General features: G+C 39.6%; 1 protein-coding gene across 4 annotated transcripts; it reads right to left on the bottom strand.

Annotated features, from left to right (window-relative positions):
- Positions 1–42,960: 42,960 nt before the first annotated feature.
- Positions 42,961–141,901, bottom strand: gabrg2 (gamma-aminobutyric acid type A receptor subunit gamma2). 4 transcript variants are annotated; one of them, XM_057820653.1, is made up of 10 exons: positions 141,424–141,901; positions 123,731–123,870; positions 117,465–117,532; positions 111,535–111,755; positions 109,514–109,596; positions 104,481–104,618; positions 79,679–79,831; positions 71,831–72,036; positions 66,034–66,057; positions 42,961–54,522 (listed from the first exon to the last, which is right to left on the bottom strand). In XM_057820653.1, the coding sequence occupies exons 1-10, from the start codon at positions 141,543–141,545 to the stop codon at positions 54,241–54,243; spliced, it is 1,437 nt and encodes a 478-aa protein (XP_057676636.1). In that variant the 5' UTR covers positions 141,546–141,901; the 3' UTR covers positions 42,961–54,240. The 4 variants fall into 4 exon arrangements, with proteins under 4 accessions (XP_057676636.1, XP_057676637.1, XP_057676639.1 ...); XM_057820654.1 differs by having other exon boundaries at positions 42,961–54,519; positions 141,424–141,897; XM_057820656.1 differs by lacking the exon at positions 66,034–66,057 and having other exon boundaries at positions 141,424–141,900.
- Positions 141,902–144,179: the final 2,278 nt, after the last annotated feature.

The raw sequence follows: 144,179 nt of genomic DNA, 5'->3' as shown, positions 1-144,179 counted from the left end.
CGTGTTTTTCAGTTTTTATTATTTATTATTATTACTTTTTTACTTTTGTTCCGTGAAGAATCCAATGAGGGTTATTTGATTGTGGCTTTCTGAAAAACAATACATTTTTACATTTAGGCACTCCTGCAGTCATCACACTTTTTCTGTTACAAACTGACTTTGGCCCCTCATCAGAGAAGGGAAAAGTTAGTGGCCCCCCACAGGAAAAAGTTTGGGGACCCCTGCTATAAAGAGAGAAAATTGACTTTTTTCTTCTTCAATCTGCAAAAAGCTGAGATGTAATACTGAGGCCACCAAACCAGACCCTCTCAACACCTTGGCTATGCCTAGATATTCTTCCCATAAAAGTTGTGAACAGAACCGATGACAAAGGGCAACCTTGGAGGAGTCCAAACCTCACTGGAAAAAGATCCGACTTACAACTGGCTACATGGACCAAACTCTCACACCGGTCATAGAGGGACCACACCACCCGTATCAGGGATTCCGATACTCCATTCTCCTAGAGCACCTCCTTCAGGACTCCCCAGGAGAGATGGTCAAGCGGCTTCTCTAAGTCCACAAAACACTTGTAGACACTAGAAATAGAAGCCAAACAGGTACTCATACAGAGTACAACTGGAAAATAAAGTACTAAAAGACTATTCCCACATGTGTAAAGCAGGCAAGCCAATACTTGAAGACGTCCTTAACGCAGGCCAAGTTATCAATCCACTAAACAATCTTTAAACTGACAAACACTGACGAAGATAAACATGTTGCTTTGCTGCAGGAGGCCTTCATTAGACTCTCCATGCTGCTCTGCTCATTGAAGCTCTGGGACGTCTGCAAAGATTGATTGTGGTGGACCACAGATCAGGGAGGAGACCTCCCCCACACTCTGCCTCTGGTTCAAACCCAGCGGTGCTTTCCAAGACAGAGGCTCAGGGGCCCCTACGCTACACAGAGGCAATATCACCTGATAAATTGCCTTCCCTGGCAGGATTACACATCGGGCCGATCCCCGTGGTCTTTTGGAGCCGTGAGCTTTAGGGCTCGGCAGAGAGGGAAGAGATTGCAACAGGGGCAATTTGTTATTGAAATAGTTAAGCAATGATGGGCTTAAATCATGTAGTATAGCGGGTATTCCATCATATCGAGCTATTAAAACAATCATCCTGTGTTAACACAGCAAAGCAATCGAACCCGTGGAGAGTTGTCATCGTGTTCTCAGGACTGAGCTGAATTCTAATGAACAAGGGAAAGGAATTCCCAGTGATTTGCAGTGGAAGCTATCTCATCCCTTTAATGTCTCCCCTTCAGAACATTTCTTATGGCTACTAGTTATCGTTGCCTCTAAAATGTGAAACATCTTTGTTTCATGACGCTGAAATTGTTCACATTTTCACTCCATTAACCAGTCTTGTTCGAAATCGGAATTATTGCTTCTCTTTTCAGACAGTTTTCATGGTTACCCACTGTTTTTGTGGCACAACTTCAGTGTCTTCGTCTACTTCTAAAAGAATTTTAATGTTTTGGTTTTTTTTCTAGGAGGGCGACAGAAAAATTTTAGAAAAAATAATCTTTGGCTATAGCGAAATCACATCTGCAGTAGGCATAAGCGGATTTTAAGGGGGGGGGGCAGGGGGGCAGAAAAGTATCATTGCATTTAATTGACTTTCCTACAGTGCCTTGCAAAAGTATTCGGCCCCCTTGAACCTTGCTACATTTCGCCACATTTCAGGCTTCAAACATAAAGATATAAAATTTTAATTTTTTGTCAAGAATCAACAACAAGTGGGACACAGTCGTGAAGTGGAACAAAATTTATTTGATAATTTAAACTTTTTTAACAAATAAAAAACTGAAAAGTGGGGCGTGCAATATTATTCGGCCCCCTTGCGTTAATACTTTGTAGCGCCACCTTTTGCTCCAATTACAGCTGCAAGTCGCTTGGGGTATGTTTCTATCAGTTTTGCACATCGAGAGACTGACATTCTTGCCCATTCTTCCTTGCAAAACAGCTCGAGCTCAGTGAGGTTGGATGGAGAGTGTTTGTGAACAGCAGTCTTCAGCTCTTTCCACAGATTCTCGATTGGATTCAGGTCTGGACTTTGACTTGGCCATTCTAACACCTGGATACGTTTATTTTTGAACCATTCTATTGTAGATTTGGCTTTATGTTTTGGATCATTGTCCTGTTGGAAGATAAATCTCCGTCCCGGTCTCAGGTCTTGTGCAGATACCAACAGGTTTTCTTCCAGAATGTTCCTGTTGCATCCATCTTCCCGTCAATTTTAACCATCTTCCCTGTCCCTGCTGAAGAAAAGCAGGCCCAAACCATGATGCTGCCACCACCATGTTTGACAGTGGGTATGGTGTGTTCAAGGTGATGAGCTGTGTTGCTTTTACGCCAAACATATCGTTTTGCATTGTGGCCAAAAAGTTCACTTTTGGTTTCATCTGACCAGAGCACCTTCTTCCACATGTTTGGTGTGTCTCCCAGGTGGCTTGTGGCAAACTTTAAACGAGACTTTTTATGGATATCTTTGAGAAATGGCTTTCTTCTTGCCACTCTTCCATAAAGGCCAGATTTGTGCAGTGTACGACTGATTGTTGTCCTATGGACAGACTCTCCCACCTCAGCTGTAGATCTCTGCAGTTCATCCAGAGTGATCATGGGCCTCTTGGCTGCATCTCTGATCAGTTTTCTCCTTGTTTGAGAAGAAAGTTTGGAAGGACGGCCGGGTCTTGGTAGATTTGCAGTGGTCTGATGCTCCTTCCATTTCAATATGATGGCTTGCACAGTGCTCCTTGAGATGTTTAAAGCTTGGGAAATCTTTTTGTATCCAAATCCGGCTTTAAACTTCTCCACAACAGTATCTCGGACCTGCCTGTTGTGTTCCTTGGTTTTCATAATGCTCTCTGCACTTTAAACAGAACCCTGAGACTATCAAAGAGCAGGTGCATTTATACGGAGACTTGATTACACACAGGTGGATTCTATTTATCATCATCGGTCATTTAGGACAACATTGGATCATTCAGAGATCCTCACTGAACTTCTGGAGTGAGTTTGCTGCACTGAAAGTAAAGGGGCCGAATAATATTGCACGCCCCACTTTTCAGTTTTTTATTTGTTAAAAAAGTTTAAATTATCCAATAAATGTTGTTCCACTTCACGATTGTGTCCCACTTGTTGTTGACTCTTGACAAAAAAATTAAATTTCATATCTTTATGTTTGAAGCCTGAAATGTGGCGAAAGGTTGCAAGATTCAAGGGGGCCGAATACTTTTGCAAGGCACTGTATATATAAAAGTTGTAAAGCAATAAAACTGCAACAAAAATGAATGAAATGAACAAAAAAAAGATATTTCTATAATGGGTTAGAATTATATTTTGAAAAAGATCATGTGACTAGCACCTTAGACCAGGGGTCCCCAACGACCGGGCCGTGGACCGGTACCGGTCCGTGGCGCATTTGGTACCGGGCCGCGCAGAAATAATTAATGATTTATTAACGACTGCATTCTGGCCAATTGACTTTGGCCTGTGCCGCTTAACACACCAATATCCCTGTCTACTCTAGATATACAACTACAGGATAGGAGGTCGTCATAGAAATGCATTGATTGGGCTGTTGGCACTAAATCTCGTTTTGTATATCTATGCGCGCTTGGACTCGATAATAACGTATGACGTAGGTCGTCGCCAATCACATTTGTTCCCGGAAATAATTAGCTCCCACACTAGAATGACTGAATAACAGATGTCTTTGGACAGACTTTTTACGTGGAAAAGGGAACCTGCGAGCCAGAAGATGTGCCTACAACCTCTAAGAAAACAAAATTTATGCTACTTCCCAATCACTAAAGACCCACGAACTGCGAAGGAGTGAATTCGTGACCCTTATGTGAATAACTCGAGTGATTGGAGCATGTCTGTGCAACAGGAATATCAGCTTGTAGGGATCGTAAATCATGGCGACCCTAAACGTACATTTGAGACAACAACTCTACCGGAGTTCTGGATTAAAGTCATTTCGGAATATCCTGACATCGCTAGGAGCGCGCTGAAAACTGTGCTACAATTTCCAACATCGTGTATTTGTGATGCTAGCTTCTCTCACTCTCCCATCTCGGGACCATCTCGTCTCAACGAAACAAACTCAGGCCTCCCACTGATTCAGCGGGTGAGTTGTACTTTTTCCCTGGACTTAACACGACGGGGCTAATAACAAATGCTATTTTATATTTGCTGTATTTTTCTGCAGCGCATTGCCGGTGTTCTGACAAAGTTGGCATGCGCGTAACGTTAAAAAGGACCACAAATGCAGCGATTCCAAAGTACACACTACAAACTTTCTTTAAAGAAAGAAATATTAACTTACGTTTGCCATGTTAGGTGCACACAACAACTGCACGTAGCCCTCTCACTTAACGACTTCGCCGTGTTGTTAAGCATTAATTTACGCCATTTCCGTGTTGCACATGTATGTTTATGATGTAAATAGTTTTTTAGCACCATTGGATAACAACCAACTGTACAACAGTCCAACTGAATATAAAAGAGGGCTTTTTTCACCGCCACAAAAGCTTTGGGAGCAAAATTTTATAAGGGTGCAAAATTTGACAGGACACCGGTCCGTGAAAAAAAGACCCAAATCACACCGGTCCGTGGTGCAAAAAAGGTTGGGGAGCCCTGCCTTGGACGGTCATTTGCTTTGCATATAATTTTCAACGGAAAAAAAAAAAAAGAAAAATTATTTTTCAGATTTTTTTTCTTTGAATTTTTTTTTTTTTTTTTTTTTTTTTTTATTGAAGCACCTTTTTATGGGGATTGAATGATTTTTACACAAATGTTCTACCCATAATATGGCCCAAACATGGATTGTTTCAATCAAAGAAAACTTTTTCAATGAAAAGTTAAGTCTTCAAATGCATATTTTTCAATCTCAAATATTTTGTCGCATTCAAAAACTTTTTCTATGATTGAATATTCTTTTTTTTTTTTTTTTTTTTATTGAAGTGGTTTTTCTTTTTGAAAATGTTTTTTTTAAGCAGATTATTTTTTGATTGAATACTAAAGACAAAAATGTCCTTGCCAAAATGTAGCCCAAACACAAATCAACATTACTTCAATATAAAAAGTTGCTTCAATCAAAAAAAAAAAAAAAAAAATCAAAGAAAAATAGCTTCGCATACATTTTTTTTTTTTTTTAGTTTTTTGAGATTCAAATTTATTTTTGCATTCAAACACATTTTTTTTTTCTATTGAAGCGACTTCTTTCGGTTGAAAATATACATTTTGATTGAAGCAACTTTTTTTTTGATTGAATAAAAAAGAAACAAATCTACTTCCATATGGCTCCACCCAGGGGATACAATTTTTTACTGGGGTAACTACATTGGCACAATACCAGCGGGCGTACCGTATGCAATGGATGACGATCTTGGCAAAAATTATTGCCCAAGCAGCCTGATTTCGAATTCCTCTCAAGAATGATGGGAAACAAAAAATGCTCATTGTCAGTGTATTATTATAAATATCCTTGTAGGTTAATTTTATTGTTGACGTTTTGGGGTCATCAACATGTTGTGCCCCCCCTGCCCTAAAAGTCAAACTCCGCTTATGGCAGAAGTGTGACAAAATATCAAAATGGTGATATATCGTGATACTTTGTATCCCAAAAGGTTATCGATATGCTCCTGACAAGAATCGAGCTATCGTTTTAAAAAGGTGTCAATTAAAAAAAAACAAAAAGGCTGCCATTGACGGTGCTCGACGCCCATTCCATTTAGACGGGGAACGTCCCTTCATTCAAAACCAGAGCATTCAGTCATTCGGTCCGATATTCGGGGCATTTACAGATCACTTGGTTTTCATTTTAGGGCATTTACAGGTAATTTCCTGTTGAGTTTGAGTTACTGCCTATTCATTTGGGTGATTCCCAGGTCATTTCCTATTCTGTAATGCAAAATAAACACCAACTGACCCATACAATACTAAGCTTGAGAACGATAAACCGATACGGCCGGATATCCGGTTTTACAGGTGAGAGATACAGATGTATCGATAGTAAAGTTACCATTCGACAGTAATTAGCCATTAAATATTCAATGATCTGATAGTAGAGATAGAATTCGGCTATCGCGAGCACAAGAATCGGCTTCTAATGGCCAGTTCATTGCTTTGCCTTTGATAATAATTTAGCTTTTACTTCACATGCTGCGCTTTTGTCATTCACCACACAGCGCACTTAGATCGAGACCGCACGCATGATATAATATGGACAAGCACTACTCACAGTCGTGGTTGCCTCAACTTCCCGGCAGAACCGCTACTAGTCACCGTCATTACCCGATCGTCACGGGCGTGTCATAACGCGAGAGCTAACGAAACTACTGTAACGCACGCTCCGTAGCGTTTTCTTCACAGCCCAAAACGAAACTAGTAGTGGCAACGAAGCAACATGCTAAAACAATGGACAGTGTGATCACCGACGCCAGCGACGTGCAGCGATTGATTTTCAACGCACCCAGGAAAACAAAAGTCGGACTTTGAAGTGATGAAGGCAGCCAGATCTGTTCGCATGGGACAGAGCTTGTGTGAAGTGTGGAGCGGTACAGAGATCCTGAGTTTTTGACCCTGAAAAAACACCCACTACAATGGTGGAAAGGGCGGCATATTGTTTTCATGAAACCCAGTCTACGTAAACGTGAACATGTGGATTAGTTGAGCTTCCTCAAGAAAAATCTGCCGTTCAAAAAAGATATGGACAGTGATGAGGAATAAAAAATGAGGAAGCACAAGCATAAGTGAATGTCTGTGCTGTGTATTAGGTTAAAGTAATGATTATTGACCTGTGTCTAAAATGCCATGTTTTTATTCCCCCAATTATACCAGTCGTAAAGCATAATTTATTATTTATTTATGATAACACTAGCCGGTTTAATTCTTTTTTTTTCTAGAGCTGCTGCATATAATTAATATTTTTGTTTGTAAGATGTTTACGTTGAAAGTTTGCACTTAAATTACTTACCTTTTGTGTTAAAAACACCAGGAAATACAGTAATTGAATTACTGCACTTTATTGTTGTCTGTCACTGGAGTTTTATTTTATTATCAATCCCATCCAACAAAATGACGGTCATATAGTAAGCCTTATTTTTTTTACCATAAAAAAATAAAACATAACATTGGTATGAAATTTTGTTAATTTTGCTATATTAGAAATGTGGTCTTTTTAAATGTTTAAAATACTGTACAAACACACACAACAAATATTTACTATCGTATCGTTTTCTCTCTATCGAACCGTATCATTCTAACACTGTATCGAATCGTATCGAATCGCTCGGCCTTAAAAATGTATCATTTTTTAACCGAATCGTAACCTGTTTATCTAGATACATATCGAATTGACTTCATGCCAGAGATTCCCAACCCTATAAAATACCCCAAAATCTGACTAAAAATCAACAGGTAAATGACCTTAAATGGCCCAAAATTACCTCATTGCCTGGCATTGGCTGCAAATGACGGCTATAGACGTTCAATCAGTTTGAAGTGGGAGGTATGGCAGCGAATGAATGAATGTTCATTCGCTGCCACCCTCCCAGTTCAAATGGATTGGACGTTTACTAGTGATAAACTCATTCCAATTCACAGCAGAAGCTTGTTTTTCTGTTTATTAGTTTTTTGTAGAATATCCTAGAATATTTCCTGTCCAATATATCGAAAATCGTTGTATCGCCATATCGTCAGATCATCGTTATCGTGAACTTTGTATCGCAAATCGTATCGTGAGGTACCAAGAGGTTCCCACTCCTAATCTGCTGTCACTTTGGCAGGTTAGAAAGGATGTCAAGAACAGAAAAGTAATGTCCAGATTAGGCATGTGCCGGTATGAGATTTTTGACTGTACGATAACCTTAAGCAAAAATACCGCAGTTTGACGGTACAACGGTATTACAATTATAGCTCTAAAATGTGTTATTTTGAGATGTATGGGTTAAAAATAAAACATTTTTTTATTCAACAGGATTTTTATTTTTCACAACATATTTGCAAATTGGCAGAAGTTTACAATGGCGGAAGACTTTACAAAAGTAGGCTAATGGTAGAGGGGAAACTAGTTAGCCGTCTTGGCATGCTAACTAGCCCCGTTGCCTGCCTCGTTGACAAGCTTACGATATAGTATTTCTTTTACCATCGCTAGAAACACTAAACCAGCTTGAGTGAACTCTTGTAGCTGGTGGGAAACGTTCATGACAGCATTTACTTACTCTAAAGTTTGTGTAAAGTGACGGATGATGCCCACGTAAAGTAAAAATCACGTTGGAGGTGTTGCCTGCACGTCAGCTGACCTTCCTCCTCTAAGCCTCAGCCGTCTGTTTCTTTTCTGTAGCCGAAGTACTCCCATACTAGCAACTTTTTCTATTTTTGCGGGAGGGGAAGCTCAGGTGTCGTGTCACTGTCAGACACAGGAAAGAGCTACAACTGGAAGGGGATGGGTGAGCACTGCCGCTTCAAGCCATGGATTTCTCGCTACATTTTTGGGACCTCAAAAATGGCTAATACCTAACTACGGTATGAGGGAAAATTTTAGTGGTTTTGAAACCGTGACGTTTTCATACCACGGTATACCTTGAAACCGGTAACCGGCACATGCCTAGTCAAGATCCAAAAGTAGGTAGTAACGCGTTACATGTACTCAGTTACATTTACATGAGTAACTTTTTGAGAAAAATGTACGTTGGCCGAGAGGTGTCACGCAAAATGCAAAGCCCAAACACTTTGCAAATAGAAAAAAGCACTAACACCAATTGCAAACACTTTGTAAAAGAATTTAAAAAAAAACACAAATACAAGCCGGCACAACACTACTCCCACTTGCCAAAGCATGAATGCAAATGTCTCACAAAACGAATGCAAAAGAAAACGCACGAATGCAAACTGCCACAACACGCTCCCCAATTCCTAAAGAGCGATTGCAAATTGGCAAATGGACAAACCTCAATTGCCACAACACGAATTGTTCGTCAACGAAAAATGTTCGTGATCGTCATTGTTGGCGAAGACAACTATGGTTCGGATGCAGATCGGATGCACACCACATACACATGAATACTGTAAATGAAACTTGGGCCAACAATGCAAAATGTTTCATTTTTTTTCTCACTGTTATAAACTCAGCTCATTAAAAACAAAGTACTTTAATATCAGATTGGGCAATTCATGAATAGAGATTGTTAAAGCACCACCTTTGAGGACACTGACATCCTTAGCCACTTATCTTCCTTACAGTCTCTAGTCCCCCAGGACTCAGAATAGATCGCTTTAATCACCAATGCACACACAACAGGTGAATAGGCGCTGCCAAGTCAACCCTTCAATTCTCCAGGGGCTGGATACTCTTGAGAAATCTGGGACTCTGTTGGCGAGATTCCATAGTAGAAAAGCAACCAGTCATTAAATACCCTAATGGAGTACTGTTAGTTATGGTTAAATGATCTCAGTGGTTGTTTCTATGTAGATTGTTGTTGTATCTACCATATTTTACGACTGTAAGTCACAGTTTTTTTCCTTTTTCGGCCGGGTGTGCGACTTACAGTGGGGCAAATAAGTATTTAGTCAACCACCAATTGTGCAAGTTCTCCTACTTGAAAAAATTAGAGAGGCCTGTAATTGTCAACATGGGTAAACCTCAACCATGAAGAATGTGGAAAAAAAAAAGAAAGAAAATCTTATTGTTTGATTTTTAAAGAATTTATTTCCAAATTAAAGTGGAAATTAAGTATTCGGTCACCTACAAACATGCAAGATTTCTGGCTGTCAAAGAGATCTAACTTCTTCTAATGAGGTCTAACGAGGCTCCACTCGTTACCTGTATTAATGGCACCTGTTTTAAATCATTATCGGTATAAAAGACAACTGTCCACAAACTCAGTCACACTCCAGACTCCACTATGGCCAAGACCAAAGAGCCGTCGAAGGACACCAGAGACAAAATTTTAGACCTGCACCAGGCTGGGAAGACTGAATCTGCAATAGTTAAAACGCTTGGTGTAAAGATTATAAGATCATATTTGCGGCGACTGTGGTGCAATTCAATGGAAGATTCATCTGAAAAATCCACCTTTTGGTGGAGTTTGGTGGTGGCAAAATCATGGTCTGGGGTTGTATGGGGGTGTGCGAGAGATCTGCAGAGTGGACGGCAACATAAATAGTCTGAAATATCAACAAATCTCAGCTGCCTCTTACATTCCTAACCATAAAAAGGGACAAATTCTGCAGCAGGATGGTACTCCATCGCATACTTCAATCTCTACCTCAAAGTTTCTCAAGGCAAAGAAGATCAAGATCCTCCAGGACTGGCCAGCCCAGTCACCAGACATGAACAGGATGAAAGAGGAAGCATGGAAGACGAAACCCAAGAATGTTAATGAACTCTGGGAGGCATGCAAGACTGCTTTTTTTTATGTTCCTGATGACTTCATCAATAAATTGTATGAATCCTTGCCAAAACGTATGGATGCAGTCCTTCAAGCCCATGGAAGTCATACAAAATATTAAATTTGGATCTCACAGCACCGCTACTTAATTCGCTTATGTTATATAACATATTTTTCTATTCGAAGTACATTTTTGTTCAATTTTCACACTACTTTCTGTAGGCGACAAAACTTTAGTCTTGCCAAAATTTGACCTTTATGTCTTCATTAAATGATAAATCTTTTTTTCAGTTAAACAAATACAGTACTTTTAAAGCCCTTCTAGTTAGTAATTGTCTACGACTGTCTACTTGTATGACCATCCAATCCCAGTCAGTCCTGCGGGACTGATTTCTTCTCAAACGAATGGCATGAAAGCCACGGTAGCCGAGCCCGTCGGAATTCCGAGGGTGTCAAAGCTTCGCTGTGTCAGAAATAATTAGAACTTTCATTAGCATCGAGGAGCACGACCCTATTCGTTACCTGCTTAGGGCCTCTGTAATTGGCAGCGGCGCTGTCAACGGCTCGTGCCCCCTGACACCAGTCACGGAGATGTCCATGATAGGTCATGAGAGAACGACTCGGCTATCAGGCTGCTTTGTCGTTTGATCGTTTCATCCCTACCTCCTCACTGCACTCACCGAGAATTTAAAGCTTGGTGATCCATCGCTCGGTGGTTCTATCCCTCAAAGTCTCAAGACGTTGACAAATAAAGGGAAAACTTCTTTGAGTGAATAACTTTTGGAAACTTTTCTCAGCTGTCGAAAATAGCAGCAGCGATATCTCTGTAAAGCCCATGTTTCTATCGCAATGTTTTTGGATCGCAATGTGTTGTGATGCTGATGGTATTCTTGGATTAATGAGCTCTTTAAAGAGGAATATTTACACTGCAGCTCAGGCTTTGGGTATGATCCAATTAAACAATGGAGAGAATGTTTGAGAGAATTCATAGCCACTTCTACGTGTTTAATAGTGCAACCTAATTAGTTAAAGAAAGCTTTTGGCTGACGGCTTGCTGTAAAGAAACTTGAAATATATGAGCACGGCTTGGCTAAAGTTCTGTTGTCATTCAACAGAGAATAAAGTCCTGTTATTCAGTATGTGATGGTAAGAAAGTCTTTTTTTTTTTTTTTTTTTCCTGGGAAACGGGATGAGTCTGGTTTGCCCAGATAAGAAGAGGTCACACTTGCCAATCTTTAGCAGCAAAAGATCAATATGTTTGTGGGATGCTTTGAGTTGTTCCTTTTTATAATAATGGATCTTTTAATTGGTATTTGTTCCCTGTGGTATGACTAAAAAGGCTTCTTTTGACTGACAATATGATCATTTAACATCTGAAATGTGACCGTAGAAGCAGAGGCCGATTAATGGAGTTTTTTTTTTTAACACCATTGCCCGAATAACAAAGAAAACAAGCCGATAAAAAAGGATTTTGGTCTGGCATTTATATGGGCAACTGTGGCCAACGCTGACTGACGGTAGGACCCCGGAAGGACCCTGCAGCAGCTTGAAGGCAGGCTGTTATAGGAAGTTACATGTTTGCCTGTTTTGTAACTATTGTTTTTTTTTTATCTTACATGAGAAAATATGCAATGTTGCTTTAGCCTTTAAAGGTGTTTGTTGAGTGATCCGTACACTCTAAATGTAACTTGTAGCATTAGCGTAGCATTAGCATGGTGAAGGAATTCGGCCTCCCGGCCAAGCAACCGGAACAGCAACAGCCGCTCCAGATGGCGTTCCGCTGGCGCCGCTCCAGCAAGTTGGCCGGCGAGGCCAAACTCCGTGCGTCCACTCCGGTGTTAACCCTTTGTAGTGACTCCATTTTGAACGGTTTAAAGAAGGCTCACCAAAAACAGGTTGACAATTTATTCGTCGACAATGGTCAAAAAACAAGGCAAAACAGACGACGGAGAGGCAATGCTGGATCCAAGGTCAGCAAAACAACGGATACATTGAAACGTCCCCGAGAAGTGACAGTTGTTAGCTAAATGTTCAGTCTTTGGAAAGCTGCGGCGGAGTGGGCTGGGCGGAAGGCGTGCCTGGGTGTTGTCTTGGGATCATCCTTCTGTGGCAGGTCAAGTTCCTGTGTCATCTTTCATGGCTGGATCGTGGTTGCCACGGCAACCGACGCATGTCTTGACGTCCCAGGCGCCGAGCTATCAACTTATCTTGGTAGGGCGAGAGTGTTCTGACCCCACCGAAGAGTCACTGACGTGTTCTCCTTACCTTATCGGGGGGGGCTGATAAGTTGGTTCCCTTTATTGTGTCAGTCTGCCTAAACCATGGGTGTCCAAACCTGTCCACAAGGGCCGCTGTGGGTCCTGGTTTTTGTTCCTACCAATCGAGCACAGACAGTTTAACCAATGAAGTTTGTGCTAAAACAAGCAGCACCTGACTGCAATCAACTGATTACACTTGTGAGACATCAGATTGGTGAAAAGATGTCGTCTTGTTGTGTAGGAATGAAATCCAGCACCCACTGCGGCCCTATGTGGAATAGTTTGGACACCATTGGCCTGAGCTATGGTTAAATGCTTTACTATAATGAATGTGTTAGACTAATGCAAACAGTTATACAGTGTCTGCGAGAAAGGTAACTGTCCCCTTCAATGGCCATTGATTTAAACATCTATAATATTTAGTACGTTTTGATGGAGGGCGCCATGTTTTACGCGCGGAATGCACTCTGGTGATGACGCGGTTGGGTTGGCCTGGGAGAATAGCTGTGCTAGCTAGCAAGTAAACCTAGTATGACAACTGGCATGATTTTGTCATATTCTGCTGCTGGTCATATTGTTTTGTTTCGTACCTGCATCCAATTCCAGCTCATCAGCAGTGTCTTTAAACCGATCCTAGGCGGCTTGCCGAGATATTGACTTGCCGCCATTTGACGTTTGTATATACCTTGGTTGGTAGTTGTATCATTGCCTTGTTTTTTTGTATGTCTGCCTCTCACCTAATCTCTCCTAGGTTTTAGGTTTTTCTTTCGGTCCGTGGTTTCCTTTAAACTCTCACTTGTTTACATCTTGTCGTGTTATCGTGGTGGGTTTAATTATTTGAAAGTAATATACTGTTCTTTAGTAGTGGGAACCTCTTGGTACTTTACGATACGAATTGCGACATACCTTGGATACGTCCCTTGATTAAGATCAGAAGTGCAGGTAGTACTCGGTTTTCGAACGAGTTCCATTCCTGCACTCGCGATGTAACCCGGATTCCCGCGTACGTCAGAGTTAACCCTTTTAATATCTCAAAACACCCTATATTAAAAACAAACAAAAAAACTATTCAAAAACATATTTTGTATGTCATTGTACTGTCCACGCCAAGACATTGGATCTATGTCCTAGCTCGTCAGCTAGCTAAGCTCCAAAATGACAATGTCAGACATTCGTGTGGTTTGCTGACCTAATTCAACTGCTCATGACATCAACACCTGCAGAATGAACCTAAAATAAAATTAAATTAAATCAGTCTTATCTTCAATAACATCAATTCAAATGTGCATTTACAAGTAGCTGCTAATACAGCAATAACAAACGATTAGCATGTATCAGTTAGCATCCACACTTCATCAAAAACAATCACATGAACCTGCCCTAAGTATTCTACAACAATTGAAAACACATAATAAACAGTACAAAAGGGTATTCAGCCGTCGTCTCTGGATGCTTCACAAGCAACAAATGTACGCGCAGGCTGTCACCTTTGTCACTCGGCTGCTCTGCGTGCGCGTGTGTGGCATGGGCGCATCTTTACATACGCTCGCTTCCTTCTCTACGCTTCCTGCGCCAAAATAAAAGCTTGAAGCACAAAAAAACGACTAGACTCAGGTGTCGTAAAGTCGAGATCGCGTAAGTAAGTCAGTAATCAATGTTATGTCTACTATGATAAAAGTTCTCCAATAGATTGAGTTGCTCTTGGTTAACTTGAGTCTACCGAATCCCATTCCGCAGTGGGAACGGTGCTGGAAGAGAGAAAATGGGGAAAACGAGTTCGATAAGAGAGCAGCTGATGAGGTGAGGAAGGGTAAGGGTGTCAGATGGACAGATAAAACGGGGCCAACACTCCATGTACAAAAGGAGACCTTGTTGTGTGACTCTTGGCTTGACACAATCGCCACTCAGTCAATGTCAAGTTCTTTTTCGTTTTACTTTCTGGCTGTGAATTACAAATAAAACCCACAGCAGCTAAGCGCACATGCACTTTTTCCACATCTGCTGGATGGAGTAACGCTCTTGACAGCTCAGTGAACAGCAGCACTCCATGCTGCTTGGTTTTAGCTTGAGGCCGTGGCAGGTGGTGTGTGACTTTTTCTGTATGCTAGTTAACAAGGTTCACAAACTTATTTTTTTCTGTGCAAACTTTAAACGTTATGACATCAAATGGAATATTGCTGTTAAGAAGGAGCTGCAAATGATCTTAATGACTTAGTTTTAGGAAGGATTTAAAGGTGGTGGAGGACATCCACGCATTTCTTAGCCAAAACTTTGGCCTTAATGTCATACAAATGACTTTCCCTGTGGTGATGACTCTACTTGTAATTTGAACAAAGAACTGCAATCTCAAGGCTCATTTATTCTCTCCGGATGCGAGGGCAAAAAAAAAAAAAAAAAAAAAAAAAAAAGATCAATTGTCTTTCAGCATCATCATTGTAGAACGTTTGTTCTTTAACAATTATAATTCAGTGATAATCATGCTGGAAGAAGTAAAATCTCATTCAAGCAAGACCCGCCACGAGAGGTCATGTAGAGAATTACAGAAGCGTACTGCTGCCACCCCGCCAAAAAAAGAAAAAAAGGTCCAGTATCACGTTTTTACATGATACAGTAATTATCACATTTTAACTTGATAGTTATCATGTTATAACATAATAATTATCACATTTTTACATGATAGTTATCATGCTCTTTCATTATAGTTATTACTTTCCTGCATGATAATGTTTTTACATGACAGTTATCAAATTTTTGCACGACACCGCATTTTTACATTATCCTGTACTTACCACGTTTTTACTTGATAGTTATCACGTTATTACATGATTATCATGTATTTACATAATAATCACGTTTTATCATGATAGTATCACGTTTTTTCATGAGTTATCATGTTTTCACATATGACATGATAGATATCACCGTTTTACGTGGTATGTTTTTACATGATGAGCCGATTGATTTCCTACGTTTTCTTTTACATATTCAATAGAACTATTTCCAAGATGATTATTAGTTTTATTATTATTATCCCATTTTTACATGATACTGTAATTATCATGTTTTCACTTGATAGCTATCACATTATTACATGATAGTTATGATGCTTTTACATTATAGTTATTTATTTATTTTCCCTTCAGGCATGACATACAGCATTTATATATGTGTGTTTACAATTAATTCAACCCGAAAAGAAAAGGGCTGACGGGAGAAGCCGAAGCTTATTGAAACCCGTCCCCAGTATACCATAAAGGACGCAGAGCGCCAGAGTTATCAGAGACAGAGACAGATAACGGAGCTCAGGAAAATGCATCCTTCGCCTTCGAGTGTCTGAGTCGCTTTTTACTTATTTATTTATTTATTTTTTTTTTTAGTTATTATGTTTTTACATGATAGTATCATGTTTTTTCATGATGTTATCTTGTTTTTACATATGACGTTTTTACATGAGTAATCATATTATTACATGATATCACTTTTTTACATGATAGTATCATGTTTTTTCATGATAGTTATCATGTTTCGACATATGACATGATAGATATAACCTTTTTACGTGATAGTATCATGTTTTTACATGATGAGCCGATTGATCTATTGCCTACGTTTTCATTTACATATTTAATAGAACTATTTTCAATCAGCAGATGATTATTAGCTTTATTATTATTATTATCCCGTTTTTACATGATACTGTTAATTATCACATTTTTACGTGATAGTTATCACATTTTTACTTGATAGTTATCACATTATTACATGATAGTTATCATGTTATTGCATTATAGTATTAGGTTTTTACATGATAGTATCATGTTTTTTCATGATAGTTATCACGTTTTGCCATATGACGTTTTTACATGAGAAATCATGTTATTACATGAGTTATCACCTATTTACGTGCTAGTATCAGGTTTTTACATGATGAGCTGATTGATCTATTACCTTCGTTTCCATTTACATATTCAATAGAACTATTTCCAATCAGCAGATGATTATTAGCTTTATAAGTACTATCCCGTTTTTAAATGATACTGTAATTACCGTGTTGTAACTTGATAGTTATCACATTGTTACATGATAGTTATCATGTTTTTACATTATAGTTATCATGTTTTTACATGATTGTATCATGTTTTTTCATGACAGCTATCATTTTTCATGACACCCCATTTTTACATTGTACTGTAATTATCACGTTTTTACTTAATAGTTGTCACATTATTACATGATAATTATCATGTTTTTACATAATCACGTTTTTACGTAATAGTTTCACGTTCTTACATATGACATTTTTAGATGGTAGTCATGTTTTCACATGATTGTCATCACGTTTTGACATGTTTTTACATGAGTAATCATGTTATTACATGATAGTTATTACCTTTCTAGGTGATAGTATCATGTTTTTACATGATGAGCCGATTAATCTATTACCATTTACATATTCAATGGAACTATTTCCAATCGGCAGATGATTATTATCTTTACTATTAATATTATGATTATCCAATTTATATATGATACTGGAATTATCAAGTTCTTACTCGATAACTCATGTAATAACGTCATAACTGTTTTTACATAATAATTGTCACGTTCTTACGTGCTAGTTTCACATTCATACATCTGACGTTTTTACATGATAGTATCATGTTTTTTCATGTTTTTACATATCGTTTTTACATGATAGTTATGTATCAATATTAGTTATCATTTTATAACATATTTATCATGTTGTTACATGATAGTTATCATGTTTCTGATTAAAGTTTCACGTTATTACATGATAGTTATCATCTTTTTACATGATAGTATCTCATTTTTAACATGATATCACGTTATTACATGATAGTAATTACCTTTTTACATGGTAGTATCACCTTTTTACTTGATAATTATCACATTTTTTCATGATACCATAATGGAAAAATGTGATGCTGGAATTAAACAAAACAAAACAAAAAAAAAACAAAAAAAAAAAGATTTGAGTGGCAGCAATACACTTCCGTAGAGAATACCTTATGGTTCAAAATAATAAAAATGTATCATATATCGTGCTACACCTAAGGCTACACTGCAAGCCCCACCATGACTAAAACATCCCTCGGGAAGGAGGTGAGGGTGCAAAGGGATTCAAAGGGAAAGAGTTGTGCAGCGGTTAATACGTGATTGTATGCAAAATTGGGAATTGGCATGAAACGCAAGCAAGCGCGCTCAGTCAACATCCCATCTATCAACGGGATTATGCGATCCTCTCTTACATAATGTTGGATGTAATATTCATTTGGGTTGTTTCAAGCAAGTGCAAATAGGAACTGAAGTCTAATGCTTTTTTGCTTCGTGCATGACAAAACATGCTTTAACAGCTGGCTTGTTCCATTTTCATCAAACGTGTTTTTGTCTTATCCACCCCTCCTTTTTTTTCGTTTTTATTGTCATGCTTAGATTCACGCTGTTCACTAATCACTCTTGTTGACCAATTTCTTTGCCCTTCCTTTAATACAAGAGATGCTTTTTTTCTTCATAGTCGAATTGTAGGAAAGCCAGTCAAATGCCCATTCCTAGTTGGGTTTTTAACAGATTATAATTATTTATCGAATCCAAAAGAGCTTTGGTATTCTTTCAGGTGATCTTGTTTAATCAGTCCTTAATTGTTGTACTATTCCGCTTGTGTGGTTGATGTAAAGGTCGTGCACTTTGACATTCTGTTTTGGAAATGAAGGAATGAGACAAATGCGATTAGAGTCAAATTAGCATTCAGAGAAATTTTATCAATAAATGACATTTTCTCAAAGCCCAGCTCACACCTGACAGGAGGTTTATGTATTTTTAGCGTGCGTGTACAGTGTATCACAAAAGTGAGTACACCCTTCAGATTTCTGCAGATAATTAAGTATATCTTTTCATGGGACAACACTGACAGAATGACACTTTGATCCAATGAAAAGTAGTCAGTGTGGAGCTTATATAATAGAGTTCATTTATTTCCACCTCAAAATAACTCAAAATATAGCCATTAATATCGAAACCCCTGGCAACAAAAGTGAGTACATCCCTTAGCAACTACATACATCCCTAAATGTCCAAATTGAGTACTGCTTGTCGTTTTCCCTCCAAAATGTCATGGGCTTCGTTACAGGAGTGTTGTCAGCATTGCTGCAGATATTGATGAGGTGGGGGGTCAGCCTGTTAGCGCTCAGACCATACACCGCACTCTACATCAAATTGGTGTGCATGGCTGTCACCCCAGGAGGAAGCTTCTTCTGAAGACGGTACACAAGAAAGCCCGACCGTCTCATCAGACCAATCCATGTGCTTTGTTGACATATCTTCAGCAAACTGTTTGCGGGCTTTCTTTTGGCCGGCACAATCCCCAGACCTCAACATTATTGAGCATTTAAATGACTTTTTGTTGATTATTTAAGGTGTTTGGATTATTTTTGTCCAACCCCAGTACATTACTACCTCTACATACAGTGGTATGAAAAAGTATCTCAACCTTTTGAAATTTCTCACATTTCTGCATAAAATCACCATCAAATCTGATCTGATCATTGTCAAAATCACACAGATGTAAAAACAGTGCACGCTTTAAAGAGCAGTTGAAACCAAGGCGATTCTGCCCGAATACGTCGGGGAAAAATAATTGCGTCCACACCTGCACGTTTGTGTAGAGAGAGAGAAAAAAAAACTTCCACAGCCAACCGCTTTCATTCATTTTAAAGTACATTCAAAACAATAAAACAATTAAATAAGAGGCACAGCAAGAGTTTGTAAAAAAAAAAAAAAAAACGCGCCTATTTAATATACTCCAAATGTAAAAATTGGTCTCATGTGTGACGTGAGGACAAAATTTGTCGCAGCCAGTGACGTAAATCTTCGGTTATCAGTGTTCACATGATGAAGCCACAAACGCAGAATTTGCACATCTTTACCTTCCTCGTCTTTCTTAAAAACTCTGGTTTGAATGTGCGTGTGCGTGTGGATGATAGGCCTATCCGTAGAAAAATATCTTCTTTTTGCCAAATACCCTGCTACGTGTGGATATGGCCCAATTTTTACCAAACAATCTAAGTCAGGTGTATGCCCAATCACTGGTGAGTGGTTTAAAGCTGCCCTGCCCACTATAAAACACACACCTGGTAAGAATTGTCTTGATGAGAAGCATTGTCTGATGTACATCATGGCTCGGCCAAAAGGGCTGTCTGAAGATCTGCGATCAAGGGTTGTTGATTTTAATAAAGCTGGGAAAGGATACAAAACCATCTCTAAAAGTCTGGATGTTTATCAATCGACAGTTAGAGAAATTGTTTACAAATGGAGAGAGTCTGGAACTGTTGCCTCTCTCTCAAGGAGTGGCCATCCATCAAAGATGACGCCAACAGTTCAGCGCAGATTACTCAGGTAAGTTCAATTGTTTGGGAGTAACACACAATGGAGGAAAAATGAAATCAGCTCACCAACATCAACACCTCGTCCCTACCGTGAAGCATGGTGGAGAGAGCACCATGATTTGGGGCTGTTTTGGCGCCTCGGGGCCTGGACAAATTGCAATCATTCATGTAAGAATGAATACAAAAGTTTATCAGGATGTTTTGCAGGAAAACCTGAGGTCGTTTGTCAGTTGAAGCCAGAAATAGGATGGATGCTGCAACAACACAATGACCAAAAACACAGAAGTAAATCAACTTCAGAATGGTTTCAGAAGAACAAAATATACGTTGAGTCTGAGTCCAGACCTGAACCCCATTGAGATGCTGTGGCATGACCTAACGCTTTTGAGTCTGAGTCCAGACCTGAACCCCATTGAGATGCTGTGGCATGACCTAACGAAAGCGGTTCATGCCAGAAATCCCAGGAATCTGACTGAACTACAGCCGTTTTGTAGAGAACAACGGGCCAAGATTAGTCCTGATCGATGTGCCATACTGATCTGCAGCTACAGGAAGTGTCTGGTTGAAGTTATTGCTGACAAGGGGGGTAGGGACACAACATATTAAATGTGATGGTTCGCTTACTTATTTTTCCAGCTTTTGTCATTGTTTGCATACTATCCTCATTAAAATATGAAAGCCTATAAATGTTTAGGTGGTTTTAGTTAAAACAGATACAGTTTTTTCATCCGTGTGATTTTCACAAAGATCAGATCACATTTGATGGTGATTTACTGCAGAAATGTGAACAATTCCAAAATGTTCTGATGCTTTTTCATACCACTCTTCGAATTTAATTAGTTCCAGGACCTTGTTTGCAAGTTGAAACGGTCATATGTCGAGCGGGATTTTCACATAAGAATACAGTTTTAATCCATTAACTGGTTCTACAGCCCGAAAACCTACACTAAATCCTTAATAAATACTGCTGGTACTATTACAAATGGCAATTACACATAGCGAAAAAAATGAATTATGAATAAAAATCGGAATAATCTAATAATAACATTAACAATACCTGTAATTATGTAACGAATCGGGCGAATGTGTTTTGCGTGCTGACGTGACAGAGTGAGATAGGTGCAGTAGAGATTTCACTATGTCTTTTAATGTTAATGTTTAATGTTTTAATTAGGGCTGTCAAAATGATCGCGTTAACGGGCGGTAATTCATTTTTTAAATTAATCACGTTAAAATATTTGACGCAATTAACACACATGCCCCGCTCAAACATGAAAATGACAGCAAAGTGAAATGTTTACTCGTCCTCTGCTGGTGCTTGGGTGCGACTGATTTTATAGGCTTCAGCACCCATGAGCATCAACAACGGCGGGCTACCAGTTTATTTTTTTATTGAAAATTTTACAAATTTTATTAAAACGAAAACATTAAGAGGGATTTTAATATAAAATTTCTATAACTTGTACTAACATTTATCTTTTAAGAACTGGAAGTCTTTCTATCCATGGATCGCTTTAACAGAATGTTAATAATGTTAATGCCATCTTGTTGATTTATTGTTATAATAAACAAATAGAGTACTTATGTACCGTATGTTAAATGTATATATCCATCTTGTTTCTCATCTTTCCATTCCAACAATAATTTACCATATTTTATAGATGGTTTGAATTGCGATTAATTTCGATTAATTAATTTTTAAGCTGTAATTAACTCGATTAAAAATTTTTAATCGTTTGACACCCCTAGTTTTAATAATCTGTTGTTGTTGCCCTCAGCTGCGGCCAACAGTAGGCGTGTTGTGTTGCACAAGTTCTGAATTAAATCCATTTAGACTGGGAAGGGTGAATGAACGTTCATTCATTCCAATTCAGAGCATTCGGAGCCAGTCTTTCCGATTTTTTGGGCATTTTCCGGTCACTTTCTGTTCATTTTAGGGCGTTTACAGGTCACTTCGAGTCGAGCTCAAGTCACTGCCTATTCATTTTTTTATACAAATAATATGTTGTAATAATATTGGAGTAGAGACCCAAAAACCGATGACATTTTGTGCTGCCAATGCAGGCTGTTCTAGTCATCAGCCTTGTGTTTGTTGTCTATGTCGCGTTTTTCTCATTCTGAATCTTCCTCTTCCTCCAAATACGACTCGAACATATACAGTATGGCCGTATGCCGTATCCAACTGTTTTTCGGTCATAACCTTGATTTTGAACCTCATAATTTCAAAAAAATATTCTGTTGTCGTTTTATTATTTTGGGCCAATTTTACTGTTCTCCTTGGGAAAGGTACAAAGGGTAGCTGGGGGGAAAAAAAGGGAGGCTCAACCAACCATGAAGCTCATTAGAGATGCTCGGAGCAGAGCTGCTGCTCTGTTGCACTGAATGGAGTCGACCAGAGTGTTGGGAGACGTGAGCGGGCTGCATCTTCAACTTTTTGCCTGAGGAGTTGCTTTAAGATCATACAACTGAGAAGCCTCACAGCAGAGTTTACTCTGTCAACGCATAGGAGGGGGAAAAAGGCAGTCATTTAATGAAGTCCTTAGAGAAAGTCTATCCACTGCAATGTCACCAGATAAACTGTAGATCAATCTCGGACTTACGATGATTGTACCGCATGACTCCTTCCACAATCAAATCAGTCTATTTTTGACATGATGCTGCTAAAGATGCAGCACCATATCAGGGTACAATTTTAAGTTTCAAAAGCTGCATTCATACTGCAGGCATATCCGATTCTTATCGGATTTCTCCTCAAATCTGATTTTTAGGGCTGACTGTTCACACTACTTTTAGCAAGTATCCAAATCAGACCTGGGCCTCTTCATACTGGGCTATATTTTTGACACACCTGACAAGTTACTGTGGCAATGACGGAATTATTCAGTATAGAGTGACATCACGGGCAGTCAAATCCCACCTGACTCATCAGACTGAGAAGGGTCTTGTCCTAATGAAATCACCACCTGCTGCCACCTATCAACACTGTTGTCGTCCAACATGCCTCCTAGCATGCATTGCAGCGCTACAGCTGTAAATAACGATCAATAAAAATAACGACGATGTTCTGTGCTAATTATTTCTTCAGATACTTTTCCAGTTCTTTCATTAAGTGCTAGCTATGGTATTTGGTAACACATCACACTTATGACATGACACTGCCATGAGCATTAATTAATGCTTATGACAGATGTCAATTTGTGTCATCCGGCAAATGATCTCACTTTTGAATGGATGCAAAAGATCCGAGCTGGACATAATTGGAGTTTGTTACATAATTTGCCGGATGATACTTAATGACATATGTCATTAGCATTCATTATTGCCCATGATAGTGTCATGTCATAGTTATGATGGTCTTATGGCAGTCTTATGACGCCGCCGTCAAATAAAGTGTTACGTATTAACCAAAATGAATAAAAAAATAAGCCGCACTGGACTATAACCCGCAGGATTAAAAATGAGGGAAAAAAGTAGCGTCTTATAGTCGGGAAATTAATTAGTGGATGGAGTTGATTTCAACAATCAGTTAAACGCGCTAGTTTAGCCACTACTAATTTAAACGCCCGCTAACTCGAAGATTAAGCCTAATGTCAAAAATTCTGAACTTCGGGTTAGGATCTAGGGGTTAGGGATAACAGCATATCTTTGCCACTGTAAAACTCAATCGGATTTTACAACATATCCCAAAGATGCTAAACGTCAACTCACGGCATAAATGTGCAACACGAACATTATGTAAACAATGCTCGCCGACTTAGCGAGGACGAGCGGGAGCGATGACTATCTGCCGCTGCAATGGCAAAGCTATGAAACGTCCGCAAATGTAGCTGCTCCAACCTATTGCTGGAACCCTCCACAAAGAAGGAAAAAATAAGTTCATTCATGGACGCACAGAGATCAACATTCCCTCGCACATCTCAACAGGTGGCTGCACTCGGCTTGAATTTGCACCAGCGGTCCTCACGCCTGACTCGAGACCAAAACAGGAAGTAACTATGTGAGGTTACCATGGGAACCTTTTGTGCATTTTATAATCAAAATGCTCTTCGTACATGACTACAATATTCTTCATTCTACATACATTATGAGGCAATAACAAAATAGTAACGCACAGACACTAAGGAAACGAACTAGATTACTGATTTGGAAAAATAAACGTGTTAGATTGCTCACTACTGAAAGAAAGTAATCAGATTACAATGTGTTACTTAGGAACACGTTAGTGACAACACACATTTTAATAGTGCTGTGTAGTGTCCAGTTTCAGTCGCTATTATAACGCCTGAATTCAGATTTAATGTTTCATCAGGACGAGCCGACCCCGCTTAAGTTGATCGGAGAATCCGTGCGCAGCTGCTTGACTTGTCGCTCTTTCGCGCATGGGAAAATCCAAGCCTATATGCTCAAACGTGCTATATATTCTGTCTCTGTGAGTTATTCAGCTGTGTGTTTGGGTGAGTCATTACGACCTGAGGGTACCGGACATTCAAGGCAACAACTCATGCAAGCGTTGGCCTTTCAGCCCCCGGTGGGAAGTGAGGATCCACTTTTCCAACGAGACATGTCTGCTACTGCGGGAGTCACCTCGGGGAGACCGGGCAGAGGCGCTCATGTGGAAAGAGAGAGTGACAGAGAGGGAGCGGAAGTGTCAAGGGAAATGTGCTCGTGTGTGATCTAAAAGTAGCCCGTGCACTAACACCCCTCGAGTGTTAACATGTAGATACTCCAAGGGCCAGACAAAATATCAATAGTTTGTTTTGATCAGTGTTGTCTTACTTTAAAAACGTAATCAGTTACAGTTACAAATTACTTCTCCCAAAAAGTAATTGAGATAGTAACTCAGTTACCTCATTTTAAGAGTATTTACTCAGAAAAGTAATTGACATTACTTTTCATGTTCTTCGGGTTATTACATGGTTCATTCTACAACATCTTTTACATCAACATTCTATAACATTTTACACATCAAATATGTTTATATTAATTGATTGAATTCAAGTGATTTTTTTTTTTCATAACAAAAAAACAGGTCACATTTGTGACGTTTAAAAAAAAAAAAAAAAAAAAAACATAACAGAGCGTAATGCTATACAAACTTTCAAATGCTGTGAGAAAAAAATTCTTTTTGTTTGACATAGGGCATAAGAGATACATGACACCTTCTGACCCCGGAGGCCCAATGCGTGCATCATGCAGCTTACTGAGCAAGATTGATGCTGACTACCAGGTGATAGCCAAGACATCTACAAGCCCACGTCTGCAACACCAAATCCCACAATCAGCTCTTCAGGACAGTCCAGAACAAATGGCGGGACCTCCTGTACTACCACAAAACCCGATAACAAAAAGAACTCTTAAGATAGCTCCGCGCTTCTCAGAGGGTGAGGCGCGCCAAACCTTTCACCTCAGTTGCCTCATTAACCATGACCCAGCAACGGTGACACACGAACTTGACCGCCCAAATCTGCAACAGAAGAAGACCCAAACACACTCATCTTCCTGCCCAAAGCCCGTCCTGTGAGACCCTTCAAAAAGAGTGAATGTTTAACTAATAATTGTCACTTTCGCGAGTCTCGAGTTCATGTCGAGTCACGAGTTCATGTCAAGTCACGGGTTTTGTTGAGTCGAGTCCATGTCGAGTCGCGAGTCTCAAGTCCATGTCGAGTCGCGAGTCCATGTCGAGTCTCGAGTCCATGTCGAGCCGAGTTAGTGTCGAGTCGCGTGTCTCGAGTTCATGTCGAGTCACGAGTCCATGTCTAGTTGAGTCTCGAGTCCATGTCGAGTCGCGAGTCTCAAGTCCATGTCGTGTCGCGAGTCTCAAGTCCATGTCGAGTCACGAGTCTCAAGTCCATGTCGAGTCACGAGTCTTGAGTCCATGTCGAGTTGTGTCCGTGTCATCGCGAGTCTCGAGTTCCTGTCGAGTCGCGAGTCTCAAGTTCATGTGGAGTCGAGTCACGAATTTTGTTGAGTCGAGTCCATGTGGAGTCGCGAGTTTCAAGTCCATGTCGAGTCTCGAGTCAAGTCGCGAGTCCATGTCGAGTGGAGCCAGGTCTCGAATTCATGTCGAGCCGTCATGTCGTCATGAAAAAATTGTTCGCTGATGAAATATTTTCATCATCGTCATCGTTGACGAAAACGACACTGGCTAATGGGAACGCGAATGCTATGCTAACGCTCCGAGCCACCTAGCATGGCGTTTGCAACGGCGTCACCCCCCATTTCCTTCCTCCTCCCTCCCGCTGTTACCTCCCAAGCAGCTGTGACAAAATTAGACAACAAGCGGTTCATTCAACCAAATTGTAGTTACGCCGATCACGCGCCCCTTCACATCCTCAGTCACGGTAACGCTGTTGCAAAGATGGGAAAAGTAATTTATTAGATTTGTCACTATTTTTAAAAAAAATAATGCCGTTAGTACAGCTTTGATACTGAAATGCCATTATTAACAACTCTGGCAGTGATGAATCATCAATACACTGTGTGCAAATAATCTTACTTTGTAATCATTCCAATGGGATTAATAAAAACAAACAGACTGAAGTCAAATACATTATTTACATTTAATTTTCAATTTTTAAAAACGTCTCATTAACTCTTCAGAGAATGATCAGATCAAGTGTTTGAATGAGCGGCTCAGTGTTTAAAGATCTCTGGGGGAACATCAAGTCCCAGCAATTTGGATTGATGAGTGTCCCCATTGTGCCGGAGGCAATGAGGCAAGTGGCACAGTTTAAAGTTTATGTCCATCAAATGCAGCCGTGCCCATAAACGTACCACTTACCACACCCATGATGCCTCACGACACGGTCTAAATAAGATAAATGGCGGACGATCATCGGCTCAATAACTCACATAATCCGTTATTGAAGACAATGGCTTGGTGAATTTTTAGAATATTACATGCAAAGCAGTTTCTAAATAAGGAATCCTGCTGCAGTTTTTCAAGGGTGGCTTATCAACATCTGACTTATCTGTGGAATTACCCAAAGCGTCCACTAATTTCACCGTGAAGAAGCAAATCTTACAGAGATTAAAATCGGATTTTTTTTTTCATACACCTGCAGCCTTTTCTGCATGCTAAATACTCAATGCAAGGAATGCACAGCAGACATCCGCGATTCCCTAAAGGGTCGTTAAAAAAAGTTTTTTTCCCTTGCCTCGCGGTGACCAATCTTTCCAAAGTAATCACTGTAGCAAAGCGTAAATGACATCTGACAGGTCCGCTGGCAGCCATAAAGACCACTATATTTTATTTTAATGCCTTTTTACTGAGTTTTAACGACATCTATTCTTCACCAATGTCAGACGCTATCTCCTGTGAAAAATTGCTGCGGATAATATGCATTTCTTATTGTAAAAAAAATGTTCATCATATTTAGATGATACCGGAATGAATGTGATTGGTTATGCACAGTGGTCAGGTTAAATAGGTTGGAAAAAACTGTGTTGAAAGCAACCTACACCTGTGACACATATACATAAATACCTGAATGCCAGTGAGCCATTCATTTATGATATACTGTTGACAGATTTTGCAAAAACTTCTTTTCCCTAGAGTTTTTATTATCCTGTGTAGATATGACCAACTCAGGCTCCCTTGAAAGCAAAAGAACCTAAACGTACTTTTTTTCCCCCTTTTTTTAGACGGCAGGTGATAAATAATTGATTGGATGAAAAAACGTCAGGTAACAAGCCCGACATTTGACCATTTGGTGCTGGAAACAAGGTCAACTGTAGAAGCAAAAAAGTGGAAAGAGAAACGGGAATAGGTTTGAATTTTGATGCTCCAGAGCGACTTTCCATGGCTTTACACACCAGCTAGGTACTCAGTGGATTTAGTAGCATGCAACAGATTCTTTTTCGAGAAACCTGAACCCATGTCAGTACTCAAATTGGCAGTAAATTGGATGAGTCACTATGATCCGAGTCACAAGTGAGTCCAGAGTTTTACCTGTTGTGGTCGAATCGTGAGGTTATGTCATTTCGAGTCGAGTCATAAGGTTATGTCGAGTCACGAGTTCATGTCGAGTCGAGTCACGAGTTTGTGTCGAGTCTCGAGTTCATGTCGAGTCGAGTCACGAGTACATGTCGAGTCGAGTCTCGAGTTCATGTCGAGTCTCGAGTTCATTTCGAATCAAGTCTCGAATTAATGTCAAGTCGAGTCTCGAGTAAATCGAATGAGTCACTATGATCCGAGTCACAAGTGAGTCCAGAATCTTACCTGTTGTGGTCGAGTCATGAGGTTATGTCATTTCGAGTCGAGTCATAAGGTTATGTTGAGTCACAAGTTCATGTCGAGTCGAGTCACGAGTTTGTGTCGAGTCTCGAGTTCATGTCGAGTCTAGTCACGAATTAATGTCGAGTCGAGTTCAGTTCAAGTCAAGTCTCGAATTCATGTCGAGTCGAGTCTCGAGTTCACGTCGTGTCGAGTCACAGGTTAGTCAATGCCATCACCGTTGTTCCCCAGCCCACCCACAAAGTTCATGCCGAGTCGACTCGCGTCGCGGGTTCATGTCGAGTCTCGAGCCCATGTCGATTCAAAGTCTCAAGTCCATGTCAAGTCGTGAGTCTCGAGTGCATTTTGAGTTGAGTCTCGAGCTCATGTCGAGCCGAGCCGAACCTCGGGTTAATGTTGAGTCGAGCCGAGTCTTGAGTTCATGCCGAGTTGAGTCTCAAATTCATGTCGAGTCGAGCTGAATCGCGAGTTCATGTCAAGTCGAGTCACAGGTTAGTCAAGGCATTTGCCATTGTTCCCCAGGACACCCATAAAGCACTCATTCATGTCGAGTCGAGTCAAGCCACGAGTTCGAGTCGAGTCTCGAATTCATGTTGAGTCAAGTCTCGAATTCATGTTGAGTCGAGTCTTGAATTCACGTCGAGTCGAGTCACGGGTTCATGTCGAGTTGAGTGACGAGTTCATTTTGAGTCGAGTCTCGAGTCCATTCCTAGTTGCGAGTCTCGAGTCCATGTCGAGTCTCGAGTCGGTGTTGAGTTGCGAGTCTCAAGTCGAGTTGCGAGTCCATGTTGAGTCAAGTTCGAGTTCATGTTGAGTTGAGTCTCGATTACATGTTGAGTCGAGTCTTGCGTCCACGTCGAGTCGAGTCTCGTGTCCATGTCAAGTTGAGTCTCGAGTTCATGTCGAGCCGAGCCGAACCTCGAGTTTATGTCGAGTTGAACCGAGTCTCGAGTTCATGTCGAGTCTCAAATTCATGTCGAGTCGAGCTGAGTCGCGAGTTCATGTCAAGTAGAGTCACAGGTTAGTCAAGGCCTTCACCATTGTTCCCCAGGACACCCATAAAGCACTCATTCATGTCAAGTCGAGTCAAGTCACGAGTTCGTGTCGAGTATCGAGTTCATGTTGAGTCGAGTCTTGAATTCATGTCGAGTCGAGTCATAGGTTCATGTTGAGTCGACTGACAAGTTCATTTTGAGTCGAGTCTCGAGTCCATGCCTAGTCGCGAGTCTCGAGTCCATGTCAAATCTCGAGTTGGTGTTGAGTTGCGAGTCTCAAGTCGAGTTGCGAGTCCATGTTGAGTCGAGTCTCGAGTTCATATCAAGTGGAGTCGAGTCTCGAGTTCATGTCGAGTCGAGTCTCGAGTCCATGTTGAGTTGAGTCTTGAGTCCACGTCGAGTCGAGTCTCGAGTCCATGTCGAGTCAAGTCTCGAGTCCACGTCGAGTCGAGTCTCGAGTCCATGTCGAGTCGAGTCTCGAGTTCATGTCGTGTCGAGTCACAGGTTCGTCAAGGCCTTTACCATTGTTCCCCAGTCAACCCACAAAGCACTCAGGTTTTACTTTGACAGAAACCTTACTGTCAATGTAAGTCAATGTAAAATTAGTCACGAGTCAATGCCGAGTCAAGTCTCGAGTCCATGTCCAGTCGAGTCGAGTTTCGAGTCCATATCCAGTCGAGTCTCGAGTTCATGTCAAGTCGAGTCTCGAGTTCATGTCTAGTCGAGCCGCGTCACAGGTTAGTCAAGGCCTTCATCATCGTTCCACAGCCCACCCACAAAGCACTCAGGTTTATCTTTGAGGGAAACCTTACTGTCAATGTAATATGCATGATAGTCTGTAGTGAATAAACCAGCATTAAGGTGTTCCAAGGAGATCACTGGCAGGTGGGAACCAATCTACGATCCAACTTGTCGAGTCTGAAGTCATTGTCTCACAAGTCAAGTCTCGATTTATTGCCTCTCAAGTCGATTCGAGTCTCGGACGTTCCCAGCTCAAGTGAGTCAAGTCCGAGTCCGTTTTTTTTCCCTTGAAGTCTGAGACGAGTTCCGAGTCATCAAATTTGCGACTCGAGCCGACTTGAGTCCCTGTGACTCGACTCAATTGTCTGAAAAAAAGTCTTTCCAAATGGCATTCTTGCAATGAAACTCAGTATTCAACTACCATTCAGAAGGCCGCTATGGTGATATCATTTCTGTCTTTTTCTCGTGCAGATATCACCTTTTCAGTATCACGGTTGTGCCACGACACGGGTTATTTTAATGATAAAAGTCTTGAAAAGATGAAATGAAAAAAAGCCACGTGCAGTCATTATGTATAATGAATGCTTGACTTACTGAGGAGCATGTTCCACCGCTGATGAAAGGCTTTGAAGGCACACTGCATGGTAACATGCACGTGCACACATATTGTGTAATAACCACATAGTTTCATTGGCAGCTGCCCCCTACTCCCTTGGGGGAGAAGGAGTTCATCAGCCAGAAGGTTCACCATCATGTTGTTTACATGCGGTGGATGTAAATGACTATCTGTTCCATACACATCCACAGCGGTACCCTGACTTACAAGTGAACCAAATTATTATATGAGTTCTTTACTTGTTGTACATAGAAGCAACTGTTGTAAGCAGTGACAATTGCCTGCAATGGAATCTCAGCTTCCACCAAAATGTAATAAAAAAATTATTAGCTAATTATTGGTGAAACTTTAGCCTGTGTTTATTCCGCCCTTCGTACGCAGTGCGTCTCTGGGGGTCTATGGGGAGTGGGCGGGGCTCGGTTGGCCCGGATGCTCTGCTTCTCTGCGTGATGATTGGATGATCTCTCTGGGGCTGAATCCCTTTCTGATTGACAGCGAAATAAACCAGTCAGTGAACATGTAATAACATACACAGGAGGCATTTTTGCAATTTTCATTCCGTAATTCTGAGTTGAATAGGAAGTGACACTTCCAATGTCAAAAACGAGTAGCGAAAAATGAGCTTCTATTTCTGGTGTTTTTTTATCTTGCTTTTTTTTTACGGTAGCAGCTTGCATTTCGAGACTTGACTTATAGCACTCTAGTTTCTTTCCCTAGCGAGCAGCCCCTACACCGTCACAAACCACTCACAGGCCAACACACTCTGAGCCCAACTCATTGAAAGACCAGCATCCGCCACTGGGTGTGATATTTTTAACTCGTTCAATGCCAGCTCATGTACATAAACCTGTATTGTTTCAGAGGATGTGTTGTGTTAGTAATAAATACAATTGAAAAAAATAGTTCCTTGGATTGGACCTCTATTGTCGTCAATGGTAGCAAAAAGGTTCATTACTAATTCAATTTTCCCTGTTAGATAACTCCAGACGGTTGTTGACGATACCAATCTGCAAACAAAATGATGCATTCATCAAAACTTCTCAACGGTTCAACAAGCTGAAAGACATGCTGAAATGTGAGGAAAATACTGTACTGTATTTGAACACACGTAAGTATTTGAACACACTGCGATTTTACAAGTTCATCTTCAATGCCCTTGCTGATGGAAGGAGATTTTTACTCAAAATCTCTCGATACATGGCCCCATTCATTCTTTCCTTTACACAGATCAGTCGTCCTGGTCCCTTTGCAGAAAAACAGCCCCAAAGCATGATGTTTCCACCTCCATGCTTCACAGTGGGTATGGTGTTCTTCGGATGCAATTCAGTATTCTTTCTCCTCCAAACACGAGAACCTGTGTTTCTACGAAAAAGTTCTATTTTGGTTTCATCTGACCATAACACATTCTCCCAGTCCTCTTCTGGATCATCTAAATGCTTTCTAGCGAACAGCAGACGTGTACTGGCTTCAAAAGGGGGACACGTCTGGCAGTGCAGGATTTGAGTCCCTGGCGGCGCATTGTGTTACTGATAGTAGCCTTTGTTACTGTGGTCCCGGCTCTCTGTAGGTCTTTCACTAGGTCCCTCCGTGTGGTTCTGGGATTTTTGCTCACCGTTCTTGTTATCATTTTGACGCCACGGGGTGAGATCTCGCATGGAGCCCTAGATCGAGGGAGATTATCAGTGGTCTTGAATCGCTTCCATTTTCTAATAATTGCTCCCACAATTGATTTCTTTACACCAAGTGTTTTACCTATTGCAGATTCAGTCTTCCCAGCCTGGTGCAGGTCTACAATTTTGTCTCTGGTGTCCTTCGACAGCTCTTTGGTCTTGGCCATAGTGGAGTTTGGAGTGTGGCTGACTGAGATTGTGGACAGGTGTCTTTTATACCGATAATGAGTTAAAACAGGTGCCATTGATACAGGTAACGAGTGGAGTGGAGACTTCGATAGAAGAAGTTAGACCTCTTTGACAGCCAGAAATCTTGCTTGTTTGTAGGTGACCAAATACTTACTGTATTTTCCACTCTAATTTGGAAATAAATTCTTTAAAAATCAAACAATGTGATTTTCTGTTTTTTTCCACATTCTGTCTCTCATGGTTGATGTTTACCCATGTTGACAATTGCAGGCCTCTCTAATCTTTTCAAGTAGGAGAACTTGCACAATTGGTGGTTGACTAAGTACTTATTTGCACCACTGTACACAGTGATTTCTGGATTTGTTTTAGATTGTCTCTCACAGTGGACAAGCACCTACCATAAAAATTTGAAACTCCCCCATCATTTCCAAGATGGAGAACTTGCAAATCGCAGGGTGTTCTAATACTTATTTTCCTCACTGTACATCGTATGGTTAAATCATTTTTGGACATAATACAGTATAAATTAAAACATTACTGAGCAAAATTGTAGTACATTCTCTGGGGGGGACATCTGCATATTAAGAGGATAAATACAAGCCACCGTAATGTTCCTCATCGATTGGTAAGGTGAGGACATGTTGAGGATTACGGCGATGCGAGTAGTGCTTAGGGTTTGTGCGAGGCTCCAGGGACGGCCGCTAATGTAACGTGTTTTTCAGTGTGTTTATGTACTAGCCCAGTGGCCCCAGTGCAATAAGCATCCTATTCATCATCTGCCTGCGGCGATTGCGGATTGGTGCTTCTTGACAGTTAAGCTGCGGTAATTAATCCGTGTTTATGTCGTGTCTTTGGTTAAAGAAAGAACTTGTGCAACCTAGACCTTAAGTGTTACTGAGCCGCAGTGGATTACTTACATACAGCTAAGATATGAACTTAGTCTTCTGGTCTTCGCATCTGAGTAAGGTCAAATTATTATACGGGTGACATTTCAACACGTGTGTCATCAAGTGAGCAGTTCAAACGGTTAATAAATGTCAACTCTAATGAAGCGTGTCTTGTATTGATGGACTGAGGTGGAAGCTTCAGAGCGGTCATAAGTTTAACTGTCAATAGTATTGATAGCAATGGTATTAGCGCACAAAAGTGCTGTGAAAAATATGTCACTGTATTTTGGAGATTATAGTTTTTCACGGCCGTTTCAGTTTGAGAAAATAATGAATCAAAATTTTGAACTTTTTGGTCTTAATTACACCCATAGTGTTTGGAGGAAGAACAATGATGAGTACCATCCCGAGAACACCATCCCTACTGTGAAGCATGTGAACCTGTCAAGTTGTACGGTTTCGGCGTAATTTGTGCAAGTGAGCACTAATATTTAAATGTGTACGCTGTACGTCAGGGGCATTACCGGGGGGAGGGGGGCAGTGCCCATCCAAAGACACGCTCTGCCCACCTAAAGAAAACTAGATGTAGTACTATAGGCAGTCTGGGCACCGCGTATGGTATCCCATTCATATAGTACTGATGTGTTCTAAGTTTTAACCTTTGCGTTGTTACCTCCTCTTTCACCTTTAAAAAAAAAAAAAAAAAAAATGAAATGTTGGTTTTGTTCCTAGGGGGCGCTAGACACATTTACGCATATTTTTGTTTTTTACATTTTAGTTTTCACCAGTGTTCACCTGGCTGTTGAGTTTGGTGAGTTTTGAAGCATTCGGAGGGGGTCAAAGTAGAGCTCAAAGCGTCGGCAAGACAAAGAATGACTGCTAGGGGCCGCTACATAGTGTATTTGGAATTTGTCTTTACACAATGTCAAAGATTGCACCTGTCTTGACCTGCCTCCCGATTTTAGTGCATTTTGAAGCATTCTAAGGGGGTCAAATTGAGCTCAAAGGGGCTGCGGGACAAAGAATAGCTATAATAATACCGTATTGGCCCGAATATAAGACGGTGCTTTTTGCTTTGAAATAAGACTGAAAAAGAGGGGGTCTTCTTATATACGTGGTCTAGACGTTATACCCATTCACAACGCTAGATGGCGCCAGATATTATTGAAGCGATGTTCTGTCATGACAGATCTCAGCTACTCTCCCCATTCACGACGCTAGCTGCGTTCAGACTGCAGGCATATGACACTATCATATATTTTTACTGTGTTGTCACAGTAGTAATTTCAAGTAGGAGAACTTGCACAATTGGTGGTTGACTAAATACAGTGGTTGCCCCACTGTACAATTATAACAAAAGTCACTGTTTAATTTTAGTAACCATGAGTTAGCTGAAGATATTTTTCTTTGATTGTACCTGTTTATATGTTATAATATTACCAATAAATTCATATTATTTTAAAAATGGAGTTGTAGTTTTGTTTCATATTGCACGCTATATACAACGTTGTAAGATTAGTCACCAATTTGTAAGGGCACACGTCACTATTTGTAAGATTGCCAACGGCTTCGGGTTGAAAGGTATGTGAATAGGTCACTTTTTTGTTCATACAAATACAACCCTCTCAATTACTTATTCATATCGCGTCTTGGCCTAAAGTACTAAGTTCATCTGAGTTTATCCAAGGGACGGCTTGTTCCGGGAGATTTACTTTTCACACAAAAGACGGGAACATGACACAGAAATGCAGTCAACTCACATTGCGTAAAGACACACACGGCGATGAAAACGTGAGAACAAAGACCAAAGAGATGATTCATGCGCAGGATGCATTATTAATAATACGCTTACAATCTCTGCACTCCGCCGCCCGCTGAAGTAGAGTCGATGAAAGTGCGCTGTGATGCGGGCGCTTCATTGGCCGTCCTCTGCGGCTAGCCCAGACACAGGTTGCAGTTTGGCAAGGGCACGGGGACACTCGTTTGTGTCAACTTTTCTGTATAGAAATCACTGAACTGAACGGAATGACAATTAGCTGCTTACTCAACAAAAGAGAAGGTTTACTAGTGTTGTATTTGGCAGCCCTTTTTAAAGGGATCCTTGACCTTAAATACATGTAGGCTCTAATAAACCACAATTGTTCTCTTGTATTAAAATATGTTGTTAGAAACACATAAAATGTTAAATCAATGGCAATATTTTATAAAATTTAGTACATATTTTGACCAATAGTCGGCGCCATTTTTTGCGGGCTCGGCGTGATGACGTAAATGGGATGTTTCCAATTTTGTAGCGTGTACAACTAGGGTTGTTCCGATCATGTTTTTTTTCCTTCCGATCCGATCCCGATCGTTTTAGTTTGAGTATCTGCCGATCCCGATATTTCCCGATCCGATTGCTTTTTGCTCCCGATTCAATTCCAATCATTCCTGATAATTTTTCCCGATCATATACATTTTGGCAATGCATTAAGAAAAAAACGAATAAAACTCGGACGAATATATACATTCAACATACAGTACAGAAGTACTGTATTTGTTTATTATGACAATAAATCCTCAAGATGGCATTTACATTATTAACATTCTTTCTGTGAGAGGGATCCACGGATAGAAAGACTTGTAATTCTTAAAGGATAAATGTGACTTTGTATATTGTGACTAAATATTGCCATTTAGTGTATTTGTTGAGCTTTCAGTAAATGATACTGTAGCCATTTAACTGTTCTGCCCAAATGCATGATGGGAAGTGCAACCATGACTGCGTAGTTGCGCCAATTGATATATCTTCTCTGCGTTGGGAAATAACATAGGGTGTAAAGAAGATCAACTACTACCTTTCTTCCCCACATTGCTTCCCACGATATTTCTAATTGTTGAGAGAGGGATTGTAAAGCTTTAGCCAATTAAAAAAAGGCTCCAGAGACTGCCAAAATTCACTCGACTCATTTTACGCTGCCTTTTAGCTCTATATATAGGTAAAACGGCGCCATAATAGATTGGACGCGACAATGCGTGAGTGGGTCGTGCAGTGCATGCGTTAATTGCGTTAAATATTTTAACGTGATTAATTTAAAAAAAAATTAATTACCGCCGTAAACGCGATAAATTTGATAGCCCTACTTTAAGCCAAAACTAAAGACTCTGGATGAGTGTAAGACATTTTGTCTGTAACGTTAAATACAATTCGAAAATGATTTAATTAAAAAAAACACAAAAAAAACCTATATATATATATATATATATATATATATATATATATATATATATATATATATTAGGGCTGTCAAAATTATCGTGTTAACGGGCGGTAATTACTTTTTTAAATTAATCACGTTAAAATATTTGACGCAATTAACGCACATGTCCCGCTCAGACAGTATTCTGCCTTTTGGTAAGTTTTACAGCAAGGTTTTTTGTGCTGTCTAACAGCGAACTCTTGTGGTCGCTTTGTGACATGGTTTATTGCTTTCTTGCCAGTTCAATATGGCTGCACGACGTCTCGGGCTGACGCCTACGTTGTAATGTTGTGCTTATATGATCCTTGGACAAGATTTGTCCGTAAGTATGGTTGTTGTAAAGAATGTACATATTATGTTAGTAAGCGAAATGTTATAATTTTTGTATGAGACACTTTTTGTTTATGTTTAATGAACCTGTATAGCGTGCTAAGCTAACGTTGTTGCTAATGCAATGCTTGTGTACTTTTTTTTGTAGTTTCACTACGGTCTAAAGAGGACAATGGTTTGAGGCCATTTTATTAATAAATCAGATGAAAAAGGAATAAGTCTGATTATTAAGGCGTCGTTCACTAGCTGTCTAGCTTTGGAAAAAGTAGACGCTTCGGAGTGAGGACAGCATAGACAGATTTAAATGACAGTAGAGTGAAATGCCCACTACAGTCCTTATGTACCGTATGTTGAATGTATATATCCATCTTGTGTCTTATCTTTCCATTCCAACAAATTATTTTACAGAATATATATATAATTTACAGAAAAATATGACATATTTTATAGATGGTTTGAATTGCGATTAATTGCGATTAATTAATTTTTAAGCTGTAATTAACTCGATTAAAAATTTTAATCGTTTGACAGCCCTAATATATATATATATATATATATATATATATATATATATATATATATATATATATATATATTACAAAAAGGCACCTCAGATATTTTTTTGCCGATTCCGATACTTTGAAAATGACGTGATCGGGCAGATCGATCGGGACATCTTTATGTACAACAATTGCGTATTGCTGCCTAAACTCGCAAACTAAAATGCCATGATGTGCTGCCTTTGGATGCAATTCCCAGTCAAATGGAAACAAGGGGAGTGACGTGAGTCTCCATAGATTTCCTGTTGACAAGAAGAGGAGAAAGGTTTGGGAAAATGCCGGCAGACTGGCAAAACTTCCCAAGGCTTTGTTCTCGCCATTTTTCTTCTAACGCGTTCGAGGCTTTTAGTCGACGACAACATATGAAAGAGCTCACCGGAGCAGCTGGATATAAGCGCAGACTAAAACCAAATGCTGTTCTAAGTATTTTCCCGCATAAGAAGCCTCAACGTGCCTCGGATATCGAGTGAAATGCGCGGAATAAAGCGCCAAATACAAGACACTCCGGCCGCTCTCTTAAGCAGCCAAGCCGCTCCTGTCACTACAGCGGTAGGCAAACCTTCGGGCGTACCGCTAGAAACAATTATGTGTTATTTCCCAAAGCAGAGAAGATATATCAATTGGTGCACAGTCGCACAGTCATGGTTGCACTTCCCATCATGCATTTGGGTAGAACAGTTAAATGGCTACAGTATCATTTACTGAAAGCTCAACAAATACACTAGATGGCAATATTTAGTCACAATATACAAAGTCACATTTATCCCTTAAGAATTACAAGTCTTTCTCCCGTGGATCCCTCTCACAGAAAGAATGTTAATAATGTAAATGCCATCTTGAGGATTTATTGTCATAATAAACAAATACAGTACTTCTGTACTGTATGTTCGTCCGAGTTTTATTCATTTTTTTCTTAATGCATTGCCAAAATGTACATGATCGGGAAAAATTATCGGGAATGATTGGAATTGATTCGGGAGCAAAAAAAAGCAATCGGATCGGGAAATATCGGGATCGGCAGATACTCAAACTAAAATGATCGGGATCGGATCAGGAGCAAAAAAACATGATCAGAACAACCCTAATATATTGTATAGACCCTACACACGTGGCGTCACAACTCCGCCCTCCTGACTGGTGCCGCCCAATTGTCCGTCAACACATCGTGTTTACCTGTTACAGCTACGTACATTCCTCCTATTTACGACGTGTTTTTCTGCTCGTTAACATTAATAATCAAAATGGTGAAGGCGTGTGTGGCGGTCGGTTGCAATAACAGAGAAGATAGACGGAGAGACTTGAAGTTCTACCGGATTCCGAGAGACCCGGTGAGGAGAGCGAGATGGGCTGCTGCAATTCGACGAGAAAACTGGGCTCCAAATGATTACCACAGATTATGTAGTAGTCATTTTATATATGGTAAGATGCATTTAATATATATTTAGAGGGTTTTGGGCTGACAACCACAATTAAGATCATTGCTAGGCTAATCGCCGACAACATACACGTATGTATGTAGTGAGAGTGTTATCGCTAAACCGTATAAACATTAAAAGCCCTAGCTCTGTTGACAAATGACATGAAATACATTAGACTTGACAGTGGATGTTAGCAAGAACAAAAGATTTTGAATTGAAAATTTCGTAACTCACCTTTCGAAACTCAAGATAGATTCCTGCCGAATTTTCGTGGACGAGGACCTGTTTCACCCAACCAGCAACGAAGTCTTTATAAGCCTCCAAGCTCTTAAAGTTTTTCAAACTTTCGTGAGAATAGGCTGATTTTGTGTGGACAAGATAGTTGTAAATATCAGGGTAGCTAGCAGATGTCAGGCAAATACGACGAAGACAGCGGGTCGAAAAACATCGATTTGGGCATCAAATATGGATCTGGCGAATGGATAAACTGAAGCTTTTCCACATAACGCCTTTTATGCAACGCATCCAGTGAGTTTACGGCATCCGAAAGCACCGGGTCTTCCATGAAATGCATTATAAATTGCTCGATCAATTGAGACCATTAATAATACAGACACAAAATGACGGACAATACAGCGATCACGTGATTTTGTGACGTCGGTGGGTAGGGTCTATAGCAGAGGTCACGGAACCGCGGACCTCGGTCCGGTTCCGGACCCCCAAGCCGTCTGGACCAGATCTCAAGCTGTCCGGACTAATACACGTTGCAACAACAAAAATCATTTTTTTCTGCGGGTTTACAGAGCGGAGGGTGGCAACAAACAAAAACCTTAGCGGTGACGCGTGTGAGCCAGCCAATGGGAGTGAAGCATTTGAAGGTTATTTTTAGAACGGCATGTCTTACACTCGCTTTCCAGACTCCGCGGAGTAACAGCCAAAAACTGAGCCGAAATAAGTTGGAGAAAAGGCGAAAAGGTACGGCAAATGGCGTGCTCAAAACGACGCAAGGTTGATGCAGAAAACAGAGTGTTTAAGGAGTAGTAGACTAGTGTTGTATCGGTCGTGAACGATTCGTTCTTTTTGAACGAATTGTTTGGGTGAACGAGACCGAACTAATCACCTTCTGCACTGATTCGTTCTATGAAGTTGGGGCTTGCCTTGTTATCTGCGTGGGAGGGCGTTGAGCAAGCGGCAGCGTCTACTGACATAGCACACGACCAATCAGACGCCAGCCTCATCGCGGGCAGGGGAGGGAGCGGAAACAGAATCAGGGCGTCTGTCACTCACTTCCACGTGTGGCCAATAAGCAGCCAGCGTGCAGGCAGGGGGCAAGACTGAGTTATGTCACTTCCCGTTCACTGACTCTCCGTCCTACCGAGAATGCTTAGATGATTCGTTCTGCTAGACTGCTACGCTAATTTATAGTGCGCCTACACCGGCAGTCACGCAGCAGCGCTGCGGCAGTGAACGAGCTAAGGACTGAAAGGAAAGGGCTTTATCTTTCATGTTGAGCCTATCATATGCTACTCAAATGCACAAAAATCACCACATAAACACAGTGAGCAAAGTTTACTGTGCTTTTCTCAACAGACTCGAGACTACATATGACGACATTGTATCCACTTTACAGTACGTTAAAACTTTCGCCAGTAGCTACAAGGCGATAAGGCTGAGCTATGGAGACGTCGCGGGGGCGGGCGAGAAAGCTGTCAAGAGACTCTAGCGGGACTTCATGGCAGCCAAATTTATCTAATCTGTGCCCATGGAAAATGACTATTTAGTATGATCACCATAATACTGATTTGCTATGAAACGGTAGTTTCATGACATATTTTTCCGAGTTTTTTTTTTTTTCCCCCGTGTCACAGCTTGTCGGGTTGGGGCGCAAATTAATTAACGTTGAGTCCATCAGTCCATCCTGTGCGACTAAAGCGTCCAAAAATTAAACGCGGGGACGTAGGATGTGTATATATATACATGTATGTCTCCATTTTCTTAACATACCAATGAGAGTGGAATGGTTACATTGGAAAGAGCAAACAATTCTTTTTTCGTCAGCATTTGACGATCTGAGATCGGGAGGGGATGACTGCGTGGAGTTGATGGGATTATTTATATATTAATACCAGTGCAAAGATGACATTTCAACACGATTTTTAGGTAATATTTTTTCGAGTGTTGTTTTATTTATTTATTTTCGTGTCAGAGAAGCCAAATAATAATAATAAATTTTATTTATAACGCTGATTTAATATATTATTAATATACATTATAAATTGATTATTTATTAATATTTTTTATATTTTCTTATTTGTGTGCAATAAATCTCACTCAACCGAAAAAAATAGCCGAAGACAGTTTATTTAAATTCCACATTTATTTGTTCTTCAGCCAAAATGATTTGGTGGTATATCAAGTGGCTTTCATGAGCAGCCAGCTCACGTAAACACATGTTTAAGCTACGAATACGGAAGGGAGCATACACGCAATTTAGCGTGATTGAAAAAGTTTGTGGTTAAAAAAAAAGGGGGAAATGTTTAACCGTTTCCTATATCAAAGTGAAGCAAGCACAAGCCATGGCTTTGGTCCCATAGAAATATGATAGACGCGGAAATTCTCATTGCTGCAGCGGCTGGACTGCAGAGACGAGGCAGTGAAAAAAAAAAGAAAGAAAAACACAGTCTGTCACTCACTTCTGAATCTACGAAGAGAGCGGCCAATGAAAAGCATGTGTACTGTGCAAGAGGGGGAGGGACCAAGCCTTCCTGTTCAGTTATATATGCTAAGCGGTCTTTTGGTGATTCGTTTGGCAACGTCACTTCCCGTTCACTGACCGAACGATTCATTTGGGCGGTTGTGGGTGGGGGGGATGAGGAGGGCGAACGATTCGTTGAACGAATCTTTTTACTGAACGAACCGGAATTGATTCGTTTCCTCAGGTGAATGACTTTTCCCGTCACTAGAGTAGACCAACACATTTTTGTTCATTTTACCTGGCGGCAGCACATGCCTCATCTGTTCAGAGACGGTGTTCTTCCAAAATCTGCTACATCGGCGAAACGTGCTACATTACTTGAATTTGACACTCAGAGTACTACTGTGCGCGCTAAACTTGTTTTTTTGGATGCATACAGGCAGAACGCACTAAAAATGCCTTAAGAAAATACTTAAAGGCGGTTATACCAAATAAGGACGGTTTAAATACGCTACGTGACTAATGTGGTCAACTGCTTCAAAGCTAACACATAAAAACACAATGGTTAAAAGTATGAGAGGGTAATACATGCAAAAAGTATTTTTGAGGCAATGAAAAGGTTCTAAAAAACTAAATAAAAACAAAAATAGTGAGTACTCGCCGCTTCTGACCGATGTGCGCATGCGTTCGGATGCTTGCGCAAGCGCGCTGAGCGTTGTGTAGACGTTGCGCCGCATAGTAAGGAATGGCCGAACAACGGTAGCGCTTGTAAAAAGCAGCAATTTGAAAAGGCACTATGAGACGAAGCACGTAGCTTTTTCGCAAAGTTTCCCTATGAACTCTGCCATCCGTTCTCAAAAAATAGCGGAATTAGGGACTCAATATGATCGCGTTATTATTTATTCCTAATTAATTATTATTAAATATTATTTATTACTTACTATAAATTTATTTTTTATATTTTATTTACATTTTTGAATGTTGTAATTATCAGCACGGCCACGTAAAGATACATTTGTATTTTCTGTAAAAAAAAAAAGAAGCATTAAAAATATTTCCGGACCCGAGATTGTTGTAATTTTTTAATTTCGGACCCAGAGGATTTTTAATTCATGACCCCCTGGTCTATAGGAAAGTCAAAGTCATTGCAAGTCAACATGCAATGACACATTACGGCCACCAGGGGGCCCCCTGAAAATCCGCTTATGCCCTTGACCTATCAATCAAATTTGTACACTATCAGGCGACTGAAATATCTCAGTTGAAATGACTTCAACACACAGTGATAAATGCACCAATTTTATTGTAAAATTTCACAGCTATGTGCAATTCCCTTATGAAAAGTACGTTTGGATGCTATGCAGACACCGTGCCCCCTTTTTGTACACATAACTCAAGAATTACATGGATACCAAACAACAAATGTAAGCAGGAGAATTGGATCTAACTTGCTGTGTGAAACCTTGTATAATGCTTTTGTTTTTATAGTTATTTTTTTCCCCCAACATAGATAGCAGTAGAAAATATATTGTGTGCTGTATTTCTGGCTCCTAAAATAAGAATCACAAAGTAAATACAGTAAAAATACAAAAACAAATTGAGTTGCTCCTATTTCATGAAGTGAAACTAAACACTCAACATGCACACACTTCATTGCAATCCCCACGTCTTTACATTTGAGGAATAAGCTATAACTACGTCATGTAGAATATGCAATACAATATCCTTTTTTTTCTTCTTTTTTTTCTTTTTATTTCAAAAGCCATACCATTGTAGGTTTCAGATTCAGGATGAATAATGATATGTTTGCAGCCTGAAAATACGAATAGAATAGTTGCAGTGCACGGTCATGTCATTCTTTTCATTTCGACACTTGTACAGGTAAAAATTATATCTAGTTTACGTAACTGTTGCAGTTTGTCAGTTGGGTATTTAAGTCTGTAACATTGCAAGTACATACATGAACTGAAACTGATGAAGTACAGTCGAATCAATCAAAGACAACACTGTAGTGGCTTGATAAGACAACTAATGTGGAAATTTAGGAACATAACAGGACTAGTTAGGGAAACGTGGATGGTGGCATTTAGACTGTTTTATTCTGGAATAGGTAAATAAGCGTTTTATCAAGAACAAATTCTTATCTCAATAAAATTTTAATGACAATTTCTTTAATTAAAGTGCAGGTAGTCCCCGGTTTACGAATGACTTCTGTTCCTGTGCTGGGGATGTAACTCGGATTTCCGCGTAAATCGGGATTAACCCTTTAAATACCTCAAAACACCCTCTAAATTAAAAAATATATATCCAAAAATATTATACGTCATTGCACTGTCCTTGCCGAGACGTCCTAACTAGACAGTTAGCTAACCTCCGAAAATGACGATGTCAGACGTCTGTGTGCTTTGCTGACTTTATTCAGCTGCTCATGACATCAACACAAAATAAAATGAAATTAAATCTGACTCCAAAAACAGCAATTCAAATTTGCGTTAACAAGTAGCTGCTGATACAGCAATAAATGTGCGCGCAGGCTGTCAATTCTGTCACTCGGATAATCTCTGTGTGTGTGAGGTGGGCAGCGCGCGTCTGTACATGCGATTGTTTCCTGTTCAACGCTTCCTGCGCCAAAGCAGTGCCGAGAACCAAAAGTGGTATTTGCCATGTGCCATTTTTTTTTTTGCCATGTGGCATTATTTTTTGCCATGTGGCAAAATTGATTTTGTCATGTGGCATTTTCTTTGCCATGTGGCAAAATAGATTTTGCCTTGTGCCAATTTTTTTGTCATGTGGCAAAATTGATTTTTCCTTTGACAAGTGGCAATTTTTTGCCATGTGGCAAAATTGATTTTTCAATGTGGCATTTTCTCTGCCATGTGGCAAAATGGATTTTGCCATTTGGCATTTTTCCTTTGCCATGTGGCATTTTTTTTTTTTTTTGCGATGTGGCAAAATAGGTTTTGTCATGTGGCATTTTCTTTGCCATGTGGCAAAATGGATTTTGCCATGTGGCATTTTTTTGCCAAGTGGCAAAATTGATTTTGCCATGTGGCATTTTTTTGCCAAGTGGCAAAATTGATTTTGCCATGTGGCATTTTTTTGCCAAGTGGCAAAATTGATTTTGCCGTGTGGCATTTTTTTTGCCATGTGGCAAAATAGGTTTTGTCATGTGACATTTTCTTTGCCATGTGGCAACATGGATTTTACCATGTGGCATTTTTTTTTTTTGCCACGTGGAAAAATTGATTTTTCCATGTGGCATTTTCTTTGCCATGAGGCAAAATGGATTTTGCCACGTGGCATTTTTCCTTTGCCATGTGGCAAAATTGATTTTGCCATGTGGCATTTTTCCTTTGCCGTGTGGCATTTTTTTGCCACATGGCAAAATTGATTTTTTTCATGTGGCATTTTTTTTGCCATGTGGCAAAATGGATTTTGCCACATGGCAAAAAAAAAAATTCCACATGGCAAAATCAATTTTGTCACATGGTAAATACCACTTTTGGTTCTCGTTGTCTGCAAGCATGCATCACAAAACAAAAGTCAACATTTAAAAAAAAACAAAACAAAAAACGATGAGACTCAGGCGTTGTAAAGTCGAAATCGTGTAAGTCAGGTCCGTCGTAACCCGGGGTCTACCTGTACAAGTTATCCATTCTCTGTGGTCCTAAAGGGGTTTATAAAAACTGGAACTGACCATTGATGGGCAGTAAGACTGACCAATGCCTAATAATAATTAAAATACCGTATTTTCCGGACTATAAGTTGAACCAGCCAAAAAATGCTTATTGAAGAGGGGGGAAAAAATCATATACATAGTCACACCAGAGTCCAAAATCCAACACCAAGAACAGACATGTCATCTTGAAAGGCAATTTAAAATAAAAACAGAATACAACAGGCTGAGTAAGTGTACGGTATGCTAACATTACATGACACGTGAACAATGAACTGAGAATGTGCCCGGTATGTTTACTAGTGCTGCAACCATTAATCGATTAACTCGAGTAATTCGATTAGAAAAAAAGCTTCGAATCAAATTTTGCTGCTTTGAGGATTCGTTTATTTAGAGTGGCGTTGTAATGGTTCGTTTTTCAAAGTGTTTGCATTTCGTTTTATTGATTTGGGCGGATGCTTGTGGTAACAGTGTATATGACATAACTGCTCTAACATGGTTGAATCCAGCTGCTCCCTGTTAAGACCAACATTAGGAAAGTTTTTGTTTGAGCTATGATTGTTTATACATATGTAATTTAGTTTAGAGCAGTAGTTCTTAACCTTGCTAAAAGGTACCGAACCCCACGAGTTTCACAGGTGTATTCACTGAACCCTTTGGAATTTCTTAATAAAGCCATTTTTTAAACAAATTCAAAACCTACAAAGCTAACATCTAATTGAATTCCTGTTCAAATTTCTTCCAGATTTCAAATTTTTTACAAATTGTTTTGCCTTTATCTGTTGTTGTGTTTACGTTATCTGTATGTTTACCTGCTGTAAAATAAGTTACTCCTTCTTAAGGGACAATAAACCTGAACTGAGCTGAACAAACCATCAAATGTTTGTATTCTGTTTCACTACTTGCATCTTGGAATCTGCAGAATATGATTTTATTTTTGGGGCCATTTTGTTCAGCCCTTCCCAGTTGTTTTTATAAGTTACCACCAATGTGGAAACACAGGCCTTGAGCGCCCTCTTGCGGAATAGTGTGAAAGTAACATGTGAAATGATACAATGATGTGTTAACTAATTTCACACATAAATCACTCCAGATTATAAATAGTGCCCCCGGCCAAACTATGATTAAAAATTTTTTTTAAAAACCCTGTAATTTATAGTTCGAAAAATACGGTAAACACATTTTCTCAGAAATTGTTATTCTTTTTCTTTTATCTCTCCAGCCACAGTATGCTGAAGCTCCATAGAAGTCAGGTCACATTTGCACATACAGTTGGACAGACCTGGGTGAGAACATTTTGCACAACATAGAAAGAACACAAGAGAAGTTAAGCTAACGCTCCGTTAACATACTGACGAATAAAAATGCACCCTTGATATAAATGCATTATTTCTTTTTTTAACACTATAAACATAAAGTACAACTTATTTCCATGAAATAAATACCATAAATAATAAATACCCCCTACCCTTGGATTATTCTAGACCATTAAATAAGTCAAATATACAGTATTTTGATTGAATGTGAACAGCTGAAATTACAAAATATATATTTATATAGATCCTTTTTTTAAAGAGAATCCCAAGTATTTTTTTCCCCATAATTTACTCTATGTACATCGGAATGTGATTCACACACACACTTTTTTTTTTGTTTTTTTTTTTTTGGTGAGAGTATTGATCAATGTTTTTTGCCCCCACCCGTGTCTTTAGTGCGTTTTATGTTACACGACATTTACAAAGCTTTCATTGTGTCCTCTCTACACAAGACCATTCAAAGCAAAAGGATCGGAGGAAACGAACATTCGTGACTTTCCGCTAAAATAGAGATGCTCAAATAAGGCTGTTCAAAAAAAAAAAAAATAATAATAATAATAATACAGTGAGGAAAATAAGTATTTGAACAGCCTGCGATTTTGCAAGGTTCTCCCACTTAGAAATGATGGGCTGGTTTGAAATGAAGGCAATAGTATTTTTTCTCGTATTTACAGTTTGTATTACTCTAACCTACCCAATATAAAATAAATATCATTTATATAATTTAAGGAAAACAAGCAGAATATATTTGATATAGGGCATAAGAGATACATGACGCCTTCTGACCACGGAAGCCCAACGCGTACGTCACGCAGCTGACTGAGCAAGATTGACGCTGACTACCAGGTGATAGGCAAGACATCTACAAGCCCACGTCTGCAACACCTAATCCCGCAATCAGCTCTTCAGGACAGTCCACAACAAATGGCAGGACATCCTGTACGACCACAACACCCGATAACAAAAACAACTCTTAAGTTTGATAGCTCGGCGCCTCTCAGATGTCAAGGCAGGCCGAACCTCCCACCTCAGTTGGCTCAGTAACCATGACCCAGCAACGAACGCTGACGCACGAACTTGACCGCCCAAATCTGCAACAGAAGAATGATCCTAAACAACACCCGGGCACCCTTCGTCCGGCCCACCTTACCACAGACTTCAAAAAGACTGAACGTTTAGCTAACAATTGTCGCTTCTCGGGGACATTCCAATGTGCTCGTTGTTTTGCTGACCCTGGATCCAGAATTGTGTCTCTGTCGGGAACCTATTTGCTGTTTGATCGCTGTCGACCTGAATAAATTGTCAACTTTCAAAATGGAGTCAGTCCAAGGGGTTAAGACTAAGGTGAACACATGCAGTTTGGCCTTTTGGCCCGGTTGTCAGAGTCTTGCCAGCCCGGGTCGTTGGGGCTGCGCCAGCGCAGGTCCGGCGGTTTGGCTGGTGTGATTTCGGCTATCTGGCCAAAAGGTCAGATTCCTTCAGAAATTTTAATGTTGAAGCTAAATATGACTGTCAGTCTTCCTCAGACTGGGGCTCCATGCAAGATCCATCTCGTAGGGTCTCAATGATCTAAAGAAATGTCAGGAATCAGCCAAGAACTACACAGGAGGAGCCGGTCAATGACCTGCAAGGAGCTGGGACCACCATTTCCAAGGTTAGTGTTGGTAATACACTAAGGTTCCCCTGCTTAAACCAGCACATGTCCAGACAGACTCTTAGCCTATACAAAGCTAGAATTCTGCTCAAAAAGTAGTGGGTATTTAAAGATAATCCAACAACAATTTGCCTTTCAGACCCCGTGTATTGGTCAGCTTTCTTTCTGAAAGAAAGAAGAAAAAATAAGCCCTGTGCTAAAAAAAGCAATCCCAATGACAAAGATTTTAACATTTTACAAATGAAATGCCTCAATTTTGGAACTAATGTACAACACTTTAAAAGCCGGGAGGGTCAATAATCGATTTACAATCGAACCGGAGCCTCTGAATCGTAATCGTAATTGAATCATTAGGTGCCCAAAGATTCCCACCTCTACTTACACTACGTCAGAAACAGGGGTCGCGTTAACCGAATATTTTCCGTCGTTGACCGATTTTTTAAAACGGTGACGGAAAAAACTGAAGTCCATCCGTCATTTTGACCGGTTGCAATTCACACCCCAGACCACAGGGTGGCGAGTGAGCTTATTAATTAGCTATTGTCTCTCTTGATGCATGACGTCGTTGGCCTTACTCTGAAAAATGTCAAGGCAACTGAGTGTCCGAAGTTTCTTCAAAAAGCCCAAAACGACGATGGTGTTGATAAAAGAGGTGAAAAAACAGGGACTGCACAAGCGGGCACGCAATTCAAGTCCATGCGCACCAGGAGGAAAGTATGAGACTACGTTCAGGCCACAGCAGGTGAACTGTTAATTTCATTGTTCCATATGCTACATATGGTAGGCTACCTATCTACTGGTGCCACAGTCACTTGTTTTTGTCAAGGCGGAGAAAAGTTACATATTCATTTGCTTGATGTGTGATGGCACGGTGTGGATTCTCTGTTAAGCTTGTTCGGACAGAATATTAATTTAAAATGAATGAAAACTAAATACTATTGAATATGTTGAAGCGGTATGCAATGTTATTAGTCTTGTTAGCTGTAGGCGCACTGTCCTATTCCCCTCACTATCCACTCGCGGGGGCCTACGCTTGTCAGTGACGTTCCTTATTCTCGCTATATGATTATACAACTTTAACATTTGTTAATAATACGCTCTGTGTGTAGTATCATCCATCGCTTTTCCTTTTTAAATGGGCACTTATAAGCGAACGCAAGAAGTAACAACGGGAACATTTTTAAACAGGCATTTCACGGGAGAGCATTTCGACTCTTCGGCCAATCATATAGCGAGAGCGAGTGGATAGTGAGGGGACCGTGCGCGGCTCTTAAGTGTCTCTGTCACGGGACTGTAGTAGCCGGTAACGCGCTCGGCCAAATGGACACACAAGTACGGAAGGTGAATTATGCCAAACAAAGGGTCACCACAATGTCATTATCATCATTTTAAAAATTTAAGTGACGGGTAAAAATAGATTATGACCGGATTTTTATGACCCTGTCAGTCAAAATGACAGACAACGAAAAAGTCTAGCGCAACCTCTGGTCAGAAACTCGTTCGGTACGCCTCCGTTCCGAACCGAGGACCACGTACCGGAACGGTTCAATACAAATACATGTACCGTTACACCCTTAGTACAAGGGGTTAAGACTAAGGTGAACGCGCGGGGTTTGGCCTTTTGGCCGGGTTGCTGACTCTCGCTGGCCCGGGTCGCCGGCGGTTTGGTTGGCGTGATTCCGGCAATCTGGCTAAAGGGTCAGGTTCCTTCAAGCAGTATAATGCAATTAAATTGTTGAGAAAAAAAAAACATACTGTAATTTCTGGATGTTTTTTTTTTAGATGGTCTCTCGCAGTGGACAAGCACCTACCATGAAAATTTAAACCAGCCCATCATTTCTAATTGGGAGAAATTGCAAAATCGGGGGGTGTTTAAATACTTATTTTCCTCACTCTAATAATAATGTGTTTTGTGTCTTGTGTCCTGTATTTGCACTCACATCCACTTTGGAATGTTGTTTAGTTATTAGGTTTTCCTTGTGAAAGCTGCAGTTTTCTCAAGCAGTGAAGGACAAGCGTCATAGTCAGAGTACCTTTCCTTGAGTCCTTTCTTGCATACGTAAACTGCATTAAGGAAATGCTTGCTGGCTTTTAACAGTTGATGTTCCCCACAGATGTCAAAGTGATTTTCTTTCCCCCTAAATTGTCTGCAGTTAAACCCTGAATGATAACCAGCAGTAGCCGACAAAAAAAAAAAAATGCATGTCTTTTTTTCTGACCTTGAAAAGTGCATGCATAAATATAAACACACTGTGTCATGGGAAAATATTTACAATATCTGTACAGTTGTCCATAAACGCCATCACTGTTGACTACACGCATAAAAAAATGATAGACGATTAGTTGCGCCGCCACATCAGCCAAAATAAACCTCATGAATTAAGGATGAACATCATAATGGATTAATTGGTTGTTGAGAATTATTCGCTATTGAAGCAGCTGTGGCAAAATGTGCGCTACAGTCCTGTCAAATGAAGTGACGACTATACACAACGCCTTAGGGCAGCATTATTCTGCTTAGTAAAATACGGGTTTGGAAAATGGAACATTCACAAAGATTCTCCCATCCCATGAAAATTAAAAAAAAAAAGACAAAGGACAACAATAAGTGAGTGTTAAGAATTTGGCAAATGATTAAGTAATCCTATCTTGAAGCAAAATGCTTGATTTTGTTTTTACTAGTTTGCTGTCAAAGAAGGCAACGTGTCAACTATGGAACATTGAGCTTCATCCAACACTGCAATTTTACTCAGTACTAATTATTAAACAGGAGTTTAGAACCAGAGGCGGAACAAATGTGAGCAGGGCCTGGGTACGATGAGCATAATTTGGACCCCCGAATTGGGGGTGCGGGTGCTAGTGGACTGTTATTTGAAGGGCCCTTAAAGGGAACCTCAGACTTTAAAAATTGTCGGCTCTAATAAGCCAAAATTATTCTCTTTTACTAAGATACAGTAAATAAGTATTTAGTCAACCACTAATCGTGCAAGTTCTCCCATTTGAAAATATTGGAGAGGTCTGTAATTGTCAACATGGGGAAACCTCAACCATGTGAAACAAATGTGGAAAAAAACCCAGAAAATCACATTGTTTGATTTTTAAAGAATTTATTTGCAAATCATGGTGGAAAATAAGTATTTGGTCAAAACCAAAAGTTCATCTCAATGTTTTGCAATAACAATAACAGAGGCCAAACGTTTTCTTTAACTCTTCACAAGCTTTTCACACACTGTTGCTGGTATTTTGGCCCATTCCTCCATGCAGATCTCCTCCAGTGATGTTTTGGGGCAGTGTCGTTGGGCAACACGGACTTTCAACTCCCTCCACAGATTTTCTATGGGGTTGAGATCTGGAGACTGGCTAGGCTGAAAGACCCAGCCAGGTCTCATCTTCAATGCCCTTGCTGATGGAAGGAGATTTTCACTCAAAATCTCTCGATACATGGCCCCATTCATTCTTTCCTTTACACAGATCAGTCGTCCTGGTCCCTTTGCAGAAAAACAGCCCCAAAGCAGGATGTTTCCACCCCCATGCTTCACAGTGGGTATGGTGTTCTTCGGATGCAATTCAGTATTCTTCCTCCTCCAACATGAAAACCTGTGTTTCTACCAAAAAGTTCTATTTTGGTTTATCTGACCATAACACATTCTCCCAGTCCTCTTCTGGATCATCCAAATGCTCTCTAGCGAACTGCTGAGGGGCCTGGACGTGTACTGGCTTCTGCAGGGGGACACGTCTGGAAGTGCAGGATTTAAGGTCCCTGGCAGCGCACTGTGTTACTGATAGTAGCCTTTGATACTGTGGTCCCAGCTCTCTGTGGGTCATTCACTAGGTCCCCCCATGTGGTTCTGGGATTTTTGCTCACCGTTCTTGTTATCATTTTGACGCCATGGGGTGCGATCTTGCATGGAGCCCCAGATCGAGGGAGATTATCAGTGGTCTTGTATGTCTTCCATTTTCTAATAATTGCTCCCACAGTTGATTTCTTTACACCAAGCATTTTACCTATTGCTGATTCAGTCTTCCCAGCCTGGTGCAGGTCTACAGTTTTGTCTCTGATGTCCTTTGGCAGCTCTTTGGTCTTGGCCATAGTGCAATCTGGAGTGTGACTGACTGAGGTTGTGGACAGGTGTCTTTTATACCGATCATGAGTTAAAACAAGAGCCATTAATACAGGTAACGAGTGGAGCCTCATTAGACCTCGTTAGAAGTTTGACCTCTTTGACAGCCAGAAATCTTGCTTGTTTGTTGGTGACCAAATACTTATTTTCAACTCCAATTTGGAAATAAATTATTTAAAACTCTAACAATGTGATTTTGTTTTTTTTTTTCTCCCCCACATTCTGTCTCTGATGGTTGAGGTTCACCCATGTTGACAATTACAGGCCTCTCTAATCTTTTCAAGTAGGAGAACTTGCAAAATTGGTGGTTGACTACATATTTATTTGCCCCACTTTAATTGGTGTTTAAATGTCCATCTCGTCTGATCAAAATGTAAATTTAGCCTCGCAAAAGTCAGCTAGCTTAAATGCTACAAATGCTAACGTATATACAATTTTCATAGCTAATCGCTCACACAATCTCTAACTCTAAACTTAATTACCTCCATAATTATCATTGTCAAATTATTAATTAACACCATCATTAGACATAATAAAATACTTTGTAACTTTTTGGATAGTTTTTTTTTTTTAAAAGGTTAATCCCGATTTATGGAGAAATTTGGGTTTCGTCACCAGGTTAAGAACAGAACTCGTTCGTAACCCCAGGACTACCTGTACATGTAAAACAATAGCAGCACAAACGAAATTTTTACAGGACAAACGAATGGCACCATTTTGGGTCCATTTTGCTATAAATAGGCTGCGTGACGTCATCACTTGAAATTAAGATCTCAATATCGCAAAAAAGGATAACAGCACAAACAAAACTTTGTACAGCACCAAGAATTGACACCATTTTCAATCAAAATGGGGGGCTGGTTGACCTCAGATTGACCTATGAAAGAATTCTAAGTATCTTAAAAACGATAGCAGCACAAACAAAAGCCAACGTAGCACAAACGATTGACATTTTAATATAAATTTGCGTCTGATTGGGGGCCAACTTCACGTAGGTGTCTTGAGGGGCCTGCAAATAATATTCCACTAGACCCACCTCAGGGGTCTCTAACTTCACGGAGGTTCTCCAAGCACCTGGCAGAGATATTTTAACACTTTAACACCATATTACAGCTCCGCACATTATCTTACCTTTCTGTTTGGCCCTCCCCTTACCAAACCACGCCGACTTTACGCCCGGGTGTGGTTGGACCTCAAGCACCCCCATTAGTTCCGCTCCTGTTTAGAACAATCAGGGGATTGTTAATTTAGAAAATCGATTCATTGTCCAATTTTAGATGTCATCAAATGCTCTAATCTATAAATTCACATACAGTATGCTTGTTTTACACTACTATCGTGGTACCTTGACTTGATGTTGAATTTGAGCTCATTTCTCAATTTACGCATTTCGATGAAGACTACTCGTACGTCAAATTTTGCGCACAAAACCAAAAATGGACCTCGAGACATTTCGTAACCCAGAAAACCTTGCTAGTCTGCTTTTTGTCTTGAAATAGATGATCAATTGTCCACAAAAAATGCAAAAACAAACCGAAAAAATGGCGTTGGCACAGTGAACAGATGATCACGGAAAGGAATATTTCCAATCATTTCTCAATCGTTTTATGTCGCTTAAATGTAATGCTACAGGATTTGCGACATACATCTGGCGCACCTAAACCAATGAATCCTATCCAATCAGGGAAAAAAAAGGGGAATGCTGAAATGAAAAGAAAAAATAATGGCAGCGTCGCCCCTCTTGACGAAATGTCCCACACAACTTAAAAAGAGCGCATGATAAGGCTGGTAGCGCGCTCCTAGAGATACAGATAGGAGACCCAGTAGACGAGGTTGAAGAGACCGAAAGCGGTGGGGAAGAAGATACGTGCGTAAGAGTCAATTTTGGCGATGCGGATGTGCAAGCGGCCGTGCCGCCACGCCCCCGAGTGGCAGTCCTCGAAGCAGCAGAAGAAGCTTGTGCAGTCTTTCCCATCCAGACACTCGTAGCCGTATTCCTCGTCGCGCTCCTGCATGTGCGTGGCGTTGTTCATCTGGATGGCTGTGGCCGAGCGCGGACGGATGTCCACCGTGGGCGTCTGCTTTTGGACAGGAAGCCAAAAGTTAGTTTGTGGCCACGCTCGCCGCTTCCGATGCCCTCGTGAGACCTAACGGATCGTTGGGGGGGAGGACTCATTTGAGCTGCCACTTCGTACGGTGCCGTTAGTCAGCAAAATGTGATTAGCACCTTCTATGTAAATAATTAAGCTTTTAATGTGAAGAAAAAAACAAAAACAACGGTAACTACCCCTGTTGTTGTAATTGGCTGAGTCTACTCTAGTGACAATGGGTCAGTCTCCGCGGAGACCCGAAAGCAAATTACATTGTATGGGCTGCCCAATGAGGCAGTGCAAATATTTTTATCACATTAGCAATGTCTTTTCACCGCTTAGCTGATGAGCGGATGAAGACTAAGGCAAGACCACGCTAGGAAACATACTTCACAAAAAATTCAAATGAAATGGAAATCAGACACATAAATTTGTGTCAAACTCCCACGAAATACATAGGCATCCACTTCTTTTTAAAGCATTACGATGTAACAAGATTATCCTATCCCCTTCCTGTCCTGTCCCTATCCTATCTACTTCTCAAAGTACAGTGGTACCTCTACATACAGTTGTGGTCAAAAGTTTACATACACTTGTGAAGAACATAATGTCATGGCTCTCTTGAGTTTCCAGTTATTTCTACAACTCTGATTTTTCTCTGATAGAGTGATTGGAACAGATACTTCTTTGTCACAAAAAACATTCATGAAGTTTGGTTCTTTTATGACTTTATTATGGGTGAACAGAAAAAAGTGATCAAATCTGCTGGGTCAAAAATATACATACAGCTGCGCTAATATTTGGTAACATGTCCCTTGGCCATTTTCACTTCAATTAGGCGCTTTTGGTAGCCATCCACAAGCTTCTGGCAAGCTTCTGGTTGAATCTTTGACCACTCCCCTTGACAGAATTGGTGCAGTTCAGTTATATTTGATGGCTTTCTGACATGGACTTGTTTCTTCAGCATTGTCCACAAGTTCTCAATGGGGTTTAAGTCAGGACTTTGGGAAGGCCATTCGAAAACCTTCATTCTAGCCTAATTTAGCCATTCCATTACCACTTTTGATGTGTGTTTGGGGCAGGGGTCGCGTTAACCGAATATTTTCCGTCGTTGACCGGTTTTTTAAAACGGTGACGGAAAAAACTGAAGTCCGTCCGTCATTTTGACAGGTTGCAATTCACACCCCAGACCACAGGGTGGCGAGTGAGCATATTAATTAGCTATTGTCTCTCTTAATGCATGACGTCATTGGCTATTCTGTCAGAATATTGTAGCGTCACCTGGGTCTGGCGGCGGCACCGTGATTGACACATCAACGCGAGGTTCTTATTGGTGCACCCGGTGTGCCAGCGCGTCATCCAATTGGTGGACTAGATTGCCACTAGATTGATAGAAGTTCTACCGTATTCTGACAGACCCGAAGAGGAGAGCGAGATGAACTGCTGTAATTCGACAAGAAATCTGGGCACCGAATGATCACCACAGACTATGTAGTAGTCATTTTATATCTGGTAAGATGCATTTAATATATATTTAGAAGATTTTGGGCTGACAACCACAATTAAGATCGTTGTGTGACGTTGGTGATTGGGGTCTATGTAGTTGCCTCTTTTTCTTTGGGGGCGGAGTTGTTGTTTTGTTGGTGTTGTTGACGGTAAGTAGAGTAAAAAGAGGGAGAAAAATACCACGACTTTCGTGTCTAATTTTTGGCCGCCAAGCAAGCGTTACAATATTAATTAAAAATGAATGAAAACGAAATACTATTGAATATGTCATCATTATAATTTAAAAAATTTAAGTGACGGGTAAAAATAGATTATGACCGGATTTTTATGACCCTGTCAGTCAAAATGACAGACAACGAAAATGTCTAGCGCAACCTCTGGTTTGGGGTCATTGTCCTGTTGGAACACCCAACCCAATCTTCGGGCTGATGACGTTAGGTTATCTTGATGAATCTGAAGGTAATCCTCCTTCTTCATTATCCCATTTACTCTCTGTAAAGCACCCGTTCCATTGGCAGCAAAACAGCCCCACAGCATAATAATACCACCACCGTGCTTGACGGTAGGCATGGTGTACTTGGGGTTAAAGGCCTGACCTTTTCTCCTCCAAACATATTGCTGGGCATTGTGGCCAAACAGCTCGATTTTTGTTTCGTCTGACCACAGAACTTTCCTCCAGAAGGTCTTATCTTTGTCCATGTGATCATCAGCAAACTTCAGTCGAGCCTTAAGGTGCCGCTTTTGGAACAAGGGCTTCCTTCTTGCACGGCAGCCTCTCAGTCAATGGAGATGCAAAACACGCCTGACTGTGGACACTGACACCTGTGTTCCAGCAGCTTCTAATTCTTGGCAGATCTGCTTTTTGGTGATTCTCGGTTGAATCTTCACCCTCCTGACCAATTTTCTCTCAGCAGCAGGTGATAGCTTGCGTTTTCTTCCTGATCGTGGCAGTGACAAAACAGTGCCATGCACTTTATACTTACAAACAATTGTTTGCACTGTTGCTCTTGGGACCTGCAGCTGCTTTGAAATGGCTCCAAGTGACTTTCCTGACTTGGTCAAGTCAATGATTCGCTTTTTCAGATCCATGTATGTAAATTTTTGACCCAGCAGATTTGATCACTTTTTCTGTTAACCCATAATAAAGTCATAAAAGAACCAAACTTCATGAATGTTTTTTGTGACAAAGAAGTATCTGTTCTAATCAATCTATCGGAGAAAAATCAGAGTTGTAGAAATAACTGGAAACTCAAGAGAGCCATGACATTATGTTCTTCACAAGTGTATGTAAACTTTTGACCACAACTGTACAAATTTAATTCATTCAAGGACCTGGTTTGTAAGTCGAAATGGTCGCATGTCGAGCGATATTTTCCCATAAGAATATTTGATAAATTTGTTCCGCAGCCCAAATTCCTACGTTAAATCCTTAACACAGTGTTTTTCAACTGGTGTGCCGCGGAACACTAGTGTGCCGTGAGAGGAATTGTCAGGTGTGCCGCGAGAAATTATGCAATATCGCATTTTTTATAGGGCTGTCAAAATTATCGCGTTAACGGGCGGTAATTATTTTTTTAAAATTAATCACGTTAAAATATTTGACGCAATTAACGCACATGTCCCGCTCAGACAGATTTAAATGTCAGTAGAGTGAAATGCCCACTTGTTAATTGTGTTTTATGGAGTTTTGCTGCCCTCTGCTGGCGCTTGGGTGCGACTGATTTTATAGGCTTCAGCACCCATGAGCATTGTGTAATTATTGACATCAACAATGGCGGGCTACTAGTTTTTTTTTGACTGAAAATTTTACAAATTTTATTAAAATGAAAACATTAAGAGGGCGTTTTTAATATAAAATTTCTAATACTTGTACTAACATTTATCTTTTAAGAACTACAAGTCTTTCTATCCATGGATCGCTTTAACAGAATGTTAATAATGTTAATGCCATCTTGTTGATTTATTGTTATAATGAACAAATACAGTCCTTATGTACCGTATGTTGAATGTATATATCCATCTTGTCTTATTTTTCCATTCCAACAATTTATTTTACAGAATATATATAATTTACAGAAAAATAAGGCATATTTTATAGATGGTTTGAATTGCGATTAATTATGATTAATTAATTTTTAAGTTGTAATTAACTCGATTCAAAATTTTAAACGTTTGACAGCCCTAATTTTTTATTTAACGTAGTTGGGCGGAGTTACAATAGGAAGGGAGGAGTAGGTAGAAGGTTGTGGTTATGTGCTAATGAGTGAGGTATTGTTCGTGTCGTGTTCAAGAACTGCTCGGATTTCTAGCCTTCAGCCACCTTGCTGTCCGCGACAATGTGCACCCCAGCACGTCAACTGGACATCATTTGACTAGTAGAGTTGGGAATCCTTGGGCACCTAACGATTCGATAACCACTCAGAGGCTATGATTCAATTATTAATCGAATATTGGTGACCCCCCTTGCCCCCAAGCGATTAGCTGCTTTTAATGTTTCGTACATTAGTTACAAAAATCCTCTCAGGCTTAACTCAACTATTTCACCATCAAGTTAACAGTTCAAAACAGTAAATAAAATACTAAAGTCCCCATTCTGTATCAGCAGCTTTAAAGTACATTCAATTAATTTGATGTCGTGAATCAACCGTTAAAGTTGTTAAAATTGCTCCAGTATAATTTCCCTTTGTTAGGTTTTGTGTTGGTTCCCTCCTACTGTGTTCATGTGATTGCCCATTGATTTCACCAGTTGTTCCTGCTCCTAGTGTATCGCCACCCTGCATCCTTCTGTGTCGCCCATCTGTTCCTTGTTGTCTCGTTACCCCTCGTCACTGTGTGTATATAAGCTCCCAGTTTCTTTTCACTCCTTGTTGCATCATTGTCTATGTCGATGTCGAAGTCCTGTCCAAGCCCTCGTGTATTAGTCCCTCCGATAGAGTAAGTTTTGTTTGAACCTTGCATTTTTGATCCCCAGTACTTTTGGTTGTAGTTTGTGCTTTTGTTAGTTATTATTAAAACATTTTTTGAGTTCACCGTCACCTGCCTTGCTGCCATTTGTTTCCCTGCATTTGGGTCCACACCACCTGCCAGCCCTGCGTCCCTGACACCCTTCTGTCTACTTTTGACATGTGAAAGTTTTAAAACTGTTTTAAAGATAGATTCAAGTCAAGATTTTTCCAATTTAGGAGTATTTTAGATCAAAAGTTAATTAAGTTCGCTTGGAATGTTCGATACATCTGCTTTCTAGGAAACTCTCCTGCTTTAAGATGGCGGCTATTTACTAACGCCGCCGGCAAGTATGTCATTTCGCATCTTATTTTCTATACATGTGCTGCTAACGCCACCGAGCTTGTTATTTCGCATCTAGGTTTTTATACATGTGATATCTACCGTAGCAGATGTGTGCGTGGTTTGTAGCGGCTATCGTCAGCTGTCAGGTATTATTGTTTTTTTTTTTTATCAAGCCGCATGAGTTGAGCCAGAGCCGTGATTTAAGCATTGTCATTATAATGTTTACTCTCTGTCCGTTCCTCATTGCGTCCTGAAGACCGCGCTGACTGTATTTTAGTTCTGCTTTACTTGGCATATTTCAATAATCGGAATATGGATGTTTGTGAATCGTTCTCGAATCTTCCACGGCCAATTCGCGAATAATCTAGAAATCTGGAATTTCGCACACCTCTATTGATTAGACACGTCAAGTGTTGATATACACGAAAGTGTCCTTTCCATTTTATCCATATTTGACGACCGTCAATCTTCCGCCTGTGATTTGTTCCAAAACATTGTCAAAGACAGCAAAAGAAATCCGAGCAGTTCCCGGAAAACAATGAAATTGCAACGCTACCATAAATCGTCGCATGTCAAGCATGTCGTCATATATCGAGACAGATGACGAGTCAAACTTTATGTCGGATGTCGAAAGGATCGTATGCAGAGGTACCACTGTATTACTAAGACTCGAACCGCCACGTGAGGAAATATGGTGTGACAAAACTTTCTGTGACTGTCCTTATAGAGGGAGACAACGCGTATTCAGATATGCTGTTTTCATCCACTTTTTATCTTAAAAGTCATGTCACCTTCTGTTGCATAAATTTGGATTCTCACTGTTTGGCAGATTAAATGCTTCGGCAGCATTGGAAGGATCCTCGACCTTGCTGATAAACTGATGTCAAATCTGTCTTTTAGAAAGACTCGACGTGTCGAGCATCCCAAAAAGTTGAAGAATTTCTCATCACGGCTTTCTAAATGTGCTTACGTTTTTTTTTAATGTTATCCACTGATGAAACAAGAAAAAAAGAATCTTTCCATGAATATTTCCTGAATATATTAATACAGATTACATTTTAGTTCCGTCTACTTTATACAACAACAACATAAATATTTCTTGTTCATAGAACATATCCGCTATTAGCATGCGTCCTTAAACAAGCTTAGAAATACTTCAACTTGACTAAACAGTTCATTCCCTACAGCCTGATTTAGCCCAGCAATTGCGCACAAACCCAGTGTCCCTTTTGAAAATGACACATAACCCACACGTGAATAACAACATACTGGTTGCTTTCAGCATTTTGTCATTTTTTGGGGGTCTGAATGAACAGACAATATGTTGAGTTAATGAGGGGATTGAAGAGAGCAGGTTATGACTCAGTTCTCAAAGGGGATCAGTTTTTACTGGAGGCAGCGCAATGAGTGGAAGCTCAAGCAGAAGGAGCATTAGCGACGTCCCGCTTACACCGGGCTGTGCTGGGTTGGTGTTAGCAAACAAACAAAAAAAAAACAACCCAAAACAAAGGAACAACACAGTGGTGTTGGCAACTTTAACTGACTGAAGAGTAGACAACCTCTTAAGATTATAAAGTAAAATTATTTGGTGTTTGGTCCTTTTGAAGATGAATCCTCTAGATTAGATTGCCTCTGGTCTTGAAAGGTAGCTCTAAATGGCGCAAAATCCACTAAAAAAGCAGGGTTGTACACTATATGGACACAGGTTTTAGCAGACTGGAAAACATTTTCCTATAAAATAAGGAACTGGTTGCGCTTTGGTAAATAACATTTTCATGATTTTCTACAAAGTTGTGGAGTATTTGTGGTCATCTAGAACAGTGGTCACTAACCTATTTTGCATCACGGACTGGTACAATGTGGGCCTGTAGCTTTTTCCCTGTCAAAAAGCTGTCCAAAGACGTCGCCGCCCACAATACACAGCTAACAGTAGCTAAAGTTACTGTTTACATTGCCTGATGCTGGGCAGCTATAGGTGTGCAAACACCCCAGTCATGGTGGTCAACCACTAGAGGGCGACGTACACAAATATCTACTCGGATTAGTCAAGAAGCGGTCGTTAACAAATGATTTATTAGTTCTCTGCGGCCCGGTAGCAAATGCGCCATGGATCGGTACCGGTCCTCGGCCCGGTGTTTGTGGATAACTGATCTAGAATAGCATTTGTGAGGTTACGCTGGAACATGATGACGGATGAGCAGGGAACAATAGCTTCAAAACTGAGTAAAGCTATTCAATTTGGAATTCGGTTTGAGAGAGACTTTCTGCCACAGGTGGAAGTGTTAAAGTATCATTGGTAGCTTGTTCAAGATTAAGACAGGAAAATATAAATATTTGCAGTGTCTGCAGTCCTGCTATCACTGTATTGCAATGTCTAAGGGCGTATTCACACCTGCCCCGTTTGGACCGGACCAAATTAAAAACGTTTTGGGTGCGCACCTTGAGAGACAGCAAGAACCAAAAGTGGCATTTGCCATGTGGCAAAATTGATTTTGCCATGTGGCATTTTTTTTTTGTATGTGGCAAAATGGATTTAGAGGTATAGTCTGACTTGGGTGCCAGTTGCTTGTCGATGCACTGTAATGTAACGTGCACGGTCAAAAATCACAAACACACATTTTTCTGCCATTCAAAATGAAAGGAAAACTTGGACGTTCATAGCCGTCAATGGCATAGCCTTACTCGGGTGCTAGTTGAATGTCAGTGCGCTGTAATGGTAAGTGTATTGTCAAAAATCTCAGCCGCATATGCTTTTCTGCCATTTAATATGAATGGAAAATTTGGACATTCACAGCCGTCAATGGCATAGCCTTATTTGGATGCCAGTTGAATGTCAATGTGCTGTAATGGTCAAAAATCACAGCCACACATGTTTTTCTGGCATTTAATATGAATGGAAAATTTGGACGTTCATAGCAGTCAATGGCATAGCCTTACGCGGTTGCCAGTTGAATGTCAATGTGCTGTAATGGTAAGTGTACAGTCAAAAATCACAGCCGCACATGTTTTTTTCTGACATTTATGCAAAAATGCCAAATACCCCTCAAAAATGCCACATACAAAAAAAAAAAAAAAAAAAAAATGCCACATGTCAAAATTTTGCCACATGCCAAAATTAATTTTGCCACATGGCAAAAAAAAAAAAAAGCCACATGGAAAAATACAGTTTGTCACAAGGCAAAAAAATACCACACGGCAAAAAAATGCCACATGGCAAAATCCATTTTGCCACATGGCAAAAAAAAATGCCACATGGCATAATCCATTCTGCCACATGGCAAATACCACTTTTCGTTCTCGGCCTTGCTGCCTTTTATGCAGGTGTGAATACAAACCAGCAAACTCTGGTGCGGACCTAAACGCTGGTCCTAGACCTCGGCGGAGAGGTGGTCTCGGGACGCTTCCAAACGTGGTGCGGTTCGCTATAGGTGTGACCTACCGCACCATGGTCTGGACCATAGCTTAAATCACATACCTTTTTGCATGTAACAGGCTTCCGTAGCAAGGAAGTATTGTTTGGATTCAGCGTACGGTGAGTTTCATTTTCTAGCACTTATTTTATATTCACTGTATTTTTCTGCCACACATTGTCGGTCCATGAAAAAAAGGCCCATATCACACCGGTCTGTGGTGCAAAAAAGGTTAGGGACCACTGGGCTATAATATAGTGTAATAATAACAGTTCATATAGATGAAGTTGTGCTGAGAAGAAAAAAAAAAACATTTTAAAAAATCAGATATTGTAATCAGTTAATCACAATGTTACTCATTACTTGAGTATTCTTTTTCTACGAATACTTTTTTACTTGTACTTGAGCAAATTTTTGGATGACTAATTTTATTTTTACTTGATATAGCTATATATATATGTATATATGTATATGTATATGTATATATATATATATATTTATAGTGGAAAACACAGACAAGACTGAAAAAGCAGTTTCTACTCTTGCACCCCTCTTTAAAATAAACTGCCGTATTTTAAGCCAAAAGAACTGTTGCGTTTGATAGAAAAATATGTCTATATGCTGCCATAGCAGATTCGTGGCGCACTGAGCCTCCGAACTATTTTGAATTTGTCCGTTTTACCCTGAAAACCCGTTTACAGACGTCGCGCAACCGCTTTTGTTTCAACCTAGCCATAAAAAGAAGGTAGGTAATTATATTTATTTTTCAAAATGTCCGTCATTTTTAGCTTAGAATCATTAATTGACGTCTCATATTAGTTTGAAAAAAAAAAAAAAAACGACTTAAAAAAATAATTCACTCGCATATTTTAAACTTTTAAACAAATTATGTCACAATGAAAAGTTAGGCATCTGTAAAAAAGTCACGGATATCTACCTCATAATTATTGTTAACTTTATTTTTTTTGTTACTGTAGCATTTTCCCCAATATGTAAGATGATAAATAATCGATCCAAACAAAGAAAAATTGAAAAACAACATTTAAAAGGTTAATTATATGAAAAAGAAAATCTCAACCGCTCCTTGTTGTCTGCGATTTCTGCATCGCGACCCTAGTTATATTACCACGTTTCACCCATAAAATCCCCCAAAAATCCGGCTGTGGCCATTCACATCTGTGTCTTGACACTCGATGATACATCCTACATTGAGTTTTTGGGTCGAAACAAGGTAAGTACGCGATAATATCTCGTTAAAATCGTGGCGTCTTTAATTCTGCTCTCGCGTGCTCTCGCCTCCAGTTAGGGTTTTGCTGTTTAAAAAAACGTTTTTTGTTTTTTTTTTAAATGCCCTCCTGAAAAAATTTGAACAGGAGGGCATTTAAAAAAAAAAAAAACCTTACTTACCTTTTTTCGAAAGTAAAAAGGTTGTGTTTGATAATGTTCTATCAAACACAACAGTTCTTTTGGCTTAAAATACAGCAGTTTATTTTAAACAGGGGTGCTAGAGCAGAAATTGCTTTTTCAGTCTTGTTGGTGTTTTCTGCCATATGTATATATATATATATATATATATATATATATATATATATATATATATATATATATATATACATGGGTAAATGGTGTTATACTTATATAGCGCTTTTCCACCTTTCAAGGCGCTCAAAGCGCTTTACACTATCTCGGCATCGTTCAGTGTCTTGCTCAAGGACACTTAGACGAGTTCATCAGGGTGGTGGTAATATATATATATTAGGGCTGTCAAAATTATCGCGTTAATCAATTTTTAAAATCACGTTAAAATAGTTGACGCAAATAACGCAGATGCCCCGCTCAGAGAGATTTAAATGACAGTACACAGTGAAATGCTCACTTGTTGTGTTTTATGGAGTTTTGTGGCCCTCTGCTGGCGCTTAGGTGCGACTGATTTTATAGGTTTCAGCACCCATCAGCATTGTGTAAGTAATTATTGACATCAACAATGGCGGAGTACTAGTTTATTTTTTGATTGAAAATTTGACAAATATAAAATTTCTATAACTTGTACTAACATTTTTCTTTTAAGAACTACAAGTCTTTCTATCCATGGATCGCTTTAACAGAATGTTAATACTGTTAATGCCATCTTGTTGATTTATTGTTATAATAAACAAATAGTCCTTATGTACCGTATGTTGAATGTATATATCCATCTTGTGTCTTATCTTTCCATTCCAACAATAATTTACAAAAAATATGGCATATTTTATAGATGGTTTGAATTGCGATTAATTGTGATTAATTAATTTTTAAGCTGTAATTAACTCGATTAAAAATTTTAATCGTTTGACAGCCCTAATATATACATATATATATTATCTTGAAATAACACTACTCCACTTGAGTAAAACCTTTGGCTAATCTACCCACCTCTTCTTACACACAGTGCAGAAGATGAACTGCACTTCTAATTAAAGGTATCCAGGCTCACCCTTACAGATTGGGTATGGAGCTTAGTCATCCATATGACCAGTGGTTGCTATTAGGGGCTTCGAGCATCCACTTGTGAGATGTCCAACTGCGTTTCAACTTGGGAATTAATTGGTATCCTACGAACAGAACTCAAAGAGGAGACCAGGTAGAAGGACGGACTTTTCCGTTTTGTGCTTTGATGAATTCTATGACCACTGTCCATATAGTGCATGCGTAAATTTTGATTGTTGCTTGTCCCCTTCCATATTGAATGCTTTCTTGTGCCTTACCTGATACTTTAAAACACATCTAATTAGACTCAACACAGTGGGGGTTGTCTGTTTCAGTCTGTTAAGGCTCTGCTGACTCTGTAGGAAGTGTCAGGTTGAGAAGCCCAACGAACACAGAGGTAAAGTTTCACTGGCAGGACGAGAGGTGGGGGCAAAAAAGAGGGTAGCTTTTGCAGCCGCGCACTGTGTTTAAAACAACGAGTGAAACAGGACAGAGGAAGCCAGAAGCAGTCCAAGCTGGGCCTGGACTTAGTGTTCGTACAGGATCAGTGGGATGCTCATTTGAATTGTTAAAAAGAAAAAAAAAAGTGCTTAAGTCTGGCTGGCTGGCTGCCTCCGCACTGTGCACAGCAGAGAGCACCTTTCATGTTATTTTTTGTGAAACCTGTTCATCAAATAGGAGGTGTTAGGTGTAGAATAAAAATGCAGGTAAGATAAAGAGGGAACCGATGGATGCATATTTTGCTGTGAATATGACAGAAAAGCTTTGTGCTCAAGGGCTCACAGAGCCCAAAAATGCAGCAGAAACATGCAGTTAGACACAGGCAATATACCTTGGAGGAAAAGAGCCGGAGGAGCTTTTGTCCAGACGGGAAACAAAGAATGTGAGGATTTGAATAACAGAATAAACATCAGCAAACAGAAAACGCAACATCAATAACTAGAATTCAAAAGAAAACACAAGATAATGCATGGCGACACATGAATGAATGTGTGGTGGATTATGCTTGTTTTGCATGTTAAAATAAATGAGCGAACAGTGGTAGTCTAGCTGCAGTATGTGGTACCAGCATGGCACATCTGGCTCTGACCAAGTACTGTGTAGTGGAAAGGGGTATTAGTCCTTACAATGGTATGAAAAAGTATCTGAACCTTTTGGAATTTCACACATTTTTGCATAAAATCACCATCAAATGTGATCTGATCTTTGTCAAAATCACACAGATGAAAAAACAGTGTCTGCTTTAACTGAAACCACTCAAACATTTACAGGTTTTCATATTTTAATGAGGATAGTATGCAAACAATGACAGAAGGGGGAAAAATAAGTACATTTAATATTTTGTGCCCCACCCCCCACCCCCCCGGCAGCAATAACTTCAACCAGATGCTTCCTATAGCTCAGATCAGTCTGGCAAATAAAGCAGGACTAATCTTGGCCCATTCTTCTCTACAAAACTGCTGTAGTTCAGTCAGATTGTGCCAGTGATTTCTGTAAGTCTTTAGCAGACACTCTCGGGTTCTTTTTTACCTCTCTGAATATTCTGCGCTGAACTTTTGGCGTCATTTTTGGTGGACCGCCACTCCTTGGGAGAGAAGCAACAGTGCCAAACTCTCTCCATTTGTAGTCAACTTTTCTGACTGTCAATTGATTAACATCCAGACATTTAGTGATGGTTTTGTATCCTTTTGCAGCTTTGTACAAATCAACAATCCTTGATCGCAGGTCTTCAAAAAGCTCTTTTGACTGAGCCATGATGCAAATCAGACAATGCTTCTCATCAAGGCAATTCTTACCAGGTGTGTGTTTTATAGTGGGCAGGGCAGCTTTAAACCACTCCTCAGTGATTGGGCACACACCTGACTTAAATTGTTTAATCTTGGCCCATTCTTCTCTACAAAACTGCTGTAGTTCAGTCAGATTGTGCCAGTGATTTCTCTAAGTCTTTCGCAGACACTCTTGGGTTCTTTTTTACCTCTCCGAATGTTCTGCGCTGAACTCTTGGCATCATCTTTGGTGGACGGCCACTCCTTGAGAGAGACGCAACAGTGCCAAACTCTATCCATTTGTAGACAACATCTTTGACTGTCGATTGTTGAACATCCAGACTTTTAAAGATGGTTTTGTATTAATGATTGCAAGTTGTCCAGGCCTCGAGGCAGAAAACAGCCCCAAATCATGATGCTCCGTCCACCATGTTTCACGATGGGGATGAGGTGTTAATGTTGGAGAGCTGTTCCATATTTCCTCCACAAATTACGTTGCGTGCTACTCCCAAACAATTCAAACTTTGGTTTCATCAGTCAACAAAATATTTTGCCAAAACTTCTGTGGAGTGCCCAAGTGCATTTTTGCGAACATTAAACGAGCAAAAATGTTTTTTTAGACAGCAGTGGCTTTCTCTGTGGAGTCCTCCCATGAACACCATTCTTGGCCATAGTTTTACATATAGTTGATGTGTGCAGAGATATTGGACTGTGCCAGTGATTTCTGTAAGTCTTTAGCAGACACTCTCGGGTTCTTTTTTACCTCTCTGAATATTCTGCGCAGAACTATTGGCGTCATCTTTGGTGGATGGCCACTCCTTGGGAGAGATGCAACTCTCTCCATTTGTAGACAACTTCTCTGACTGTTGATTGATAAACATCCAGACTTTTAGAGATGGTTTTGTATCCTTTCCCAGCTTTATAGTACAAATCAACAATCCTTGATCGCAGGTCTTCAGACAGCTCTTTTGACCGAGCCATGATGCACATCAGACAATGCTTCTCATCAAGATAATTCTTACCAGGTGTGTGTTTTATAGTGGGCAGGGCAGATTTCAACCACTTATAAGTGATTGGGCACACACCTGACTTAAATTGTTTGGAAAAAATTGGTTTCAATTGTTCTTTAAGTCTCCTTAGGCAGAGAGTTCACTTATTTTTCCCCTTTTTGTCATTGTTTGGATGAAATCTTCATTAAATATAAAAACCTATAAACCTATAAATGGTTGATTTTACCCAAAGCACACAGTTTTTTCATCTGTGTGATTTTGACAAAGATCGGATCACAATTGATGCTGATTTTATGCAGAAATGTGAGACATTCCAAAAGGTTCAGCTACTTTTTCACACTGTACATGTATTGCCCTAGTTGCAGGACAATGTATTGCAGTACAAAAACGTCAATAGAGCTGTTAAACGTGCACGGAATGTCACCAAGAGTGCAAAAAGTTAAGCCATTTAACGATTTGTATTTATTTCCTCTCTGCTCAGAACCAAAGACTATTTGTTTGAGTTTTACTGGCACTTCAGCTGAGCTGCTGATCTCTTGATGAATTCAATGCTAGGCTGAAGCCAGCGCCCTGACATGTGACATGGGTCTAAATTACAACTGTAACAGATGTGCAGAGGATTAGGTGATGGTCTGAGCTTAAGGCCTCACTCACTCAGTAAGTTGAGGTGACAGTGATCGGGAAGATGCTCCCTTAGGGATACTAAGCTTTTTTTCTTTTTCCTTTTCAAAGGATTAACAACAGTGTACTACTTTAGATATTGACAATGAGTGTGTTGAACCTTAACCTATAAATCCCAGGTATACAAACAGTGTGTTATTTAAAAATAAATACACGTACAACTCAACTGGGGAAAAAATAACTTTTAGAGAGGGAAATTCATCAACAGTTGAGACAACTAGTGATTTCCCAGATCCGATCACGTCATTGGAAACCGCGCCATTTTTCCCAGAAGATTCGAATTGGGTAGGCATTTGCCGGTGACCGGTTTCAAGGTTTACCGTGGTATGGAAACGCAGGGTCCCCCCAGGATTGATAAATCTAAATTCAAGACTTTTAAGACCTTTTTTAATGCCATTTCAACTGAAAATTAATACTTTTCTCGCACCCGTTATTTAGATAATGATGAATCATATTAAAAAAATAAAGCACTGAACATCAAATTTAACCTCAATTACTAAGTGTGTTTGACAAAAGAATGCACATTTATTGAAGATACAATTAAAACACATTTAAATATAAGGTCTTTCAGAATTTTTTTTCCCAGGATAAAATGGATTTTACACTATTATTATAAAGCAACTTCAGAAATTACATTTGCAATACAACAAGTTTCCCTTTTAAGAGGACCTAGTCAAGGTGCTAGGTAGGTGATTGTCAAGTTGGCCACCTTAACTGTAAAGTGCATGCAATTGGCAGTGAAAGTTTAAAAAACAGCCACTAAATGGCAGTAGTTTCACATTAATTACCACAAAATAAAAAAGCTACACATGACCATTTCCCTTGGTAATCGTTTTTTTCTAATCACATTACAAGAAGTATACAAAACACATGTTAATCCTTTGTTAGCTACTGAAGACATTTCTTTTAATCAGATAGAGAAAATCCATACTCTTATTTAATCAAGAAAAACATTTAAATATACCAGGAGGTGTTTTACTATCACCTACATCATCAGGTTAGTGCACCTGCCAATACCCTATTGAATATGGCTAACTCTTGAGTTAAAACTGCGAATTTTACATTCATTCGAAAGGCAAACCGTGCAAAAATACATTATTGCATCTAACACATTTTAATTGGAGAAATTGGCAACTTACTTTGAAATGTTAAGCAGGTCCACTGCCTTCGCATGACCCATAAACTGCGACGCAAAGTATCTGGATGCGACTTGTTCGCCGATCCAATACCTCACATGCTGGTCCAACTGTTTGGACTTGGTTGTCTTGTTGAGGCTTTCGTCGAACATAACAACTAACGCATCTGAGCAGTTCCTTGCGTTAGCGCACAGTACTGTGCGATTGCCTGCTGTTGTGATGTTGATGCTAATGATGCTAACGGCGCGCGCGCACGAGGTGCAGTGCATCGTAAAAATTCAACGCGTCATCTTCGTTATGGATTAAAAAAAACTTCGCAACAGATATAATTTAGGTCGCACTGAGATGTTCTTCAAAATTAAAACCACGGTGAAAAAATTCCAGACTTACGACAGCTAATTTAACTTTTAATACCTTTAATAATGGAAAACTAAATTCAATGCTTTTTTAATACTTTTAATAACCCGCGGGTACCCTGAAACGTCACGGTTTCTAAACTGCTAAAATTTTCCGTCTCAAAAATGCAGCGGGAAATCCGTGGCTTGGAGCGACAGCGCTCACCACTCCCGCTCCGGGTGTTGCTCTGTCTTTTGTCTGTCGGTGACACAAAACCTGAGCTTTTTCCCCCCTCTCAAAAAAGTCGCTAGTATGGGAGTACTTCGGCTGCCGAAAACTAACAGACAGCCGCGGATAAGAGCAGGACAGCAGGACCTCCAACATGATTTCACATTTATTTGACCATCATCCATCACTTTACACATAATTTAAGGTAAGTAAACGCTGTCATGAACCAGCTACGAGAAGTCACTCCAGCGTGTTTAGTGTGTCTAGCGATGGTAAATCTAATACTATAACGTAAGATTGTTAACGAGGCAAGTTGGCATGCCAAGACGGCTTACTCGTTTCCTCTCTACCATTAGCCTACTTTTGTAAAGTCTTCCGACATTTGTAAACATCTGTTCAATATAACATTTTCACAATACAGCCTGTGGCATTTTTTTTCTCTCTGGCGACTTTCTGTGTTGAGAAAGGGTGCATTTGTAATGTGTAAATAATGATACGAGTCATACACACGCGCTCTGTCTTTTACTCTCGCTCTGCATTAATATTCAACTAATTAATATTGACAGTATTAGTGGTACGTTTTACATAAAATCAATTTGATCATATATTGTTTAAGTCCAGTTCTTTGTTACCAAGGGTTCTTGTTTTATTCATTCATTTTCCATGCCGCTTTTCCTCACGAGGGTCGCGGAGGTGCTGGAGCCTATCCCAGCTAACTCGGGGCAGTAGGCAGGGGACACCCTGAACTGGTTGCCAGCCAATTGCAGGGCACAAGGAGACATACAACCATTCACGCACACACTCATACCTTCGGACAATTTAGAGTGTTCAATCAGCCTACCATGTATGTTTTTGGGATGTGGGAGGAAACCGGAGTTCCCGGAGGAAACCCACGCAGGCACGGGGAGAACATGCAAACTCCACACAGGAAGGCCGAAGCCCGGGATTGAACCATTGATCTTAGAACTGTGAGGCAGACGTGCTAACCACTCAGCCACCGTGCCGCCGGTTCTTGTTTTAATGTTGAGCAATTTTTTTGTAAAAAAAAATTGGAAAAAAGTTAAAAAAAAAAAAAAAATCTTTTTTTTTTTTTTTTTTTAAAACACATACATCTTAAAATAACACATTTTAGAGCTAAAATTGAAATACCGTGATACTGTGATACTGTATTTTTGGTTAAGGTTATCATACTGTCAAAATTTCATCTAATCTCATCTCTCTCAAGATGTATTTTTTTCCCCATTGAGTTCTAAAGGTCAAACTTATTAACTGTGTATAGATAATTTATCTTGGTTTTAGATCTTGTGAAATCTTGGTATTCGAAAAAGAATGTGTATATTTCTTTATGCCACTTGCATATAATGAACAAAAAGTAAAATCACAGTGGTAACACAGCATGCGTTGAAAAAAAAACACAAAAAAAGTAAAATAGAAGTCGTTTTTTTTAAACCATCAGTTCGAAGGACACTCACCGGGTTTTTCTTCTTCTTGTCCTTTTTGGCACTTGGCTTTCTATTGCTGACAAAGTAGTGCAACGTGCCATACTCTATTAATGCAGCAAAGACGAAGATGAAGCACACAGACACAAATAGGTCCATGGCTGTCACGTAGGAGACTTTAGGAAGAGACTTCCTGGCGATGGTACTCAACGTTGTCATTGTCAGCACGGTGGTGATGCCTGGTAATAGATATAACAGAAATGGGTCCCTCTGAATATTCTCGGTCAATTTGAATGTCTGGGCATTGCAAGGCAACTGGACTTTTCTCAGGTTTTGATGGGGAAGCAGCTATTTATACTCAAAATTGACTTTTTGTTGGTTTGGCTTTATAGATGTGAAACAAGGCGGAATTATGGCACGATTACACAAAAATGGTGAAAAATGTTTGTGCTGGTTTGTGCTGTGTAAGGTTTCGTTTGTGCTGCTATCAATTTTAAGATATTTACAATTCTTTTATAGGTCAATCTGAGGTCAACCAGCCCCCCATTTTGATTAAAAACAGCTAATAAATCTCGTGTTCGTCTCACCACCTATCAGATCCAGATCTTATAGTCACTGTGCCCCCAGTTTTGGAACTTCCTACCCCCTGATCTTCACAACATACCCTCTCACTTTTCAAATCCCAAATTCAAAACACACTTGTTCACTCTTTCTTACCCAGCATGATCCTTAGCTGTGTTCTATCTTGGCCTCTTGATTGTATTAATTTATCCTGCTTTTAATCTAATTTTATGATTGTTTTTGTTGTTGAGCTGTTGCGTTTTCATTTTTCTTGTGAAGCGTCTTTGAGTGGCATGAAAAGCACTCTAGAAATAAAATGTATTGTTATTACAATTCGGGCTGCAGCTATCGATTATTTTAGTAGTCGATTAATCAATGAACTAGTTCGAAGAATCGGTAATCGGATAAGGAACATTTAAACACATTTAAAATACCTGAGCTGAGCCTCAAATTGTATAAAAAAATAAATAAATGAGGTTCTAAGTACAACAAAATAACAATTGGGTAACTTACGTGACAAAAGCCCACTAGCTTAAATGCTATAAAATGCTAATTCTCTTAACAAATGGTGAAAACGCATATTCCCACAAAAAAAAAAAGGCTAAATATGCCAATGAACGAAATTACGAATGCATTAAAAAAAAAAAAAAAAAATTGGCTCAAACAAAAACAGCTTTTGTTGGTCTTAACAGGGAGCAGCTGGATTCAGCCATGTGAAATGAGTTATGTCATATTCACTATTGCCCCTAGAGGACAGTGTATCCATACAAACACTTGCAAAACAAACCATTTCAATGCCATTTTGACGAAGAAGTCCACTAGCTTAAATGCTATGAAATGCTAATGTTAATTAATGTGTTTTTTTTTTTTTTTACAGTGCTCTTAACAAATGGGTTCAAACACATATTCCCACAAAAAAAACGGCCGAATATACCAACAAACTAAATTACGAATGCATTCAAAAAACATAGGCTCAAACAAAAACTTAGCTTATGTTGGTCTTAACAGGGAGCAGCTGGATTCAGCCATGTGAAATGAGTTATGTCATGGTCACTACTGCCACTGGTGGGGAGTGTATCCACCCAAATCAATAAAACTAAATGCAAACACTTTCAAAACAAACCATCACAATGCCACTTCAATTAAACGATTACTCGAAGCAGCAAAATTTAATTTGAATCCTTTTTCCTAATTGAATTACTCGAGTTAATCGATTAATCGTTGCAGCACGAATTATTATTATTGACCCGAAATGTTGCCATTCTCGTATACTACGTTTGTGCTTGTTTGTGCTGCTATCGTTTTATTAGCTATTGAGATATTATTTCAAATGATGACGTCAATTGCAACCCCTCCATCGCGGCTGACGGAGCGTACCAACTCTCTCAATAACAGAGGGGTTTCCCAACAACTAGCTTCAACGTAGCACAAACAAATGGCACCGTTTTGCAGTAAGTGGGATGGTGCGAGGCACGTCATCACTCGAAATTAATACCTCAAGCACTGAAAAATGGACCCGAAGGCATGCCATTTGTTTGTGCTACATTTGCGTTAGTTGTTCGGACACCCCTCAGTTATTGAGAGACCTGGTATACTCTGTGAGCTGCAGGAGTCGAATAGGGCAAAGTTGCGAGTGATGTCATCACTCAACATTAATATCTCAATATCTATAAAATGATAGCAGCACAAACTATTTTTTACAGCACAAAGGAGCACAAGCGTAGCATAAACGAATGGCATCATTTCGGGTCCAGTTTGCAATAAATAGAGGGGGCTGTATGACGTCATCACTCTAAATTAATATCTCATCTCTAAAACGATAGCGGTGCAAACGAAACTTTTTACAGCACAAACGATGACATCACTTTTAAATAAATTTGCATCTGATGGGGGGCAAACTTCACGGATGTCATGGCACATACTGTATTTTATAGGTTCACTGCAGCGATAAGTTAGCACTACCATAATACCTCCTGAATACAAACAAAGGAAGATGCCACATCCCTTTTCACTAGACAGTGACATTTGCATTGTTCTACGGTGGATGTCTATATTTGGTGTGAATTGTCTGCCTCAAGATGGAGATTTCAGCATTGTGAATGAATTGGTTTATTTCTGGGTGGCATTGAAGGATTAAGAATTATGTCATCTGCTTAAATCCACTCTTCAACCACCTGGCTGCTTGCACTGCCCATAGCATAATCGTTCACTGAGAAAATTTGGATATTCTTTTCTTGGTTTAATTTTAGCAGGGATTTGACAGTGTTAGCATTTCTATACCAAATCACGTCGGAATCCGCCGATGCTTAAAGTTATCTACTTTTAGAGATTGATGGCAGACAATGCAATGACGACAGCGAGAGAAAGGTTTTTTTCTAGTGCTGCAACGATTAATCGGTTAACTTGAGTAACTTGATAAGAAAAAAGCTTCAAATCAAGTTTTGCTGCTTTGAAGATTGGTTTAATTAGATTGACGTTGGAATGTTTTGTTTTGAAAGTGTTGCATTTATGGATTTGGTTGGATACACTGGCTTCTAGTGGCAAAAGTGAATATGCCGCAACAGGTATAACATCACTGAATCCAGCTGCTCCCTGTTAAGACCAACATAAGGTATGTTTTTGTTTGAGCTAATATCTTAGTTGATGCATTCGTTGCTTAGTTTAGAAGTATATTTAGCAGTTTTTTTGTGGGAATATGTGTTTGAACAATTTGAAAGCTTTGTAAAATAAAAGTTGGCATTTTAAAGCATTTAAGCTAGTTGTTCTTTTGTTGCACTTAGATCCTCATTTATTTATTTTTTTTAATACTGTTTGAGGCTAAGCTCACGTATTTTATTTTTTTTAAATTTATTGCTCTTGTGAAAAGCAAGTGCAATTTTGCACAGTTTTGAGAAACACTCAGGAATGTAATTATGTATTTGCATTTAATGCGATTTTGAAAGTGCAATATTAGCAAGCCAAAATAATTGTGATTGTAGGCTTGATTCATGGTTTTACATGTCCTAAAATTTATTCTGGAACTAATTAAATGTTTGTAATCCGATGACTCGATTATTCGAACTAACTAATCGATAGATTAATCTAGGGCAGCAGCTATCGATTATTTTAGAAGTCGATTAATCAACTAGTTAGTTCGAATAATCAAGTCATCGGATTAAGAACATTTGATGCATTGCAAAATCAATTTTAGGAGATGTAAAACTAAGGCTTGCTAAGATTGCACTTTCAAAAGAACAGTTAATGCAAATACAAAATAAAATTCCAGAGTGTTTATTCAAATGATGAAGAGTTGCACTGTCATTTTCAAAATAAATTAAAATACATGAGCTTAAAATAAATAAATGAAGCTCTAAGTACAACAAAAGAACAATTGGCTAACTTGCATAGCAAAAGTCCGTTAGCTTAAATGCTATAAAATGCTAGCATATTTTTACAATGCTCTTAACAAATTGTTCAAACACATAATCCCCCCCAAAACGCTAAATATACCTAGAAACTAAATTACGAATGCATAAAAAACTATCTCAAACAAAAACTTACCTTACGTTGGTCTTAACAGGGAACATCTCATCTGTTAGATGAGTTATATCATATTCACTGTTGCCAGTAGAGGGCAGTGCATCCACCCAAATCAATAAAACTAAATGTAAACACTTTCAAAACAAACCATTGCAACGTCACTAAATTAAACGAATACTCAAAGCAGTAAAATTTTATTTTGAAACGTTTTTTCTGATCGAATAATCTTTGCAGCACTGGATTACCATAATTTTTGGACTATAAACCGCTACTTTTTTCCTTCATTTTGAATCTGTGGCTTATAGTCCAGTGCGGCTTATTTGTTGATTTATTTGGGTTAATAGGCAAGACTTTGACAGTGGCGTAATAAGACAGCCAAAGACTAAGACTGCCAAAAAACAGTCATAATTATGACATGGCACTATCATAGGCATTAATAACATTATGAATTATGTCACTAGCTCCATTTATCTCCAGCTCGGATCTTTAAATCCATTCAAAACAGATAATTTGCCAGATGACACATAATGACATCTGTCACAAGCTCATTGCAGTGTCATGTCATAATTATGATGGTCTTATGACAGTCTTATCGCACCACTGTCAAATAAAGTGTTACCAAATACCATTACTAGCAATTAATGAAACAACTGGAACAGTAACTGAAAAAATAATTAGCACGGAACAGGAGTTCGATTGTTATTTACATCTGCAGCGCTGCAATGCATGTTAGGAAGCAAGTTGGACGACAACAGTGTTGAGAGCAGAGGTTGACTGTCTCCTCCAAGGTAGCAGTGATGGCCAAATGAAGCTTCTTGAAGCTATGAAGCTTTGCAGCCGATTGGTTCAAAGCTTCATGGCGGTTAATTTTATCTCAAGACAGTCTTATGATGCCACTGACAAATATAGCGTTACTGGTTAATATCTTTTGGTGTAAATATCCCATAATACAGTGAGGACAGCTGCGGCTTATATAGTGTATCACAAAAGTGAGTACACCCCTCGCATTTCTGCTGATATTTAAGTATATCTATTCATGGGACAACACAACACTGACAAAATGACACTTTGACACAATGAAAAGTAGTCTGTGTGCAGCTTATATAATAAAGTTAATTAATTTTCCCCTCAAAATATCGCCATTAATATCTAAACCCCTGGCAACAAAACTGAGTACACCCCTTAGAAACTACGTACATCCCTAAATGTCCAAATTGAGTACTGCTTGTCATTTTCTCTCAAAAACGTCACGTGACTCGTTACAGGCATGCTGTCAGAATTGCTGCAGAGATTGGAGAGGTGGGGGGTAAGCTTGTTAGTGCTCAGACCATACGCCGCACTCTACATCAAATTGGTGTGCATGGCTGTCACCCCAGGAGGAAGCCTCTTCTGAAGACGGTACACAAGAAAGCCCGCCCATCTTATCAGACCATAGGACATGGTTCCAGTAATCCATGTCTTCAGCAAACTGTTTGAGGGCTTTCTGGTGTACCGTCTTCAGAAAAGGCTTCCTCCTGGGGTGACAGCAATGCACATCAATTTGATGTAGAGTGCGGCGTATGGTCTGAGCACTAACATGCTTACCCCCCACCTCTTCAATCTCTGCAGCAATGGTGACAGCACTCCTGTAACGAGTCTAGAGCTGAAACGAATACTCGAGCAACTCGAGTAACTCGAGTTTAAAACTGATCGTGGTAATTTTATTCACCTCGAGTAATCGTTTATTTTGACAGCTCTAAGCATCACGTTTTGCTCGGACTACTTTGAATGCGGGACAACGCGCTGATGTCACGTGCGTAGAGGAAGAAGCACAAAAACTTACTGCAGCCGACAGGCGCTGCAAACGACGCCGACGTTGCTAAATACTAGCCAGCACGATGCTATGTTGTTAGCAGGTAGGGTCTGATGAGTCTCATAGAGATCACATGTATGTTAAACTAGATGCGAAATGACAGACTCGGCCGCGTCTGGGCAGCGTTAGTAAACAGCCGCCATCTTAAAGCAGTAGAGCGCTAAGCGCTAATAAAGAGCGCTAAAGCCCTAATAAATAAGATTACCGTTACTGTCACTAGCTCAAGCAACGTTAGCCCTGCGGAGGGCTAGGTTTCTATTAATTATGACCACTGTCGATGCGTGGCTAACGTGTCTTACATACAGGCTTTAACATAACATAGCGTTGTGGAGTGATGAGGGTGTAAAATAACTCAATAATGCTAACTATCAATTTTAGGTCAGTAGCCATTGCTGGATAAAACACCAAGTCGCACTGGTCCCTAATGTGCTCCAATACAGCCTGTATCATACATTTATTTTGAACACTGCAAAAACTCAAAATCATATCAGGACTTACAGTTTAGACTAACTTAAAACTTAACTAGAACTTTAAAATGGCTTGACACAAATAGAAATTCAATTGAAACACGTGGGAAAAAAATCCTAACTTTTAAGTGATGTGTGTTATCAAGCGTAACGGCATTTTTAGGTATATATATATATATATATATATATATATATATATATACACACATTTTAGATACACATTTTTTTTAATAAGATCTAAAGGTTTTTTGAGTGAAAGCAGTGAATTAGTCTTTTTTTTTAATATTGTAGTTACATCTGAGATGCAATTGTTGGCTGTTTTCAACAATATACATCAAAAATAAAGACATTGATTGACTGAAAGTGGTTCAAGATTAGATGAAATGTCTTGTTTTCTCATGTATATTTATAAGTGCTCTTCACCTAAAAATATATTAGTTTTATCCGATTACTCGATTAATCGATAGAATACTCGTTTACTAAAATATTCGATAGCTGCAGCCCTAAACGAGTCACATGACATTTTGGAGGGAAAATGACAAGCAGTACTCAATTTGGACATTTAGGAATGTAAGTAGATTCTAAGGGGTGTAGTCACTTTTTTTCCCAGGGGTTTAGATATTAATAGCTATATTTTTAGTTGTTTTGAGGGGAAAATAAATCAACTCTATTATATAAGCTGCACACAGACTACTTTCATTGTGTCAAAATGTCATTTTGTCAGTGTTGTCCCATGAAAAGATATACTTAAATATCTGCAGAAATGTGAGGGATGTACTCACTTTTGTGATAAACTATAGTCCAGTGCAGCTTATCTATGAACAAATGCCTTTTTGTGTCAAATTTGGGTGGGTCGCGGCTTATAGTCAGTCACGTCTTGTAGTCCGAAAATTACGGTACTTAAATAATCGATAGCTGTAGTCCTAGTTTCTTCCTTAGCAAATTCATGTTCGGCTACAATATGCCAGATAATGATCACGTCACATGGATGTGAGGTCAAGATTTATACGGAAAGCTGAGGATGAGAAAGCTAGAAAATCATATTAATTCCCAAGGTTGCCCACTGCAGGTGAAGGAAGTTCAAAGCCTGACATGTTTTGTTCATATTTAAACTTTTGCTCTCGTTTTAGTTTGCTTTGTGTTGATCGAAGCAGCAGCAGCCTCTATTATTATTGTGCTGATGGTGCATCCCGGCATTTTTTGCTGCTGTACTGCATAATGAATGTATCATTAAGGCATGCGTGAAAACATGTGCCTGGATTGGCTCTTTTAATCAAGATGGACTACATTTTTGAGCAGTGTGGCTGTCTCAGAGGGAAAGAGGAGGCGGAGGAAGAATGAGGTTAAGTGTCACAGCCGCTAGAATGTTTGGACTTGTTAATGAATTAAAGTGGATGCATGTGGGCTAGCATCAGTTCACAAATACAGATACTTTGAACTTGGACTGTCAGCATTTAAAATGTATGTATACAATAAGCTCACCTAAGGATGTTCTAGCTGGTACTGCATCCTTGTTGATCCAGAATGAAACCCAAGAGAGTACAACAATGAGAGTGCATGGGATGTAGGTTTGGATGGTGAAGTAGCCCATTCTCCTGCTTAGGTCAAAGAAGACCGTCAGCACCACGTAGTCGCCTAGAAGAGAGGAAAAGTGCAGCAAATGCCTCAAATTACATTTCATACGTGGGTAGCTGAGCTGTGATATACCATGACGATACCTCATTTCAGTGTACCTCTTCAGTTTTGACATTGTATCAGTGATAAAGCTCCTCTCAACTTTAGCTGACTTCCAATGTCTGTTTCTTTTGATACTATAAAGCTCACGATTACGATGATCTCACAATATGGCGATATAAAAACTATCGATACATGAGGCACGGAATAATACCACAATACTTTACAAGTAATTAAGAGAAAAACAAGCTCTTTTCATCCTTCTGCTGTGAATTGAATTGAGTGTATCACTTGTAGACGTCCAATTCGTTTGAACTGGGAGGGTGGCAGCGAATGAACGTTCGTTCATTCGCTGCCATCCCTCCCACTTCAAACGGATTGGACGTCTATGAAAGTCAATGGCAACCAATGAGTTCAATTTTGGGGCAATTCAGGTCATTTGCTGTTGATTTTTTAAGTCACTTACGGTTGGTGTTGGAGCATTTCTGGGTCGCTTCCTGTTGATTTGGGGGCATTTTTGGGTCTCGACCTGTTGATTTTGGGTTACAGACGTGACTCGGGAATTATGGAGGTAGATTTGTTTCTTTATTATTCAATCAATAAAATGTTGCTTCATTTAAAGAAAAAGTTGCTTCAAACAAAATATTTATATTTTCAATCAAAAAAAGTCACTTAAATTGGAAAAAAAAAAATAATAATGCAAAAATAAATTTCAGACTAAAAGAAATGCAGTTGTACACTATTTCTCTTTGATTTTTTTATTTTCTTTTTGATTGAATAAGTATTTTTTGATTGAATAATAAAGACACAAATATCCTTGCCTGAATCTGTCCCAAACACAAAAAAAACAACCTTTACTTCAATCAAAAAAAAAAAACAAAAAAAAAATTAAATCAAAGTAAAATATGTAAAAAACATTTTTTTTTTGCATTCAAACTTTTTTTTTTTTTTTTGGGCTTAAGGCAAATATATATATATTTTTTTTGATCGAAGCAACTTTTTTTGGATTGAATAATAAAGACACATATCTACCACCATAGGGAATTTCCCCAAATGAATAGACGGTCATTTAAACTCAATAGGAAGTGACCTGTAAATGCCCCGAAAATCGGAGAGCCTGAATGCGAATGCACGAACATTCATTCGCACCTTCCAGTCTAAATGGATTGGACGTATAGTGCCGTCATGGCAGCTATTGAGTTAACAGAAAGCTTTTGTAGCAACTTTAATTTTATTTAAACAGTGGCCACTTTTTATAATGACATCGATTCTTGACAGAAGCATATCATAACATTTTGGGATACAAAAATATCACGATATAGCATCATTTCGATATATATATATATACTTTTTAAAAAATTAATTATTTATTTTTTAATGTTTTTTTTTTTTTTTACCTGTCCTGTTCAGCTTCTCTGACACAGAGAATGGAAATCTGAGTGTTCTTACGGTCTGAACAGTTTTAATGTATCACATTATACACATGGGAGTATGATGTACTCTCGTTGTGATTATTTATTGTGTTTCATTTATTAGGAAAAAGCAGAGAGCAGGAACGGGTTATAAAGGTTTATATTATATTATATTATATTAGAAAGGAAAATAGGAGCGAGGAGAAGAACAAAAAACAAGAAATGCATTAAATGGTTTCTATCTATGAATATAGTGGTGCTATCGTGGATAATTGTATTTCCTGTGGACACCATGTGGGGGGCCTGATGAGCAAGGAGAAATAGGAGGGGCAGTGAGTCAGAAAAGATGTGGTTAGGCGGACTGGAGCGTACACAAATCGCCAATGTGAGGTGTGGAACTGTTAGAAATTAAATCACGTCGGGGTCACCATTTTGTTAGAAATTTTTAAAATGCCAAAGGGCAAACAATATCACTTAGATTAATGTTAATTAATGAACAATTAATACTTTTAGTTGTGTCCGTTACTTGAGAGCAAGAGTATACTCATAATTAAATAACAGTTTAAAGAAAAGAGTCACAGACCTGAAGTTGCGATTTGAGCCGGGTTTATCTATTCCAGATAAAGCAATCAACAGATATCTGGCTGATAGTTCCCTTACCCCGCGTTAGTCCATAATAGTGGAAGTATCAGTATAAGTCCTACAGCCAGGCACATTCCTTATATACTCCATTTGTAAACACATTAGCATACTGAGAACGTGATAATGAGGTGATGTCATGATGAGAAGGGTCTCATGTGCTCCTCCGGTCCAGACGTTGATGTTAGCCGCTGGCTCATCCTGTGGGTACGTGGCGACCTGTGACGCTGTTATTCCCCTACTTTAAGCAATTTATTGTCGCCTACATACCCCTCGTCATACAGTGAGTCGTACCAGACACATATTTTAGAGAAGTATCAGATACGAATTATGAAACACAGCTAATTTACTGTCCCCCTTAGGAGGTGGAAAGTTGACTTTTTCATGAAGTCATCGAACGGGCATGGTGCATGGTGTCACTGTACTGCTGACTGTACAAATGCTTTAACACTGTGACCAAATGTAATAGTGACCATTGGTCTATTTAAGGTACTTTTAAATGAAGATTAAACTATGGCGTAATGCGAATAAATGCTGTTATATACGGCACAATTTTATTTAACTCTAACAGAACCCAATATTATGTGAATTATATGTAAGTGTGGATATGCTGACATCCTGTTCCATGCTGCCTGATCGCTAATCCTGGCACCGACAATTTCTCTACTTTAGTTTTTCTAATTGTACCCTGTCATGCGGGAATCCCATCAGACGTGTGATAGTCCTGCAGGAAAGTGGAAATGCTACGCGGGGCCATGGTACATCCCCAGCCAATCAGGAGTGGTTAGGGTTAGGGGTAAGTCAGCATGGCACATCCTTCCTCCCGCAGCTCCGGCAAAAAGGCCATTGCCATCCCCCGGGACCCAGGGTGGTCCCCTGGACCACCACACTCCTACTTTTGAGCTCTCTTTAATTTAATGGTGGCTCGCTGTCAGACGCCAGCTGAGTCGCTTTTCTGCTAATTGATTACCATCAAACAGTTAGCGGTGTCGGAAACCTCCACTGGCCTCGTGCTATGGCTTGTAACCTGCAGGGCATTAGCTTATTCCGTCTCACTCAATTGTGCGAGAGTGCATGTCTGCGTGTGTATATGCGTTGATAGGTTCAATGGCTCTCGGCGTTTCTGAATAGACCGGCTGCAGCTGAGGTACGAACAGCTGGCTAATAATTTTGCTCATGAGAAAGGGCACACCGCAGTTTATTGCGAAACAGCCGACATCTGTGTGTTTTCGCGCTCGCGCTAATGAGCGACATAGAGAAAAAGACACAAGGCCGTCCGTGTTTATTATTTTGCTGCGATCGGCGCCAGTGAGTTCTCCGAGCATCTGGACCGGGACCAAGTCTCGGCGATCAATCCGCCACTGTTCACTAACTATTTAAAAGTGTCAGTTGTTTAACGGAATGCAATGGCCCTTATGTCAAGGCCGTAGCTGTTCATATCACCATATGTGTTTTCTGCTGACGCGGGTTTCGGTGTGGCATATGATTTGTCTGTGACCTGGGACTTGCAGGTCTGACAGAGCACTGTTTGAATTTTATTACCATTAAATTAGCAATAACCTCTAAGCTAAGATCCCTTCCAGATGGTTCATATATATATTGTGACTTTGTCAGCGGCACAATTGCTCCTTCACATAGCGGAACATGTATTTAATAACAATGGTCTTGGCAACACCAGTAAAATTATGATTTAATTGCCACTGGCTAGCCTTCGTCCATTCACACCAATTTCATTACAGGGCATGGTACTTGCTATAAGGACATTTTGTGGGGCGTTATTGACCTGTATCCGCCTAACAGGAACACAAAGATTACATATCAGTACAATGAATGCGTCCAATGCCATGCTCCTTGGCTATTGTTAATAAAATGATTTTATCATTCATTGTTGTAACTACATTAGTTTTAAGTCAGTCGGTTTCTACCACGTTGAGGAACATTTTTGCTGACCCAACCTAGGCGAAATTACTGACGGCGGCACAGTCCTGCCTGGGGTTCAGACGGAACACACTTGACAGAATCAGAGCCAAATTATTGGGAAAGAACACCAATTATATCCGCCTGAGGGTAATTAATTTGTATACAAAATATTTAATTACAGTGGTATGAAAAAGTATCTGAACCTTTTGAAATTTCTCACATTTCTGCATAAAATCACCATCAAATGTGATCTGATATTTGTCAAAATTGCACAGTTGAAAAAAAAAGTATCTGCTTTAACTAAAACCGCCAAACATTTATAGGTTTACATACAGTGCCTTGCAAAAGTATTCGGCCCCCTTGAACGTTGCAACCTTTCGCCACATTTCAGGCTTCAAACATAAAGATATAAAATTTTAATTTTTTGTCAAGAATCAACAACAAGTGGGACACAATCGTGAAGTGGAACAAAATTTATTGGATAATTTAAACTTTTTTAACAAATAAAAAACTGAAAAGTGGGGCGTGCAATATTATTCGGCCCCCTTGCGTTAATACTTTGTAGCGCCACCTTTTGCTCCAATTACAGCTGCAAGTCGCTTGGGGTATGTTTCTATCAGTTTTGCACATCGAGAGACTGACATTCTTGCCCATTCTTCCTTGCAAAACAGCTCGAGCTCAGTGAGGTTGGATGGAGAGTGCTTGTGAACAGCAGTCTTCAGCTCTTTCCACAGATTCTCGATTGCATTCAGGTCTGGACTTTGACTTGGCCATTCTAACACCTGGATACCTTTATTTTTGAACCATTCCATTGTAGATTTGGCTTTATGTTTTGGATCATTGTCCCGTTGGAAGATAAATCTCCGTCCCAGTCTCAGGTCTTGTGCAGATACCAACAGGTTTTCTTCCAGAATGTTCCTGTATTTGGCTGCATCCATCTTCCCGTCAATTTTAACCATCTTCCCTGTCACTGCTGAAGAAAAGCAGGCCCAAACCATGATGCTGCCACCACCATGTTTGACAGTGGGGACGGTGTGTTCAGGGTGATGAGCTGTGTTGCTTTTACGCCAAACATATCGTTTTGCATTGTGGCCAAAAAGTTCAATTTTGGTTTCATCTGACCAGAGCACCTTCTTCCACATGTTTGGTGTGTCTCCCAGGTGGCTTGTGGCAAACTTTAAACGAGACTTTTTATGGATATCTTTGAGAAATGGCTTTCTTCTTGCCACTCTTCCATAAAGGCCAGATTTGTGCAGTGTACGACTGATTGTTGTCCTATGGACAGACTCTCCCACCTCAGCTGTAGATCTCTGCAGTTCATCCAGAGTGATCATGGGCCTCTTGGCTGCATCTCTGATCAGTTTTCTCCTTGTTTGAGAAGAAAGTTTGGGAGGACGGCCAGGTCTTGGTAGATTTGCAGTGGTCTGATGCTCCTTCCATTTCAATATGATGGCTTGCACAGTGCTCCTTGAGATGTTTAAAGCTTGGGAAATCTTTTTGTATCCAAATCCGGCTTTAAACTTCTCCACAACAGTATCTCGGACCTGCCTGGTGTGTTCCTTGGTTTTCATAATGCTCTCTGCACTTTAAACAGAACCCTGAGACTATCACAGAGCAGGTGCATTTATACGGAGACTTGATTACACACAGGTGGATTCTATTTATCATCATCGGTCATTTAGGACAACATTGGATCATTCAGAGATCCTCACTGAACTTCTGGAGTGAGTTTGCTGCACTGAAAGTAAAGGGGCCGAATAATATTGCACGCACCACTTTTCAGTTTTTTATTTGTTAAAAAAGTTTAAATTATCCAATAAATGTTGTTCCACTTCACGATTGTGTCCCACTTGTTGTTGATTCTTGACAAAAAAATTAAATTTCATATCTTTATGTTTGAAGCCTGAAATGTGGCAAAAGGTTGCAAGATTCAAGCGGGCCGAATACTTTTGCAAGGCACTGTATTTTAATGAAGACTGTATGCAAACAATGACAGGTGGGCGAAATATAAGAAAGTGAACCGTCACATTTAATATTTTGTGCCCCCACCCCTTTGGCAGGATTAACTTTAACCTGATGCTTCCTGTAGCTGCAGCTCAGTCTGGCATATCTATCAGGACTAATCTTGGCCCATTCTTCTCCACCAAACTGCTGTAGTTCAGTTAGATTCCTGGGATGGCTGGCATGAATCGCTGTCCTTATGTCATGCCACAGCATTTCAATGGGGTTCAAGTCTGGACTTTGACTTGGCCACTCCAGAACGTGTATTTTGCTCTTCTGAAGCCATTCTGAAGTTTATTTACGTCTGTGTTTTGGATCATTGTCTTGTTGCAGAATTAATTCTCTTTTTAGCTTCATCTGTCTGACAGATGGCCTCAGGTTTTCTTGCAAAACATCCTGATAAACTTTTGAATTCATTCTTCCATTAATGATTGCAAGTTGTCCAGGCCCTGAGGCAGCAAAACAGTCCCAAATCATGATGCTCCCTCCACCATGCTTCACTGTGAGGATGAGGTGTTGATGTTGGTGAGCTGTTCCATTTTTCCTTCACATATTACGTTGTGTGTTACTCCCAAACAATTCAATTTTGGTTTCATCAGTCCACAAAATATTTTGCCAAAACATCTGTTGAGTGTCCAAATGCCTTTTTGCGAACATTAAACAAGCAACAATGTTTTTTTTTTATAGACAGCAGTAGCTTCCTCCGTGAAGTCCACCCATTAACACCATTCTTGGCAATAGTATGATGTATTTAGTTTATGTTTGCACATAGATATTGGACTGTGCTAGTGATTTCGATCAGTCTTAAATAGACACGCTAAGGTTCTTTTTTACCTCTCTGAGTATTCTGCTCTGAACTCTTTGCGTCATCTTTAGTGGACAGCCACTCCTTGGGAGAGAAGCAACAGTGCCAAACTCTCTCCATTTGTAGACAACTTTTCTGACTGTCGATTGATGAACATCCAGACTTTTAGTGATAGTTTTGTATCCTTTTGCAGCTTTATACAAATCAACAATCCTTGATCGCAGGTCTTCAGAAAGCTCTTTTGACTGAGCCATGACGCAAATCAGACAATGCTTCTCATCAAGGCAATTCTTACCAGGTGTGTGTTTTATAGTGGGCAGGGCAAATTTAAACCACTCCTCAGTGATTGGGCACACACCAGACTTAAATTGTTTGGTAAAAATTGGTTTCAATTGCTCTTGAAGTCTCCTTCGGCAGAGGGTTCACTTACTTATTTTCCACCTTCTGTCATTGTTTGCATGGTATCCTCATTAAACTATGAATACCTATTAATGTTTGGGTGGTTTTAGTTAAAGCAGACACTGTATTTTCATCTGTGTGATTTTGACATGGATCAGATAACATTTAATGGTGATTTTATGCAGAAAAGTGAGAACTCCAAACGGTTCAGATACTGTTTCATACCACTGTATTATAGTTGGGTAGGAGGAAACAGCCAACAGGGACATAGAAAGAAAGGATTGCTGACCAGATGACAAAATAAGTCACATGTGACTATCATATTGTTGTTCTGTTGGCAGAAGGGTTGTAAATTTGTGTAGATACGGACCTGAGACACATGCTGGCCATTCGGTGCAAGGCTGCTGACAGGCCATTCTTTCAGCGCTTGTGGATATAAAAGGTGACAGCGTATGCTAATGTATAGGTTTGACTGAAAGACAGGAAGCTTGTTAATGACCAGGGTTACGCCTTGGCTACTTGCCAGGGTCAATGGTACTTAACAAGAATGCAATCTCATCACTTTTTGGTGACATGATGAAAGGCACTGTTCCAAGAATGGAACAGGTTACCATGTTGCAGGGTGCTGTGGCTATTTACATACTTGCCATGATTATGCAAAACTACACCACAGAACATGTCCAATATTTCCATTTACTCATCTCAGTCTGTTTTTGTTTAGTTTCAGCTCACCTTGTCTAAAAATGGCTTCATTATTTCTTTTTCCTACACTGAGCAAAGCCATGATTCAAACCGGTTACGTAAGCTTAAAAGCGCATTCTTTAATTCAACGCTCAACATCCTTCTCTTTTGATATCGCACCTCATCTCAGTCTCAGTGTCACTGTTCATACAACGTGCAGTGACCTCATTTGTCTCACAATTACACAACATGACATATTTGTCTTCATAATAGCTAAAAAGACATCTATGGATGGACCGTAAAATTATAGAGGTCCAAAGGTCGCTTTGTTAAATTTACTGCAATTTTTTCGCAACGCCCATTTTTATTAAATACCTGCTAAAGTCCAACTCTTGCAGAGGAATATTAACAAAATACAGTGGGGCAAATAAGTATTTAGTCAACCACCAAATGTGCAAGTTCTCCTACTTGAAAAGATTAGATAGGCCTGTAATTGTCAACATGGGTAAACCTTGAGAGACAGAATGTGGAAAAAAAAACAGAAAATTGCATTGTTTAATTTTTTTAAAGAATTTATTTCTAAATTACAGTGGAAAATAAATATTTGGTCACCTACAAACAAGCAAGATTTCTGGCTGTCAAAGAGGTCTAACTTCTTCTAATGAGGTTTAACGAGGTCTAACGAGGCTCCACTCGTTACCTGTATTAATGGCACCTGTTTTAACTCATTATCGGTATAAAAGACACCTGTCCACAATCTCAGTCAGTCACACTACATATTCCACTATGGCCAAGACCAAAGAGCTGTCGAAGGACACCAGAGACAAAATTGTAGACCAGACCAGCACCAGGTGCAAGCAACGCTTGGTGTAAAGAAATCAACTGCGGGAGCAATTATTTTTGGGAGCAATTATTAGAAAATGGAAAACATACAAGACCACTGATAATCTCCCTTGATCTGGGGCTCCATGCAAGATCTCAACCCGTGGCGTCAAAATGATAACAAGAACGGTGAGCAAAAATCCCAGAACCACACGGGGCGACCTACTGAATGACCTACAGAGAGCTGGGACCACTGTAACAAGGGCTACTATCAGTAACACAATGCGCCGCCAGGGACTCAAATCCTGCACTGCCAGACGTGTCCCTCTGCTAAAGAAAGTACACGTCCAGGCCCGTTTACGGTTTGCTAGAGAGCATTTAGATCAGACATGTCCAAAGTCCGGCTCGGGGTCCAAATGCGGCCCTTGGTCAAATTTCATCCGGCCCCCAGCCTCTGTCATAAAATCAATAACGTCTGGCCCGCACATACACTTAATAAATTGGTCAGCAGTACTGCTACCAGCATATGAAGTGGCTTGCACACTAAATGCTGCTCCTCATTTACCCACTAAAAGGCAGCAGTACTCAAAGCAACATTGCCCCGTGTGACCCTTTACTCCCAATTTAAAATCTAAAATGGCGACGAAAAGTTGACTGCCGACGATTCGAGGATTGGTGGAAATCTGACTATTTCTTTACTAAAATATGCAACAACTGTGTCTGCCTCATTTGCAAAGAGACAGTCGTTGTTTTTAAAGAGTTCAATGTGAGGCGATATGACCAAACAAGACACGCTGACATGTACGACAATATTACAAGGAAGATACGTACTGAGAAATTAAAGCAACTTGAAGCTAGTTTAATTTTACAGCAGCAGTATTTTGCATGAGCCCGAGATTCGAAAGAGAATGACACAAAGGCTAGTTGCGAGATTGTTGAAATTATTAATTTAAAAAAATAATAAAGCAAATGTGACACACGGAATGGCTTGCTACAATTTGCTTACATATATTGTTCTACGTAAAGCAAGTCAGCCAAAGTCGGCCCCCCACATTTTTACCACACCAAATCTGGCCCCCTTTGAAAAAGTTTGAACACCCCTGATTTAGATGATCCAGAAGAGGACTGGGAGAATGTGTAATAGTCAGATGAAACCAAAATGGAACTTTTTGGTTGAAACACAGGTTCTCGTGTTTGGAGGAGAAACAATACTGAATTGCATCCGAAGAACACCATAACCACTGTGAAGCATAGCGGTGGAAACATCATGCTTTGGGGCTGTTTTTCTGCAAAGGGACCAGGATGACTGATCTGTGTAAAGGAAAGAATGAATGGGGCCATGTATCGAGAGATTTTGAGTGAAAATCTCCTTCCATCAGCAAGGGCATTGAAGATGAGATGTGGCTGGGTCTTTCAGCATGACAATGATCCAGAACACACAGCCAGGGCAACAAAGGAGTGGCTTCATAAGAAGCATTTCAAGGTCCTGGAGTGGCCTAGCCAGTCTCCAGATCTCAACCCCATAGAAAATCTGCGGAGGGAGTTGAAAGTCCGTGAGCCCAACGACAGACCTAAAACATCACTGCTCTAGAGGAGATCTGCATGGAGGAATTGGCCAAAATACCAGCAACAGTGTGTGGAAAAGCTTGTGAAGAGTTACAGAAAACGTTTGGCCTCCGTTATTGCCAACAAAGGGTACATAACAAAGTAATGAGATGAACTTTTGGTGTTGACCAAATACTTATTTTCCACCATGATTTGCAAATAAATTCCTTAAAAATCAAACACTGTGATTTTCTGTTTTTTTTTTCCACATTCTGTCTCTCATGGTTGAGGTCTACTCATGTTGACAATTACAGGCCTCTCTAATATTTTCAAGTGGGAGAACTTGCACAATTAGTGGTTGACTAAATACTTATTTGCCCGACTGTATTGCAAGAATCTGAGACAGCTGTACTGATAAACACAAAAGCAGGTAAATCCTCTGAAACGCAGTCTGACATTCAGTGACTTTTAACGGAATTCCACTGTATTCTGTGAAAAAGTAAGCACTAACGCCCCTCGATATGTTATCTGTGACACTCATTTGCATATGCCAAGATAATACATGTCACTCTCCATCAAAAGCTTTTGGAAGATATAGGACCCTGAGGGATTGAGGGAACAATACAGTAAATACATTGAAGCAGGGAATGAAGTATTGAACAATTCTTTATCACATATCCATCTTAAAAGCGAAACATCTCCATGAGCATCTCCGACACAGTTGGCCTGTTTTTGTTGTTGGTTTGGTTAAGCCCTGTCCCCTTTTTATTTTGCCTTTAAATACCCTCCCTTGCCTGTACTCCATGACCTCTATTCAAGCCTACCAGCATCTCAACTGAAAAACAACCCTAATATTTCCAGCCTCTCACAAGATAATTTTCATTTGGGAGACATTTTATGTGTCCTAGTTTATCCATCTGAAGCGTCAGTGGCAACTGCAGTTCTGCCAAGGAAAAGTAAACAGAAACAGGAGGACAGGTGTGTAATCTCCTAAATCCATCTTTTCCAGCTCCAACCTGTACACGTGTAAAACCAAAATATTGCACGCGTGTTTGAGAAGATTGAGGCTTGAGTTGTGGCAGGCGTAGACATATTACTGGCTCGAAGGTATGTTGAGGTTTAAAAAAGTTAAAAGTTTGTGATGGACTGAAAATTGTCATCATTACGTTAACAGTCGAGCACAAATATTATTATTTCTTTAAATCACCCATCATTGTTCCAACATCACGAGAGCAAGACTGCAAACTTAAAAATAACAGACTGCCTCTAGGACACTAAAGTGAGCCCTTGCTTTTCGCGGTTAATTTGGACCAGAAACTGCTGTGATAAGTGAAAAACCGCATCTTTTTCGTGTGTGTATTCAATGTATTTATTCAGATTTAGCATTGAAAAGAGATTCACCCCCCCCCCCCAAAAAAAAAAATTCACGTTTATATGTATTTTAATAAATGGCTTTTAAGCACTTAAAATGTAATAACTATGATAGGTTTAAACATGTCACTGTCCCACCGAATAATTTTTAAACAAGAATAAAGTCAAAAAAAGTTTGTCTTTATTACTTTGCACATACTAAAATGTGAACGATATAGAATGTGTCATTGAGTGAGTCAACTCAAATCTGCTCAAGCTCAAAACTCATTCACTCCCAGCTATTTTAATCAGTGCAACCCCTTCGCTCCCGGCTGTTTTACTGGATTTTGACTGATTTTGCAAGGCCCACAGAAAATTCTGTTCTATTGCTATATAAATATGGAACCTACCAAAAGAAAGATTAGACTCTCTTCTTTCAGCAGGAAAACAAGTTAGTTCATGTCTTTGACTAAATAGCTTAGTTTGAGCAATTTTACAGTTTCTGATGAAAAAACAGAGAAATTGATCTTTATGTGAAAGCATACATTTCAAATATAACTTTGACTTAAACACAGTTATTTTTTGCTTTAGTGACATCTCAAATATCTGAATAATGTTTTCTTTTTACACAATAACAAACAACAAGACAAATAGAGCTTTTAATGGCATAGTAACAATTTATTTACACATAACTAACTGAGATGAAGCTGTTGTGACTGCGACAGCAGGGTTAACTTTACCCTCTCTGCGGGGTCTGCTCGGCGAGCAGCACGGACTCAACAACATCGTCCACAGCACTGGTGGTCCCGGTCGTTCTTCTCGGTCGTCCAGCGCCTGGCATCCCGGACGCCCTCTCGGTTGTTCTGCTCGGTCGTCCGCCACCTGGCATCCTTCCGCCGGCACCCTAGCCGTGTGGCCCGGCCGTTCGTTGCCGTTGAATCGGGTTCCGGGTCTTACCAAATGCGCTACTGCCCTCCAGTGGCCAGTTTTATTGCTTTAAAATGGATTTTCAATATTGTGCTTTGGAACTAAGTTGAATCAGAACCCAGAGATGTCTCTTGTGAGTACTGATTCAACTGAGCTCCAAAGCACAAAGCTGAAAATCCATTTTAAAGCAATAAAACTGGCCTCTAGAGGGCAGTAGCGCATTTGGTAAGACCTGTAACCCGATTCAATGAATGAATATCTGGCTCCACAGCCGGGGCGCCGGCGGAAGACGACTGAATGGACCAGCGGCGGCAGATGACCGAGCAGAACAACCGGGAGGACGCCTGGGATGCCAGGCGTTGGACGACCGGGCAGAATGACCGGGACCACCAGTGCAGCGGACGATGCTGTTGAGTCGGTATTACTTGCCGAGCAGAGACAGGCGGCGATGAGGGAAAAGTTTACCCCTGCTGTCATGGGCACAACAGCGTCATCTTTCAGTTAGTTATGTGTAAATAAATTTATTTGCTATCAAAAGCTCTATTTGTCTTGTTTTTTATGTTATTTTGTAAAAGGAAAACATTGTTCAGATGTTTGGGATGTAACTAAAGCAAAAACTAGCTTTGTTAAAGTCAAAAGTTATGTTTGAAATGTGTTTTCACAAAAAGCTCAGTTTCTTGGTTTCTTCATCAGAAATTGGAAAATTGCTCAAACTAAGCTATTTTCTAATGCCTAACCCATTCTAAAGAATGGAAAAAGATATGAACCAACTTTTTTTTCTGCTGAAAGAAGGGAGTTTAATCTTTCTTTTGGTGGCTTCCATGTTAATACAGAAATAGAACAGAACTTTCTGTGGGCCTTGCAAAATCAGTCAAAATCCAGTAAAACGGCCTGGAGCAAAGGGGGTTGCACCGGTGAAAATGGATGAGAGTGAATAAGTTAAAACAACTTACAAGTTAAATTGTAAAGGTAATTGAAAAAAGTGCCATTTATCCGATTAATCGTTGAATTAATCGTCTGTTTAGTCAATTATGGAAATAATCATATTTGCAGCCCGAACAGCAATTTCATCCGAAGAGGACATGTATCAAACGAGAAGAGCTTTAGCTGCTATATTGCAAATACATGATAGCCAAAGCATTCACCCGTCCAAGTAGCCGTTTACTATAAATTTCAAGAATGAAGATTTTGTTTTTGTTTAAAAGAAGAGATGCTCATTGTAAATCAGATTTAGTGTGACTTGCATATTGCAGCAGGCAAGCACAGGTAGGGATGCGTATTCAGGCGACGGCGTGCAGCGTAAATTGGTATTTAACTTGACAAAAGGAGGCTTCTTGCTGAGTCATAACATTTATCCTGTCCATCAGAAGTGTCGCGCACAGAGCGAGAGAGAGAGAGAAAGAGCGAGAGAGAGAGAGAGAGAGGTGGATGACTGGAGGAAGAGATTAAGAGTGAGTTGCTATAATAGGAGTAGGGTCTCACTGTGGCTAATGGATTGTTTCGGGACTCTTTAACCTCCTTTCTCTTAATAAACACTAGGTCGCCATCTGATTAAAGAGCTGCAGCACATATTCACATTCATTTACTCATCTTATAGACTGTGTTCCATGTCTATGAAACCAACTTAAAAGTGTTGTATCCGCTCATAATGTAATTTTTTAAAAACATTTTGATTGCTTACATAATTCTACTTTTTCTGCTACTTCATGACAAGATTATAATATCCAATCAGGGCTACAGTCTCTCTAACAATAAAACTATTAGTGTCTGTGTTTTACTAGAAACCACTTTTTTTTTTTTTATTAAACCAAAAAGCTATTAAACAGCAACCTTGCCTTTGCAGTTAATATTTTCCTCAAATACAGTATGTACATCCTAAGCCAATGGCCATTGGTTAAAGGTACAAAACCCGACAAATTCACATGTGGATTCACCAAACCCTACGGAATTAGATAATAAAACATAATTTTTCAAATTAAAAACTGATGTATCTAAGCTAGCAAACTAGCAATATATCAAATTCCCATTCAAAATTCTTCTAATTTTGACATAATGCTTTGTAAACTGTTCAAAACTTGAGACCACGCTGCCCATTGGTCCATTGCGTTAGCTCATACCAAGTGCGAGTCAACCTTACACTGAGCAAACCAGTTCCTCCTCCCACCAGATCGAAGACTAGCAGTTAAAAGGAATGGATTAAGCCTGTATATTGGGAGCAAACCAGACCAAAAACTGGATTAAAAAGCAACTTTGCCTAGATAAGTGGTTCTTAACCTTGCTAAAGGTACCAAACCCCACAAGTTTCACATGTAGATTCAACAAACCCTACGGAATTAGATAACAAAGCAATTTTTTTCAAATTCAAAACCGATATATCTGAGCTAGCTAGCTAATAATATAGCAATTTCCCATTAAAATTTCTCATTTTGACAGGATGTTTTATAAACGGGTCAAAACTTGAGACAACGCTGCCCATTGGTCTTATGTATTACCTCATACCAAGTGCAAGTCAACCTTCCACTGAGCAAACCATTTCCTACTCCTATCAGATCGAGAACTAGCAGTTAAAAGAAATGAATTAAGGCTATAAATTGGGAGCAAACCAGTCCAATAGACCCTACTCACATGACGTCACAACCACGCCTCCGCGCCATGTTGTCCGTCTACTTGTCGTGTATATGCATTACCGCTACGTAAATTCCTCCTATTATGGCGTGTTTTGCTGCTCGTTAACATTAATAATCATAATGGTGAAGGCGTGTGTTGCGGTTGGTTCCAGTAACGGAGAGGATAGACGGAGAGACTTGAAGTTTTACCGTATTCCGAGAGACCCGGAGAGGAGAGCGAGATGGACTGCTGCAATTCGACGAGAAAACTGGGCTCCAAACGATTACCACGGGTTATGTAGTAGTCATTTTATATTTGGAAAGATGCATTTAATATATATTTAGAGGGTTTTGGGCTGACAACCACAATTAAGATCATTGCGAGGCTAATCGCCGACAATATACAGTTTCAAATTCAAGATGCTTATTTCTTCCACCATCAATACATTTTGAATAATATTTAGCTGGTACCAAGTGAAAGAAGCTGGCCTCGTCTACGGATCATCAGTTAAACAGGTGTGTCCAAACCTTTTGTAAAGGGGGCCAGATTTGGTGTGGTAAAAATGCGGGGGGCTACCTTGGCTGATTTACACAGAACAATATATTTAAACAAATGTTAGCAAGCCCTTCTGTGTGTCACATTTGCTTTATTATTTTTTTTAATTCATAATTTCAACAGTCTCGTCTTTGTGGCGTTCTCTTTTGACACTCGGCGAAACTGCGGTCAAGCCACCCTCCACTCATTAAAACGAAGTCAAGCTAGCCGCCCCTCATTTTGTACATGTCAGCGTGTCTTGTTATTATCGCGTCACATCGAACTCTTTGAAAACAGCGACTGTCTCTTTGCAAATGAGGCAGACACAGTTGTTGTGTGTTTTATTGAAGAAATAGTCCAATATCCACCTATCGTTGAAGCGTCGGCCATCGCAGTCAACTTTTTTTTTTTGTTTGTTTGTTTTTTTTTATTGTCGCCATTTTAGAAATCACACAGGGTAATGTTGCTTAGAGTGCTGCTCTCAATGTTTTTCAAAGTTTCGTGAGAATAGGCCGAGTTTCTGTGGAAAGGATAGTTGTAGATATCAGGGTAGCAGATGTCAGGCAGAGAGACAGCGGGTCGAAAAATATCGATTTAGGCATCAAATATGGATCTGGCGAATGGATAGACTAAAGCTTTTCCACATAACGCCTTTTATGCAACGCATCCAATGAGTTTACCGCGTCTGAAAGCACTGGGGCTTCCATGAATTGCTGTATAAACTGAACGACTAATAGAAACCATTGAAAATTGGGCTAAACAGAGACGGACAATATGGTGGCCGGATACAGCGACAAGTCATTCTGTGATGTCGGTGAGTAGGGTCTATACCTAGTATAAAAAGCAGCTTTGCCTAGATCAGTGGCTCTTAACCTTGTCATAGGTACCGAACCCCACAGGTCTCACATGTGGATTCACCGAACCCTACGGAATTAGATAATAAAACTTTTTTTTTTCAAATTCAAAACTGATGTATCTAAGCTAGCAATTTAATAATATAGCAAATTCCCATTAAAAATTCTTCTCATTTTGACAGAATGTTTTATAAACAGGTCAAAACTTGAGACCACGCTGCCCATTGGTTTGTTGTATTACCTCATACCAAGTGCGAGTCAACCTTCCACTGAGCAAACCAGTTCCTCCTCCTATCAGATCGAGGACTAGCAGTTAAAAGAAATGGATTAAGCCTGTAAATTGGGAGCAAACCCGCCCAAAACCTGGATTTAAAAGCCACTTTGCCTAGATCAGTGGTTCTTAACCTTGCTAAAGGTACCGAACCCCACAAGTTTCACATGTCGATTCACCAAACCCTACGGAATTAGATAATAAAGCAATTTTTTTTTCAAATTCAAAACTGATATATCTAAGCTACCTAGCTAATAATATAGCAATTTCCGATCAAAACTTCTTCTCATTTTGACAGGATGTTTTAAAAGCAGGTCAAAACTTGAGAACACACTGCCCATTGGTCTGTTGTATTCCAAGTGCGAGTCAACCTTCCACTTAGCAAACCAGTTCCTCCTTCCATCAGATGGAGGACATTGGGAGCAAGCCAGTCCAAATACTGGTTTAAAAAGCCAATTTGCTTGGATTTAATCAGTGTAAGAAAATAGGACGCTGCGTTTTTTTTTTTCATTCGCCGAATCCCTCAGACTTACTCACTGAACCGCTGGGGTTCGATCGAACCCAGTTTAAGAACCACTGTCTTAAGCTAAACAAATCACATCTTAAAGTTTAATATTACATTCCAATTGCTGCCAAATGTGCAAACTGCATTGGTTTAACAAACTGAAATTGATGGTCATGCTTGGATTTGCTTGGTCGTGCTATAAGGCTGAATGCATTTTCTTTCCATGGGTTTGTTGTTTGCTTGTTCCTTTCAAGCGCAATGCACGCCCCCAAGATTTGCCCCATCAACAAATCATCTGTAAACTGTGGAGCTCCGTAATCGGGACAGGGCCACTGATGTGTCTCGGGGCTTTCTCCGCTCAAGCTGAATCACACAGGCAGACGAACACAGACAACAGGGCTGCACGGCATGGCATTTGGAAGGTCAATCCAAGAATAGGTTTCCATACATCACAAGCAGACAAATAGGAACAATGAAATATGCAAAATTGTATGACATACAGTGAACTAATCCACACACAGATGTGTAAATGTACTATGTATACCTATGTGGATTTGTGATTTTATTGTGTTGCTTAAATTTAAACCTTTCCATGACTCATTGCAAAGAAGCTACCGAACAAGACAATCAGTTGGGAAATTACATGGCTAGCCTTTATGCTTGGATGGAAAAGCCTTCCGGACATCTAAGATGTTTTTTTTTCAGCTAATTTGAGCTGGACCTATGACTCACAGTCATAGTGAGATCTCTCTGTGGATCTGAGTCATGGAAGGATAACATAAATGTACTGTAAATAACATTCTACAATTTTTAAAATCCATCATGTGTCATCACTAGGGCTGTCAAACAATTAAAATTTTTAATCGAGTTAATCACAGCTTAAAAATTAATTAATCGTAATTAATCGCAATTCAAACCATCTATAAAATATGCCATATTTTTCTGTAAATTATTGTTGGAATGGAAAGATAAGACACAAGACGGATATATACATTCAACATACTGTACATAAGAACTGTATTTGTTTATTATAACAATAAATCAACAAGATTGCATTAACATTAACATTGTTAAAGCGATCCATGGATAGAAAGACTTGTAGTCCTTAAAAGATAAATGTTAGTACAAGTTATAGAAATTTTATATTAAAACCCCTCTTAATGTTTTCTTTTTAATAAAATTTGTAAAAATTTCAATTAAAAAATAAACTAGTAGCTCGCCATTGTTGATGTCAATAATTACACAAGGCTCATGGTGCTTAAACCCATAAAATCAGTCGCACCCAAGCGCCAGCAGAGGGTGACAAAACACACAAAAAAAAAACACAAGTAACAAGTGGCCATGGCACTGTGCTGTCATTTTAATCTGTTTGAGCGGGGCATGTGCGTTAATTGCGTCAAATATTTTAATGTGATTAATTCAAAAAATTACCGCCCGTTAACGCAATAAATTTGACAGCCCTAGTCGTCACCACTCTATTATGCATGTCTGTAGGCGCTTTTGTTTAAGCTTTATTCAATTTTTGACTCTGCTTTTGAAAAATCTATATCTATACTTATATATAAAGTGGAACTTTGCATGTGTGTGTTCGTTCTCTATGGACTCCGAAACGGCTGGGCGGATTTTGACGAAATTTTACACAGTTGTACTTTGTTTCTGGGATTGTTCCTAGATGGATTTGATCTCTGTATGCCTCCATTTAGTGCGAAAATTAATTTGAAAATCCAAAAATGAACATAGAAAATCCATGATTGCGTCTTTTTGGAAAAAGTCTCATGCGAATGCGATGTCGCAGTTGGCTTTTAACTGACGATACTGATGATACGGTGTGGCCAGTGTTGTTTTCATCAATGATAACGAAAATATTTTGTCAAGGAATACTTTTTCATGATGATGACGAGACGATAATGAGCTAAAAACATGTTTTGGGAGACTGAAGCATAACGAGGTAAATGCCAGTTTTCGTCTGACGCCACGAGAACGAGACGAAAATGCACAATAATTTCCGTCATATGTACACAATCTGTGATATTATATGTGTAGTTAGCCTGCATCCAAGCAGTTTCTGGTTGTGTCACTCATGTGACGTGCTGCTCCCCTCCACGACTCACCAGTGTGTCTCACCAGTTTCTATGCTGGCTTGCATGCAGGTAGAGATATTTGCATTCTTATCTTGGCTAGAGAGTATACGCTAAGATGCTAATGCTAACGGTGAGTGTCCTCTTAAAACCTCGGACAACTTTTTTTTAAATACAGTTCGTGGCTTTCAGGTGGGTATCATTAATGAAAAATGTACTCTATTCCTTTTTTTAAATAAAATAAAAAATGTACTATTTCCCTGCTGAGTGTGTATTATCGCCAAGTTGGTGTTGTTCTTATAGATGCTGCAATATGTGCTTGTCTGCCAATGTTCATTCGAAATTCAAATCAAAACCTTATTGACTTTTGGATAATTTTTGAAAAAAATTTACTGACGAAAATATTTTTAGTACACGTGAACTATAACTATACGAAATTAGTGTTGAGTTTTCGTCAACAAAAACTAGACAAAGACAAGTAATAAGTACAATAAGTATTTTCGTACAAAAGACTAAAACAAAAATTAAAAGGGGTTCCAAAAACAACACTGATTGTGTGTGGCCTTGAGTACCCCACAACAAGAATTTTGGATTTCAAAAAAATTTACAATTTTCCAGGACATTACTAAGGGATACATTTCGGCTGGATTTTTATACTATACCGAATGTTATTTATTGTGTGTTACACCCGCAATGGTTGATGGTTAGTTTTGGCAACCATGACTGAGAGTGGGGGTTGCCGTTGTTATGTTCTGGTGTTTTCTGTTCAATACAGGTGCTGTCTGTTGGGGTTGTGCGGTGTATGGGGCACAAGACCAGCAAGTGTGAAACAAAAACTATCTGTTATTCTTCTCCACATCGCTCACTACAGTACTGTACACAGCAATGGAAAAGTGATTGTGCATTAACCCCTTTATGATGTCCTTTCACTATTACTACATTACAGCTGCATCTCTAAGCAAAGTATGTTTCATCTGCCATTGGTTGTATTGCGTTCATGTGACACAAACCTGAGCATTGCTGGGTGGTTTTGCTAGTAGAGCTACAATTGTGAAGATATTTGAATACAGTTTTCACTACAGGATATATCTCTAGCAATTTGCTTATTATAGGTAGTCCCCGGGTATACGAACACGTTCCATTCCTATGCTGGCTACATAAACCAAATTTCCACAAAAATTTCCAGTCGGAATTAACCCTTTAAAAAAATAACTATATAAAAACTACTATAAAAGTATTTTATTTTGTTTAATGATGGAGGATATACTGCCCTCTGGTGGCAGCGTTGGGTCTGGCTGGACTGTCGCCTTGGCTTCTACGTATGACTGAGTAAGAGACTCGTCTTACATGGAAATAGGACAGCTGTCCTCTCGTTTGGCCCACATAAGGCTATAACTTTTTTCAGCTAAAATATATTTGTGTATGCATTTGTAATTAAGTTTAGAGCTAGAGTTCGCGGAGTTATGTGTGAGCAATTTGCTATGAAAATTGTAAATTCGTTAGCATTGGTAGCATTAAAGCTAGCGGACTTTTGCTAGGCAAATTTGGCTAATTTAATCTACTAAATTTACATTTTGATCAGGCGAGAAGGATGTTTGAACACCAATTGTTTTACGTCAAGTGTTTTATTGTTAAAATGTGTGTCGTTTTGAACATAAGTGTACACGTGTGATACAGCTTTACAAATTGTCAAAAGTGTAGGAAAGAAAACGCTTAAAAAAACCACAATTGCCTTGTTTGCTGTCTGTCAAGCTGAACAACTTCACATTTAGTGAGGACAGTACACGTCAAGTTAGTAAAGTTAAAAATAAGATACTGTGTGGTACAATGAGGTACAGTTTACATGGCTTAAAAAAAGACTGTAGACAACGGTGGACGAGACTCCGGCGTTGTAAAGTCGAAATTGCGTAAGTCAAGTCTGTTGAAAGCTGAGGACTACATGTACAGTAATAGCGGATTTGGGTATGTAATTCAAATTACCGTACTGGCCCGAATATAAGACGGCCCTGATTATAAGACTGAAGACTCAAGTTTGAAAAAAGACTTTTTGAACACCAAATTAATTTTTATACAGAAAATAATTACAGTATATCTGAAACAAATGATTATAACAATATATTTGAGAGAAAAATCATGTTATTTTGCCTCATTCAAATCTTAATATCTGAACATTTAAATATGTAAACTAAAGTGCAATCACATTTGTAAATGAATGGCTTCTGTAAAATGAAATGAAATAAACCAATCTATTGTGATAAAACAACAAAATTGCAATAACTGCATTAACCATCAAAGTGAAGTCTAACTGTGACTGTAGTCTTAAAACAAATCTGAAAAGGGGAAAACATTGCAATAAAATAATGCAAACTGGTTAAACTTGAGAGTAGCTGCAATCTGTCATGACAGAACATCGCTTCAATGATATCTAGCGCCATCTAGCGTCGTGAATGGGTATAATATCTAGACCACGACTATAAGACGACCCCCTCTTTTTCAGTCTTATTTCAATGCAAAAAACACCGTCTTATATTCGGGCCAATACGGTACTATCTATACACAGTATTTAGTACTGTTATAATATGGTATTCATTCTGCATCTCCTATCATTCTTCATCTTGTTTCCCTTGTGAGCTGGAGATTGTGTGAGCAAGTGTGTGTTGGTAAACGCAGGTATAGGTTTGCAGGCAGTCTTGATGTGAAGTGACAAGTTGAGAGACCAAGCCTTAGGACATTGGCTGAGCAAGGCAAGTGGGGAACCAAATACAAACAGATGCCGCCTTTATTAGAAGCTACATCGAGAGCAGCATATGGCATGTAGACTCCGGCACCTATTTTATCATGAAATAGTTTTTTGAAAGCATGCTTTGTTTTTTTAAATCCCATTTATTTTCAAGAACTAATCTGATTTCAGTCAGGTAGCTCTCACGATGAGACGAAATAACATCCTCTGGCTGAAGCCAGTTCAGCTGACTGCTTGTCTGCGAGGATTAACGTTATTTCAAGTTGCCTTACCTGAACCATTTCAACACAACAAAAAGACCTGAATAGGAATCATTTTCAAACTTTTAACTTGTCCTTGGATACTCCCTGAAAACAAAACCAAAACAAAAACCTTCGTACTCGGATACATTTTTGTCCTGTTCATAAACAATACATTTTAATATAATTTTGGCAGCGCCTGCCAAGTACATAGGGTGTACTTCGTGGCCAAAGTCTCTCTTAACAGACTGCTCGTTGAGCCAGATGTTGTGCTCGCCCAACTGGCAGCAGGTCAGAAACCCAAAGTGACTGCAAAATGAGACAAGAGGTCTCTCAACCGCAGTCAAGGTTCTCTACGCTGACAAGAGAGCAGATGGCGGTTTGGCTGTCGGCGGAAATAACAAACCAGATCAGAGAGGCGTGCTACCAAGTCTTCACTGCATTTAAGCCACCTACACAGATTGCCTTTTCATTAGATTACTTTGAAATGCTTTGACTAAATCGAGAACTTAAAAGTATTCACATATATGCATCGATTACATAAGGGACTCAAGTTCAAATCAACTAGCCTTATTCAAAAAAAGCACATACTGTAAAACGTAAACACATTATTAGCAGCAGTTTCTGATATTTTCCACTCATAATTCAGTATTTAATTGCTAGCGTACGGCACAAATTGATACAAATTTAAAATCGCAGGCGCCCTTTATTAGTTACAATTAGTGGTGTTTGTTTTTCTCTACTCTGAAATAAGAATTTAATTGCCAGAGTTTAACACACATGCATTTGCCAATTTCAGATTTCAGTATTTAAAGTACAAACCTTACATGGGCACTTTAATTAATGTTCAATAACATTAAAATTCTGCTTTGCGGGCTAAATGGTAGGAAGAACATACAGTGTATTTAAAACTAGGGTTGTTCCAATCATGTTTTTTTTGCTCCCGATCCGATCGTTTTAGTCTGAGTATCTGCCGATCCCGATATTTCCCGATCCGATTGCTTTTTTTTGCTCCCGATTCAATTCCAATCATTCCCGATAATTTTTCCCGATCATATACATTTTGGCAATGCATTAAGAAAAAGAGGAATAAAACTCGGACGAATATATACATTCAACATACAGTACATAAGTACTGTATTTGTTTATTATGACAATAAATCCTCAAGATGGCATTTACATTATTAACATTCTTTCTGTGAGAGGGATCCACGGATAGAAAGGCTTGTGACTTTGTATATTGTGACTAAATATTGCCATCTAGTGTATTTGTTGAGCTTTCAGTAAATGATACTGTAGCCATTTAACTTCTGCCCAAATGCATGATGGGAAGTGCAACCATGACTGTGCGTCGTGGTACCAATTGACATATGTTCTCTGCATTGGGAAATAACACAGGGTGTTAAGAAAATGATCAACTACTACCTTTCTTCCCCACATTGCTTACCACGATTATTCTAATCGTTGGGAGAGGAATTGTAAGGCTTTAGCCATTTAAAAAAAGGCTCCAAAGGCTGCCAAAATTCACTCTACTCATTTTATGCTGCCTTTTAGCTTTATATACTGTATGGGTAAAACGGCGCCTTTATAGATTGAACGCGACAGTGCGTGAGTGGGTCGTGCAGCGCATGGGTTAATTGCGTTAAACATTGTAACGTGATAAATGTAAAAAATATTAATTCTCGCCGTTAACGCTATAAATTTGATAACCCTACCTTAGGCTTAAACTAAAGACTCTGGAAGAGTGTAACACATTATGTCTTTAACGTTAAATACAATTAGAAAACGATTTAATTAAAAGATATATTAAAAAAGGAATGTCCGATATTTTTTTGCTGATTCCGATACTTTGAAAATGACGTGATCGGACCCGATCGATCAGCACATCTCTATTTTTTATTCAATTTTCACACTACTTTCTGTAGGCGACAAAACTTTTGTCTTGCCAAAATTTGTTTTTTAGAATGATTTCCTGACCCATGTATCCATAATTCTTGTATCGCCATATCGTGAGATCATCATTATCGTGAGCCTTGTATCGCAAATCTTAACGCATCCTGAGCTACCCATAAGTTACCACCCCTAACACAAGCACGCACATAGCATTCCTCATGTGATCCCCAACAATGTAACACAAAGACTGCTGAGTTACATTGAGGAAAGAACACGCTTACAGTAGTATAAACATCAAACCGCAAAGGTTTCTTCTTTTAGAACAAAGTGATAAGACACAAAATGATAGTAAATATCTGGGAAAAGCTTTGCTTAGAAGTCATCTTACCTGAGACGGTCCTGACAATCTCCGAGGTGTTCCTCAGGCCTACAAAAGAGAACTGGTAAAGCCTCCAGGAGCGGATGTCTCCAACCTCCACCGAGCTCCTCTTCCACTTGTATACAATCTCCTCCCTGGGGTAGCCATCTGTGCGGGAAAGAGACGAGGACGAGGACAAGAAGCGCAGGGGATTAGCTGAGGCGTGCGACAACACCGCACAACAAACATTTCATCTCTTTACAGGAGTTCCCTCTATAGATTTGCTCATTCCTCCGATTCAATATAAAGCCCAGGCACTCGTGATCCATTTTATCACTGGAAAATCTATTTAAGTCTGCAAGTATACAAAACAAAAAAAAAAGCACGTTACATAACAGGCCTGTTTGTCATGTTTTTCCCCACTTGAATCTCATGTTAATTAAAATAACATTTACTTGTGGAAACAATTCTCTTAAGATTTCCATCGGGAGTTACCCTCAGGCTTGTGGTTTCGGTACAGCACATGGACTTTCCTCAGAGTAAACTTGACTGAATGGCGTCACGAGTGAAGTGCTCTCAGGCATGTAGTGATGCTGGGAGATGGGTGGATGTGCCCACTTGTCACATTAAAGCCAGCCCAGCAGGCGGTCTGCTCCTGAGCAATGATGATTGATTCACTGTTCTCTCAAAATCTACCAGTAGGAATTATTACTTTGCTGTTGTGAATCTGCCAATGGCATAAAAATGCTGTCAGTGGCACATCGTACATTTGCTACAGTGGGGCAAATAAGTATTTATTCAACCACTAATTGTGCAAGTTCTCCCCCTTGAAAATATTAGAGAGGCCTGTAATTGTCAACATGGGTAAACCTCAACCATGACAGACAGACTGTGGAAAAAAAAACTGAAAATCACATTGTTTGATTCTTAAAGAATTTATTTGCAAATCATGGTGGAAAATTAGTATTTGGTCAATACCAAAAGTTCACCTCAATACTTTGTTATGTACTCTTTGTTGGCAATAACGGAGGCCATACGTTTTCTGTAACTCTTCACAAGCTTTTCACACACTGTTGCTGGTATTTTGGTCCATTCCTCCATGCAGAGCTCCTCTGGAGCAGTGATGTTTTGGGGCTGTCGTTGGGCAACACGGACTTTCAACTCCCTCCACAGATTTTCTATGGGGTTGAGATCTGGAGACTGGTGAGGCCACTCCAGGACCTTGAAATGCTTCTTACGAAGCCACTCCTTTGTTGCCCTGGCTGCGTGTTTGGGATCATTGTCATGCTGAAAGACCCAGCCACGTCTCATCTTCAATGCCCTTGCTGATGGAAGGAGATTTTCACTCAAAATCTCTCGATACATGGCCCCATTCATTCTTTCCTTTACACAGATCAGTCGTCCTGGTCCCTTTGCAGAAAAACAGCCCCATAGCATGATGTTTCCACCCCCATGCTTCACAGTGGGTATGTTGTTCTCCGGATGCAATTCAGTATTCTTTCTCCTCCAAACACAAAAACCTGTGTTTCTTCCAAAAAGTTCTATTTTGGTTTCATCTGACTATAAAACATTCTCCCAGTCCTCTTCTGGATCATCCAAATGCTCTCTAGCGAAACGCAGACGGGCCTGGACGTGTACTTTCTTCAGCAGGGGGACACGTTTGGCAGTGCAGGATATGAGTCCCTGGTGGCGCATTGTGTTACTGATAGTAGCCTTCGTTATTGTGGTCCCAGCTCTCTGTAGGTCAATCACTAGGTCCCCCTGTGTGGTTCTGGGATTTTTGCTCACCGTTCTTGTTATCATTTTGACGCCACCGGGTGATATCTTGCATGGAGCCCCAGATCGGGGGAGATTATCAGTGGTCTTGTATGTCTCCCATTTTCTCATAATTGCTCCCACAGTTGATTTCTTTACACCAAGCGTTTTACCTATTGCAGATTCAGTCTTCCCAGCCTGGTGCAAGTCTACAATTTTGCCTCTGGTGTCCTTTGACAGCTCTTTGGTCTTGGCCATAGTGGAGTTTGGAGTGTGACTAATTGAAGTTGTGGACAGGTGTCCTTGATCCCAATAATGAGTTAAAACAGGTGCCATTAATACAGGTAACGAGTGGAGCCTCGTTAGACATCGTTAGAAGAAGTTAGACCTCTTTGACAGCCAGAAATATTGCTTGTTTGTAGGTGACCAAATACTTATTTTCCACTCTAATTTGGAAATAAATTCTTTAAAAATCAAACAATGTGATTTTCTGTTTTTTTCCACATTCTGTCTCTCATGGCTGAGGTTTACCCATGTTGACAATTACAGGCCTCTCTAATCTAATTTCATGTAGGAGACCTTGCACAATTGGTGGTTGACTAAATACTTATTTGCCCCACTGTATATAAGCAGCTACGTACTTTACGTAGCGTGTTGCCGCCTCTGTTAAAATCAACAGTATTAAAAGCATCTTTTGTTTTCAAATTTGTTGTTGCTTGTTTAGAAAGAAGTAGCAATATGAAGTATTCGATTACTTTTTTAATGAACCCGTAGCAGTGAGCACATGCAGACATTACATAGCATCCTAGCCAAACTCTCTCTTCTCTTCTTCTACGCATTATACGTACACACTTGTACAGCGCCACTCACTGGCCTAACTGATATTGTCACAACATAAACTTTGCATGTACAAACACAACAGAATCGGTTTTACAAATAAGGAAACATTATTTTGCTTCATCTACATCAAATTATAAATCAGTTGAAGAATTTATACTAATGCTTCGTCGTAGCTCCCACCTAAGGCACATTTATGGCAAAAGTTTTTTAAAAAGTGTCAATGTTTTCACCTTGAGTTTTTGAAAAATAAACATCTTTGTGAAAGTGCACTCTTGTGGAAGAAACTTAATCACATTCATGTTCAAAGACTGATATCTATATTCATTCATTCATTTTCCATGCTGCTTTTTCCTCACAAGGGTTGCCGGTCGGGATGAAGATCAACACCTCCAAATCCGAGACCGTGGGAATCAGTCGGAAAACGGTGGTGTGCCCTCTTTGGAACTGAGATGAGATCCTGCCCCAAGTGGAGGAGTTCTAGTATCTTGGCGTCTTGTTCACGAGTGAGGGTAGGAGGGAGTGGGAGATCGACAGGTGGATTGGTGCAGCGTCTGCGGTGATGTGGACTCTGTACCAGTCCGTTGTGGTGAAGAATGAGCTGAGCCAAAAGGCGTTGCTCTTGATTTACTAACCGATCTACGTTCCTACCCTCACCTGAGGTCATGAGATGTGGGTCCTGACCAAAAAAACCAAGATCCCGGATTCAAGCGGCCGAAATGAGTTTCCTCCGCAGGGTTTCCGAGCTCTCTCTTAGAGATCAGGTGAGAAGTTTGGTTATCCAGGAAGGACTCAGCCGCTACTCATTCACGTTGAGAGGAAACAGCTGAGCTGGCTCAGGCTTCTGGTTCAGATGCCTCCTGGACGCTTCTATGGAGAGGTGCTGCAGGCATGTCCCACCAGCGGGAGGCCCCGGGGACGACCCAGGACACGCTGGAGAAACTATGTCTCTCGGCTGGCCTGGGAACGCCTTGGGATCCCGTTAGAGGAGCTGGTTGAAGTGGATGGGGAGAGGGAAGTCTGGGTTTCCCTACTAAATCTGCTGCCCGTGCGACCTGACCTCGGGTTAAGCTGTAGGTAATGGATGGATGGATAGTTTTCTTTTGCCATTTTCCCTTAAAAAATGGGACAAATTCTGTCCACAGAAAAATGCTATTTCTCCAGGACAGCTTAAGAAAAAAAAAAGAACAATTCTGGGGGAAAAAAAGGACGCGTAGTACTCTATTGAAAAGATTCTTGGGAGAAAATTACTTGAACTATCTTGGAACAAATATTAGGCTACATTCATACTACAGGTCTTAATGCACGAATCCGATTTTTTCGTGTTTTTCCGACTCGAGTGAGGCATTAACTTGACGGTCTGAACGTGACAAGTCGCATAGAACGGGACCATTTCAAATCCGATCTGGGTCACTTTCGTATGTGGTCTAAATCCGATCTGGGCCACATTTTTCCAGACTGTCTCGGCGGTCTGTACTGTCCAGTCCCGCAAATCGGATTTAATGCAGCAATTACGTCATCAAATAGCGAGAGAGTCGTTACCGTAGCGATGCACCTGTGCGTTATTAGCTTTTGGGGAAGGGCTGCGCTTGACAACAGTCATAAAAAATAAAAATGGGTTGAGGATAAGCCTGAGAATGCTCTGTTTTCTCTCTGTTCCAAGTGAGCAATATTTCAACATTGCCTCCACGGCCGAGAGTCGGGACAAACTGCCCGTATGTGTGTGTGACGTGCACGGACAGTGCGTGCATGCTATCGATCCATATAAACTTTGAATATAAGCCTAAACGGGGATTATTTATGTCTGTTATTTGTGTCCACCTTTTGAAAAGCAAAATATGATATCCCTGGAATGACGGATGACGTCTGTCATTTGTTTTGATGCTTCTGCGCATGCGGGTCTTCTTGCTTAGCGCGTGTCCGACTGCGAATTAGTGCGCATGCGTAATACTTGAACGGTCTCAATGGATAAAGGCAGTCTGAACGGGCACGCCAAAAAAAACGGATATGACAAAAAATCGGATTCGTGCATTAAGACCTGTAGTATGAACGTAGCCTTAGAGTTGGGTTCACAAATGTAGGTCAGCACTTCTCATGGTGATTAGATCAGCAGAGAAGGTCTCACTGGCTCTATAAGTGACTATAAGCGCCAAATAACTTATTTCATATGTACATAGGCTTCATCCAATTCCAGGGCCCTCTGTTCTATAGGTACACACAGGTTTCTTTTTCCCTGTTGGTTATTGAGCTATTTACAAAGCCTTTTGTATGGCGCTTCCCTTTTTAGATCCATTGAGAACTAATTTGCATAATTTTTTTTACCCCTTTTCCAGTCTTCCCTTGTGGCCAGTCAAGTGTTTCAATGTGTGTCAATTTTCAAATATAGGTTTGGAAGGCTGGACCATGATTTGTATTTTAATGTTTTACAACATGATCAGCAAAAGGCTTATAGTATTGCCAGCCACACTTACAGCTTGAAAACTCCAAGGGACATGAGTGCTCGTCCATAGGGAAGTTGTTCAGTTTCAGCTGGCATTCTGCATCGATCGTCAACCTGCAAACACACAACTCTAACTTAGTTGACATATTTTTCTAAAACCAAACAGCAATACCACAGTTAAAGTGTTTTCAAAATCAAAATATTGTTTATCTTAACCGCAGCACACCCTTCTTTGTCACCACTCTTCACACTTGAGAGAATTTGAAGTCATTAAAGTCATTTAATTTAGCGTTAATGAGGGAATGACCTTAAGTGACTTTGCCCATCCGCGTAGATGCATTGTCATGTATCATTGTCGCGCATAGCACAGCGGTCATCCTAATTAACTAGCGCTTGCATTACGAGTTACTCTAAATTAATGAAGTAGGAAGCCGGTGTTCTGCATAGAAGAACATTCATCATGACTTGATTGAGTCCGATGGACTTTAGTTTCTTTATTTCTCAAAATGCATTGTGGTATCGGTAGAAAGCATCTGCTGCTTTTTTGAGAGAAGCAATAATGCGATAATCATTCATCATTTTTTTGAAAGTAAAGATTAGAGGTCGAGCGATATATCAGCCAGCTGATATACGGAATTTTTCCCAATATCGGCCGATTAACAACAACAATAAAAAAAGCCGATAAAAAAAGGATTTTGATCAGGCATCTGTGTGGGCAACTGTGGCCACCGCTGACTGACGGCAGGACCCCGGAAGGACCCTGCAGCTGCTTGAAGGCAGAGTGCTACAAGAAGCTTCAGGCTTGCCTGTTTTGTAACTATTCCAAGATGTTTTTCTATATCGTGCAGGAGAGAATATGTAATGTTGCTTACTCATTTCAGGTGCTTACTAAGTGATCCTTACACTTTAAATGTAACGTGTAGTATTAGCTTAGCATTTGCATTAGCTTTAGCATGGCGAGCATCCACCAAAACGCACACTCACTTGTTTACATCTCGTTGTGATTGTAATGTTCTACTATTTGATTTATTAACGTAAGCAGGAACATTTTGTAGCAAGCTTAAGTGAGCTGCTAGCTCAAGTAATCTAAGAACAACAAGAACCACAAGTACAACAAGCACATAAAAATGAGGGAAGCGTCCCCTATAGAACACTCACAGCACAGCTATCATTACATTCCCCATCCAAAGCTAGTGGTGCTGTATAACATATTCTACAAAATAATAAACCTTTATTTTCTTCTTTTTTGTGAGTACAAATTAAATGCAATGTGCTAATTCAAATTATCAAATGAACATAACCTTTCAGTTATTGCAATGAACAAATAGCAAATTGGCACAACATATCAATATGTAGTAATAAATGTCAAACATTTTCAATAAGTCTTTCTGGTGGTTTTCTCATTCGAGTAGATCTTGTCAGTGGTTCTGTCATTGGAGATGATACAGGAAGTTCAGGTGGTTGTGTGTCACTTTGTTTTTCAACACCAGCATTCTTACAATTACTCTCTATAGCAGTATGAGCCTTTAACAGACTCCTCTTCTCAATCTGTGTCCATCCTCGGTCTCACCAACTAAAGACCTTAGAATGATTTCACTGAGCACAGCAGCTTTTCTGTCCCAAAAGTCTGGTCCTTCGATCCTTACACTCTCATTCACAAAGAGAGGTTCCAAGCGTCTAGTTGTTTTATCATATGCCATTTTCTGTCTGTGCATAGCTATTACTATAGTGATGTCCTGGTGGGTTTAATTGTTTGATAATAATAATGTATTGTTCTTGCTAAGTGTGTATAATCATGAATCACAAATTAATCCCTTAAGTCTCAGGTCATTATTGTGACTTCAAAGCTGTTGAAGCATTTTTTTCTTAAACTGTCTTTCATCATGTAAAAAAAGTATCTGCCTCAAATATTGGCTTAAAAAATCGGCTTTGGAAATAAGCAATCGATTGAAATTTTGTTTAGATATCAGCATTTGAAAATCCCATCTTGGTCGACCTCTAGAACAGGTTCCAGTACTTAATAATTCACTACGGTCAAACCTGACTTCTTACCTGAGCGTGTAGAGGATTCGGCCGTCATTCCAGATTCGAAGCATGCGATTGGGCGTCGTGATCCAATGGGCGTCGGCCTTCTTTGAGTTGCGGAAAAAAGTGTCTGGAATCCAGATCTTCCCGACCATGTTGCTGTTGAGACGCAAAACCTTCATCGTGCTGTTGAATTTTAGCCTTCTGTCGTACCACGTCTGGGCAAAGAAAATGTCGATGGTGTATTCCTGGCAAGAAAAAAATATATATACTTAAAACACTCATTGGGACTTTGTTACTTTTGTCTTCCTTAGAAGCAATAAATAATGTCAACTCACAGGAAAACAGAACTACTGGTCTTTTCTTACTTAGCCATTTGGACTGATTGAGCCCTGAGGTTTCAAATAAAGTACATAAGAAATAAAGGGGCCATTTGAGTGCGAAAAGCCATAGAGGCATTAACTGTGACAAAGTTCAGCTTATTTACGTTTGCCAAGTGCGAATGTGTTTTTGTGCAAGATGGCTTTAATCTTTGCAGGATCAACATGGATTTTTCACATTATGATCGTATACTGCGTTAAGTAGTTAATTGCATGTGAGAATTTGACTCTAAATCTTTGTACACAATTGCCCTTTTTCTCAATCCTTTCCACGCTCATCCTTAGATAGTATTTGTCCCGTTGCATAATTAAGAATATGAAATCATGCTTGTACTTAGATCTGCACTCCTGTGCCATCTGTCTATTCGCCGCGCTTCACAGTACCTACAAAGCTCCAACATTTGTTATGTTACAGTGTGAACAAAGGGCCTGTGGCAGATTACATATGAATGTGAGGCAATCCATCAACCTTTTGTGTCAGCACAGTGCCCTCACGCACAGGCAGATTCCCTGATGTGAACAAAAATGGCAAGTTCTAACACAGTCCATCCAAATCAATATCTCACTAGGACTTTAACCACTCAGTGTTTTACTAAATATGAACAGCGGGACATAAATACTTGCATGGATTCGGATCCCTTGCACAACAAATGCACGATAATAAAACAATGACGCGCTAAATGTTAGAAATAAAAAACAGAAAAACCTTTTGCTGAACCTGAAAATAGCTACAGTGGTTACCGAGTGTAAAAAAAAAGCTACTCTAAAGACAGCGAAAAATCAGTTCATTATCTAAAACGTGAAGTCCATGCCTCTTAACACCATACAGGCAAACCTGCATGTTTGGACAGGACTCTGAAATGAATGTGCAATGTGAGACTATGTTTTACAATTTGTGTACTGAATAATTACAGTGGGGCAAATAAGTATTTAGTCAACCACTAATTGTGCAAGTTTTTCCTTTCGAAAATATTAGAGAGGCCTGTAATTGTCAAAATGGGTAAACCTCAACCATGAGAGACAGAATGTGGACAAAAACCCCATGAAATCACATTGCTTTATTTTTAAAGAATTTATTTCCAAATCATGGTAGAAAATAAGTATTTGGTCAATACCAAAAGTTCATCTCAATACTTTATTATGTACCCTTTGTTGGAAATAACGAAGGCCAAACGTTTTCTGTAACTCTTCACAAGCTTTTCACACACTGTTGCTGGTATTTTGACCCATTCCTCCATGTAGATGCCCTCTAGAGCAGTGATGTTTTGGGGCTGTCGTTGGGCATCACAGACTTTAAACTCCCTCCACAGATTTTCTATGAGGTTGAGATCTGGAGACTGGCTAGGCCACTCCAGGACCTTGAAATGCTTCTTACAAAGCCACTCCTTTGTTGCCCTGGCTGTGTGTTTTGGGATCATTGTCATGCTGAAAGACCCAGCCACGTCTCATCTTCAATGCCCTTGCTGATGGAAGGAGATTTTCACTGAAAATCTCTCGATACATGGCCCCATTTATTCTTTCCTTTACACAGATCAGTCATCCTGGTCCCTTTGCAGAAAAACAGCCCCAAAGCATGATCTTTCCACCGCCATGCTTCACAGTGGGTATGGTGTTCTTCGGATGCAATTCAGTATTCTTTCTCCTCCAAACATGAGAACCTGTGTTTCTACCAAATAGGTCTATTTTGGTTTCATCTGACCATAACACATTCTCCCAGTCCTCTTCTAGATCATCCAAATGCTCTCTAGCGAACCGCAGACGGGCCTGGACGCGTACTTTCATCAGCAGGGGGACACGTCTGGCAGTGCAGGATTTGAGTCCCTGGCGGTGTTACTGATAGTAGCCTTTGTTACTATAGTCCCAGCTCTCTGTAGGTCATTCACTAGGTCCCCCCGTGTGGTTCTGGGATTCTTGCTTACCGTTCTTGTTATCATTTTGACCTCACGGGGTGAGATCTTGCATGGAGCCCCAGATCGAGGGAGATTATCAGTGGTCTTGTGTGTCTTCCATTTTCTAATAATTGCTCCCACAGTTGATTTCTTTACACCAAACGTTTTACCTAGTGATGCACGATAATACATTTTTCAACCGATACCGATAATTTCCTCCTCGTTCCAACCGATAATCGATAATGTCAAGCTGATAATTCTATTAAAACATTTATGTAAAATTTTAAAGTAAACACAGGAGAAAATACTACTAGGCAAAAGCTGATAATTCTATTAAAAGATTTATGTAAATTTTTTAAAGTAAACACAGGAGAAAATACTACTGGGAAAAAATATAATTTACTATATTATTATTTATTATATCGGCAGTGCTGAATTGGACAAAATTGCTTCGGTTGCGCACATTTGGAGGCTAAATCACGTATATAATTATCGGATTGCATTATCGGTTGAATTTTTTTAATATTTGGATTATCTGTGTGACGTCATAATTGCCATTATCGGCCGATAATTATCGGTAACCGATATTATCGTGCATCTTTAGTTTTACCTATTGCAGATTCAGTCTTCCCAGCCTGGTGCAGGTCTACAATTTTGTCTCTGGTGTCCTTCGACAGCTCTTTGGTCTTGGCCATAGTGGAGTCTCGAGTGTGACTGACTGAGGTTGTGGACAGGTGTCTTTTTTACCGATAATGAGTTAAAACAGGTGCCATTAATAGAGGTAAAAAGTGGAGCCTCGTTGGACCTCGTTAGAAGAAGTTAGACCTCTTTGACAGCCAGAAATCTTGCTTGTTTGTAGGTGACCAAATACATATTTTCCATTCTAAATTGGAAATAAATTATTTAAAAATCAAAACACATTCCCACATTGTCTCTCATGGTTGAGGTTTACCCATGTTGACAATTACAGGCCTCTCTAATATTTTCAAGTGGGAGAACTTGCACAATTGGTGGTTGACTAAATACTTATTTGCCCCACTGTATGTATATGAGGAGAGCTTTTTACATGCCCATCCATGATCAAACATAAGTAGTCCTTTATTAAAAGAAATTTTGTAGTGTTTACTTTGTAATCGCTTTATTCGCGGCTAGTTTTAACACAAAGTTGCTATTTTTGATCGGTTGGAAAATTTGACAGAACACCGGGCACATTAAGAGGGCAATAAGCCGAGTATACCTTTTGAAACCCCAAAAAGGCTCACAAGCCTCTCTGTCGTACAGCAAGATTTTTTTGCAGCCGTTTGGCTGGCGTGATGCGAAAAATAAACGAATTAATCCGCAAAATCAGCTGAATCCTTAGTCCTTCTCATACAACAGTACGGCTGTATAGTGAAGAGGACTCATTCTCCCGTACACGTCATAGCGCCCTCTTCCTCAATGCAAGACCGAAGCCGGAAGTCTGTCATTTTCGTATCGCAGGATTAAAAAAAATGAATAAATATATCGATCGCTTCTTCACACATCCAAGTGGTCCATTTCATTCAGGAGCATAAAATACAGCAAGTATTATGAAATAAACATGCTTTTTCGTGTCACAGGCACTTTAATTCAAAGGCTCAGTAACATACCAAAACCCAAGAGCACCCATTGGAAATATTATTTTTAGGGCTGTCAAAATTATCGCGCTAACGGGCGTTAATTAATTTTTTTTAATTCATCATGTTGAAATATTTGACGCAATTAACGCACATGCCCCGCTCAAACAGATTAAAATGACAGCAGTGTAATGTCCGCTTGTTACTTGTTTTTTGGTGTTTGGCGCCCTCTGCTGGCGCTTGGGTCCAAATGATTTTATGGGTTTAAGCACAATGGCGTACCGCAAGCAACACGTCACTTCTGCTCATTAATATTCATGACATTAGCTACTGTTGCTAAGTAGGGACAAGCCACCGTTTGTCCCTAATAGGAAATGAATGGAAATCGTGTACGAAGGAGATGTTTACAGAGCTAAATCTACCAATTCTCTCTGAAAATGATGTGCCTGGTGCCAAATTGACTGGCAAAGATGTGGAAGAACATAAAAATGTTCAGTTAAAGAGATAGCTTTCGTGTCGAAGGCCGAAAAAGATGAAAAAAACGAGCCAACCTAAGCATAGCTTTAGCTTTTTTATCGACGCGACTGACAATTACATTCTCCTGTTACAACAAGCTATCCTTTACCATCAGCCCTGTCTTTCTTATATATCCTCTGGTTTTCCTACGTCTCTTACCGTTCTTGGGGGTAATTTAGTTAGCTTTGTGTAGCGATCGCAAATGCTACTCAGTGACAGCCAACGAACACTTTTAATCTTTTCATTGATAACACATCTTAATTCTATAATTTATTTACACTCCCCCCTTACTAAAGTTTTTTTTTTTTTTTTTTTTTTTATATATATAAATATATATATAAAACAGAAACGGTAACAGTAGCAGTCAGATACCATTGTAATTCTTTTCAGGTCATTCATTGTCAGACAGAAGCAGTACGGCACAACATTACGCTAAACAAATAAGATAAAAATATAAAAATGGCTTACCTCTTTGTCCTCTGAAAGACCATGCCAACCCAACATAATTTTTACTGCATATGAAATGTGAATGGATTCACCGAGCTGGTGTTAAAGTCCGCGCAAGTTAATTCGGTCTTCATATTTTTGTCTACAGCCGTTTCTACAAGTTCCAAAAAAAGCAATGCGTAATCGGCATGTTCATTTTTGAAAGATTACCGGAGAAAAGTAGCACAAATTACGTTGGGTCTATGCGAGGGCGGGTCTATAATGTCCCACTTCAGCTTCGGTCTAAAAATAGCCTGCGTGCGGTACGCCATTTGTGAGCATGGTGTAATTATTGACATCAACAATGGCGAGCTACTAGTTTATTTTTTTATTGAAAATTTTACAAATTTTAATAAAGCGAAAACATTAAGAGGGACTTTAATATAAAATTTCTATAACTTGTATTAACATTTATCTTTTAAGAACTATAAGTCTTTCTATCCATGGATCGCTTTAACAGAATGTTAATGTTAATGCCATCTTGTTGATTTATTGTTATAATAAACAAATAAAGTACTTATGTACAGTATGTTGAATGTATATATCCCTCTTGTGTCTTATCTTTCCATTCCAACAATAATTTACAGAAAAATATGGCATATTTTATAGATGGTTTGAATTGCGATTAATTACGATTAATTAATTTTTTAAGCTGTAATTAACTCGATTAAAAATTTTAATCGTTCGACAGTCCTAGTTATTTTATAATTGGTAACAGGTCTTTCTGCATACTGTATATGGTTAGGTGTTATAATCACTACTTTAGTGAGACGCGCTAGTTTATCCAGTATAGGGCAAAGGTTTATGCAGCTATTTCAGCCGCTGATTGACACCAAAGCAACATTGGTGTGCAGCATAAAGATTAGATTAAAAGCCATGAAAGCTAGCAGCTGCGACGCGAAGGTGAGCTAGAGCAACATGTTGACTGCCTGCCAGCTGCAGAGAGACCAAAATCACCCCATCATTACGCTTTTGCCTCTCCGAGGCGAGACAGGTTAAACACATTTAGTTATTGATATTCTTCCTAAACACCAGATTAGGCAGTTCAATCAAAGCAGTGACACATTAAGAGCACATTCTGGGTTGCTTACCATATTGATGGCATTCACTGGGCCGATGCTGTTGACAAACATGTCTGTGTGGATCACTGTGGGTTTAACTGCAAGAAGAAGCACAATGACTGTTCACGAGTAATTAGACGTAAGCGACTGTGTTTCAGCACACTGTGTTTATTGTACAGCATGATGAAAAGTCTTCTGTTAATATCAGAGACCAGAATTGTGTATTCAAACATAAACTTCTGACTTATGCCCTTTGTTTCATGCACTCTATTCCTCTTCGTGTGCTGCCATGTATAAGGCCCCATGAGGCCCCGATGATGGAATGGTACAGGTCCCCACCTCACTACTCCCATGCAGAGATGCACTTTTAAGACAAACCTAACTCATAAATATTTTAGTATGGATACTACATGATACATTGGTACGAAAAAGTATCTGAACCTTTTGGAATTTCTCACATTTCTGCAAACAATCACCATCAAATGTGAGCTGACCTTTGTCAAAATCACACAGATGAAAAAAAGTGCTTTAACTAGAACCACTCAAACATTTATAGGTTTGCATATTTTAATGAGGATAGCATGCAAACCATGACAGGAAGGGGAAAAATAAGTAAGTGAACCCTCTGCCTAAGGAGACTTAAAGAGCAATTGAAACCAATTTTGACCAAACAATTTAAGTCAGGTGTGTGCCCAATAACTGATGAGTGGTTCAAAGCTACCCTGACCACCTGGTAAGAATTGTCTTGATGAGAAGCATTGTCTGATGCGCATCATGTCTCGGTCAAAACAGAAGCTGAAGACCTGCGATCAAGGGTTGTTGATTTGTATAAAGCTGGGAAAGCATACATAACCATCTCTTAAAGTCTGGATGTTCATCAATCGACAGAGAAGTTGTCTACAAGTGGAGACAGTTTGGCACTGTTGCTTCTCTCCCAAGGAGTGACCGTCCACCAAAGATGACACCAAGAGTTCAGCGCAGAATACTCAGAGAGGTAAAAAAGAACCCTAGGGTGTCTGCTAAAGACTTACAGAAATTACTGGCACAGTCCAATATTTATGTGCACACACCAACGTTTTGTAACACTATGGCCAAGAATGGTGTTTATGGGAGGACTTCATGTCTAAAAAAAAAAAACCCATAGCTGCTCGTTTATTGTTTGCAAAAAGGCACTTGGACACTCCACGTAAGTTTTGGCAAAATGTTTTGTCGTTTAATTGTTTGGGAGTAACACACGTGATGTGTGGTGGAAAAGTCGAACAGCTCACCAAAATCAATACCTAATCCCCACCGTGAAGCATTGTGGAGGGAGCATCATGATTTGGGGCTGTTTTGCTACCTCGGGGCCTGGACAAGTTGCAATCATTAATGGTGGAATGAATTCAAAAGTTTAACAGGATGTTTTGCAGGAAAACCTGAGGCCGTCTGTCAGACAGTTGAAGCTAAAAAGGGGATGGCTGCTGCAACAAGACAATGATCCAAAACACAGAAGTAAATCAACTTCAGAATTATTTCAGAAGAGCAAAATATGTGCTCTGGAGTGGCCAAATCAAAGTCCAGACTTGAACCCCATTGAGATGCTCTGGCATGACGTACAGTGATTCATGCCAGACATCCCAGGAATCTGACTGAAAACTACATTAGTTTTTTAGAAAAGAATGGGCCAAGATTAGTCCTGATCAGTGTGCCACACTGATCTGCAGCTACAGGAAGCGTCTGGTTGAAGTTGTTGCTGCCAAAGGGGGGGGCAGAAAATATTAAATGTGATGGTTCACTGACTTATTTTTCCCCATTCTGTCATTGTTTGCATACTATCCTCATTAAAATATGAAAACCTATAAATATTTGGGTGGTTTTAGTTACAGCAGACACTGTTTTTTCATCTGTGTGATTTTGACAAAGCTCAAATCACATTTGATGGTGATTGTATGCAGAAATGTGAGAAATTCCAAAAGGTTCAGATACTTTTTCATACCACTGTATGCTGTAGCACAATATAAATGACTATTAAATAACAAAAATGAGCAAACTTATACAAATTCCATTCCATATGATGGCAACCTCCCATCTTATTTACCCCACTCCAACTTTAAAAATATCCAGGTGATTGTACTGCTACAGCAAAACAGTGACAACTGCATAATCAGGTGAGATACTAGCTGTTTTCTATTTCGCTCTTAAGGTTAAAAACTACAGTATATCGGAAACATGCTTTTTATTGAGTATTCCTGAACACCTTATGTTCAGCCCAGTGAGACACATGGACACGAACAGCCGGTCGATTTGCGGACATGTCACACATGACAAAACAAGACATGTTAGTGTCAAATGGATGTCCATATTGCACCACATCATGTGAGTCAACGTTGCCATACGATGCTATCGAATTCGTACGGCTGACTAAACATGACATCGAAGAAGGTTCAGGTTAAGACATGGGCTGCCTTCTAGGACGGCATGAGCGTTGCAGGTTTGCATCCATTTTTCATGTCACTCCCAGGCATACCCGTACATGTCAAGTGCATCACATGACACGAGCGTGTAAGATCATGCGTGATCACTATGGTCCCCTATTTCATTCTTTTGGTAATTTCCCATTTTAGAAATAGGGGGTATGCACTGGGAGTGAACACTGATGACTACTGCACTAATATAATCATGGTGAATAATTATGATTCATAATCATGATTAATATATAAAGCAAAATAGTTATTATAATTTTGTCCATAGCCCTGCCACTTAAATGTAAAAACACGCTAATTTATACAACATTGCATTCAGTTTTTACAATAACAATAACACCAAAAATATATTCATGCTTGCTTAAAAACCCAAACATGCTTTTTATACAAAGCAGATAACTGTAAGTCCTCTCTTAACTCTTCTGTAAACCCAACGAGGCTAAAAAAACAACAACATACTTCAAAGAAAGACTGGTGTAATTAGGAATTAAATTGAATCCACTGTATCGTTATGCACTTTATGGTTGGAAGAGAAAATCTTTGCTTAGTGCAATATGGCCTGCTATTTGATTGGCGGTTGGTGGTTCAGATGACAGTATAGCAGGCTAATTATAACAGCCCTTCCCCCCAGCCCCAGTATATGTGAAATTTTGATGGCAAAATGTGCGAAAAGGTGATCAGAGCCCGTTTGAAGACGTTTGGTTATGCTGGTTGCAAAGCAGATAGTGTAGCGTAGTGTATGTGTTGCTGAGGGCCGAAGCAGCCACTCAAAGCAGATGACATGCTCTTCATTTTGAAGCCTAGAGAGTCACAAGAATAAAGATGATGACCTTCTTCAAACCTGTCATACTCAAGAGTGTATTTCAAAGATCTTTCAGGGTAGTGTACATAGGTGTGTAAATAAAATCAGCCAGGTGAAGGTTATATATGGTCATGTCGCAAAGATGCTGACACCAGACAAAAACATTACAGCCATTTCAAGAATGAACAATATGGAGCACTTGTGGAATGACAAAAGCTACAGTTGCTCAGTCTGTATGTCAAGGGTATTAAACGTAAGGTCCGTGGACTGTTTGTTCTGCTTGACAGGCACATTTTAGTTTTCATAAAGTGCTTACAGAATAACTGTTACAGGTAGTCCCTGGTTACGAATGAGTTTCGGTCCTACGCTGGCCATGTAACCCGAATTTCTGCGTAAGTCGGAATTCACCTTTTAAGTACCCCTAAAAACCCTCTAAATATCAAAATAACTATCCAAAAACGTACAGTTGTATAAAAAAGTATCTGAACATTTTGGAATTTCTGGCATTTCTGCATAAAATCACCATCAATTGTGATCTGATCTTTGTCAAAATCAGACAGATGAAAATAAAATGTCTACTTTAACTAGAACCACTTAGACATTTATAGGTTTTGATATTTTAATGAGGATAGCATGCAAACAATGACAGAAGGGGTAAAAATAAGTAATTGGACTCCTATGCCTACAGAGACAAAGAGCAACTGAAATCCATTTTTACCAAACAATTTAAGTCAGGTGTGTGCCCAATCACTGATGAGTTGTTTACAGCTGCCCTGCCCACTATAAAACACACACCTGGTAAGAATTGTCTTGATAATTTGATGAATTATCTATGTACATCATGGTTGGGTCAAAAGAGCTGTCTGAAGATCTGCAATCAAGGATTGTTGAGTTGTATAAAGCTGGGAAAGGATACAAAACCATCTCTAAAAGTCTGGATGTTCATCATTCAACAGTCAGAGAAGTTGTCTACAAATGGAGAGAGTTTGGCACTGTTGCTTCTCTCCCAAAGAGTGGCCGTACACCAAAGATGACGTCAAGAGTTCAGCGTAGCATACTCAGTTAAAAAAGAACCCCAGAGTGTCTGCTAAAGACTTACAGAAATCACTGGCACAGTCCAATATCTCTTTGCACACATAAACTTTGTGTAAAACTATGGCCAATAATGGTGGTCATGTGAGGACTCCATAGAAAAAGCCACTGCTGTCTAAAAAAACATTGTTGCTTGTTTATTGTTTGCAAAAAGGCACTTGGACAATCCACAGAAGTTTTGGAAAAATATTTTGTGGACTGATGAAACCAAAGTTGAATTGTCTGGGAGTAACACACAACTTCATGTGTGGAGGAAAAATGGAATAGCTCACCAACATCAACACCTCTTCCCCACTGTGAAGCATGGTGGAGGGACCATCATGATCTGGGGCTGTTTTGCTGCTTCAGGGCCTGGACAACTTGCAATCATTAATGAAAGAATGAATTCAAAGGTTTATCAGGATGTTTTGCAGGAAAACCCGAGGCCGTCTGTCAGACAGTTGAAACTAAAAACAGGATGGATGCGCTAAGACAACCATTCTCAAGTCAATTTCAGAATGGTTTCAGTTGAACAAAATACACGTTCTGGAGTGGCCAAGTCAAAGTCCAGACTTGAACCCCATTGAGATGCTGTGGCATGACCTAAAGACAGTGATTCATGCCAGATATCCCAGGAATCTGACTGAAAACTACAGTACTTTTGCTCTACAGGAAGCGTCTGGTTGAAGTTATCGCTGCCAAAGGGAGGGGCCACAAAATATTAAATGTGATAGTTTACTAACGTATTTTCACCCTTCTGTCATCGTTTGCGTACTATCCTCATTAAAATATGAATACCTATAAATGTTTGGGTGGTTTTAGTTAAAGCAGACACTTTTTTCATCTGTGTGATTTTGACAAAGATCAGATCACATTTGATGGTGATTTTATGCAGAAATGTGACAAATTCCAAAAGGTTGAGATACTTTTTTACGTCATTGTATTATCCTCGCCAAGATGTCGGAGCTAAATCCTAACTAGACAGCGAGCGAAACTCCGAAATGACTATGCCAGACGTCCGTGTGGTTTGCTGATTTTATTCAGCTGCTCATGACCTCAATACTTGAAGAATGAAACTAAAATAAAAATGAAATTAAATCAGTTTCATCTTCCATAACAGCAATTCAAAGTTGCGTTTAAAACTAGCTGATGATACAGCAATAACAATCCACACAAACGATTAGCATGTATCAGTTAGCTCCGCACATTATCAAAAACAATCACATAAACTCGCCCCAACTATTCGATCAGAATTAAAAACACAGAATAAACAGTACAAAAGGTGTTATTTACAGGTGTTGCCTCAGTGGATGCTTCACATGCAACAAATGTGTGCGCAGGCTTGCAACTGTAATATATCCCCTCTCACACTCGGCTGCGCGACTTTTTCATGGCAGCAAATGCGCTCTTCTTCATGTGCGCAAATACGTTCTTCTTTATGTGTACATGCGCTCTTTCTTGCGTGAGTTTCCTGCGCCAAAATATAAGCATGCATCACAAAACAAAAGTCAACATTATAAAAAAATAAAATAAATTTTCAAAAAAAAACTACTAGAGACAAAATGACGGACGCGAGTCTGGCGTCGTAAAGTCAAAACCCCATAAGTCGGGTGTGTCGTAACCTGGGGACTACCTGTATTTTGACACGAACGCCGTAAAACAGGAAGTGTGACTTGTGCGAGCGTGTCATTGATGCGCACTTTGGTCAGCCAAACAACTCAAGACAATAGATTGTTTTTGTCATTTTGGCCACAAAAGAGACGCCATATTGATTAATGGTATATCACAGTGATCTGCTTGTGCAGCAATTTCCTTTTAGAATAAGCCTCCCTGGATTCGTAATGGCAGGCTTAGTCAATACTCTGACCCATTCTGATGACAAGGTGATGTATGTACACATGTGGATGGGAGCAGGCCGCCCAGCTGCAAAAAAGGGGAAAAAAAAAAAAATCAGCTCTTACCTCCAATGTCAGGCCTCAATTTGTTGTCATATCCATCTAGTAGGCCATTGAGGATGTGTGTGACATCACTCTCGTACACCTTCGGGGTCAGCACCCATGTCTTGTTAGACACCTCGTCATCGTCATCCGTTTGAAAGGAGCTGTAATGAGGAGAAAAGTATTTATTAGGTATGTCCTGATCTCATATATTTGCACCCCAGTTCGAATCACCTGATTTTGAGAATCTGCCTATACCGAGTGCCGATCAGATACCGAAAAAAAGTTTTGTTTTTATTGAAATACACCACAAGGTGTCAATGGCGAGTTTTAATTACTTAGAAATCAAGCCAATGAGTGTGTTTTGTCCCTCGACTGACGCCGTACTTTGTTTACTTGTCCATCCACTTCATTTGAGTGCTGGCTTTACAACATACGAGACCTCTGATTGTTTGTATATTGTGACTAAATATTGTCATCCAGTGTATTTGTTGAGCTAAACAAAATGTTTGAATAGAGTTTGACCAAAGTCTGAGTAAGTTTTATGTGTAGTTTGCATAGCTATTTTGATTGGGAATGCCAGTTCTCTTTGCATTGAGTGATTTTCTTTTTGTGAACATTATTTCTTTGACAGATAGGAATATTATTTATGTTGGGCTTTCACTAAATGATACTGTAGCGACTAAACTGTTCCGCCCAAATGCATGATGGGAAGTTGGGCAACCAAGACTGTCAGTGGTGGCTGCAAATGGTATATTTTCTGCGGTGTGTGATCAAATGCGCTGTATCTTGGAGGCAGCAAGTGTTAAGAAAAAGATCATCTCCTATCATTCTTCCCCACATCGCTCGCCACAATACTTATGTTTGTTGTGAAGGAGTTGCCGGAGCTCATGCCAATAAACGGCGCAATGAACGCCCGTACCCACTCGCCTTTGTCTGCCTCTTAACTCTCAATGTGCAAAAAACGGCGTCATTGTAATCTGTTTGAGGCAATGCATGAGCGGGTTATTCCGCGTATGCGTTAAATGCGTCAAATATTTTAACATGATTAATTCAAAAAATAATAACCGCCCGTTAACGCGATAAATTTGACAGCACGAGTTTTTATTTGAACAAAATTTCCAAACATGTTACAGTACTGTACTTTTTACAGTACTTCCTCTTTAATTGTCCCGATCGCATATTTTCGCACCCGAGTCAGAGTCCAATTCACCTGATTTTTAGAATCTACCGATACAGAGTCCTGAGCCGATACCGCGGGGCTGCTTGATGGCCACGCCAACAATGCAGCCCCCCTATTATTCGGCCCCGCACCCCGTGTCCCGTCAATATCAGTATGTAGTCTATGGAATAACATAGAAAAATGCTTGACTTTATTTTGACGCTTATGCTGCTGAAAACATCCTCTTGACAATGAAGATTGACTAAACGATGATTAACACATTTGTGCCTTTGATTGTAGAGCTATCGAGCCTTTTCTCACCAGATCAAAGCTACAAACCTGTTAATCATCGTTAACCTTAAGTACCAAACGCCAGCTGTACTGGTGACCAAGAAAAGCAGCAAAAGGGAGGGTGAAAGGCTATACAAGCATAAAGCAGAAAAACAAATACAGGTAGTCCCCGGGTTACGAATAAGTTCCGTAACTTCCTACACTGGCGACATAATCTGAATTTCCGTATAAACTGGAATTAACCCTTTAAAATCTCAAAACAACCATCCAAAAAGTCCAAAAGTATTGTATTTTGTTTAATGATGGAGGGCCCTCTGGTGGCAATGTTGGGTCTGGCTGGACTGTCAATCAATAATGCGTCTCAAATGGATAAAGGATATCTGCGCTCTGGTTTGGCACAAATAAGGCTTAAGTTGCTTCAGCTAATATATGTTTGTGTATGCATTTCTAATTAAGTTTAGAGCAACAGTTTGTTGAGTTACGTGAGCAATTTGCTATGAGAATTGTAAAAACGTTAGCATTCGCAGCTAGTTTTTAAGCTAGCGGACGTTTGTGTGGCAAATTAGGCTAATTTAATCTTCTAAATTTACATATTGATCAGACTAGATGGACATTTGAACACCAATCATTTTATGTCGAGTGTTTTATTGTTAAAATGCATGTTTTTTTTTTTTTGACAGACGTTTAAATATGTGTGTTACAGCTTTACAAATTCAAAAGTGAAGGAAGTAAAAAGCTTTAAAAAGCACAATTGTTTTGTTTGCTGTCTGTCAAACTGAACAATTTCACGTTTAGTGAGGAAGTCGAGTACGCCCTAAACCCGGGGACTACCTGTATATATATTTTAATTAAAAAAAAAAAAACGATCCTTTTCACCCGATACCGATCCTCTGAAAAATGGTGCGATCGGCCCAATTTCCAATGACGTGATCGGATCGGGACATCACTAGTATTTATATGTTTACCGTATTCAAAGGATGCTTCACAGGCTTCCAAGAGTCTGGCAAAAGACAATTTTCTTAAGTACGCTTATTCACCTTGCCGGATCAAAGGTAATCTCATCTCAGAATCTCTTAATATGAATACAAAATGTCTTGCTCTTGTATGAACAGGTATGGTGTTAAATTACTTGAATGCGAAACCAACATGCAGTTGGGATACGAAATAAAATACGTGTTAACATTAAAGTAGCTGGCCAGGCTATCAATATGTGTACCAACTTTGTGCCAAAACCTCAAGATCTGAAAACCATCAATAGTATATTTGCTGCTAAATAATGTCTAGAATCAGAAACAATAGCAACGTGGAAGGGGAAGAATGTAGGCCGACTTTAAACACAGTTGCTAAAAATATTTTAGTATAGTGCAGAGGTGTTATACCTCCACTAAGCATCGGTTGAGAATGGGCATCATGACTCGCGGCACACAAAGGCAACCTTGTACATGCTCTGAGCCTTATTTTAGGTAGGCTTTGGGGGCAATGAGAAGAGGCAAGGCTACTGCATGAAATCATAAAGTATGAAAACAGGGGGAAGGGAAACAGATCTGATAGGATTCTCGTGTTCACAGGCTGAGAGCCAGGAATAACAGTTTGACCTGCACTTTTTCTTGGATTGCCTTAAGAGCAATCATGTGCCATCCATTTCCACTTGGACAACCGGGCCAAGACATTAAATCTTAATTATATTAAAAAGGTGGCCGCTCTTAGCCCAGTTGCATAGACGGAGGGTCAAGCAGAATAGGTCTGGATTTATACGTCGTGCACAGTAGGTTAGTAAGCTGTTTTTTTTTTTTTTTTTTTTTTTTTTTTTTTTTAGTAAGCAAGCTTTTAGTGTACCTATATGCTTTCTTATTGGGATACTTGATCAACGTTACTTCATGCAATCTGTAGCATGATGCATCATAAGACCAAAAGAACCACTATGAACTGCTGCTTCAAGAGGCTTCATTTGGCCATCACTGCTCTATCGGGGGAGACAGTCAACCTCTTCTGCCACCTGCTGTCAACACTGTTGTTGTCCAACATGCCTCCTAGCATGTATTGCAGCACTACAGATGTACATAACAATCAAAATTCATGTTATGTGAAAATTATTTCTTCAGTTACTGTTCCAGTTGTTTCATTAATTGCTAGTTATGGTATTTTCTCACACTTTATTTGACAGTGGTGCCATAAAACTGTCAAAAGACCATCATAATTATGACATGACACTACCATGAGCATTAATGAATGCTTATGACAGAAGTCATTTAGTGTTAACCAACAAATTATCCCAGTTTTAAATGAATGTAAAAGATCCAAGCTGGATATAAATTGAGTTAGTGACATAATTTGACACTTTTTGACACTTAATGACATCTGTCATAAGCATTTATTTATGCCCATGATAGAGTCATGTTATGATTATGACTGTCTTATTGCAGTGTTATGACTAGGGATGGGAATTGATAGGATTTTTACGATTCCGATTCCATTATCGATATTGCTTAACGATTCGATTCTTTATCGATTCTAATTTGGGGGAAAAGAAGAACAAACGTTTTGATTGGCATCGAGTTTGTTTAATCAGAAGTCACAACCTTACAAACTCACAACGAGATCATAAGAGGCCCAAAGCCTCAATGTTAACTAAATACACAAGAATGTGTAACATTTTACTGAAACATTTATCTAATAGAAATAAAAAATATTGGAATATATTGGCAGATAGGTTGTTGTTCTGCCTTTGCCAATATGTGTTAAAGCAGGGGTCCCCAAACTTTTTCCTGTGAGGGCCACATAACTTTTCCCTTCTCTGATGAGGGGCCGGGGTCAGTTTGTAACAGAAAAGGTGTGACGATTGCAGAAGTGCATAAATGTAAAAAATTATTGTTTTTCAGAAAGCCACAATCAAATAACCCTTTCTGGATTCTTCACGGAATGAAAGTAAATAAAATAAAAATAATAATATAATGTAATAATAATAATAATAATTAATAATAAAAACACTATTAATTAAATAGATAATGACCAAATAACCCTCTCTGAATTCTTCAAGGAAAAGGCCAGGAAATAAATAACACGATTGAGAAAAAAAAAAAAAATTCAAAATGGCCGGACCAAATGTGGAGGCGGGCCATATTTGGGCCGCGGGCCGCAATTTGGGGACCCCTGGGTTAATGTGTATTATTTACCATTACATTGAAATGCATGCCTTTTAGTTTTTGTGGCGCTTACACGCTCAAGTGGGGGCACCCTTGCGTTTCCTCACGCGAAGAAGAACGCGCTCACGTGAAGAAGAGCGTACTTACACCCGAAGAAGAAATGCCGCATCCAAGCGAGTGAGCGAGTTAGTGAGAGAGGGAAACACTTCTACGAGCCTACGTTCTTTGTTAATGTTAATATCTACAGAGGCAACGCCTGTATGTATCATCTTTTGTATTGTTGTTGTTGTGTTTCCACTCGTGATCGGACACTTCAATCCAGTTGTGTAGTGGTTTGAACGATGTGCTAATGCTAGCGAACGAATGCTAACCATTTGTTATTACTGTTATTAGCAGCTAATCATCGCTGATTTACGTTGATGCAAACCTGTTTGTTATTGGGGACGAAATTGATTTGTTTCATTTCTATTCTTAGTTTCACTCTTCAAGTGATGGTTGAATAAAGTCAGGAAAATATACCAACGTCTTCTGCATCGTCATTTGGGAGTTTAGCTAGCTGTATAGCCAGGACTGAGCCTTAGCCTCTCTGTGAGGACGGCGCAGTCGTATTCCCTCCCGATGCAGTTATCTCCACCTTGCAATGACTGCAAGTCGCTTTGTTGTAATTTTTTCCCGTGAAGTGAAGACACACTTTCGAGCGTTTGAACCTACGTGCTGTCATTGTTATGTTTATGGCTGCAATGCTCGTGCTTACCCGTCGTAACCTTTCATTTTCACACTCTTTCCTGGTGAAGTGTAGTCAAACTTTGGAGCGAATGGTTCTTGGCGCCAGGCTAGTTTGATGCGTCTGGACAACAAGACACGTCACGACGCAATAGGCATCTTTAGGAATCGTTAAATGGATCGTTAAGGCTTTTTCACTGTGATGTCGAGGCCTCGAAACACTCGGAACCGGTTCCGAATTGGAATCGGATTTCGATTCCCATCCCTAGTTATCACGGTGCTGTCAAATAAACCCTAACCCAAATAAATCAACAAATAAGCAGCACCAGACTATAAGCCACCGGATTCAAAATGAGGGAAAAAAGTAAAAAAGATATATAAACCATTTGTGCATTTGATTGTACTGTTACAGAGCCTTCACTCGCCAGATCAAAGCTACAAACCCGTCAATCATCGTTAACTTGAAGTCCAGCTGCATTGTTGACCAAGAAAAGCAGCAGGAGGGAGAGTGAGAGGCTGTACGAGCAGAAAAACATTCATATATCTTTAAAATTAAAAACCCTATTCAGTATTTTCCCCCGATTCCGATCCTCTGAAAAGTGGCGCGATCGGCCCGATTTCCGATCACATGTTTGGATCAAGACATCCCTAATTTTTGAATACTTTACAAGTATAAAAAATATATTCTCAGTAGCACCCGCTTTTTTAATGTGTTAGAATAGAACACGCATACTTAATCATCTGATGCCTGCTGAACAAGAGACTCAATTTGTGCAAATTTAGTGGCATATGTTTTCAATTGGTGTTGGTCCAATTCGGAATGGTACAACAACACTTGTGTAGATCTATAGGGGAATTTGAGGTTACACTGTTCCACATGGAAAAGCTCCAAATGTAAGTACATCAAACGAAAGCCATGTGTTCTCCAGCTCGGGTAGATCTGTGGTCTTGCCTGCTAATTGAGTACCTGAAGGTCCGCTGAGATCCCAGAGCCAAAGTTTGTTTTTCATGCATATGTATGTACACGTTTGCCTGAGTTGAAATGTCTTGTTCAAAGCGTTCCATGCATCTCGTCACAAATTAACCACTTGCATTTGCACTCCACACTTCACACTTAAATCTGCAAACGGCTAATCTAAAAAAATGTCATGTTTAGCTCTATAAAATCATAAACAATGATCACAATATCATTAGTGTCTTCCATTAGCAACCACCCTATAAACTCCTCACTGAGAAATACAAGCATGCATTTTGCATGTTTCATTCGCAACGTGTTTAATAAACTCAAATGAACCTTTGTGCTTATCATTGCTCGACATGAAATTAGTTCTACGCTCACGCAACAAAACAACCCCCGCTTTGAATGTCACGTTGTGACCACAGTCCTCCTACGCAATGGCATTAGTCACTTTTTAGTGACTAACAAAAATCAAAATCCTAATCTAATGCGACTTTGCAAAACCAAAATCAACTTGTGTGACTGTGCACAAGTAGACGAAGAGATCCCTTCAAGTGGGTCAGTGCCAATATATTCTTAACTGACCTGGCTGGGAAAGCCAGGCTATTTATGGGTTTAACTGAAACCAGGTCAGATGAAATTAACTGAGATCTCTTTAATAAGACCTGGACCCTAAATAAGAGAATATCACAATACGAGAGCGTTTGCTGTATGGTCAGAGAAAATTGAGGAAAGTCAAAACTGCAGTGGAAAACTAATAGTGAGAGTCAGTCTTGTTTTTAGCAACCCTTTTAATTTTCATCTTAGTCTTATGGACGATAATACTTATTAGTCTTAGTTATATTTAGTAGGCCTGAACGAATATATTATATTGCGATATTAAAACTAGAAGATTTTTCACCACATAACTTGAATAGCCATGTTTGGGATAGGCCTGAACAATATTCGAATGATTGGAAAGAATTAACATGTAAAAGGTGATCCCTGGGTCACGACGCTCGTGGTTTGGCCCACATAAGGCTGTTTGTTGTTTCCGCTAATATACAGTGCCATCCATAATGATTGGCACCCCTGAAAAAGATGTGTTTTTTAGCTTCTAATTTTTTTTTTATTCAAATAATATGGGACCTTAATGGAAAAAAGAGAAAAATCCAACCTTCAATACAAGTGCATTCATTCAGTGGGGGAAAAAATCCCACATAAAGAAAAAATTATTTGACATCAAATAATGTGTGTCACAATTATTAGCACCCCTGGTGTTAATACTTTGTACAGCCCCCTTTTGCCAACAAAACAAGGTCTGGCGACTGAGATTGCCATGGGAGGAGCTTGATTCTGTGTCTGGTGAACCATTTCTGTGTAGATTTGGCCATATGTTTAGGGTCACTGTCATGCTGAAAGACCCAGTGACGACCCATCTTCAGCTTTCGGGCAGAGGGCAACAGATTTTGATTTAAAATGTCCTGGTATTTCAAAGCGTTCATTATGCAATGCACCCTAACAAGGTTCACAGGGCCTTTGGAAGCGAAACAGCCCCACAGCATCACTGACCCACCCCCATACTTCACAGTGGGTATGAGGTGCTTTTCAGCATGCGCATCTTTCGTGGCACGCCAGATCAACTTAGAGTGTTTGTTGTCAAAAAGCTCAATCTTGGTCTCATCTGACCAAAGCACATGGTTCCAGTTGAAGCCTGGGACAATGTGTATTTTTGTGTGAGACTTCACAGTGGGTATGAGGTGCTTTTCAGCATGCGCATCTTTCGTGGCACACCAGACCCATTTAGAGTGTTTGTTGCCAAAAAGCTCAATCTTGGTCTCATCTGACCAAAGCACACGGTCCCAGTGTATTTTTGTGTCAGACCAAGATTGAGCTTTTTGGCAACAAACACTCTAAGTGGGTCTGGCGTGCCACGAAAGATGCGCATGCTGAAAAGCACCTCATACCCACTGTGAAGTATGGGGGTGGGTCAGTGATGCTGTGGGGCTGTTTCACTCCCAAAGGCCCTGGGAACCTTGTTAGGGTGCATGGCATCAGGAATGCTTTGAAATACCAGGACATTTTAAATCAAAATCTGTTGCCCTCTGCCCGAAAGCTGAAGATGGGTCGTCACTGGGTCTTTCAGCAAGACAATGACCCTAAACATATGGCCAAATCTACACAGATATGGTTCACCAGACACAAAATCAAGCTCCTCCCATGGCCATCTCAGTCCCCAGACCTTGTTTTGTTGGTATTAACACCAGGGGTGCTAGTAATTGTAACACACATTATTTGATGTCAAATATTTTTTTTCTTTATTGGGATTTTTTTTCCCCACTGAATGAATGCACTTGTATTGAAGGTTGGATTTTTCTCTTTTTTTCCATTAAGGTCCCATATTATTTGAATAAAAAAAAAATATTCGAAGCTAAAAAACACATCTTTTTCAGGGGTGCCAATAATTATGGAGGGCACAGTATGTTTTTGTATGCATTTGTAACTAAGTTTACAGCTACAGTTTCTGGAGTTACGTGTGAGCGATTTGCTTCGAGAATTATAAATACGTTATCTTTCGCAGCATTTAAGCTCGATGACTTTTGTTAGCCATATTACACTAATTTAATGTACTAAATTTCCATATTGAGAAGACTAGATGGATGTTTGAACACCAATTGTTTTGTGTCAAGTGTTTTATTTTTAAAATGCGTGCTGTTTCAAAAATAAGTGTACATATGTGTGTTGCAGCTTTACACATGGTCAAATGTGGAGGAAGCAAAAAGCTTCAAAAAGCACAATTGCCTTCTTTGCTGTCTGTAAAGCTGAACAACTTCACGTTTTATGAGGACAGAGCACAGCATTTTAATGAAGTAAATTAACAAATAAGATACTGTGAGGTACAATAAGGTTTATGCAACCCCCCCCAAAAAAAAACAACGAGACGAAATGGCGGGCGAGACTCTGGCGTCGTAAAGTCGAAATCGTGCAAGTCGAGTACGTCGAAAACCGGGGACTACCTGTATATTTTAAAAATTACAAACTCGATCCTTTTAACCTGATTCCGATCATCTGAAAAATGGTGCAACTGGCCTGATACCCGATCACGTGATCAGATCGGGGACATTCCTAATTTATATCATGCCTTTTATCCAGACTTGCAGTATACAAAAGGGACCCAGAATCTGCACACTTGCTGCTTTTATGAAGAATAACAAACGTTAACATATTACAAAAAATAAAAAACAACAATTGCACATTCTGCGATGTGACTATTGCGCATCGCACATTGCGATGGCGATGTTCAAATGATATATTGTGCAGGCCTAATATTTAGGCATCTGCCGGTATGATAAAAGTAAGCAAAAATATCATGTTTTTACGGTATCACGGTATTGCAATTACAGCTCTGAAATTTGTTATTTTGATATGTCTATTTTCCATTAAACAGCATTTTAATTTTTCAAAACAACATATTAGAAAATTGTGACATATGTACTGTATAATGAAATTTTCTAAATAAAATTAAAATAAATGCAGTTCTTCAGGTTAGCCTCAGCCATAGCTCAACATTATTATTATTTGTATTATTCAACCACTGTTACTGTGCCGCAGCGTAGAGTCTGGTTTGCCGAGATAAATCTTGCACTTTCACCTTGTTTTTGGAAAATGAATCCGCAAACGTGCTGTTGCTGAGTGTCTGTGCTGTCCAATGGTTTGAATCATGCAATTATCTTCCATATCAGTAAGTGTCAATAGGTAACTAATGACTTTGTTTCGTGATATGTGCGAGGTAAGAGTGACACTGAGGCTAGCGGTAGCGGCCAGCGGCTAGTGACCAGTAGCTATTTAGCGAAAATGTAATGGTGACAGCGATGGTAAAGGTTTTTATAAAGGAGCGATGCTAACTCAGAACTGGCCAAAATTCATTGAAATGTGATTGAAAGGAAGCAAAAACCATTTGGTTTCTGCTGTAAGGCTATAAGCGAAAGCTATTTTTCATTGGGATTTACGCTAAAACGTAAAGCAGAACTGAAGATTTGGGATTACCTTTCAATGGGTATGCAACTCCAACAAACTGAGTAAGTAATAATTCATATTAAATATGTTTTCCTTTGTGTTTGTTTGATTCCTATTCAATACACGACATTATAATGCTAATATAGTCTACAAAAATTTTTTTTGCTGGTGGCGTACCTTGGGATTTTTTTCATGAGAAAAGTGTGCAGTGGCTCAAAAAAGTTTAAAAGCACTGGCTTAGAGGACGCTCGCCCTTGGCATTAGCCAAATGCTAATGCTATGCTAAAGCTACAAGTTACATTTCGTGTGTGATGATCACTCAGCACAGACCTTTAAAGGCTAAAGCAACGTTGTATATTCTCTCTGGCCCAAAAAACAAATCTTACCGTGCGTGCAAGTCTGCATGGAGACAACACATTTGTGAGTCAGGAAGGGTCACAAGTGACACAACCAGACACTGCTACGATGCAGGCTAACTACACATAAAATGAATGTCACATGTGTGACAGAAACTATTGCGCATTTTCATCTCATTCTCGTCTCGACGTACAAAAACAGGAATTCCTCTAGTTATCCAAAACACGTTTTTTAGCTCGATATTGTCTCATCATCGTCATGAAAAAAAGTGTTCGTAGACGAAATATTGTCGTTATCGTCATTGTTGACGAAAACAACACTGGTGAGAGTCCTACAAAAATTTACAAAACTTATAACACACAAACAGCACATTTAAAATTTTACATTACCCTGCTTTTAGATTCATAATACATAATCAGGACTAAACTAATTGTGACAGAGACAGCAGGTACTGACACAAGTGAGAAAACAAAGCGTGTGACATGCAATCGCCTGTTCTTGTCTCACTGTGACTTTATCGCCATGCCAACTGGGGTGAGCACACGCCGGTCATCATTGCCGCAGCCACCTATGACCCTCAGATCTGAAATGACTCTGACCTCAATAACTTGGTGATGAATGCAACAGACTCTTTAAAATGGAAGCAAAGTGGCAGCTTCACCTTCTTTTATCCCCTTGTCTAATGCTCAATGCTGAGAAGCCGACACCCACATTGTCAGAAGAACGACATGCAAATCATCATTATGGAGACATCACGTTCCAAATTGTGCGTCTTGACACACGTTTTCAAATGGTGACAATAGACAAATGTATTTTGGGTTTCCCTTTCAAGAAAATGAATGAGACTGTATGATTGTTACTGAAAGAAACACATGATTAACTGGATATAGACTGCTTTTATATCAGAGTAATACATCATTTTTCAACGTTTTGTGATACCACCGAAATGGGTAACACTAATTGCCGAGGGGGAGTGTTAAGTAATAACCAGAAATATCCAAATGGTGATATATTGTGATACTCTGTATCCCAAAAGGTTATCGATATGCTCCTGCCAAGAATTAATAAACAGATAGTCACCGGGTTACAAACGAGCTCGAGCGACGTAACCCGAATGTCCACATAAATCGGAATGAACCCTTTAAGTTTTTACTATCTGACTGTTTTGTCTGAAAATACTGTATTGTATTCTGTTTTAATTATGGGGGAAGGCAATGCACACAAGAAAAAGGTGTCGATAAAAAACAACCTCTGTATCAGGTCGGCTCTTTTTCCCGTCTTTTTCAGCCATCAACACTCAAGCCATCTCTTTAACTGAACATTAGTATGTTCTTCCACATTTTTACCAGTGAACTTGGCACCAGGGACATCATTTTCAGACAGAATTGGTAGGTTTAGCTAAGTAAACATCTTGTTTGTAGACTATTTTCATGCATTTAGCATGAGGGACAAACGCGAGCTTGACCCGCCTAGCAACAGTTGCTAACATCATGATTATTAACGAGCAAAAGTGACGTTTTGCGTGCGGTACGCTATTGGACGTCTACTAAAGATGAACGCAATTCAATTCACAGCAGAAGGATGAAACAGCTGGTAAAATATTGTAGAATTATTTGGGCTGTCAAACGATTAAAATTTTTAATCGAGTTAATCACAGATTAGAAATTAATTAATCGTAATTAATCGCAATTCAAACCTTCTCTAAAATATGCCATATTTTTCTGTAAATTATTGTTGGAATGGAAAGATAAGACACAAGACGGACATAAACATTCAACAAACTGTACATAAGTACTGTATTTGTTTATTATAACAATAAATCCACAAGATGCCATTAACATTATTAACATTCTGTTAAAGGGATCCACGGATAGAAAGACTTGTAGTTCTTAAAAGACAAATTTGAGTACAAGGTATAGTAATTTTAATATTAAGAAAAAGAACGTATCCTGCTCCGCCCAAATGCATGATGGAAAGTTGGGCAACCATGGCTATCAGTGGTGGCTGCAAATGGTAAAAGTATGTTCTGCGTCGTGTTCAATTAGGTGTGTTAAGAAAAAGAATGTTTCCTGCTCCGCCCAAATGCATGACGGGACGTTGGGCAACCATGACTGTCAGTAGTGGCAGCAAATGGTATACAATATGTTCTGCGCTGTGTTCAATTAGGCATGTTAAGAAAAAGATTGCGCTTGCTCCGCCTAAATGCATGATAGGAAGTTGGGCAACCATGACTGTTAGTAATGGCTTCCAAAGCTTAACCCAATAAAAGGCGTGGTCCACTCGCATTTCTGTGCCTTTTCGCTCTCAATGTGCTAAAACGGCGTCAATGTAAACTGTTTGTGGCAACGCATAAACGGGTCACTCCGTGCATGCGTTAATTGCTTCAAATATTTTAACGTGATTAATTCAAAAAATTAATTACCACACATTAACGCGATAAATTTGACAGCCCTAAGAATTATTTCTTGACCTATGTAAAGATAGTTATATCGCCATATTGGGAGATGAATGATATTGTGAGCCTTGTATCGCAAATCGTATCCTATCGTGAGGTAACCAGAGGTTCCCACCCCGACTCAGTATGATGGAATATTTACAAAACAATTTCACATTATCACATCTGAGACCTTGCCTTTCTGGATCTCCAGTACTTAAAAATGGGACCACATTGTTGTGAAACAGTTCTTCCTGAGGGATGTCCATTGTGTAGCTTAATGTCGAGTGATGCATTTAGACATTGGAGCACATAGTAACTGCCAATGAGTCACAAAGTAGCATACACTATTACTGAAAGCAGGCCCGAGGCCTTGAGAAAGTTGTCTTATGTAAGCGTCTTCCGCAGTAAATCATAGATTCAGATTTCCAACGCTCCTATTGATGATAACACATATGCCGTTTGATTAGGTAACAGCGGTTAATGACACTAATTAAATGGGACAATCACTAGACATTGTTGCATAATGACTGCTCTCGAAAATGTTCCTAGCTATTGTTTTGAGTGTGTTTTTAATGTAGACTTTTGTTTTTTTTTTCATAAAAGCAGCAATTGTGCAGAGACATGGCTTCCTGAATCCCTTTTCATAGACTTCATAATTATATTGACGGGTCACATTTGACATAACACACTCTGCTTCAGTTATTCGCAGTCGGTCGCAGCGACACATGCAGCGATCCAACGCCGGATTTAGGTTGAAAAAGTATAAAAGCTGTACCACGTACAAACAGGAAGGACTGTCTTAGGAGTGATTTGTTCGAGGATTCAAGCCAATTATTACATTTTTCATACCATGCATGGATTTTGAAACGTGAAAAAAATTGGAAAAAAATCTTCGCCATATTTACGTGAAATAAATGCTAACTGCCCATTCTTTGCTCTTTTAACAAAGAATCGAGACTGTTTTACATTCATATCTATAGAGAATTTGGGGATTTAAGCATTTATTCACAAGAATTTTCAACGTAAAAAGCTCTTTGTTGTAAGGCTGTCGCCACATTGGCCAACAGACTAGCATCGTAGTTCGACATATTTATGTAAAATAAATGCTAACAGCACGTTTTTTTGCTTTTAACCAAAAATCGAGACTGTTTTACGTCCATATCTATAAAGAATTCGGGGATTTAAGCATTTATTCACAAGAATTTTCACCAGAAAAGCTGTTTTCATAAGGCAGCCGCTACATTTGCTCACTGACTAGCATCATAGTTCACAATATTTACGTAAAATAAATGCTAACTGCACGTTTCTTTTTTTGCTTTTAACCAAAAATCGAGACTGTTTTACGTCCCTATCTATAAAAAATTCGGGGACTTATTCACAAGAATTTTCACCGGACAAGCTCCGTTTACATCAGGTGGCCGCTCGCTACATTCTCTAACAGACGAGCATTGTACTTCGACATATTTATGTAAAATAAATGCTAACTGTTGGTTTGTTTGTTTTTTGCTTTTAACGAAGAATCAAGACAGTTTTACATCTATATCTGTGAATAATTTAGGGATTTAGGCATTTATTCACAAGAATTTTCACCAGAAAAGTTTTTTTCATAAGGCGGCCACTACATTTGCTTACTGACTGGTATCATAGTTCGCATTATTTACATAAAATAAATGCTAACAGCACGTTTTTTTTGCGTTTAACCAAAAATGTAGACTGTTTTACGTCCATATCTATAAAGAATGCGGAGATTTAAGCATTTATTCACAAGAATTTTCACCAGAAAAGCTCTGTTTACATCAGGCGGTCGCTAGCTACATTCACTAACAGACTAGCATTGTATTTTGACATATTTATGTAAAATAAATGCTAACTGCATGGTTTTTTTTCTGCTTTTAACTAAGAATCAAGACTGTTTTACGTCCATATCTATAAAGAATCCGGAGATTTAAGCATTTATTCACAAGAATTTTCACCAGAAAAGCTCTGTTTACATCAGGCGGTCGCTAGCTACACTCACTAACAGACTAGCATTGTACTTTGACATATTTATGTAAAATAAATGCTAACTGCATGTTTTTTTCTGCTTTTAACTAAGAATCAAGACTGTTTTACGTCCATATCTATAAAGAATTCAGGGATTTAAGCATTTATTCACAAGAATTTTCAACAGAAAAGTTCTGTTTTTATAAGGTGGCCGCTACATTTGCTTACTGACGAGCATCATAGTTCGCAATATTTACATAAAATAAATGCTAACAGCACGTTTTTTTTTTTTGCTTTTAACCAAAAATCGAGACGTTTTTACGTCCATATCTATCAAGAATTCAGGGATTTAAGGATTTATTCACAAGAATTTTCAACGGAAACAGCTCTTTGCCTGTGATTCCACTCGGTCAGCTTTGACGGTGTTCTGACAAATTTTTCAACCTATCAAAAATTGCTACTTTGCGTTTCTGCGCATGCGCGCAACGTTAAAAATGGCCGAGAATACAGCGATTCCAAAGTAAACACTACAAACTTTCTTTAAAGAAAGGAATATTTACTTAAGTTTAATCATGGAAAAACATGTAGAAAATTTTTCCTTAGACACATCCTACCATGTTAGCGGCACACAACAACTGCACCCCGCTCTCTCACTGTTAACGACTTCGCCGTGTCGTTAAGTGTTAATTTATGCCACTTTCGTGTTGCACATGAATGTCTATGATGTATCTAGTTTAGTTAGCACCTTTGGATAATATTGTCCAAAGAGTCCAACTGAATATAAAAGAGGGCTTTTTCAGCGCCACAAAAGCTTTGGGAGAAAATTTTATAAGGGAGCAAATTTTGACAGAACAACAGCCATACCAACAAGGCAGGCCCCCTATTAATTTGCCCCGCGCCTTGTCAATACAGTGCCCTCCATAATTATTGGGACCCCTGAAAAAGATGTTTTTTAGCTTCTAATATTTTTTTGTTTTATTGTTGTTGTTTTTTTCCGACCAAAGCACATGGTCCCAGGCAGATGAGACAAAGACTGAAGTTTTTGGCAACGAACACTCTAAGTGGGTCTGGCGTGCCACGAAAGATGCGCATGCTGAAAAGCACCTCATACCCACTGTGAAGTATGGAGGCGGGTCAGTGATGTTGTGGGGCTGTTTCGCTTCCAAAGGCCCTGAGAACCTTGTTAGGGTGCATGGCATCATGAATGCTTTGAAATACCAGGACATTTTAAACCAAAATCTGTTGCCCTCTGCCCGAAAGCTGAAGATGGGTCGTCACTGGGTCTTTCAGCAAGACAATGACCCTAAACATATGGCCAAATCTACACAGAAATGGTTCACCAGACACAAAATCAAGCTCCTCCTATGGCCATCTCAGTCCCCAGACCTTGTTTTGTTGGCAAAAGGGGGTTGTACAAAGTATTAAAACCAGGGGTGCTAATAATTGTGACACACATTATTTTATGTCAAATAATTTTTTTCTTTATGTGGGATTTTTTCCCCACTGAATGAATGCACTTGTATTGAAGGTTGGATTTTTCTCTTTTTTTCCATTGAGGTCCCATATTATTTGAATTAAAAAAATATATATATTAGAAGCTAAATCTTTTTCAGGGGTGCCAATAATTATGGAGGGCACTGGTTATTATGAAGTATATGCCCTTTAATATACACACACACCAATCTTCATGCGCAAATGGATAAGACATCTACTACCGTCAATTGTAGTAAATTAAACAATTACTTGCACATCCTTCAACCACAATTTGGAAAAATACTGCACTGTATTGATGTTTATAACATGTACACATAGTCATACAGTTCACTGTAGTAAATAAACTGTTGTTAATTGTCACGTGAGGAATGAAAGTCAATATAATAAAAATTTATGTTATGTTGACCGATCAAGATTGAGCATTACTCTTTACAAAAGCCTAATTTTTGGCATTGCTCTTGTCCTCGTTGTATCATGTCTGTGTGCCTAATTATATGACCTGAGTGTATATGCCTCCATTTTTTCCCCATCTTGATCTCTCTTCAGTCCGAAACATACGCCCAACAATCCGTTACATCTTTCTCCATCACAACGATGATCATAAATGTTCTAGTGATTGCAAAACGTCCAGAACAGTCATAAGATTCAACAATTTACGCATATGTGCACCGGGTTTAGACTTCTCCGGTAACCGTCTGCCATTTTGAAATAAAAAAATGACACTTTTATTCCAAAGAGCGTCCTCAATCTGGTCTCTTCTCCCTTCTTCTTTAGCTGTCAACACGCAGTTCTGCATGCACGTAAGAGCCGTGAGGCTTTTTGACTTAAATACACTTGATCCTTACAAACAGCTTAGCGCAGACTATATGTAGCATCACTTTAGCTCGCCTGTGCTATTTTAACAACAGCCTCGAATCATGCAAAAATGACCCTAAAATATTATAACCCTCGCGGTGGTGTTTAAACTAATTCCTCGCGGTTTTAAATCCATACTAATTCGCATATATGTAAAACATTTCACGCGGTGCGTGGGTGTGTTACGAGTGACGTTAAATACACACATAGGAAATCGACGATGTGACATTTGGCTAAATTTGGTGTAGCATCGTCGGCTAGCTGAGGCTAACGTTAGCTAACAGTACTAGTAACAGTGTCGAAGGCGCACTCCCTTACCTGGTGGGGAGGTTGACGGCGATGAAGAGCCAGAGGAAGAGCTTACAGGCGAGGGAAGAAGGTTTCCCCATGGTTGAGCTCTTGGAGGCTAAATTTGATGAAGCCGTCGTCATCCTCACCATCTTTTCCTCTCCTCGCCTGGTGCAGATGCCCGTCTTGTTTAGTGGCTTCTCAGCCCACGATGCATCACGCAGTGGTTTTTTTTTTTCTCCACTCGAGAAGCCCAGCTAAGCGAGAGATCGTCCAAAACAAACAAGGAGAAGGCTTTAAAATAAAATAAATAAATATATCCCCCCCTGCGTTGCAATACAGTCGACCGGGGCCCTTGAATTTAGACACCGAGTGGGATGCGAAAGCAACCTCGGTGTGAATGCAGATTGAGAAGAAGGCTGCGGGGCTGGGAAGAGGAGCCGAGGCACGTTGCTGCAGCGGGGATCAACACGCGTGATTTCATCACACACACACAATTGCTCCAAACCGTTTTATAGCCGCATGCTAAAAGAAATGGTAATGTTGCAAAGAGGGTTTGATCAAACTTGGAGTCATGAATTATTCTCTATTAACTCCGCTTGTGGGAAGATAAGAAACATGCAGACATTGGGCCAAGTATGGTCCTGAAGAAAATTTAATCTGGACTGCACCATGGGGGGAAAACTTCACCCATTTTAGACACGAATGCTCTTAAAACAGAAATGGGTGTTTGCTTCGTTTTTTTTTTTTTGTTTTTTTTTTTTAAATCATTGTTGGTGACGTTGACGTTGTGTAAGTATGTGTATCTGAACGAGAATAAATTAACACTGAGTCAGTTTTCAGCACCAAGGACAGCGCATATGACGCCGTATGCACCGAGCAGTCAGAACCACGGAGAGCTACAAACACTGCTCGCCAAAAGTAATGTCACCCAGTTTCAGTTTATTCACACATCGTATCATGATACACACAAGAACATGGTCATATATGCAAGCAGTTCATCTGACAAGATGCATGAAAGGGACACTCCGAATAAGCTATTTAAAGCTTTTAGTATGGGCCCAGTCAAACAGCACACACATACACACATCCATACACACACAGTGGGGCAAATAAGTATTTAGTCAACCACTAATTGTGCAAGTTCTCCCACTTCAAAATATTAGAGAGGCCTGTGATTGTCAACATGGGTAAACCTCAACCATGAGAGACAGAATGTGGGGGAAAAAAACAGAAAATCACATTGTTTGATTTTTAATGAATTTATTTGCAAATCATGGTGGAAAATAAGTCTTTGGTCATTACCAAAAGTTCATCTCACTACTTTGTTATGTACCCTTTGTTGGCAATAATGGAGGCCAAACGTTTTCTGTAACTCTTCACAAGCTTTTCACACACTGTTGCTGGTATTTTGGCCCATTCCTCCATGCAGATCTCCTCTAGAGCAGTGATGTTTTAGGGCTGTCTTTGGGCAACACGGACTTTCAACTCCCGCCACAGATTTTCTATTGGGTTGAGATCTGGAGACTGGCTAGGCCACTCCAGGACCTTGAAATGCTTCTTACGAAGCCACTCCTTTGTTGCCCTGGCTGTGTGTTTGGGATCATTGTCATGCTGAAAGACCCAGCCACGTCTCACCTTCAATGCCCTTGCTGATGGAAGGAGATTTTCACTCAAGTCTCTTGATACATGGCCCCATTCATTCTTTCCTTCACACAGATCAGTCGTTCTGGTCCCTTTGCAGAAAAACAGCCCCAAAGCATGATGTTTCCACCCCCATGCTTCACAGTGGGTATGGTGTTCTTCAGATGCAATTCAGTATTCTTTCTCCTCCAAACACGAGAACCTGTGTTTCTACCAAAAAGTTCTATTTTGGTTTCATTTGACCATAACACATTCTCCCAGTTCTCTTCTGGATCATCCAAATGCTCTCTAGCGAACCGCAGTCGGGCCTGGACGTGTACTGGCTTCAGCAGGGGGACACGTCTCGCAGTGCAGGATTTGAGTCCCTGGCGGCGCATTGTGTTACTGATAGTAGCCTTTGTTACTGTGGTCCCAGCTCTCTGTAGGTCATTCAGTAGGTCCCCCTGTGTGCTTCTGGGATTTTTTCCTCACCATTCTTTTTATCATTTTGACGCCACGGGGTGAGATCTTGCATGGAGCCCCAGATCGAGGGAGATTATCAGTGGTCTTGTATGTCTTCCATTTTCTAATAATTGCTCCCACAGTTGATTTCTTTACACCGAGCGTTTTACCTATTGTAGATTCAGTCTTCCCAGCCTGGTGCAGGTCTACAATTTTGTCTCTGGTGTCCTTCGACAGCTCTTTGGTTTTGGCCATAGTGGAGTTTGGAGTGTGATTGACTGAGGTTGTGGACAGGTGTCTTTTATACCGATAATGAGTTAAAACAGGTGCCATTAATACAGGTAACGAGTAGAGCCTCGTTAGACCTTGTTAGACCTCGTTAGAAGAAGTTAGACTTCTTTAACAGCCAGAAATCTTGCTTGTTTGTAGGTGACTAAATACTTATTTTCCACTCTCATTTGGAAATGAATTCTTTAAAAATCAAACAATGTGATTTTCTGTTTTTTTCCCCACATTGTGTCTCTCATGGTTGAGGTTTACCCATGTTGTCAATTACAGGCCTCTCTAATTTTTTCAAGTAGGAGAACTTTCACTATTGGTGGTTGACTAAATACTCTTTTGCCCCACTGTAGGTAATTTAGATTGTCTTCCCATACGTTGTATGGATAGAATTGACCCTACAATATGTTCAGACTTCCATT

Source organism: Corythoichthys intestinalis, chromosome 18, assembly GCF_030265065.1.
Source record: "Corythoichthys intestinalis isolate RoL2023-P3 chromosome 18, ASM3026506v1, whole genome shotgun sequence".
Classification (NCBI taxonomy): Eukaryota; Metazoa; Chordata; class Actinopteri; order Syngnathiformes; family Syngnathidae; genus Corythoichthys; species Corythoichthys intestinalis.
This window is presented reverse-complemented; position numbering and strand designations above follow the sequence as displayed.

What these genes read in the sequence shown, in the direction of transcription:
- gabrg2 (XM_057820653.1), bottom strand. Translation starts at nt 141,545, where the DNA reads ATGGTGAGGATGACGACGGCTTCATCAAATTTAGCCTCCAAGAGCTCA. An exon ending in CGAATCCTCTACACGCTCAG is followed by an intron (nt 109,597 to 111,534) that starts GTAAGAAGTCAG and finishes GTGTGTTTGCAG; the next exon opens with GTTGACGATCGATGCAGAAT. An exon ending in TCCGGCTCTTTTCCTCCAAG is followed by an intron (nt 54,523 to 66,033) that starts GTATATTGCCTG and finishes CCTGTCCAAAAG; the next exon opens with CAGACGCCCACGGTGGACAT.